This window comes from Ambystoma mexicanum, chromosome 10, assembly GCF_040938575.1.
Source record: "Ambystoma mexicanum isolate Mex_15411 chromosome 10, UKY_AmexF1_1, whole genome shotgun sequence".
Taxonomy (NCBI): domain Eukaryota; kingdom Metazoa; phylum Chordata; class Amphibia; order Caudata; family Ambystomatidae; genus Ambystoma; species Ambystoma mexicanum.
Genome location: NC_090932.1, coordinates 544,473,260 through 544,617,438, shown reverse-complemented (window position 1 = coordinate 544,617,438; position 144,179 = coordinate 544,473,260).

Below are 144,179 nucleotides of genomic sequence, written 5' to 3'. Positions count from 1 at the left end.
TGCTGTCCGTCGTTTACTGCACGAACGGTAAGTTTCGAGTCATTCAAATGTCTTTTTAAAGTCTTTAGTAATGATGTCTCTTGTTTTGCAGGGTTCCGGCGATGGCGGATGATGGGCTGAAGTGAGTTGAAGATGGAGCCCGTGTGATGAATAGAAGCGCCTGGAAGCACGTGAGTAAGCGCTTGTTGCCTGTTTCACGATGCGCTCTAACTGTCTTTTTATTTTGCAGGTACGAGTTCGGAGTGGCTGCAGGGTGCCGGAATACCCACTGGATTAGATGTGGAAAGGAGTAATGGCACGTGAGTATTAAAGTTCCCCAATGTCTTTAAACGCACCTTGTTTTGTCTTTCAGATGCGGATGCAGCGCCGAAGGCCTCCGGAGCGTGCGAAGAGTTGGTAAGCGTTTGTCTTTCAGATGCCGGAATGCAGTATGAAGACCTCCGGAGCGCACGAAGAGTAGGTAAGCCTTTGCCTTTCAGATGCCGGAATGCTAACCTGTTCTTTCTTGTCTTTATAGGTGTTGCTGAAGACTGGATTCAGGATGGTAAGCCTTTTTCCTTAGGCCCAGGACTGGATGCAGAAGACACGATGAGCGTCCTGCTGCAGAGGGTGCAGAATAACGCAAAGCAAGATTCATCCACCGGGTGTGGTTTAAATAGCCTCCTGTAGTGCTTAGGTCTCTCCTTCCACAGCCACGCCTAAGTAAGAAAAGAGTTCCTGGTAAGAAAAGAGTTCCTGCCTTCCAGAAGAGTTCCAGTGTTCTAAATCTAGGGAGTGGCTCCAGCCCCACCCAACAGGAAAAGTAGCTCCAAACAGAAGAGGATCAGAGGCTCAACTGGCAGGCAAGTAAGCAGCATGGTCTGCTGCAGGTAAGTCCACCCAAGCATTATGAGCCCGGCGCTTCCAGCGCTGGGACTGGGCATATTTATGAGCCTGGTGCCACTGGCGCCAGGACTGGGTCCAAAAGGTCCCAATTGGGACTGGTTGGCACTCGGAACCTGGGTTATGGATCTGCTTCCAAGGGAGTTGGGAAAACCCTGACCTTTTGGAAGCAGAGATCATGACACATAGGGTAATTGTAACGTCTTGACCCTAACTCACTCTGACATGACCTTTGGTGGTGGAAACTGGGTTAAGGATCCCTCCCTAGGCCTATCCAAGTGTGTTGGGATTGAATGACGTACTCATTTGAATTTTACTTTGAACTCTATTTAACTTTTGAGACTGTATAATCATAACCACTGGAATCAATACATCTATATAAACTTTGTATTGGTTATTTGTAAAGCGCCTTAAGGCAGGGAAGGGAACAAGGGATTGATGCAAAAGAAACATTGTTACTACCACTTGCGTCGTTCAAAATTAGCAAGTGCGATAAGGCAGAGACATAGAACAAGAAACTGTCTAATAAGCTTGACGCCATTTCAGAGAGTGTAGGTGCTAACAAGAGAGGAAGCAATGGAGGAGGAGTAGGTATAGCGACGTAAAAACAGAAAAAACAAAACTGTCGTACTAGGCCTGACAGCATTTCAGAGAGTGCAAGTGATGTGACATAAAATGAAGGAGAGAGGGGGAAGAGGGAGGAGAGGGGGGACAGACAGTATAGTAAGATAGAGAAGGGTAGCGAACGGCGAACGAAAACATACATATGCAGTATAAAAATGGTGAGTGCAGGCATGTAAAACACACCTACATTCCAAAGTCCCAGTAAGCACACATATGCAGTACAAATGGAGGGGGCGTGGCCTGCAGCCAATGGAGTAGGTCGGCACCCGCCAGATCCTGAAAGATCCATCGAATAAAGGAGCTCCAAGCTGAGCGTATAGCCTACAAATGGTAGGAAACATGTATGAACACCTTTGGTTCACTGGACCGTGAGGTGGAGAAAAGCCTGAAGCCGATGAACGAGTGACAAAATGTGTAGGTTGACCGAGGAGCCAGGAACAAAGATTGTGCCGGCATAACAAAGGAGCCGGTGAAAGGGGAGAAGTGCCGAAGAGTTACGGGTCCGTGGACAGAGGCCAGGTGAGGTGGCGGCTGGCAAGCATGTCACTGAAGATTCGCAGCGCATGTCAAGATTGGGATAGTAGTGGAGAGGAGCAAGGACCTGAAAGCGCTGAGAGGAGAGGCAGCATGAGGTGAGGGATGGCGTTAATTGCTCATGTAAGGAAACGCGGCGTGGCGACAAGCAAGTACTGCGTGTCCTCCTATCGAAAAGCCGGGTTCCCCGACAGCTGGGACTAAAACGTAGATCCACATAACGGGGCTATTGGTGGCCAAGAAAGGAATAAAGGCACAGCACGCACTGTCGCAGGGTATCAGGAACGTAGTCAGAGGGCCCTACGACACACATCTGAAGCCTGCAGTGAGTTCGGGTGGAATGTGAAGGAGAAGCGACTCTGAAACTGATCTGGGAACCTGCGACAGTGAAACAGTGAAAAGTGAATAGCCCCTGCCACATTGGGCGGAGCAGCAACAAGTCAGCAAGTTACCAGCAATAGACACGGCGAGTGCGGACGACCATCGGTACCCGGGCCCTGTGTTGGAATCACGTGGGAGCCCCATCTCATCTACAGCCTGCACCCTTCGGAACACAAGAAGATAAGCTGCAGTGGGACTGAAGCAGCTAGTGAGGAGCATATAAAACCTTGGGCTGGGCTCTCTCCAGCTGCAAGGAGAGTGCACTGGTGAGCCTGGGTGGTGTGGTGGTAAGAAACTGAGCCCTGGAGTGCTGGGGCCACGACATCCCTGAGCGGGGCAGCGAAGTGCAATGAGCACAGGCAATACCTTGGCCAGGCGGCCGTGTGCACATTGGAGCCTCGGCGGCGCTGGGCTAGAAGCAGCTCTTAGTACATCACAAATATCCATAAGAAGGACCTTCACTAAAGCATTGCCACATCGTAAGGCCGCTCATACATTTGACAAAGGCTTGAAGAAAAAGCCCCAAGGTGGACGAGTGGGGCACACGGATTGAGTTTGCGAAGCGCCAGACTGAAGGAGGCCACTCGATACTGAGGGGCACCCTGGTCCCTCACAGGAGTACCAGACAAAAAGTGTACACCCAAAGGAGTGAGCTGTACCACGACTCCAGGAAATAAGGTTGTAGCACATACAATGCAAATTAAGTAACGTGTAATCAGGGACCTTAGCAGAGGTGACACTGGAGCAGAAATATTGGTAATAAACAAAAAGGGTTGGTAGATTGCCTGAATGCCTCCCAAATTGGCCAAAGGCAAAGGAAGCCAATTTAACTTAGATGGTTTTGCTAAAACCAAGCTGAAGGTGCCTGGTGGTAACATGGAATTGGCGACAGTGGGAGGGGAGAGCACCAGGGAGTTGCACAGTCAAGTAATGTTAGCGATAGCAGACGTGAAGGCTGTCACGCTCACCTGGTCTCTGTGGGGGTGTTGGGGCATGGTTGCAGCCCTCCCAGGGTTGTGATTGGTCCTAGAATTATGTTCGCCTTCTGCGCTGATGGCTGTGATGACGAGAAGGTGCTTCTTAGGGCCGTATCTGTGTGGATTTAATGAGCGTGAGTATGTTAGGTTAAGGCCCTGTCCCCACTTACCGTCCTTCCCGAGCTGTGATTCCCTTAGATGCCCTGCTGTGGGAGGCTCACCTGGTGTATAAGGTCTGTGGGCTCTCCTTCCTGTTACTTCTGGCAGGGGCGCTTGATTGTCGAGGACCAAGTTCCTTCACTGGTCCTATGTCCATGCCTTCTCCATCTACTTCTGGCAGGAGACGTTGGATTATCGAGGACCAAGTTCCTTCACTGGTTCTTTGCAGGCAGAGAAACCACTCCTCTTTAGGTAAGTAGCAATGTTCTTGTTTGTCTTCTGTATTGTTCGTCTTTTCTTGCCCCTGTTTTGTTTCCTTGTAAAGGTGTTTGTTTCTGCGTGTATATTGTTCGTTCTGTTCTTAACCCTGTTCTTTTGTTTTCTTCTGTGCAGGTGGCGGTGCAGACCCGTATTGTTGCTGGGTCCGATGGCGGTAGCCGGAGTGATGAAGAACGGGAACAGCGACTGCTGATAACAGGTAGGTTAACTCGTAGGAATGCGCGCGTGTTGTAAATGCAGCGCGATTTCCCACTAGCGGAAATGTTCTAACCTTGTCTTTTGTCACCATTGCAGCGTGCGAGTTTGTGAGGAAGAAGACCGCCGGGAGAGATGTCAGAAGCTGGATCGTCGGATTCCGGAAGATGAGCTGTAGTAAGAAGACTGCATTGGAGCGAGATCAGGATTGCTGGATTCAGAGGTGAGTATCTGGAGGTTCATGCAGCGGTGAGCATCATGTTGCATCAGAGCGCAAAGTAACGTGAAGCACAGGCCTCGAGAAAAGATCAGCTTATATAGCTGGGCTTCTGGGCCACGCCATTGGCCTGGCCTACCTGCCACACCCAGCCACACCTAGCAGCTTGCACGTGGAACTGGCCCTGGAAATAAGCGGTATAATGGAATAAAGGTAGTCCCTCATTACTTCTGCATATGAGCCTGGCGACAGAGTCCAGCCGGTCCCCCTGTATTTGTTTGTCCTGAAAGGACCTAAAGGGACCAGTCTTGGGTAGCCACTCATGGCACCCACTACTCTGGGGTGTCGCATCTGTGTCCTTGAGCCAGTGGTTGTGATAGCACTCCCCCTCACGGCCCCTCTCAAGGGTGGTTCTTTCGCTAGATCTGGACCCGGTTTGGTTGAATTATTGAGATGAAAGCGTCAGATTAATCATGGGGCGTGGCCACCCTCACTAGGTTCCCAGGTTCGGTCCTGGGGTCCGTAACCTTTCCAGTCTATGAGATAGTCTAGTTTGGATCAGACCACCTTGGAGTCCAAGATATTCCTGACTTCGAATTCGGGTTCTCCATCTATTATAACAGGGTCTGGCGGGGTATTGATCCGTGTACCCGGTTGTACTGGCTTAAGAAGAGAAACATGGAATATAGGATGGATCCGCATGTGGGGCGGTAGCTCCAACGTCATAGCGACAGAGTTGATCACTGACTTGATGGTGTAGGGTCCTAAGTATCTGGGACGGAATGCCTATGGTCCTTTCAGAGGAATGTATTTAGATGCCAACCAATGTCCCCGACTTGATAGTTTGGGGCCTTCCTCCGATGTTGATCCGCAAATTGCTTTTGTTTTTCTTTGGCCTTGCTAAGGTGTCCTGTCGCTTCTTTGAGAACCCGGGTGATGGTCTTGTGTAAAGTTGTTACTGTGGCATTTCTAATAATTCGTGTGGGTCAAAATCAGATGTCCGTGGTTGCCGTCCGTACATAATATAGAACAGGCTTTGACCAGTACTGGTGTGGGTAGAGTTGTTATATGCGTACTCCACTATCCAAAGTACATCTTTCCAGGTGTTTTCAGTTTGTTGCAGCATGCACCTCACATATTGTTCCAGTGTCTGCTTTGTACGTTCCGTATGGCCGTCGGTCTGGGGTTGATGGCTCGTGGATAAACGAAGATCAATCTTGGCGATCTTACAGCACCTTTTCCAAAATACGGAGACGAACTGAGTTCCTCGGTCTGAAATCAACACTGATGGGAACCCATGTAACTGAACGATCTGTTCCAGAAACACGATAGCCATAGTGGATGCAGTGGGAAGGCCTTTCAGTGGAATAAAATGGGCCATTTTTGAAAATAGATCTACGATAACTAAGATGGTATTGTACCCGTTGCAGGAAGGAAGGTCTGTAATAAAGTCCATGGACAGAGTGTGCCATGGTGCGAGTGGTACAACCAGAGGACGTAGAAGACCTGCAGGACTTTGTTTTTGAGATTTGTTTTGTGCGCAGCACCACAGGTTGCTATAAACGGGGCAACGTCCTTCCGCCAAGTTGGCCACCAGTAGTTTTTCCTTATTTTGGCCATGGTCTTGGCGATCCCCAGATGGCCTTCTACTAATGCTTTGTGATAACTTGCTATGATTTGATTTTGTTGCCCCTTGTCTGGGATGTAGAGTCCTTGATAGTACGGCAGATTGTCCAGAATGGTATGTTTGTTCCCTTTTTCTATCCATTTTTGCTATGTCAATGGATCCATAAGGTGTTGCAGGTCCGATTTCAAGTTGTCTAACGTGGCGGTTGTGGCAATTGAACTTAGAATTTGCCCTTCTGGTATGATGGCGACTGGGCCTGTTGCAGCGAACGCATTTTCATCCTCACTCATTCGAGATTCCCATTGCATACTCCGAGTCTGTAGGTGATAACGAAGTCTTATTCTGCAAAAAAAAGGGCCTCGCGGAGTTGGCGTGAGGATAGTGCCTTGGCAGTTTTCAGGTATTAAAGGTTGCAGTGATCTGTGATTATGGTGACAGTGTGTCTTGCTCCTAAAAGGTAATGCCTCCATGCCTTGAACGCCGCCTTGTTTGCCATTAACTCTTTGTCTGTGATTGCGTAGTTTAACTCAGGGGCAGAGAACTTGTGTGACCAGAACGCCACGGGATGTAATTGCCCGGTTACGGGATCCCGTTATCACAGAACTGTTCCCATTGCTATGTTGGAGGCATCAGTTCCAACCACGTACGGTAGTTCTGGTCAGGGATGTTGCAGAATCGGCACTGTAGTGAATGCTTGTTTACATTTTTGGAAGGCTTCTTCTGCCTCTGTAGACTAGTTGAACTGTTTATTCTTCTTCAACAGAGTGGTGATAAGGTGGACAATTTGGGAGAACCCTGGGATAAAACGGTGGTAAAAATGTGCGAACCCGAGCACACTCTGGACCCATTTTGTGGATGTTGGCGAAGGCCAATTGAGGATAGCGTCTACCTTGTGTGTGTCCATGCGTATGCCTCGAGGAGTGAGCACAAATCCGAGGAATTCTACTTCTGTTGCATGGAAAAACTTTTTTTCCAATTTGGCGTATAGGCGATGTTGCGAAGTTTCTCCAGGACTGCTTGGACGTGGTTGATGTGGTCTTTTTTTGTTGCTGAGTAAATTACAATGTTATCAATGTATACTAGTCCACAGATGTCCAGTAACTCGCGGAGTACGTCATTCATGAAGAATTGAAACGCCGCTGAGGCATTACAAAGCCCAAAGGGCATTACCTGGTATTCATACAGGCCATATTTTGTACGAAGAGCCGTCTTCCATTCGTCCCCTTTTTTAACTCGTACTAGATGGTAGGCCGCTCTTAGGTCCAGTTTTGTGTAGATTTGGGTGTCTTTAACTTGATCCAGAAGTTCTGGGAAGAGTGGCAACGGATACCGTTTTTTTACCGTGATTTGGTTGAGTGATCGATAATCAATACAAGTTCTCAAGTCCCCCTCTTTCTTAGGTACAAAAAAGAGGGGTGAGGCTGCAGGTGAGTTGGACGGGCGTATGAAGCTGTTTGCTAAGTATTGATCAAGGTAGGTCCTTAAATGCTGATTCTCCTGTCCAGTTAGGGCATAGATCCGACTGCAGGGAACTTGTGCACCCGGTACTAGATCTATCTGGCAGACGTATGGCCTGTGTGGGGGTAGAGTGTTCGCCGGCTCCTTCTGAAAAACTTCCAGGTAGCCCATGTATTCAGGTGGTAGTGATCCGGTTAAGCCAAGTATAGTTCCTTCCTTTGGTCCTGGTTTCCTTAAGCCTCGTGGACGAGATTCCTTGCCATGACAGGTGCTTGCACAGTCTTGAGGGAAGGTCAGAACTTGTGCACGCCAGTCAATCTTAGGCTTGTGGGTCTCTAGTCAGGGCATCCCCAGAATCATCTGGAACTGAGGGGCGCTGATGAGATCAAAGGTGAGTTCCTCCCGGTGGCCGTCTTTACACAGAAGGGTGACTTTCTCCGTGTGATGCGTCAAAGGGGCGGAAGACAGCTGGGACCCATCAACTGCCGTGATGTTTTCCGATATCCGCTTCTGTCGAAGGGGAAGACCAATCTGGTTGGCCAGATCTTGGTCAATATAATTGTCCACAGCTCCACTGTCTATGGATGCCTCTAAGGCATGCATCTTTGATGGCTGCTTATGGTTGACCAAGAGCACAGGAATTACTAGGTGTGAGGTCTGTAAAAGTTCCTTCGTACCACTCGACAAGTGGACTCCTACACTTGCCGGGCGCTGGAGAATTCCGAGGCCTGTTCTTCTTCAGCTTTATCAGTTGCCCCAACCGTTTTTCTGGGTGGCTTCACCGGGCAGTCCCGGAGAAAATGTCCAGCCTTACCACAGTACAGACAAAGCTGCTGCTGTCTCCCTTTCTTCCTTGGTGAGAGGGCTGCAGAAGCCTCTGATTTGCATTGGTCAGGCTGATCATGTGGTTTAGTTTGAACTTCATGGAGTCGTACGTAGGCCGATCGTCCCTCCGACTTTGCTCGGTCAGTTTTTCGATCCTGCAACCTATTGTCTAGTTGCCCTGTTAAGTCGATGTATTCTGCACATCCTTCGGGGGGATTCATAACTTGGGCTAACACATCCTTAAGTTCTCCTCGCAAACACCGGTAGAATAGCGTCGTCTGCTTCTCCTCTGGCCAGTTTGTTTCAGATATGAGGCGATTGAAAGAGGTGATATATGTCAATAAGTCTTGATTGCCCTGCCGGGGTGACAACAGTTTGCTGTCCAGGGCCTGACCTTGAGTGTGTAGGGAAAATAGTTTCTCCATTTCGTGCTGTAATCCCCCAAAGTCTCGAAGCAATGGATCGTCCCGGTTCACCAAGGGTATTGTCCAGTCTGCTGCACTACCTCCCAGATATGAGAGCACAAACGGCACTCTAGATTGTTCATTGGGGAATGCTCCAGGTCTACACAAGAAAAGTAGGCGACATTGGTTCATAAGAGTGGCGTACCTACTGGGGTTGCCCGTGAAGCGTTCTGTAGGAGACAGTGGAACTGCCCCTGGTAGGACTACTTGCACTGGTGCGGGTTGCGAAACTGCAACAGGGGTGCAGGACCAGGCAGCGGCGCCTGGCCGGCCTGTGTCTGGAGCACCTGTCTTGCTAGATCGTCTGTACACTCCTGATACATAATTAACTCCTGCCTCAGAGCGTTGGTTTCTTGTCTTGAGGCATGCACTTCAGCCCGTAGCTCCCCTAGCAATTTGGCCAATTGGTCAGTTTCCAAAGTTTCCATTACGCCCAGGCAGAGATTCTTAGGGTGCTTCGCGTTCTGTTGCGCTCACCTGGTCTCTGCAGGGGTGTTGGGGCACGGTTGCAGCCCTCCCAGGGATGTGATTGGTCCTAGAATTATGTTCACCTCCTGCGCTGATGGCTGTGATGACAAGAAGGTGCTTCTTAGAGCCGCACCTGGGTGGATTTAATGAGCGTGAGTATGTTAGGTTAATGCCCTGGCCCCACTTCCCGTCCTTCCCGAGCTGTGATTCCCTTAGATGCCCTGCTGTGGGAGGCTCACCTGGTGTATAAGGTCTGTGGGCTCTCCTTCCTGTTACTTCTGGCAGGGGCGCTTGATTGTCGAGGACCAAGTTCCGTCACTGGTTCTATGTCCGTGGCCTCTTCGTCTACTTCTGGCAGGAAACATTGGATTATCGAGGACCAAGTTCCTTCACTGTTCCTTTGCGGGTGGAGAAACCACTCCTCTTTAGCTAAGTAACAATGTTCTTGTTTGTCTTCTGTATTGTTCGTCTTTTCTTGCCCCTGTTTTGTTTCCTTGTAAAGGTGTTTGTTTCTGCATGTATATTGTCCATTCTGTTCTTAACTCTGTTCTTTTCTTCCGTGCAGGTGGCGGTGTGGACCCGTATGGCTGCTGGGTCCGATGGCGGTAGCCGGAGTAATGAAGAACGAGACCAGCGACTGCTGATAACAGGTAGGTTAACTCGTAGGAATGCGAGCGTGTTGTAAATGCAGCGCGATTTCCCACTAGCGGAAATGTTCTAACCTTGTCTTTTGTCTCCTTTGCAGCGTGTGAGTTCGTGCGTAAGAAGACCGCTGGGGAGAGATGTCAGAAGCTGGATCGTCGGATTCCGGAAGATGAGCTGTAGTAAGAAAACTCCAGTGGAGCGAGATCAGGATCGCTGGATTCAGAGGTGAGTATCTGGAGGTTCACGCGGCGGTGAGCGTCACGTTGCATCAGAGAGCAAAGAAACGCGAACCACAGGTTTCGAGAACAGATCAGTTTATATAGCTCGGCTTCTGGGCCATGCCCATTTGCCTGGCCTACCTGCCACACCCAGCCACACCTAGCAGCTTGCACATGGAACTGGCCCTGGAAATAAGCGGCCCAAATGGAATAAAAGTAGTCCCTCATTGCTTCTACATATGAGCCTGGTGCCAGAGGTGCCAGGACAGAGTCCAGCCGGGCCCCCTGTGTTTGTTTGTCCTGAAAGGACTTAAAGGTACCAGTCTTGGGTAGCCACTCATGGCACCCACTGCTCGGGGGCGTTGCATCTGTGTCCTTGGGCCAGTGGTCGTGACAGCGCCTTGTTGGGGCCGAAGGTTGAAGCAGTGCAGAATAACAGCACCGATACGGAAGTGGACGAAGTCCTGTTCATCCATTCAAATACAGCTGAATTAATGCAGTTGGAGGAGTTCTCCCCAATTAAGTCACACCCGAGCATATCTCCTATAAAGTTGAATGTTGAAGTTATGCCATTGACTAAGGTAGCAGAGGAGCTGAAAAGCATTAGCTTGGCAAATGCTTCTGATAGCACACGTCAATGTACCTCATCATCATTGTCATTTATACCACCTACCCCCGTCAGGTAATTCCTCTCATGGGTATGAATAAACCAAGTAACGCAGGCAGGGTCCAACCCCCTTTGCAAGAATGTTTTCAGAAACATTTTCTGCGAATAACACTCTCGAGCGGTTTAACACTGCTCTACTGAGGTTGGCAAGGCTCTACGAATCCATGGACCAGAAAATCAATCACCAAACCATTGTTGTCTCCCAATTGGTAACGCGCATAGGCACGAATGGAAAAAGTGATGAGAGGTCCTCGCCAAATCAAACGTATGAAATATTTCGATACTGTACGTTAGTTGACTGAAGCTCTCAAACAGAGTATAATGTAAAAGCCACAAAGGCACAAATTAAGAACCAGCTTGATTCGAAGACAGATTACATCGTATCGTGATATACAGACCCTGCCATAAATTAAATTCATCAGGAAATCATAAAAAACTGCTAATTGCCTAACCAAAGAGACTGTGCCAGTTGATATTGGAAAACCTTCTTTGCGAAAAAAAGGGGAGCCAGCGGAAATACCTGGGGCATCTAGCGTCAATATCTTTGGACAAGCAGAACCTCAAAAAGAAGTCCAGAATAGACCAAAGGCATGGAAAAGGTCAAAGGAAAAGAAAACAGGATGTCATGAAAAGATAGCAAAAACAAAAACAAAGACAAGGCGCTTTATCAAAGTCCTGATGGCACCGGACAAAAAGTAAAATCTTCAAAGCAGCTGGGATACTCATGACCACACAGAATCACAAAAATCGCCAGAAACGAGACCGGCGACCTTGCCTTTGACTGTCATAAAATAAAAGCCCCTGGATGACTTGGTAACCTTAGTGACACATTCTCGTATAGAACAACCTGAAACACATCAAGTGACAACGAATGCCAAAGACAAAACAATTAATGATTCTGACCCAATTGGTAATCACGAGCAATCAGAGAGTAGTAGTGAAATTGCTCCAACAAAGCCTATAGAGACAGTGTTTCTGGAACATGATTTACTAAGAGAAGAAATAAAAAAATCTATTGCTCTATATATGGCAGGAAATAGAGAAGAGATGTGTAGGCACTTTGAAAGCAATGTGCCTAATACAGCTGTCCCATCATACCAGCCGACCTTGAAAGGTCTGTCTTTAGAAGAAGTTATAAAAAAGGCCACTTTCAATCTAATATTTTAAGTTACCACAATGCAATGAACAAGAAGGAACAACCATTACCCCAAACTCAGGTAGACAAGAATAAAATTCAGTCATCAACAGGAAGGTATCAAAACTATCTAAACTATCATCACTTGACACTCGAATGCCGGGAACATCCCTTTGATAAATCTGTCCTCAACCGTTCAAGCATTTTGAACCTTTGTAAGGAAGTGCTTGAGTTGAAAGACATAACTACAACTGATATTGATGTAGTCAAATTTCTGGATGATACAGATATTACAAAGGCACGTATGTTTATTCGGTCAGGAGTCATAAGCAACATCATATAGGGTGCCAAATCTGCATTATTTGAGATGAGATTTGATCTGATCCAGGATTCCCACCAGGCAAATCCAGAGGAGAACCTACATGAACCAAAAAAAATCCTGAAAATATATGGTACAGATAGACAAAGAAGTACTCCTAGAAACCAACAACAGGATCAGCAAGTTGTTCAATCTTGGGCATAACAATTCCAAACTTTAGAAACCATTCCTTTTGTTTCCTGGAACACCCGAGGGTTCACCCACTTCACAAATTCTTCTGAAAGCCAGCTATTTAAATATGACATCATCATGCTCCAGGAGACATGGCTGTTGGATAATCCAGTATGGAACGACTTCACTATATTAACCAACCCAGCAATAGCACAGCAAAGATGTCGTCCTATGGCGGGATTAGTAATAGCCATTAGGAATGCAAAGAATGTTTGTGTTAACCCACGCAAGTCACCAGCCCCTTACATTCAAGTTGTGAAAATAAAAAAAGATATAAACGTAGTCATGCTAATAAATATCTACTGGAGTAGAAATCCCCTATCATCGGATGACTTTTTGAGCCATATTGAATCAATTCTAAACAATGTTCTGTTGGAAAGAAATATAAGTCATGTGATAATAGCAGGCGATCTGAACATGCATATGATGCCAAGTGAAAGACACCAATATAATCAAGAAGAACTCAGATGGAATGAATTAATGAAGGAACGAGATTATGTGATGCTAAACGGGGCCATACAGGAGACATAACGGCCAATCACACATGGCAAAGAGGGCCCCTCAAAGGCGACCATCGACTTCATATACACCAATCGAACCCTCATCGATATAATAGACTCTCTAGTTGTAAATCCAGGTAGATCAAGGGATCATAATCAAATTTGCCTTACTTGGACATGGAGAATACAAGAGGAATCAAAAATCAAACAAATAGTTCCATGCCAGTTTATAGCAAACAATGGGCAAAATCGAGTCAAATGGTCCAAAGCATCTTTGATAGACTTTGACAATCTGTTAAAGGATCGTCAAATAAAATACTATTTCACAGCTATGCAGCGGCTCTCTACAAATAAAAACAAGTAATGGCCATCCTGGTTTTAAACACCTTGAGGCGTTTGACCCAGCGGTAAAAGAGAGGAAAGCCACCCTGAGAGGAGGTATTCGAGATCTAAAGGGCCTACCCATACCAGAAAGAACAATGCATGTAAAGCAGCTGAAATTGTCCTATAAAAACTGGACACAAGGGAGAAGGTATCTTCAATACCAGTATGACAGTGAACAGATGCTAACCCAAATAGCAAGTAAAACATCAGCAGGGGCATGGACATTATTAAATGAGGCCACATTTCGATCTAAAGCCTCAGGACAGATGAATGCTATTGCAGAAGTAACTTGGAGACAATGCAATCAAGAGGTCTATCGGTACCCTCTCAAGAGATGTCAAATGAACATTGGAATGGCCAACTGGAACCACCTAATAGACATTCTATTCCAAATATCAAAACTGAGTACATCTCGTGCACCTGGACCTGACGGTCTTGACAACAATATGTTAAAAGAGAATCCAGAAATCTGGGCCTCAATATTATTCAAAATCTTTCAACAGATCATGTGTAGTGGTCTGCTAACTAAATCTTGGAAAAAGTCTATGTTAATTCCACTATTTAAAAAGGGGGACAGGACTGATCCGGCTTCGTATAGGCCCATAGCCTTACTTGACTGCCCTGAAAAAATCTTTGCGCGACTAGTCCTAAGGGACTTCAATCAATGGTTGACGGAAGAAAATTAAAGAGATCCCTATTAGACAGGGTTTACTGCAGGGCTTGGCACAAGTGTTAATCTGCTCACTCTAAATGCCATATTAGCGAAAAGCCAGCAGGAAAAACAACCTTTATATATGTTGTTCATTGACTTTCGAAACAAATGGATCATAAATGCCCCTTGAAAATATTAAAATGGTTAATCGAATTCCATCAAGATACTGATATTCAGATAAGGTTGAACCTGGAAGGCTTGGCGTCTTCACCCATACCCACTGAAAGAGGGTTGAAGCAAGGATGTATACTTGCTTCAGCCCTCTTTAACTTTTTTATATCAGATGTGGGTAGAGGTTTTGAGAACATTGTGACAGACTCACCTAAACTAGGTGGTCGGGTGGTAAGATGGTTGCTCTATGCAGATGATCTTATCCTTATTTCCAAAACTCCCAAAGGTCTAAAGAACATGCTGAAAGCACTAGAAGCAGATGCCCAGGAAAATATGATTATGATAAATACTAAAAAGACACAAGTACTTCAATTTGACAATCTAAAACAGAGTAATACAAAAATCATCTGGAAGCTTGAGAACATAAATCTCCAGATATGCTCAAGCTATGTTTATTTGGGCATAAACGTGAACAACCATCCCTCCGACCTACCTTATAATGAGAGTCTGAAAAGAAAATTGGCTACAGTGTTGTCCCACGCATATGTAATTAGAGGTAGATACTGCAAATTCTCAATCAGCCCATTTTGTTGTATGGCTCGTAATCAAAAAGATGGAAATCAAATGTATACTGGGACCGAATGGAGGGGGAATTCTGGAAGAAGTTGTTATCCCTGCCAATATCCATGCCATTTGTAGTAGTTACACATGAACCGGTGGCTTGTATCGCTACATGCAAACTATCAATGGAAACTGTGCACCGTGTATCGTAAATATATAACGATAATAACAGTCTTTAAAAAATACTATCTGGTCATATTGGAAAATTCCACATACCTTTTATAAAAACTTGGAGATCGAAGACGCATGGATATCGGCATGATGCTGATATTTCAGAGGAATTGTTATTGACTAATCCGTCCCGAGCAAAGGTAAAACTCTGGGAAGCAGATTGGATAAGAACCAAAGAAAAATTTCTGAAATATAAGGGTTTTGCCCAGAATCCTTTTATGTCCAAACGATATGGGATAATGGAGTCATACTTAGTAAAATCACCCAGCCCTCAGCATCGTGTTGATTTCATGCATCTAAGATTACATTTGTGGAAAACCAATGAAATTACAGCAAAATGGTAACGGCAACACAAGTGAACTCATTGTGTAGATACTGTAACGAAACTACTGAAACTTTGGAACATATTATAACAGAATGCAGCAGCCTCCTTCTGCAGAGAATGAAATATTTTAAAAGTTATTTTGAACCATACAAAATGTTAACCATGCAATCATTATAGGAAAGCATTCTTCACACTCAGTCGAAGAAGGTAAAATACGCAGCTGTAAATTTCCTTCGAGAACTGAAACTAAACATAGATAATTGAGTGACAGTAAAAACAAATTTGGCACTGTGGGAATTTGAATGACGCTGATGTAATTTTGAATTTCAAATCTTAGTAATTTTTATGACTGTAACTGATCATTCGTCAGTTTTAAAAAAAATGTTAAATCATAATTGTATAAATGTTTGTTTTCTTATTGTAAAAGGGAACGAAGATGTAAACTGTTGAAAAAACTAATTTATGTAAAAGTTGAAAGGCTGAAATTTTCAGCCATATCAAATAAATAAATAAAAAAGAAGCAGTGCAACAGGATGTTGGACTGTTGCTGCAGGACATGCAGAGCATCGCAGAGTGTACTGCTTCACTTGAATCGCAAATGGATGGAACACGCATGCAGATGTACATCTATTGAAACAGAAAGCCTGTTGGAGAACAAGGTCCAGGAGGCCGAATAATATTCGAATAGTAGGTCTGCCTGAGGGAGAAGAAGGAGCACAGCTGACGACATTTATATAAAAAATGCTACTCCAGGAAATTGGACCCAGCAATCTCACACAGGGCTTTTCAAAAGAGAGAGCACATAGGGCGATAGCTGGGCGCCCGCCTCCGGGAGCTCCTCCAAGACCGATCATTGCCAAGGTCCTGAATTACAAAGACAGAGATAAAATGCTGACCTTTTCCAGACAAGGGGGAGAGCTGAAGAGAGCCTCAGCAGATCTGGCAGTTTACCCCGACTATACCTTTCAAGTGCAGAAGAACAGGGCACAGTTTACAGCGGCAAAGAGCTGGCTCCGTTCGGCCGGACTGAAATATATGCTGATCTACCCAGCGCGGCTTAAGGTCATACACAAAAATAGGACTTTGTTTTTCGAGCATCCTGAAGAGGCGCAATCGTCGATGGACAAGTAGCAGATAGGACGAGGCGGAAAGGATGGAGAGGACCACCTGGGCAGACATAAGGAGGGTCCACCCTGACCCAAAGCCAGAAATGATTAATGACATTTGAACTACATGCAAGGATTTGGGGGTGCTTGAAAGTTCTCTAGTCATTCAAACATCCAGAATCAACTAGGCCAGGAGATAGGGACAAACCTTCTGGTGGTATATGGCGATGGGGGACGCAAGAAGGATCGCCCCCTGGGGTAACGGGCTTCCAGCATGCCCAGAGAGTCATCAGAGCTATCATAGGAGCCCCAGGACAAGCGGGCTCTTATGGAATGTACACAGTCTGGCTGTGGAGAATATTGTTTTACTACTTTATTACTTGATTTTGTACGTGAGTTTGGGCCTTTTGATTAGAACTAGATGGCAGGAAAGACCATTGACTGGAGATACAAATTACACAAAGAGATACCAGACTTACGGCTGCGCTGAGCGAGTCCCCCGGCTTCTACTTTAAAGGGCACTTTTATTATGTGCTCACCTGCTGTGCACCGTCCTGGTGTATGTGTATAGGAGGTCGATGTTGTAAGCGCATATGCCAGAATGTGGAAGTAGACGTTGAGCAGTTGTTATTGGTTTGGGGAGTTTGGGGAGTTAAAGGGGTTTGGAGTTTGTCCACCCGAGTGTCAACGAATAATGTTGGAATAGTATACTTTAAGGGATTCCCAAATTGCAGCAGAAAGAAAAACGTTTATAGATGCAGGGATCTGCAGCCTCCTCAAACTGTTGAGATGCTCATGGATGGAACCTTAAAGGTAGTCACTTGGAATGTGAGGGGGCTGAATGCATATGTCAAACGGAACAGGGTCTATGCGTACCTGAGAAGAAGCAGAGTAGACATCACAATGCTGCAGGAGACACACCTGAAATCTGAAAAGCAGAGACTCCTGGCAAATAAATGGAATGGGCAGGTGTTTGCCTCACAGTATTCTGCCTTTGCCCGGGGAATTCTGATATGGATAGCGCCTACGGTACCATTCAAGATGACCCAAATTAAAATGGACAATGAGGGTAGGATGGTTTTAGTACAGGGACTCCTTGAACAGGTTGACACCTGTATTATTAACACTTATGCTCCCAACCACGATGCAGCAGCATTCTTCCAATCACGGTACCCGAGGCTAGGCTGGTATAGGAACAATAATGTCATATGGGAAGGCGATTAAAACTGCACATTTAGCCCTACTCTAGACACTTCAGACACTAAGTACAGTAAGCCAGCCCCACCATCTAAGGCATTGAGTGCGTTGTTAAGGGCATTTGACCTACTAGACATCTGGTGGGTACTTCATGGAGATACTAGACACTAGACACTTAGCGGGGTAATTACTCTTATTACCCTGCTAAGTCTATAATGGCGGCTTAAGCCCCCTAGGGCCCCAATACCCACATGGAGACTTAGGGGAGAATCCTTGCAAGACCATCCATTTCAGGATTGTGTTAGGGGGAGCATTGTGGACTATGTCATGCATAATGAAGGAAGTGTTGCCAGTGCGGGAATATTCTGGGACGCATTGAAGGTGGTGGTCAGAGGAGCTGCAATTGCACTTTCTGGGAACGCCCAGACTACCATTAACCGAGCGTTGTCCTCGGCTGAAGAGGAATTGAGGAAATTGGAACAGCCCCTGCAGGGATAATCGGGGGTGGAGCGGAGGCTGCAGCATTGAAACAGAAATGTGTTGAATGCTGGGAAAGGTTAGGTAAGCATAATTACTCTAAATACATTGAAAGGCAGCACAGAGGAGGAGATAAAACAAGCAGACTATTGGCGTGGCTATATGAAAGAGAAGAGAAGTGGAGCTTGATTCATTTAATACGTACGAGGGAAGGAGACCTCTGCAATACCCAAAAGGGCATTAATGAGGCCTTGCAGGAATTCTATCAAGGCCTGTACAGTGAGGGACCGATACAGCAGGAGTACTTAGAGGAGGTGCTGGGTGAGATAGATATCCCTACATTAGGTCAGGAGACCAGGGATGGATTGGAGGGACCTATCCCGCTAGAGCAAATACTAGGGACGATCAGGTCCTTGCCGACATGGAAGACAATGGGCACAGATGGATTGCCTGGAGAATTCTATAGGGAATTCGCCCAGGAGCTGGCCCTCCATCTACTTAACACCTTTACAACTCTTATGAGGCAGGCGTTCTCCCTCCCAGCTTAAAGGAATCTGCTATTACACCCCTCCTCAAACCCCACAAGCTAGCAATGGAATATGGTTCTTATAGGCCCCTGTCAATGCTGAATCAGGATAACAAAATTCTGACTGCTGTACTGGCGGACAAAATGAAGAAAGGTAGTACACACACTGGTGCAGCCAGACCAGACATGCTACGTGCCATGGTGGTTCCAGTCATTCCCAGCACATCAGACTCTCTGGCACCCAGGATGTGTATTGGAACTAGACAGTCCAGCCCACATCCCAGAGGCACACAAACAAGGCATGCAGAAGTCTGTGAAAGCTTGACGTTTTACGGGAGAATGCCTGACCAAATAAGGACTTACCCAGGTCTGCTCGGCCTGGGGTGGCAAAGGGACAAGATGACCAAAGGACAGGACAAAGAACCTTGTGGCATGGCAATTTTGGAGCCAGGGCACCGTCCTGTGCCAACCGCAGTAAATGCGGTTTGCATGACAAGAAAGGGTTAAAAATAAGTGAAAGTGAAAGCTGCCACCATCCCTGTCCAAGGCACATCAATTTCGCAACTGAAAAAAAATAAAAACGATTCCTGTAACAGTGCCTCGATGCCCGCGGGCTGTGTGAGTGCTTTAAAAATGCAAATAATAATAATAATCATCATAATAATATACACCTGGCTGGGAGGGATTTGTAGTGTCCTTTACTGTGTGGGCTCATTGTGGGCTTCCAGTCACCCTCATCCCTATTGAGACCTAGTCTTCACCGCCGCCAATGCTACCTTGATTGGTCTGGCTTGTCCAGAAGGTTAACCTGTTCCAAGAAACTAGGCTGGCCTTCTGAACCTCTGCCCACCAGGTCAAAGTTCAGAAATCCATCTTAACAAGTTGGTGGCAGCGGTGGGATAGGACTGAGGGTACCAGTGTTGCACACTAGTGAAGGCATTTCAGATTACCCCTACCCAGGACACATTGTGACCTTAGTAGTAAAGTAACTGTAAAAGCCATAGACCTATCTATAAGTATAGAAACAATTACCCACATAACCCTGATTGCTTCAAAATCTGAAACATTGAGAATGATGTGTACTGAGAGAGGCTTATCTGCTCAAGGTACAAAGGGTGAAATGATCTAAAGGATCATGGATTGGCAAGAGTTGCAACTCAATGCCATTACCATAGATGAAGGTGCAGAAGGTGGTGGGGCTGCTCTCATATGACAGATCTGTTGCTGCACTTATCCATGGTACCCAGGAAGACAGGGATGATGTGTTGTCCCAAGTTTCCTCTGCCAGCTCTGATGCTGATGCCATGCTTGAATTCAAGAAACAAGAACTGCTGTTTAGGCAGAAGGAGCTTGAATTTTACACTGCTAAGTTGAAGGTGGAACAGGCAGAAACACAGAAGGACAGGGATCACCAGTTGGAATTGGCCAAGCTTCAAGTTTCAAATGGCTCCAAGGGATCTGGACATGGGTCTGGGTCCTCCTCTCATCCAAGGTTTCCTAAAGATCTGCTCAGTGTATATGATGAGAAGAATGACATTATGGACTCATTGAATACATTTGAGTATGCATGTGAAGCCAAAGAGGTTGTTAATGCTGACAAGATTGCATGGTTGCTCAGCAGACTACCCCATTCGGACTGCAGTGCTATTATGGAGATGTCAAGAGCTGAAAGAGTAGACTTTGCATAATTAAAGCAGACTCTCATCTTAAAGTTTGGGAAGACTCCTGCCCAATACTTGAAGAGGTTTAGAGAGTACAAAAAAGAAAGAAGGTAACACTTGGGTGTCCTATGTTACTGATTCCTTGAAAAACTTGACTGGTTGGGTTGAAGGCTATTAGGTTTCCAACTTTGAGGGTATGATATGTCTTGTTCTGCTTGAACATATTTTTGCATCTTGTTCCCCTGAGTTTAAGCAGCACTTGGCAGATTCAAAGGAGACAGATCCCAAGAAACTGGCCATAGCCGCAGATTTGTGGGTGTCACATAGAGTGTCCCATAAGGACAAGACTCATCCTAGAAAGCAGGAGGAGGGGAATCTACTAAAACTTCCTCCCAAAAGAGCCACAAAAAGTAATTCAATGGTAAGTTCCAAGAGAATGTACAGGGTAGTTAAGTTATGTTATTTTGCATTTATATAGCGCCTTATGTACCATTGATATGATCTCAAGGCACTGGTAGGTTGAACGCCCTCGGAACCGAAGTTCAAGTCAGTAGAGAGAGAGAGAGAGAGAGAGTCATAAGGTGCGTGTGAGCACCAGATATGTGTGCAGCAGGTGTGGTATTCGTGTGATAGCTGCTTATTAGCGGTAGGTGTGGTGGTTGGGAGATCAAGAGTATGTGTTTGTTCTGGCAGGTTGTTATCCAGACCAATTCTGGCTGCGTTAGGCCTGAGGAGAACGCCTAGGATGGAGGGTGCGTAACCAGCTGTGTTTAGTTAGGATGAAGGGCAGTTTGAGGCAGTGTTGGTTTGAGAACAGCTATACCGAATGGTGTCATAGTATCGCTGTGTTCTAGTTGAGCGGTGGTGTAAGGAAGAGAGTAAGCGTGGAGATGTGATATGGTGGTTTACCCCGGTGCTTGAGGTCGAGCACACTCCAGTAGTTCCATCCACTCCAAACTGTTCCATGCACTCCAAACCGTTCCATGCACTCCAGCCATTCCATGCACTCCAACCATTCCATCCACTCCAACCATTCCATGCACTCCAACCATTCCATGCACTTTGATCGTTTTATGCACTTTGATCGTTCCATGCACTCGAATCATTTTTGTAAGTGTCCATTTCGTGCCCTCTGTCTGTTCCGTATATTCCATCCGTTGCATGTACTCGCTCAATTCTATGCACACTATCAGTTTGATCAGGTCTATGTATTCCTTCTGATCAATGCACTTTGTCCTATCTATACATGTTATCCCTTCATCATTACTTCTGCTCATTTCCACGTTATTCGTTGTTCTCCATGTATCATCCATCCACATACTTGACCCGTTCCATACACCCTGTTTCACCCGTTCCATCCACATACGTCATCCGTTCATCCACATACGTCATCTGTTCATCCTCCTATTTCATCCGTTCCACCCACTTCACTCGTTTCATCCACCCATTTCACACATCCCAAGCACTTCACCCGTTCCACCCACTTCATCCGTTCTACCCACTTCACTTGTTTCATCCACACACTTCATTTGTTTCATCCACTTTACCCGTTCCACCCACTCCACCTGTTCCCCCCACTCCACCCGTTCCACCCAGTTCATCCGTTCCATCCACATACTTCCCGGTTCCGACCCCATACTTCATCCGTTCCATCCACATGCTTCACCCGTTCCATCCACATACTTCACCTGTTCCATCCACATACTTCACCCGTGGAGTGGAAGTCATCCTTCCAAGCAGGACTCTGGTTATAGTAAGTCTTCCTATGTCCCAAGACCCAGTGGATCTTGTGTGGCTTGTGGAGCAAATGATCAGGTGAAGGGGGACCCCAGATGTAAGGTCAAAACCTTGGGGGCCCACTCTGTGAGTCTGGCCTTCCCTCAAATGAGGAAAAAGAAATCACAGGTGCATCCTTCTCCTCAGACTCCTTCCCCAGTGTGATAGAATCTGAGGTAGTCCTAGTTTCCCTGGGTTCCTGGGAGCCTAAAGTTTCAGAGGCGTATGCTAGCATTCCAGATAACACCAAGCACTACTTTAAGGACAGTATGCTGATCAATGGAGTTGATACTCCTTCCTGCTATTAGGGATAGTGGGGCCAGCAGAACAGTGGTAAACCCGAGAGGAACCTGCCAGAGCTCCTCTGATGCCCACCAAGTAAGATGATGCCCCCCCTCTCAAGTTCACAGTAATGCCTGTAAATCTTACTATCAATGGTACTATGGTCAGAATTCCAGTGAGCATTCAGAGGTAAGTCCCAGGTAAGGTCCTGCTGGGTAATGATCTCAGAGACTTAGGTATTGTGGGTGACACAGCAGAGAGACCAGGCACAAGGTCACAGACAAGGGCTACACTGGCCAAGTCCAATGCAAGGCCCAAGCCAAAGGGGACACCCAAGGCTAAAGGAGTCAAAAAAGGGAAAGAAAATATTCCCCCTAACTCACCTACCACTGAGGTGGGGGTAGTTGGTCATACACCTGAACCTGACGAGGAAGAGGTGTTGCCTGAAATTCTCAATCCACATGATCATCCTGAACTACAGAGTTTGTTAGTGGACGGTGGTCCTGATAGGGTTGGGTTCAGTGAGGGCCAACATGAGGGCCCATCTTTGGAAGGCCTAACAAGACAGTCCTGCTCCCAGCTTGAGGGTGAACCTCCTGGGAAGCATAGGATTTATTGGGAAGGTGGGTTCCCCTACATCGAGCCCACATAGTCTACAGAAGGAGACCATAGAAGGTTGGTGGTTCCCCTTGCTGTAAAACCCTCCCTCTTGCAGTTGGCACATGAAGTCGCCCTTGCTGGTCACCTTGGTATTAAGAGAAACAAGCAAAGGTTATCCATGCACTTCTACTGGCCCGCAATGGGGGTGCAAGTATAAAGTCACTGCAGGAGTTGTGCCACATGCCAGTTATCTGGGAAAAGTGGCACAACAATCCAAGCTCCATTGGTACCACTCCCAGCTGTGGTGGTACCATTTGAGAGGGTAGGGATTTACATTGTTGGTCTCCTTGACCCCCAAACATCCCCAGGCAATAGGTTTATCCTGGTGCTGGTCGACCATGCCACCAGGTATCCTGAGGCCATCCAATTGAAGGCTGTGACTGCCAAGTCAGTTGCAAAAGATTTACTTGGCATATCTACTAGGGTTGGCTTCCCTAAAGAAGTTATGTCTTATAGGGGCAGCAACTTTAAGTCAAAGTATATGCTGGCCATGTGGAAGGAATGTGAGGTCACCTATACGTTTTCCTCTGCATTCCTCCCACAAACCAATGGTCTAGTTGAGCGGTTTAACAGAATCCTTAAAAGCATGATTGGGGCTCTGAAAGAGCCCCAAAGGAGAAAATGTGATATCCTATTGCCATGCTTACTGTTTGTTTGCCTACAGAGAGGTACCTCAGGGGGTGTTGGCTTCAGCCACTTTGAGCTTCTTTTTGGTCACCCTGTGAAGGGACCCTTGGCTATAGTCAAGGAGGGGTGGGAGATGCCTACTCCCCCTATCGCTACCAATGTAGTGGACTATGTGCTGGGACTCAGAAAAAGAATGGTACTCCTGATGGGTCAGGCTAGTGAGAAGTTGAAGGCTGGACAAGTTCTGGTGAAACATTAGGATGACCAGAAGGAGTCCCTGATCAACTTCCCACCAGGCCAACAAGTCCTGATCATGAATCCTATAAGGCCTAGAGCTTTGCAGGACAAATGGGCAGGCCCTTAAACAGTGGTGGAGTCACTGGGTGAGGTTAACTATTTAGTGGACCTTGGAAGGGCTGGACAAGCTCCCAAGGTGTTCCACGTAAATAGGCTGAAGGCTTACATCCCAAGAGTTGAAATAGCTGCACTGCTGTTGGCTTCAGATGTTGAGGAGGAGGAGTCAGAACCTCCTCCTGACCTGTTCCAGGGCAGTCCTTCAGATAGCTCCATTGAGGGTGTGAAAGTGGCCTCTCACCTGACTTCTGTACAACATTGTCTGGGAAGGATAGCTCAGGGGCAACGCGCTCGCCTTGCAAGCAAGACGATGCGGAGCAACACAGGTTCGATCCCCGGGTCCGCGCTTAGAAACCTCTGGGTATTAGCGCATTATAAATAACCTATCATATCATAACAAGATGAGGTGAGAAGTTTGCTGAGGCAATTCCCCCCCTTGTTTTCCCTAGCTGCTGGTTTGACACCTTGGCGCAAACATGACATTAACACAGAAGATAGCGTACCTACCAAATGTAGGGGATACAGAATGTCAGACAAAGTAAGGTCTTACATCAAGACAGAGGTCAACAAGATATTAGATCTCGGGGTGTTTGAGCCCTCCAGTAGTCCTTGGTCCAGCCCTGTGGTTTTGGTTCCAAAACCAGGTCACTCTGAGCTGAGGTTCTGTGTGGATTACAGGGCTCTGAATGTTGTCACCAAGACAGATGCACACCCCTTGCCTAGAACAGATGAGCTGGTGGATACTTTCAGTGCCTCCAAATACCTCAGCACATTTGACTTCACTGCAGGCTATTGGCAAATAGCTCTTGCACAACATGCCAAGGAGAAGACAGCATTCTCAACTCCAAAGGGTCTTTACCAGTTCAGGGTAATGACTTCTGGGTTGAAGAATGCAGCTGCCACTTTTCAGAGGCTTGTGAATCATGTCCTTAGTGGGTTGTATGAATTCTGTTTATGTCATGCGCCGTGGGGGAGGATGGTCCCTGTGGCAGCGGTGGAGACTTATGGCCATGGTAACCACACCATCCCCCAAGATGGCGCATCATCCGGCTGGGCGCATTGCAGTCTCTTCGGTCCTCCCTCCTGTGGCTCAGCTCCTTCTGCACACCGATGGAGCTTATCTGCAGGCTGAGGCTCAGAAGCAGCGCATAACTACTCCTATAGCCAGACACTCCATAAGTTTGATCTCCCGAGATTACATTTGATTCAGCCTTTGTTCTATGTTTCTGTTTTATTACCACATTGCTTTTTGCCGCAGTCGGAATCCGTTCGAGCCCCTGTCCCAGCTCACTCATTCTCCTTCACTTCCTGGTTCGTCCTGGACGCACAGCGGTTGCTTGGCAATGGTACGTCCAAAAAACCTTAGTTCTGTTTAACCTTTTTCCCTTCGCCCCCGATTCCCTACATTCACTAACCATCCTGATCTCCCCAGTCTCCTTAGCTTCACAAGTCCACCCCTATTACGGCACCTCCCCTGTCCTCCGCTTCACGTCCTCGGCAGACAGCAATATTTCCAACAGCAACTACCCGCTGTCCCGATCTGCTCAACTCGGCTGCACATAGGGAGGTTTCTTTATTTTCTCTCTCATGCTAAACTTTACTTGCTTCTGTTACTGACCTTCTGTTACCAGAATTCCAGCTCCACAACTCATGTCTCTTCAGTAGGGATCCATTGCTTACAGAATGGGACAAACCGCCCTGGATATTCCAGTCACGTCCTCTCCAGGGAAATCTCCCTTTCCTTTTCATATTACTCCTTCTCGCCTATCCTGGCAGACCTTAACCCCTTCTTCTCTCTCTGCTGCACCTAGGGTAGGCACTGGGTAGGCCTGGTTGCAGAAGAAGAGTTTTCAGGACTTCTCCTCCCATCCAGAATACGACAACCGTCCAACAGCCACTAGAAGACTGCACTCCATCAGGGTTTTCTTCCCCAGAGGGTTTCCCTGGGTGCTCTGTCCCCTCCACCCTGAGGAATGGAATGGGGGGCACATGGTCACTGGGGATTTCCCTCATTCTCACAGGCAACCCATCTAGTCCAGTTTAGTGCAAGTTTCCTTTTTGGCTTGAATGGTATTTATGGATTCTTAGCACATTTATCACAGTCTAGCATATCTGGATGATATAGCAATTTGCAGTGCCACCTGGAGGATCATGTGAAACATGTTAGAAATGTGTTGCAGGCTCTTCAGAAGGCCCACTTGACTATAAAGGCCAGTAAGTGCCAGATTGGTCAAGGTTCAGTGGTCTACCTTGGACATGAAGTAGGTGGAGGGAGGATACAGCATTTACCCAGTAAAGGACAAGCAGTACAAGACTGGCCCACCCCCACTACACAAACCCAGGTGAGAGCCTTTTTAGGACTCACAGGGTACTACAGAAATTTCATGACCGACTATGGCACCATAGCTGCCCCTCTGACTGCTCACACAACTCCAAAGAAACCCAAGAAGGTATCTTGGTCTGAGGATTGTGGGTAGCCCTTCAATGGCTTAAAATACTCCTCATGCCACACCCCTTTTCTCAGGGCCCCTGATTACCAAATACCTTTTATTGTGCAGACAGATGCCTCTGACACTGGTATAGGATCTGTACTATCACAGGTAGATGAGAAGGGTAAGGAACACCCTATTGGATTAATTAGTCTCCAGCTTAAGGACAGAGAGCTCAGGTGGTCCACAGTAGAGAAAAGTTTCCCATTTATGTATAATTTTCCCTTCAGTTGTGAACCCCCCAACGTTTTTCTGTTGTCTGACAAGCTTAGCCTGACTTTTTGCCCGTGGAGCACAGCCTTCTGCTACACTCTGCTGGGTTTTCGTTCATTTTGTTATGGGGAAACTGACATGCCCTTAAAAACAGTCAGTACTGGGAGACTTTGTTTCCCTTAGTCCTGTCCTATGTTGCACCTTTTCTGCAACATATTACAAGTGCACAAAGTACCTTACAGTACAGTGCGCTTGGATCTACCTTTCGTTTCCAATGGCCCTAGACTCCCTCAAAGGATTTATTTGGTAGAAGTACAGATGTGCCTGCGACAGGGCTGGTGGCAGCTTTTACTTTTGCTTATTTTTTAACCCTTTCTTGCCATGCAAACTGCATTTACTGTGGTTGGCACAGGAAGGTGGCCTGGCTCCAAAATGGCCAGGTCATGAGGTTATTTATCCTGTCCTTTGGTCATCTTGTCCCTTTGCCTTCCCCAGGTCGAGCAGACCCAGGTCAGTCCTTATTTGATCATGCATTCTCCAGTGAAACGCAAAGCTTTTGCAGGCTTCTGCATGCCTTGTGTGTGTGCCTCCAGGATGTGGGCTGGATTGTCTAGTTCCATACACATCCTGGGTGCCAGAGAGTCTGGTGTGCTCCGAATGACTGGGCCATTGTGGTCTGTGATTGGTCCACGTCTGGTGTGCCTGTATGTGAGCAGATCTCCCATTGGGTCCTCTTCAGTTTGGCACGAAGGAGATTCTGGATGAGAGAAGGCTCTAAACACCCATTCCAGGTCGATCTCTTGAGTTCTCACTGAACCTAGGATAGGATCCATGCATCCTGAAACTAAGAAGCCGAGTCGAAGAACCGCTGGTGACCTGCTAGAAGGTTTGGCACCCTGAGCCCGCTGTTGCCCCGCAGGACCCCTCTGCATCTGATCGAACTTAGAAGGTCTGCAAAGGCGCTAAGACCCATTTGAATAGTGGGAACAACTATTCACGGCACCTTCATCTTAACCTGCAAGCGAGCCTCTTCGGAAGTGTTTCTGGGCCAACCAGTGAACTGACCAGCTTGCGCAGGACATTTGTTCTGAAACCGCCGCCATTTTGAGTTGACACTTGAAACTTGGTAGATTGTAAGCACTGGGTCCAAGGCACTCTTCTCCCAAGTGAGTTTCGTACACCTAGGCACCCTAAGTCTGGTGGAATTAGGCGAGTACACATGAAACTGAGTGCACGCAGTCACCGTGCCGCCCAGCTGTGGTGACGAACTTCACAGGTGTCTGGCTGCTGTGGCCCCCTGTGCCCTGAATCCTGCTGCAGTGAAACCGGCCTGACTCCTTCATCAGGAGCGGAGAAATCTCCACTGTTCTGCCACAGAATCATTGCTGTAACTCAGCTGCTGAAAGCCACAGAGCCACCCAATTGCCGCATTTGAACCTGCAACTGAAGTGGACTCAACTGCCAAAGTTTGGTCCAGTGTGCACCTGGGGTCAGTGAGTACCTGCAACCCTTACCAGTGGCCCCTAGTGCATCCATCCATCCATCCATTTTTACACACAAGTGTCCACTGAGGCCCACTCACCTTTCCACAGGTAGCCTGTGCTACCGTCCTATTCCCAACTTCTGGAACCTGTTCTCCCCTCTTGGGGAGACCCTCCTTGAATAGAGGGAACCAATTCTTCATCGCCTCGCCCACCTTCCAGAGTCGCTACAGCCCCTGCAAGGGACCCTGTTTTCGCTCTACTGCACCATTTCGTGCATCTGCATCCAAAAGAAATTTTATTAGGTATTTTCATGTCATGTGATCACAGGCTTCATCTTTAAAAATGTTGCGTTATTTGTTCAAATAATACACAAACATGTTTAATAATCACTTCTTAGTTTACTTTAATTCCCTTCCCTCATCCCACTCCCCCCCACACCCCCTTGGAGACTTGGATGGTCAAGGGTAGTAGTCTTTGGGAGATTAACACTCGCTGCCATGGGCGTTCATGCTTTCTGTTATATTCTCAAGTCATTTATAAGCTTCCAGGAAGGGTGCCCATTCCATTTCCCTGCTCGGTGAGATTTCGTGGATGGCACCTGTGATGATTTCCATTTCATAACGTCCTTTGGCTTTTCGGTCCCAAGTTAATTCTGAGGGAAAGGTTTGGGATTTCCAACTTATAGTGATACAGACCCTGGCTGCCAGGAGGAGGAAGTGCATCATGTGTGGGACTCTTATCCAGTGGCCTTCTTGTTCCTCAAGTCCGAATAGCACCAGTCTTGGGTCAATGTCCCTCGCAATCCCTTCAATGTTCTTAATCCATGTCAGCACTTCCTTCCAGTACATTTGGGATTTGGGGCATGATCACCACATGTGCCATTAGTCGGCGGGGGCCCACATCCCCTCCAGCATAGAGGGCTGGTTTGCTCAAACATTTTTCAGAGCTTTGTTGGGTCATACTGCCATCTGTGCAGTAATTTAATTCCATGTAGCTTGTATTGAGCCGAGATGGATGTTTTTTGTGCCGATCTGCACATTTTGGACCATAGCTGATCCGACAGCAATGGGCCTAGGTCTCTCTCCCATCTTTTTTTGAGATTGTCGAGTCTGTGCCCTAGTTCCCCCATCAAGGATCTATACAGTTGGGAGGTAAGGCCCTTACTTGAGTGGGTATCGCTGAGTATTTGTTCAAGGTAGGTGAGGTCCCTTTGGAGCTTGTCTTTCCATTTTGGCGCCAGGAGCACTCCTTTTAGCTGCAGGAACATAAACACTCCCAGTGATCCTAATTGCAGCCCTGCTTCCAGGTCTTGGATTGATATGCACCTGTCCACTTTTATGATTTGCCCAACCCATTCTAGGCCCGCCGTACCACTTTTGGTATCGCTTTGGTTCTTGGATTCCATCCCTGATGGGGGGGGGGCACACACAGCTCAAGGGTGAGGGCCATGTTGTGAGACCCTTCATTTCTCCTTTACTCCACCACAACTTCAGGAGCGAACCCAGAGCAAAGTGTTTGATTGTACTGGCGGGGAAGGATTTTTTTGGGGCCCATAACCATTCTTCAAGTGTTACTGACCTAGGTAAATTGTTCTCGATGGCCACCCACTGTTTCTGTCTGTCTCCTCTCAAATGTGGCACTAGGGCACGGAATTGGGCCGCATGATAGTATGTGTATGGGTCTTGGAGTCTTGTTCCTCCCTCCTCCTTTGGTTGCATTAGGGTGCCATATGAGATGCGTTGTTTTTTCCCCTGCCATAGGAATTTCATGTCACCCCCACCCCCCTCCCAGCACTATCTGAAAGGTCGTCAGGCCTAGTACGATAGTTGCTTGTTTTGTTCCTCCCCACCCTTTCTGCACCCCTCTCTCTCACTTTTTGTTTTTCTCCGGCTCTACCAGAAATGTCGTTAGGCCTAGTACGGTATTCGCCTGTCTGTGTCCATTTCCTTCCCACTCTCCCCCTCCCTTCCTTATCTATGTCTTAGCTCTTGCACTATCTGAAATGTCGTCAGGCCGAGCACAATAGTAAATTTCACATCCTTATGTTCATGGCCTGTAAGAATGTAATTATATTTTCCCTTGTTCCCTCCCTTGCCTTGAAGCGGTTTGAAACACGTTTTGTATAGGTGCTATATAAATAAACTATCATTTCAAATCATGGCTTTCAGTTCAACAAAATGTGATCAGGAGATGGTAATTGGGAGCATATGGTATTGATATAGGATTTTGGGCATTATTACCATCTTTATCGCATTTAGGCGGCATAGCCATGATACCGTAAGCTTGCTCCGCCTGTTCAGGTCGAGCAGTAGTGGGTGCAGATTTGCCTCATATAGATCTTCAGATTTTTGGTGATTTTAATCCCTAAGTACTTTAAGTTCTGGTGTGTTGTGGGTATTCCCCCTATGACCATGTTCACTTCTGGGTCCGTCGGTAGCTTGTATGGGAAGAGAGAGGATTTTTCCACATTTACTTTCAGTCCTGCCCACTTGCCAAATTCGTTCAGTGTTCGTAGGAGAATCGGTATGGTCGTGCCAGGGTTTGTCAGGTAAAGCATTATATCGTCGGCGAGCAAAACTAGTTTGTATTCTTTATCACCAACCATAATTCCTTTTATTGTCGGATCTTTTCTAATTGTGTTGCCAAGGGGTTCAATTGAGAGAGCGTAGAGGAGCGGAGACAGGGGTCAAGCCAAATTCTTCTGAGAGACTGTTGTTCACAGTGACTTTACCCTTTGGGTCTTTGTAGATTGCTTGTATTCCCTTTATAAACCTCTCTCCAAAGCCCATGTTTCTCATAATGGCCCAGAGGAATCCCCACTCCACTCAGTCAAAGGTCTTCTCTGAGTCAACACTAAGGAGTGCAAGGTCCCCATCTATCCCTCTAGAGTGCTCCATGACGTCCAGGGGTTTTCTGATTGCATCTGACCCCTGTCTCCCCTTTATGAAGCCCACCTGGTCTGGGTGGATCAGGCAGAGCATTAGATCTTCCATGCGTGAGGCTAGGACTCTCGCATACACCTTTGCGTCTGTGTTCAGCAGCAATATAGGGTGGTAGGATTAGCAGGTTGTGGAATCTTTTTCTGCTTTGGGAAGCACCACTATGTGTGCTACTGAGAAGGATGGGGAGCCTGGCGGACTCATGCAGTTAATTCAATAGCTTAGCTAGGTGGGGTGACAGGGTCTCTGCAAAGTGTTTGTAGAAGCCCATAGTGTAGCCATCTTCTCCTGGTGCCCCTCCCAGAGGGAGGCGCTTTATTGCCGCCTTCGCTTCGTCGGGGGATATTGGGGAGTCCAAGAGGGATTGCTCCGAGTTCGTTAGGCGGGTGAGCTTGGCTCTTTCTATGTATTCCCCCATCTCCCTTTCATCCTTGTCTCCCTCTGAAGTGTATAGCTTTGAATAGTATTTGGCCAATTGGTTGGGATTTCTTCTGGGGATTGCACCCAACCAACCTCTTCTGTTTTGATCCTGTCCACCCATCTATCTGCTCTTAATCTGTTGGCTAGCATTTTGTCGGCCCTATCCACCTTTTCATAGAATTTCTGTTTTGGCAGTGTTAGCTTTCTCAGAACATCACAGTTCCCCTGTGGTTTTAGCTCTTCCCTTTTCTGCTTGAGCGTCTCCAGGTGTTTCCCCCTGTATGAGCCCAGGGCATGTAGCTTTTCCTCCAAATGTGAGATCTCTTTCCCAACTTCTCTTCCTGCAGCCTCCTTTCTCTTTTTCGCATAGCCCCTTGCCTCATCAGGTGACCCCTCCAGACTGATTTACCCGCTTCCCACAGTGTCATGATCCCTACCTCTCCATTGTCATTCATCTGGAAGTATTAATTTATCGCCTTATCTAGTTCTCGGGAGTAAAGCTTGTCCTTCAGTAAGAATTCATTGCATCTCCGTTTGGTATTTCGCCTACTAAGCCCTTCCATCTCTAGTGTCGCCGTGACCATGTCATGGTCTGACCATCCTACTGGGCGGATATCACTATGTCTAATTCTTGGGGCAGTTTCTCTGTCGACCAGCAAATAGTCGATTCTAGAGAATGTCTTGTGGACAGCGGATCTAAATGTAAATCCTTTTTTGGCTGGGTTGGATGTCCTCCAGATATCCACCAGGTCTGTTTCCATGATATACTTTTTGAATCTATTACATTCCTCCCTGGGGAGGTCCCTGCCTAATGCATGTGTTGCCTGCCTGTCCAGTTGAGGGTCTGCCCAGGTGTTAAAGACACCCCCTATTAGTGTGGGGTCTCTGGTCGACCCCGTTATCATGGAGAGGGCCCTCTCATTGAACTCACCCTGGACTTGGTTTGGTGTGTAGATCCCTGCCAGGGTGATAGGCATGTTCTCCCATTCTCCCCTTACCACCAGGAGTCTTCCTTGCATCAATGCTTGCACCACTGGCTTTTCTAGCTTGACTCTCTTATGTAGTATCAGGCCCACACTTCCTTTCTTTTAGTCTGCCAAGGCCCAATTTGTTTGTCCCACTTCGCTTCCTCTCAGTGGTCTTTCTCCCCCCGCTTTGAGCCTGGTTTCTTGGATAAATAGCAAGTCCAGGCTTGATCTATCAAACTCCCGTGCCACCAACGATATCTTAGTGGGTGAGTTGAGCCCTTTGACATTGAGAGTGCCCACCCTCAGCGTCCCTTTCTCTTGATTGATTGATTGATTGATTGTTCCTTGTTTTAGTTGGGGTTGCCATCTCTAGGTTGGGTCCCACCTTTTCCGCCATCTCCATTCCAGGATGTCCCTATGCTTCGAGTGCCACTCTATGTACCAAGTCTCCTGTGTGTTTCTACCCTTATGTGTGTCTCTCTCCACCCCATCCCCATTTGAACTAGAAACAGAACTAAACCCGCTAACTGAACTGTTAACTGAGAACCACCCGCTAACTGAACCTGCGGTCAGTGTGATTGACCTAGGTTTTTGGAGTTGAGACACCCTCTTGGACTTGAGGGCCACTAGGTTTGAAACTCGTACTTCCCAAGGGGTTACTTTTGCGAATCCTTTACCGTCGTGTTTATGTGTGTGTTTCATTCCTGTGTAATCCTGCACCCCTCTTTCTTTTTCACAGTGGTTTTGTTGGTGAGTCTGGGCTCATTGTGGTGTATTTTCTTCCAGCTTTGGTTCTTTTTTACTACAGGGGGGGATTGCCTGTTCCTTGAGCCTTGGAAGCCTGGGCTTGACTGGGTCCAGCAGGGGCTCTGTCGTCATGTTGGTCTGATAGGTGTTTTAGCACTTGCTTTGCTTCCTCGAGGGTAACCACTCTATACTCCTCTCCTTCATGGGCATAATTTTAGGGGGGTACAGGGGGTTTTGTCCCCCTCAACTTCTGTGGCATGCCTTTTTGTCCCCCCCATCTTTTGGAGGGAGGGCAGGGGGGGAGAAATCGTCAATTATGTAATTGGACAGTGCCAGTCCGGCTGGGGTGCTCAGCAAGGCTTATGCTGTCTCATTACATAATTGGGAGATGTTTGGCAGCCGTGCTGCAACACATTCAGGGCTGTGATGCCCTGCGTGGCTCAGTCCCTCACCCTGGCTGGCCTGACTCAAAGTCAGCAGCCAGGGTGATGAACTCGGTGTTGCAGGGCCTTGACCCTGTGCTGTCATGCTAGCAGCAGCACTTCTGGGGCCCAGCGGCACAGAGCATCGCTTTCTGGCTTCGTGTTCGTGCGACACACAGACAGGAACTAGGAAGCTCATTCAGCTTCCTGGTTTCTATCTGGAGGCGCGGGAGGGCGACAAGGTTAGGTCGGTGTAACATGAGATGTGGCCCGGGCAGCATTTGAAAGCAGAGCAGAGGTATTTATTTCTATTTTTATTTTTTAATAATTTTCAATTGTGTTTGTGTATGTTTGTTGGGGAGCTCTGTCCAATCCCTCTGAGGCAAAATACATGCAAACTTCCTAATTAGCATATGGATTGCACCAACTGAAGTGACTTCACAGTAAAGGACATTGGAAGGCGCATCATTAGTCTCTGATACTTGGAGGCACCATGGAAGTGACTTTAGAATAAGTTGCCATAAATAAGCCAAGTAACAAATAACTTTGTGGTGCAAAATACCTAAATTGCACTATTGTTATATGTGGAGCAACTCTAGCTTTTCCATTAAAATAGCATGATAAATTAACATAATCTTTGAAGTGAATGAGAATCACTTACAGAGCTGCAGATAAGGCACACTATGATTAAATAATTTGCCCAGGATCACACATTTGGTTAAATGGTGAAACTGGGATGTGAAAAATGTAAGCGACCGTGCCCATCTTTCCAGGCTTAGTTGATATAGATATTTATTAAGGTTTTGCTTTACTTGTTATGTGCTTATTATTTATATAATACATATAACATGTAATTAATTATAGCAATGCATTGGAAGCAAACCACATTACTTAATAAACTAGCATTGCACAGTAAACTAACCATACACTGTATACATTGTCATAGAAATATGTTGAGCAATGGGAGTATGGCTTTAGTTTCATTCTCCCCATTCTGCATGCAAAGTCACAATAGCATCATGCAGATTAATGTGAGCCTAACAAATCCTACTTGGGTTTTAAAGCCATAGTCATTATTTCATAAAGCACACCCTTCTCACTTCTGATCACTCCCTCCCATTTCTAAATAGACAAAAGTCCCTGCTAATAGTACCCCCCCTCCCTCCCGTCAGTACCTAATGGCTCACATTGTAATACTCTGTTGATCCAGAGGAACGTGAGGACCCTCTGCTGCCCGGCGCTCTTTGGGACATTGTCTTGGCAGCAGGATACCTCTACCTTTCGGAACAGGAATTGTTCATCACACATTGTCTTGCCAGTGGGACACTTTTGCATTTGGGCACCCTCTTTGAGGTGCCGAATGGGAGAGGTGTCCCAATGACAAATGTCCCATTCTGGCTCTTAAAAGAGCTACGGGCGGGCAGCTTGACCACCCCCTTTCGACTCTCCCGCTCGGTACTCCACTGCTTTGAGCCATTTGCGCACAGGAAAACATACCTTAATTTTAGTCAGTCAGAATCTTGTAGAAAAAATCTATCAGCACGTAGACATATAAGGTGCTGTGCAGAACCCAAGTTTGGAGATATATGGCATTTAAAAGTCTATACCGATTATACTTGGTCACCCACTGCACTGCATTAACCAGTGGTTTCTGCCTTTCAATGAAAGGAAAAATCAGACAAATTGCTGACATTCCAGTGAATCTGGTCCTTTTGGCCATGGCTTTATAGTTCAACTATGTAAAGTCAACATTGCCCAAAATGTCAGGTATCAGGGGGTGATAAAGTCTGGTCTGCTCAATGGACGTTGCGCCACTGTTTCCATGTGTTATTGTAAATGTACATATAAATGTTGTGTACACACAGTGTATGACAGTGGAGGTGCTGGGTGCATTTATGTGTGAGTGAGAGTGGGTGCAAACATGTGTGTTGGCTTTTATGTTTGAATGAATGATAAATAATGCATTGTGTGTATGTTCTAGTAGAATTAAGTTTGTGAATGTTATGTTGTGTCAGTGGCTGCATGGCAGGCTGGCTGAAGATGTGTGGGAGCCCAATTGAATTTTAAAGATACGCCACCAGTCTTATGAAAGTTATAACAGATAGTCAACAATGGACTCTTGTGGTGTAGTAGTTTAGTGTTATCCCTCAGGGATTTAGGTTGTTTGACTGATGTACAAAATCACACCGGAATTAACTGTAGTCATTTTTGCTGCAAATATGTTTTTACCTCGGTACAAAAAACCAAACCCATGTCCCCTGAAACCGCCAGCACACCCATAAACACCCCTCACTTACCTTTTTTCCATCCGCTGCCTCTCCTGTAACCTGCTGCGTCAGATCCATCCCTTTAACACGGGTCGCGTCACTTTTCTTCTTTTTGTTTTGTTGGGTCCCCTGCAACCAATGCTGAGGAAGCAGGGGACAGCCCCGCAACCCCCGAAGCCAAAAATACTGAACATGGGCTGAGGGGGTGTGATGCTGGAAATGCATCGGAGGGACAGGGCCTCCGTATCCTTGTCCTTTACTGCTTTTTATAGTGTGTTCTGTCATGTTTTCCACACAGGAGTTCATATGGGACTCCTGGAGGTGCAGCTCTCTTTCTTTTAGTTTGGTGAACGGACCTGTGGGATACCCTTATGGCACCCATGGGTGGGGTACAACCCTGTGCCCCTAGTGTATGTTTTTGGGCACCTGTGGGTGGCCCGCAAAGCAGGGTAGGGGCTGGTGGCAGCTCCATGCTGAGTTTGACAGGTGTACGGAGTATCCTCCATTTTGGGATACCCCGGCCCTGCCATTGGGATCAGTTGATTCCTGATGGAAAACAAGATGGCCCCGGTGGCCTCTTGCTTTCTATTACCCATTACCTTGTTTTCCCAAAGTCCTGGGAAGCCCTGACTCTGTCCCTTCCCCCTGACTGGCTGTTGGGTGGAAATGCCATATATGGTGTTGTTGTGAAGGCCCGGCCAAACTAGCTGGAGCTTTCCCGGTGATGTATGTTATGGGTACCTCCTGTGGGTGGGACCTGGGTGAATAGAGTGTGTGACGAATATGCATTCTGTGTTGCGGGTGTCTAGTATCTGGTGGTTGACACAATGACTGAGACACCCCTGCCCGAAACCGGTATGAATGCAGCTTGGAATGTTGAATGGCTCGGTACTTGTCCCAATACACATAACTTGTTGTGAGTGTCTGGAGAGAAGTGAATGGCCTGAATACCTTGTGTGCCTGATTGGCTGCCTGCCTGCCTGAATCCCCATAGTCGTGATTGCATGCTTGAGTGTTACCCAGCAGAATGAATGGGAGATCAACAGTATATCTGGGGACCTCTCACTGCTAGGAATCGTGTTCAGAAGCTGAAGTCCACTACGACGAGTAACTGGATTAACTGACGCTTGACCTTGAAGCCCTGCTGGACGAGAAGAATTGCTGTTGCTCTCCTTCACAATCTGAAAGCTGCTGTGCCTCCAAGGACTGACCCAGAGAGGACCTGGTAAGGCGCCCTCTTCCCGAGCTACGAGGGACCATCGTGCACAGCTGATCTTTGCCAAAGCACCCTGGTAGACAGACCTACAACAGACTGCCGACCCGATACGGGGACTGTGCGGAACTCCAAGGAGAAGCACTCGGACTGTTGTCCGCCACTGTCGACGACCGCCGTCGCCGACCGGAGCCGCCGTGCTCCCGTTTGCCTAAGAACTTCAATTAATCATCGGACGCTCTCGTCTGCATCGTCACCCGCTTGTCTACCGCTGGAGAAGGCCTGACCGTCGACGCACCGAGGAGCATCCAACGGTGGGTTTCCCACCACCTAAAGACCACAGAGACGCTGACGACTCGACGCCCTTGCTGGGCCACAGTTCTTCATCATCTCTTTGCGGTCCAGAACTATCGTCACCGAGGTGCCCCGCACGCCTCTTCCTTGCAGGACGCCAACGCTCTGTCGTCGACAAGCACCGCTACGAACGAAGCTGCCACTTCACTGCCGTAGTTCCACCTGTTCACCGTCGGATGTTCGACGACCCGTAACTCCCGCCTTAAAGAGAGGGCACTCAAGAAGGGCCGTCGATTCCCCGACACCGAACGCCAAGTTCCCCGACACCTTTCGACGATCTGTGGCTCCCGCCTGAAAGGGAGGCACTCAAGAAGGATCGGTCGACGCATCGTCAGAGAACTCGACTCCACCAGGTACATTGGGGGGGTAAAAACCTTAATAGGAAGAAGTGAGAGTATTGAACATATGGACTGGGCTTGTGCGATATAACTTATTTTACAGGTTGCCCAGGTGGGGGGGATCTCCTGACAGAACTGTGCCTAGTGGTAGGGGTCAGTATTCTGCCTATTGTTTCAACCATCTTGCGTTCCTTCCTATCTCTATTGCTGGTTTCCTCGTTATTAATCTGTTTGACATTTTAACCGTACAGCTGATGCACTTTAATGAGATTTGATAACATTAGTGGTACCACTTTAGAATTGTATATATTTATCATTATTGACTTCCGAGTACAAAGTGTGTTATTGTGATCGTGTACATACCTTTGAATATTAATTATATAAAGACTGTGTTTTCAGTAATACAGTGTGTGGACATTCCTTTGTGGGGGTTCGGGGACTACACTGTACTTAAGAACCAGCCCGCATCACCTCCTGAGAAGCTAGGCCTTGATTGCTCGTCCATTGCTACCTTATAGAGAATCTTGGCTGGGGTCTCCTGTGCCTCTCCTCTACTATATAGAGAGCGGAAGTACAGACACCCCCTACAAGTCTTTACACTGGTGGCAGCGGTGGGATGCTTATGGTTTTAAGAATCAGTGTACAACCGTGCCACTTACAAAATATCCGCACTTTATTAGATTAAGGTTTGGGTGTGTACAAAATAACTCCATTACAAGCAATGGAGTCTATTGCAAATGGTAAATTGACTCGGATGAGCTTAGAGGCTCTCCAGAGTGCTTGTGAGTTTGCGGGTAAGTCTAGGGCTGAGCTGATAGCTGCCCTGGTGGACTAGCAGACCGATGGTGAAACTCTTGATGAGGGGGGGAATGCAACCAATGAGGACTCTGCCCCTGGGGTTTCTACTGAATCTGTTTCTGGGACTGCCGCCATTCCTGCTGTCTCTGTTCCGAACCCCAGCAATTCCTTGGAACTTGAGTTATTAAGGATGAAATTGGCCTTTGAATATCGCAAGTTGGAAATAGATGCTGAGCTTAAGAAAGAGGAGCTGGCTCAACAGGTTGAACTCAAGAATAGTATTCGGTTTAAGGGTCCAAAAAGTCCCCCGTGTTCAGCTTTACACAATTCCTTGGCGAGCCTTATTTTTCCATTGATGTTTTTATTCTTGCTTTCTTGGTTGCTGGGCAGCACTTTTGGTTAACATTGAGCCTGAAGCTGATCAGGCTATATGCTCAATTCAATAATATTTGTCTTTTCATAAAGAAAAGACAGGAACCAAATGTCTTGCGCCTTCAGCACAACAAATTTTATTTTCCAAATTAATTAGTCAATGCTTTCAATTCTATGCCCTCATGTTTTCAATTCTATGCCCTCTACACGTGTTTCACTATCTTATTTTTTCCAGATAGATCTTCAGGAGGGACTTTACACGTTTTTTTGGCAATGCAATTGTATGCCTAAAAAGTGAAAAAAATTAGAAAGAAAAATGTTTTGATTCACAACTTTTTTTGACAGTGTGTTGCAAACATTTCTAATAATGGTGGTTTCAACTTTGATTGCTTTTTAGGATAATTTAACATTTCATGTAGCAAGCACGAAAAACCTGTAAATAATCAGAATTCTTTCACTTACACTTGTTTCTTCCCCTGTGCCGCTACATTTGTCTAGTTTTTACTTTGAGAAAAGTTGTTCGTTTTAGAGCTGTCCCAATTTATGGTTTTTAGAAGCAAAGCTAGAAGAAGAGGGACAATTGTCATTTTATGCTGTCTTGACTCAGTTCCAAAAAATATATACCTATATGTTAAATACAGTCTATTGTTTACTCACCTTTGGCTCTTTCCCTTTTTGAGTTATATCTCTCGTTCTCTGTAAACAATCCCGCTTTCGGCCTGATAACCGATGTGCTTACCTGTTTGCCTTCCTCTTTTATAGTAGATGGGGTTGCGGTCACGTGTTCGATTCGATCACGTGATCGCTAAGCCTCCATTTGGTCAGGAAATGACACGACTTGTCTTTCCTGCTGTGACTATCTTTGCTAAAAAAGTATAATCGTGTTTCTTGTCAATTATACCTGATGTTTTTAATCCCTCATTTAGTTTTTATTTTTGAGCAAAATATCTCGTATTTGATGTGTCACGTGATTACGTGATCGCGTCTATGCGCCATTTTGATTTGGGACAGACATGCTTCGTTTTTCTTCGTTTGTTTTCCGTGCTTGTCTTCTATGCGCCATTTTAGATTTTATGATAAACTAGAGATAAACCCACTACCTAAATTGATATCTGAATGGACCTTAATGGTAAAAACCTGGACAGAACAAAACCTGTTAACAGATATGGAGAAAGACTTTTTGATCAATCCTTTCTCAATAATGGGTACTATATATTTCATTCCGAAGATACACAAGCCATACACAAACTTTCCTTCATTCAGACCCATAATCAACAGTATAGGCTCAATCACAGAGCCTATATCAAAATATATCGATGGTCATCTACAGCCCCTAGTGCTGGGTCTCTCCTCTTTCATTAAAGACACAAAGCACGTAATCCAAGAAATAGAAGAAATAAACTGGGAAAAAAGCTATTTATTGGTCACACTGGATGTTTCATCATTATATACAATCATACCCCACAATAAAGGATTAGAAACCACCAATTACTTTTTGAAAACAAGATCAGTTTCTTTCTACAAACAAAATGCAATGATATTGGAAATGCTCAACTTTACATTAAACAATAATATTTTCATGTTCGATAACAAGATCTACCGACAGCTACAAGGAACGGCCATGGGTGCCAAGTTCGCACCACCCTATGCGAACCTATATGTAGGACATTTCGAAATTGATATTGAGAATCAAAAGAAATTGTACAGAACTACAAGAATTTGAAAAACATGCCAAACATGCCATAGAAAAATTCAAGGAAAGAGGGTATAGCAAAAATAATTTTGTAAAATCTTATGAAAAAACAAAAACAAAATCAAGAACAGAATTGTTGAAAGACAAACGGACTCAAACAACAGAAAAACAACAAAATGTAAGATTCATCACGCAATACAGCATGAATAGCAAACAGATACGAAATATTCTAAAGAAAAACTGGCATATACTGAAAATGGATCAGGATATATCAAGATATATCGAAGAAGATGTACATATTACGTTCACAAGAGCAAACAGCTTAAAAGATATACTAAGTCATTCACATTTCAGAGCAACAAGACAAGAAGAAGGACTAACCCAACTATGGACCAAAAAATGCTGGTGGGAAACTACAAATGTGGACCTTGCATTAGCTGCAAATATTGGGTTAATGGGAAGAAAAGTGTAACACTACCAAACGGAACAGAATATAAAATTAAAAATGTCATTAACTGCAACACAAAAACAGTAGTATATGCAATCATATGCTCATGCACAAAAATATATGTGGGAAGTACTATGAGAAAACTAAAAACTAGAATTCAGGAACATATGATAGCAATCATCAATAAAGATATGAGATACCCACTAAGCTATCACCACCTAACAGAGCATCCAAACACACCTACCAAAGAAATTACATTTTTTGGAATTGAAAGAATCACCAAACCACAAAGAGGAGGAAATTTGGAAAAAATGTTAAGAACAAAAGAAGCATTTTGGATCTGTAATATAGACAGCTGTCACACTGGACTGAATTCGGACAATGAACTGATTCATCTATTGTAAAAAAAAAAATCGTTCAGCCCCAAACCAAAATGAAAAAACTGCAAATTATTAATGTGTATGTCTTTTTAACAAATGTCAATTAAGCAAACACATGTGGTTGTAAACATTAAATCGCTAGCTGCAGGTAAGTATAATAACCACATTTATCTTCAAACATAACATGACAATATATCCTTTGGACTAAGAGGGAAGTAGATATGTCACTATATTGAAAAAGTGAGATTCAGAATAACTATAAAAAATTAGCAAAATGCGAAGGTGCGTCTCTAAAATCTAAAATGGCGCATAGAAGACAAGCACGGAAAACAAACGAAGAAAAATGAAGCATGTCTGTCCCAAATCAAAATGGCGCATAGACGCGATCACGTAATCACGTGACACATCAAATACGAGATATTTTGCTCAAAAATAAAAACTAAATGAGGGATTAAAAACATCAGGTATAATTGACAAGAAACACGATTATACTTTTTTAGCAAAGATAGTCACAGCAGGAAAGACAAGTCGTGTCATTTCCTGACCAAATGGAGGCTTAGCGATCACGTGATCGAATCGAACACGTGACCGCAACCCCATCTACTATAAAAGAGGAAGGCAAAACAGGTAAGCACATCGGTTATCAGGCCGAAAGCGGGATTGTTTACAGAGAACAAGAGATATAACTCAAAAAGGGAAAGAGCCAAAGGTGAGTAAACAATAGACTGTATTTAACATATAGGTATATATTTTTTTGAACTGAGTCAAGACAGCATAAAATGACAATTGTGTTATGCTCACCTGACTCCCACGGAGGCGCTGGCCTGGTTCGCGTTGCTGTGACCTCTTCTAAGGTGATGCGCAGGGTTCGGAAGACGGACTGGACCGGGCCCCCAAATCTGGCTTGTCTGGCTCGCAGAAGTATCCTTCTGTAGGCAAAAATAGGGGATTAACTGTCTGCGGGGTAATGCAATCGGCCTCCCACTTTCCCCTCTCACCCTCCTTGAAACCCTTCTGTGATTTCTCGTAGCGTCTCACCTTAGGGTCTGGAAGGACGAGCTCTCCATCCTGCTTCTGATGCAGGGGCGCGTTGGTATCCAGTTACTTCACTGGATTTTCGGATTGGTAAGAACCAAACTTGCTTGGCTTCCAGGTAAGTTTTTTGATAAGAGGTTCCCCTTGTGTCCATGCATTAATGTACTAATGCTAGTGTCTTTTTCCCCATAGGGGCCGGGGAACAGGTACCGACCCGAGATGAGAGGTGAAATCCTTGTAGAAATCAGGTAAGTCTTTAATGAGCGTTTTTTGGTAATGTCTTTTCATTCGCTCATTAACGCTGATGTCTCTTTTTCCCCTTAGGGGCCGGGGTCCGGAAATGCCAGGATGCGGCGCGGACCCGAAATGAAGAGGGAATGAATCAACAGGTAAGTCTTACCATGGAGATTTCGCTTTCCTTATTCCCCTTCTCTCTCTCACCTTTTGTTCTGGTCTTTTTCTCCCTAGGCGCTGGGGCGTGACTGCGAATCCGGATGATCGCTGCTGAACATGGAGGCACCCTGTAAAGGTGAGTGGAATGCGGCGCTGCAGCGATCGACGCGATGAGCTTTTAAATTAAAGTCTTCCTTTTCAGGTTTGTCGGCGAGATGTCTCCGGGATGCGGATTTAGCAGGTAAGGACTTTTCCTTCTTCTGTTCTCTTCTTCTCTTCCTTTGCAGGTGATCCAGGATGCTGGCAGGCGTGGCAGAAGTCAGGATGCAGGAGCAGACACGGTGAGCGTCCAGCTGCTAGATGCAGAACAACGCGAAGCATGTGTGGCTGTTCGGGTGGGGTTAAAATAGCCTTGGAAGAAGTTCCAGGTATGTATCCTTCCTCCAATCAGGTATGTATCCTTCCCTGGCCACGCCCGGATGGTAAATTAGTCCCACAGGTAAAGTAGTTCCTTTCAGGCCTCAAGGAGGCCGGGATCCTGCAGCATGGTCTGCATCAGGTAAGTGCACCCAAGCACTTCCATAATGAGCCTGGCGCCTATGGCGCCAGGACTGATGTCTTTTATGAGCCTGGCGCCATAGGCGCCCGGACACTGTCCAAAGAGCCCCTATATGGGGTTGCTGGGTCCTTCCTTGGGGACTGGATGTCCGCTTTCGGGGACGCATGGCTTGAACCGGCTCCCCGGAAGCGGGCATCATGACAACACTCCCCCCCAAGGCCCCTCCCAAGGTTGTTCCCTCCGGGGGTTTTGGTTTGTCTAGGAAGAGTCGGTGGAATTTCCTGACTAATCGAGGTGCATGCACATGGTCGCTGGGTTCCCACGACCTCTCCTGAGGTCCGTACCCCTTCCAATCAATTAGGTAGAACAGTTTTGACCTAAACATTTTTGAGTCTAAAATGTTCTTCACTTCGAATTTGGGCTCCCCATCTATTAGAATAGGTTCTGGAGGTTTGAGTAGTCGGGTTCCGGGTACCACTGGTTTCAGAAGTGACACATGAAAAACAGGGTGAATTCGCATACTAGCTGGTAAATCAAGTTTAACAGCCACTGGGTTAATTATTGCCGTAATAGAATAAGGTCCCAGATATTTTGGGTTAAAAGTTCGAGGCCCTTTGAGTGGTAAATGTCTGGTAGCTAACCACACTTGATCCCCAATCTGATACGGAAGTGCTTCACTCCGATGTAGATCAGCATTCTCCTTGTATTTTCTCTTGGCTTGTTGTAAATGCGTAGTTGCCTCTTTGAAGGCTTGGGTAATTGTAGAATGCAGATGTTCTACTGCAGGCATTCCGAGGTTCTGAGGTGAGTCAAGGTTTGAGGTTCGAGGGTGATGCCCAAACAAAGTATAAAAAGGACTGTGGCCAGTTCCAGAGTGTACCGAATTATTATATGCGTATTCGGCTATCCAAAGAATGTCTTTCCAGTTGCTTTCAGATTGCTGTAACATACACCGTAAGTATTGCTCAAGGGTCTGATTTGTCCTCTCGGTCTGACCATCGGTCTGAGGGTGGTGACTGGTCGATAATCTTACGTCGATCTGCGCCATTTGACAACATTTGCGCCAGAAGTGGGAAATGAATTGGCTTCCCCGGTCAGAGATTAGTATAGATGGGAATCCATGAAGCCGAACAATATTTTCGAGGAATTCTTTGGCTAGGACAGAAGCTGAAGGTAAACCTTTCAAAGGAATAAAGTGGGCCATTTTGGAAAACAAATCCACAATTACCAGAATAGTATTGTACCCCGAACAAGGAGGCAGGTCCGTAATAAAATCCATTGATAGGTTGTGCCAGGGTGCTGGCGGTATGTCTAGAGGTTGAAGGAGACCGGCTGGTCTTTTCTTTTGACTTTTATTTTGGGCGCAAACACCACAGGACATCACAAAAGATTTAACATCTTTTCGCCAAGAGGGCCACCAAAATTGTCGTTTCACCTTTTCCTCTGTCTTGGCAATACCGGGGTGTCCCTCTATTAATGCATCATGATTACCGGAAATAACTAGTTTGTGTAATTCCTTATGTGGCATGAATAAGCGTCCTTGGAAATAAGGTAAACCATTATCTATAGTAAAGTCTGATCCCTTTTGTATCCAATCCTGTAAGGTTGCAGGGTCCAGGAGCTGTTTCACTCTGGCATGAATGTCTTCAAGCGTCTGTAACGAAGTCATGCCTAGAATCCTCTGTTCGGGAATTATTGGTACTGGTTCTGAGTTTGTATCAGATTCTCCCATTCCAATTCGGGAAAAGGCGTCTGCTTTGCCATTCTTGCAGCCAGGTCGATAGGTAATCACGAAATCAAATTCAGCGAAAAACAAAGCCCATCGGAGCTGCCATGATGACTGAGCCTTGGCGGTTTTCAAATACTGTAAATTCCGGTGATCAGTGATCACTGTGATGGTATGTCGAGCGCCAAGCAGATAATGCTGCCAGGCTTTAAAAGCGGACTTAATGGCTAACAGTTCTTTGTCCGTGATTGCATAATTAACCTCGGGTGCCGAGAATTTTCTGGACCAAAATGCTACGGGATGCAGTTGGTTGGTTTCGGGATCTCTTTGGGACAGGACAGCTCCCATGGCTAGGCTGGATGCGTCAGTCTCGACGACATAAGGGAGATCTGGATGCGGGTGTTTCAATATAGGTGCGGAGGTAAACTTAGCTTTTAAATCCTGAAAGGCCTGCTCGGCTTCTTCAGACCATTCAAAATGTTTATTTTTCCTCAAGAGTGCAGTAATGGGTTGTACCACGCGTGAAAATTCCGGGATAAACCTGCGATAGAAATTGGCAAAGCCGAGCATGCTTTGAACCCCTTTTACAGAGCTAGGTGATGGCTATTTGAGGATGGCATCCACTTTTCTTGAGTTCATTCGGACTCCTTTGGGTGTCAGGATGAAACCTAGAAACTCGACTTCTGTGGTATGGAAAACACATTACTCCAATTTAGCAAATAGTTTGTGTTGGCGCAGTTTTTCAAGTACTGCCCTGACGTGTTTTCTGTGATCAGATTCCGAAGAGGAGTACACCAGAATGTCATCGATATATACGACAACACAAACATCGATGAGTTCCCGAAGGACATCATTCATGAAGTATTGGAAGGCAGCCGGCGCGTTACACAATCCGAAAGGCATCACCTGGTACTGGAATAATCCATATTTAGTACGGAAGGCAGTTTTCCATTCGTCGCCTTCTTTAACTCGTACCAGATGATAAGCCCCCCCGAGATCTAACTTGGTGTATATGCAAGCGTCCTTCACCTGGTCAAGGAGTTCAGGGATCAGAGGCAGAGGATAACGGTTTTTAACCGTTATCTGGTTCAATGCGCGGTAATCGATACAAGTTCTAAGGTCGCCTTCTTTTTTGGGCACAAAGAACAAAGCCGAGGATGCCGGGGACTTTGACGGGCGAATAAAACCATTGGCTAGGTATTGATCCAAATATTGTCTCAAATGCAGATTCTCAGGTTCGATAAGGGCATAAATCCTGCTACAAGGGGGTTGTGCACCGGGCACCAGATCGATTTGGCAATCGTACGATCTGTGAGGAGGTAACGTGTTGGCCTGTTCCTTTTGGAAGACGTCCTGAAAGTCTTGGTATTCCGGAGGTAGTTGCATGGAGGCAGAGGTTACAGATGCTAGATTAATCTTCAGGTTTTCTGGGTAGCAGGTTTGTGTACAATCCGGGAAGGTTATTCTCTTAGCTCGCCAATCAATTCGAGGATTATGTGTCTCTAACCAAGGGATTCCAAGAATAACCTGAAACTGTGGAGCCTTGATTACATCAAACACAACACCCTCCCGATGGCCGTCGGGACCAATAAGAGTCACCTCAGTAGTGGAATGCGTTACCGGTCCAGAGGCAATTTCAGTTCCATCGACTGTGGTGATGACATCTTTGCTGGTTTTAGGACGGAGAGGGAGGTTAATCCTAGAGACCAATTCACGATCCACATAGTTTCCAATAGCCCCACTATCGATGTATGCCTTTATTGCATGCAACCGCTTAGACTGTTCTGGATCTACGAGAACCATTGGCACAATGAAATGCGAGGTCTGAGAGTTAGTTTTCAAGCTCAGCAAGTGGACCCCTACACTTGTCGGGCGGAGTCGTTTCCCGAAACAGAGTCTTCATGGTTTTTATCAGCGGCTCCTACCGCCTTTCGGGCCGGTTTTGCCGGGCAATCTCGTAGAAAGTGTCCAGAATTCCCACAATAAAGACATAATTTTAACTGCCGCCTCCTTTCACGTTCCTTTTGAGTTAAGGGTCCTTTAACCCCTCCAATTTGCATAGGCTCAGAGACATCAACTCCCTTGGGATTAGCATGGGTCTTGACCAACACCCGGGTCTCAAACCTGGACCGATCTGCTTTTCTGTTTTGAAGTCTGTGAGCCAATTGGACCACTAAGTGCACTCTGTGCATTCTTGGGGCGGATTTACAACTTGGGCCAAGACATCTTTAAGTTCTCTGCGTAGGCCTCGATAAGACAACGTGACTCTTTTATCCTCTGGCCATCCCGTTTCCACAATTAGTCTATTAAAGGTTGCAATATAGGATAGGAGGTCCTGATTGCCCTGTCGCAGGGATAGAAGTTCGTCATCCAGAGCCTGCCCCTGAGAGTGTCGAGCAAATAACCTTTCCATGCTTGCTTGAAACCTTTGAAAATCACAGAGAATCGGGTCATCTTGAGTAACCAGTGGAACTGACCAATCGGCAGCGCAGCCGCTGAGATATGACAATACAAAGGCTACCTTGGTCTGATCATTAGGGATGGCCCCAGGTCTGCATAGGAAGTGCAAACGACACTGATTCATGAATACGGCGAATCGTTTGGGGTCCCCAGCAAAGCGTTCGGGTGGGGCCAGCGGCATGTTTCCAGGTAGCTTAATCTGCACAGGGTTACTAGAAACCACAGGAGCGGGGTTCCCTCCGGAACCGGGTAGAGGAGTTTGCCCAGCTTGACCTTGCAAAAGCTGTCTGGCCAGGTCATCAGTTCTTTCCTTTGATATTATTAATTCCCTCCTGAGGGCATTAGTCTCTTGACGAGCGGCATGTACTTCGGCCCGTAATTCCCCCAGTAATTGGGCCAACTGATCAGTCTCAGAACTTTCCATAGCGATGCGCAGGGTTCAGAAGACGGACTGGACCGGGCCCCCAAATCTGGCTTGTCTGGCTCGCAGAAGTATCCTTCTGTAGGCGAAAATAGGGGATTAACTGTCTGCGGGGTAAGGCAATCAGCCTCTCACGTTCCCCTCTCACCCTCCTTGAAATCCTTCTGTGATTTCTCGTAGCGTCTCACCTTAGGGTCTGGAAGGACGAGCTCTCCATCCTGCTTTTGATGCAGGGGCGTGTTGGTATCCAGTTACTTCACTGGATTTTCGGATTGGTGAAAACCAAACTTGCTTGGCTTCCAGGTAAGTTTTTTGATAAGAGGTTCCCCTTGTGTCCATGCATTAATGTACTAATGCTAGTGTCTTTTTCCCCATAGGGGCCGGGGTACGGAATGCCGGGGAACAGGCACCGACCCGAGATGAGAGGTGAAATCCTTGTAGAAATCAGGTAAGTCTTTAATGAGCGTTTTTTGGTAATGTCTTTTCATTCGCTCATTAACGCTGATGTCTCTTTTTCCCCTCAGGGGCCGGGGTCCGGAAATGCCAGGATGCGGCGCGGACCCGAAATGAAGAGGGAATGAATCAACAGGTAAGTCTTAACATGGAGATTTAGCTTTCCTTATTCCCCTTCTCTCTCTCACCTTTTGTTCTGGTCTTTTTCTCCCTAGGCGCTGGGGCGTGACTGCGAATCCGGATGATCGCTGCTGAACATGGAGGCGCCCTGTAAAGGTGAGTGGAATGCGGCGCTGCAGCGATCGACGCGATGAGCTTTTAAATTAAAGTCTTCCTTTTCAGGTTTGTCGGCGAGATGTCTCCGGGATGCGGATTTAGCAGGTAAGGACTTTTCCTTCTTCTGTTCTCTTCTTCTCTTCCTTTGCAGGCAGACGATCCAGGATGCTGGCAGGCGTGGCAGGAGTCAGGATGCAGGAGCAGACACGGTGAGCATCCAACTGCTAGATGCAGAACAACGCGAAGCACGTGTGGCTGTTCGGGTGGGGTTAAATAGCCTTGGAAGAAGTTCAGGTATGTATCCTTCCTCCAATCAGGTATGTATCCTTCCCCGGCCACGCCCGGATGGTAAATTAGTCCCACAGGTAAAGTAGTTCCTTTCAGGCCTCAAGGAGGCCGGGATCCTGCAGCATGGTCTGCATCAGGTAAGTGCACTCAAGCACTTCCATAATGAGCCTGGCGCCTATGGCGCCAGGACTGATGTCTTTTATGAGCCTGGCACCATAGGCGCCAGGACACTGTCCAAAGAGCCCCTATATGGGGTTGCTGGGTCCTTCCTTGGGGACTGGATGTCCGCTTTCGGGGACGCAGGGCTTGAACCGGCTCCCCGGGAGCGGGCCTCATGACAAATTGTCCCTCTTCTTCTAGCTTTGCTTCTAAAAACCATAAATTGGGACAGCTCTAAAACGAACAACTTTTCTCAAAGTAAAAACTAGACAAATGTAGCAGCACAGGGGAAGAAACAAGTGTAAGTGAAAGAATTCTGATTATTTACAGGTTTTTCGTGCTTGCTACATGAAATGTTAAATTATCCTAAAAATCAATCAAAGTTGAAACCGCCATTATTAGAAATGTTTGCAACACACTGTCAAAACATTGTGAATCAAAAAATGTTTCTTTCTAATTTTTTTCACTTTTTAGACATACAATTGCATTGCCAAAAAAACGTGTAAAGTCCCTCCTGAAGATCTATCTGGAAAAAATAAGATAGTGAAACACGTGTAGAGGGCATAGAATTGAAAACATGAGGGCATAGAATTGAAAGCATTGACTGATTAATTTGGAAAATAAAATTTGTTGTGCTGAAGGCGCAAGACATTTGGTTCCTGTCTTTCTTTATGAAAAGACAACATTATTGAATTGAACTCAAGAATAGGGATCTTGAACTCAAAGACAAGGACACTGAATGTCAGAGAATACAGCTAGAGAAAGCTCAAGTGGAGACTTCAGCGAAACCCAGTGAGAGTGTCAGGTACCCAGCAACTAAATTTATGAAGGATTTGGTTGGTGTGTTTTCGGAGGGTTCTGATATCCTCCAATGGATTGAAGCGTTTGAAATGGCGTGTGCAATTCATGAGGTTGACAAAAGAGATTGGGCTAAGTGTTTGCTAAGCAGAGTGCCTCAAACTGGATATGACTGTATTCTGAAGCTGAGTGTGGAAGAAAGGGGTCAGTATGAGTGTATGGAATCTGCTTTGATTGCCAAGTTTGGCAAGACGCCTACCCAATACCTTAAAAGGTTCAGGGATTTTAAGAAAAGAGAGAATGTGTCTTGGGTTGACTGGCTGAGTACTGCGCACATGAATATGATGGGGTGGATTGATGGTTACAAGGTGAAAACTTTCGTTGAATTGTCCCACCTATTGTTTTTTGAGCATTTTTCTGAAGCTTGTTCACCAGAGCTGCGTCAGTATGTTGCTGACCAGAACATTTTGGATCCCTTTAAGCTGGCTAGGTTGGCTGACAAGTGGGTCTCCCACCGAGTGTCCACTAAGGACTCCAGTGGGAAGGACAAGGACAAAGAAAAAGGGGCCTCTCAGAAATCGGAGGAGTCCCAAAAGCAGTCACAGTCGAATAAACCTAAACCCTCCTCTCCTAAGACCCAAAAATCTAGTGGGGATAAGTCATCTGTGGGTGGGAATAAGAGTAGTGGTCCACCTGCTGCAAAGCAGGCTCCCGGTGGTTCCAGTACCGTACCCCGCACTCCCGGCACTTGTTGGGACTGTGGGGCTCTGGATCACAAAAGGGGTGACTCCAAGTGTAAAGGTAAGGCACTCGGAGTACAGGCTGTCAGCTTGACCTACCCTTACCCCATGTCTGAGGTGGAGGCCACTGTCCTCCCCTCCTCTACAGGGAACACCTTTGGTGCTCCCGTAGAGATTTCCTTAGTGTCCCTTGGGGCCTGGGACCAGTACGCGGAAGTACTGGCGACTATCCCACAGAACACCTGTAGATTTTTGAGAAGTGTCCTCCTGAATGGCCAGCCTTCTACTGGTTTGAGAGACAATGGGGCAAGCATGACAGTGCTGGACAGGACCCTGCTCAAGCCAGAGGACTATGTAGATGCTCCTCTGAGAACCACCAGGTTAGCTGGTGGGCCTCCCAAATTATCGCATGTAGCCCGAGTCGCACTCGTAATTGGAGACAAGACAGCAAAGCTTCCTGTCCTGGTTCAGGACAATGTCCCTGCTAACATTCTGTTAGGTAACGATCTAGTCGAGTTGGGATTGATCGCGGATGGTCTTCCCATGACTGCTGCTGCGGTCACTAGATCACAGGTGACACCGGGTCTGGCTGTGAGTCAGGTACCCGAGCCGAAGGCGCGGCCCAAGGCACGACGAAGGAAGAGCAAGAAGGCCACCTCTGTGGAGGGAGCTCCTTCTCTTCCTGCTGTTCCTACAGCACCCATTGGGATCCATGCTTCGGACGGGCTGGGCCAGTGGTAAACCCCGTCTCAACTCCTGTGGGAGAAGAGCCAGAAGGCTCTCCTGTGGGAGAGGTTCTTAACCCGGAGGATCATCCCGATCTTCAATGCTTGTTAGCTGAAGGGGGACCCTCCCGGGCAGACTTTTGTAAAGGACAGAGAGAGTGTCCCTCTCTCGAGGGTCTGAGGAAACAGGCCCTGTCCCAGGCAGAAGGAGAGGTGCCTAGGACATTCTGGATTTATTGGGAGGGTGAGCTCCTTGTTAGTGAGCCCACTAAGCCTGAACCTGGTGCCCTCAAGAGGTTGGTGGTACCCCAGGTTTACAGGCCCTTCCTACTGCAGTTGGCGCATGAGGTGCCCTTGGCTGGTCATCTTGGTACCAAGAAGACTAAGCAGAGGCTCTCTGCCCATTTCTACTGGCCTCGGATGGGAGTAGAAGTGGAGTCCCACTGCAGGACCTGCCCAACTTGTCAGTTGTCTGGCAAAACTGGAGGCAGTGTCATCGCCCCACTGCAGCCATTGCCAGTGGTTGGCACACCGTTTGAGAGGGTGGGCATCGACATCGTCGGTCCCCTTGACCCTCCCACGTCAGGTGGACATCGGTTCATCCTGGTTTTGGTAGATCATGCCACCAGGTACCCTGAGGCTATACCCCTTCGGACTGTTACTGCCAAGGTGGTTGCCCGGGCCCTCCTGGGCATTTTCACCCGTGTTGGATTCCCCAAGGAGGTTGTCTCTGACCGAGGATCCAACTTCATGTCTAGTTACATGAAAACCATGTGGAAAGAGTGCGGGGTAACCTACAAGTTCTCTACCTCTTTACACCCCCAGACCAATGGTCTGGTTGAGAGATTTAATAAAACTCTCAAGGGCATGCTAGGTGCTATGGAAGAGCCTCTAAGGAGGAAATGGGATCTCCTCCTGCCATGCCTGCTGTTTGCTTACAGAGAGGTACCTCAAGAGGGTGTTGGTTTCAGCCCCTTTGAGTTACTCTTTGGACATCCCGTGAGGGGGCCCCTCGCCTTGATCAGAGAAGGTTTGGAAGCCACCCCTCCCGGTCCCGCCAAGCAAGTGGGGGACTATGTGTTAGGCCTCAGACGGAGGATGACACAGATGATGGGTCAAGCAACGGCGAATCTCAAGGCCAGCCAGGAATTTAACAAATACTGGCATGACCTAAACCATCGCAAGTGGATTGGACTCCGGGACAGGAGGTCCTCGTGATGGAGCCTACCAAGCCTCAGGCATTGGCAGATAAATGGACTGGACCCTTCCGGATAATCTCCAAGATGGGCGAGGTCAACTATCTGGTTGACATGGGAGTCCCAGGGGTAGCCCCTCAGGTATTCCATGTCAATAGGTGAGCAGAAGTCTCATGTCTCTTGCTAGCTTCAGAGCAAGAAGAGGATGAGAGTGAGACCCTTCCTGATTTGCTGCATAGCGACCCTCAGGATGGCTCAGTGGAGGGAGTGCAGCTCTCTCCAGACTTGACAACCGAGCAGCAGAGAGCCTGCAGGACTTTGCTCCAGCAGTATGCCTCTCTGTTTTTGCTGATGCCAGGCCTTACACCGTGGTGTAAGCACGAGATTGACACTGGTGACAGCGTGCCTGTCAAGAGCAGGAGCTAACGAATGTCAGATATGGTTAAGAACCACATCCAAGCTGAGGTCACCAAGATGTTGGATGTGGGTGTTATTGAACCCTCAACCAGTCCCTGGTCCAGTCCCGTGGTCCTTGTCCCCAAGGCAAGTTCCCAGGCAGGTACCAAGGATTGGAGGTTCTGTGTGGACTACCGAGGAATCAATGGCGTCACCAAAACTGATGCGCACCCATTGCCCAGGGCTGATGAGCTTGTGGACACCATAGGTGCTGCCAAATTTGTGAGCACCTTTGACCTCACCTCAGGCTATTGGCAAATAGCTCTGACGGACCATGCCAAGGAAAAGACGGTGTTCTCAACACCAGAGGGACTCTACCAGTTTAGGGTCATGCCTTTTGGGCTAAAGAATGCCCCTGCCACCTTCCAGAGATTGGTCAATCATGCTCTCAGTGGGCTGGAAGCCTTTTGTGCGGCTTATTTAGACAACATTGCTGCCTACAGTTCTACTTGGGAAGAGCACTTGACACATCTGGGTAGAGTGTTGCAGGCATTAAAGAGGGCTAACCTCACTATCAAGGCCACCAAGTGCCAGATAGCTCAGGGGAAAGTCATGTATCTTGGTCATGAGGTAGGAGGGGGTCAAATCCAACCTCTCCCCAGTAAGGTACAGGATGTACAGGACTGGGAGACTCCTACTACTCAAACCCAGGTGAGAGCCTTTTTGGGCCTCACCGGGTACTATCGCAATTTCATGGCGGGCTATGGAACCATAGCTGCACCACTGACAGCTCTGACTTCACCCAAGCAGCCTAGGAAGGTCAATTGGACTGAAGACTGTCAGAGGGCCTTTGATGGCTTGAAAGAAAGTCTGTGTCGGGCACCCGTGTTGTGTGCGCCTGACTACAGCCGACTCTTTATCGTCCAGACGGATGCCTGCAACACCGGAATTGGAGCTGTCTCGTCCCAGTTAAATGACAAAGGGAGAGAACATCCTATCATATTCATCAGTAGACAACTCAAGGGTAGAGAATTTAGGTGGGCTACTGTTGAAAAGGAATGTTTTGGCATAGTTTGGAGCCTTAGGCGTTTTAGGCCCTACCTTACGGGGTCTACCTTCAAGGTCCAAACAGATCATAAGCCCCTGAAGTGGCTTATGTAGGTGAAGGGTGAAAACCCGAAACTGCTCAGGTGGTCCATTAGCATGCAAGGGCTAGACTTCACCATAGAGCACAGACCAGGGAAGAGTCACGATAATGCAGATGGCCTTTCCAGAAGGTATGTTGACCGTCTGGATGAGGGTGTCTATCCCGTGGGAGATTAGGCACCCTCCACCTCAGTCTGGAGGGGGGCGACTGTGATGCTGGAAATGCATCGGAGGGACAAGGCCTCCGTATCCTTGTCCTTTACTGCTTTTTATTGTGTGTTCTGTCATGTTTTCCGCACAGGAGTTCATGTGGGACTCCTGGCGGTGCAGCTCTCTTTCTTTTGGTTTGGTGAACGGACCCATGGGATACCCTTATGGCACCCATGGGTGGGGGTACAACCCTGTGCCCCTAGTGTATGTTTTTGGGCACCTGTGGGTGGCCCGCAGAGCAGGGTAGGGGCTGGTGGCAGCTCCATGCTGAGTTTGACAGGTGTACGGAGTATCCTCCATTTTGGGATACCCCGGCCCTGTTATTGGGATCAGTTGATTCCTGATGGAAAACAAGATGGCCCCGGTGGCCTCTTGCTTTCTATTACCCATTACCTTGTTTTCCCAAAGTCCTAGGAAGCCCTGACTCTGTCCCTTCCCCCTGACTGGCTGTTGGGTGGAAATGCCATATATGGTGTTGTTGTGAAGGCCCGGCCAGACTAGCTGGAGCCTTCCCGGTGATGTATGTTGTGGGTACCTCCTGTGGGTGGGACCTGGGTGAATAGAGTGTGTGACGAATATGCATTCTGTGTTGTGGGTGTCTAGTATCTGGTGGTTGACACAATGACTGACACACCCCTGCACGAAACCGGTATGAATGCAGCTTGGAGTGTTGAATGGCTCGGTACTTGTCCCAATACACATAACTTGTTGTGAGTGTCTGGAGAGAAGTGAATGACCTGAATACCTCGTGTGCCTGATTGGCTGCCTGTCTGCCTGAATGCCCGTAGTCGTGATTGGATGCTTGAGTGTGACCCAACGGAATTAATGGGAGATCAACAGTATATCTGGGGACCTCTCACTGCTAGGAATCGTGTTCAGAAGCTGAAGTCCACTACGACGAGTAACTGGATTAACTGACGCTTGATCTTGAAGCCCTGCTGGACAAGAAGAATTGCTGTTGCTCTCCTTCACAATCTGAAAGCTGCTGTGCCTCCAAGGACTGACCCAGAGAGGACCTGGTAAGGCGCCCTCTTCCCGAACTACGAGGGACCATCGTGCACAGCTGATCTTTGCCAAAGCTCCCTGGTAGACAGACCTACGACAGGCTGCTGACCCGATACGGGGACTGCTGCGGAACTCCAAGGAGAAGCACTCGGACTGTTGTCCGCCACTGTCGACTGTCACCGAGGTGCCCCGCACGCCTCTTCCTTGCAGGACGCCACCGCTCTGTCGTCGACGAGCACCGCTAGGAACGAAGCTGCCACTTCACTGCCGTAGTTCCACCTGTTTACCGTCGGATGTTCGACGACCTGTGACTCCTGCCTTAAAGGGAGGGCACTCAAGAAGGGCCGTCGATTCCCCGACACCGAACGCCAAGTTCCCCGACACCTTTCGACGATCCGTGGCTCCCGCCTGAAAGGGAGGCACTCAAGAAGGATTGGTCGACGCATTGTCAGAGAACTCGACTCCACCAGGTACATTGGGGGGGTAAAAACCTTAATAGGAAGAAGTGAGACTATTGAACATATGGACTGGGCTTGTGCGATATATCTTATTTTACAGGTTGCCCAGGTGGGGGGGATCTCCACACAGAACTGTGCCTAGTGGTAGGGGTCAGTATTCTGCCTATTGTTTCAACCATCTTGCGCTCCTTCCTATCTCTATTGCTGGTTTCCTCGTTATTAATCTGTGTGACATTTTAACCGTACAGTTGATGCACTTTAATGAGATTTGATAACATTAGTGGTACCACTTTAGAATTGTATATATTTATCATTATTGACTTCCGAGTACAAAGTGCATTATTGTGATCGTGTACATACCTTTGAATATTAATTATATAAAGACTGTGTTTTCAGTAATACAGTGTGTGGACATTCCTTTGTGGGGGTTCGGGGACTACACTGTACTTAAGAACCAGCCTGCATCACCTCCTCAGAAGCTAGGCCTTGATTGCTCGTCCATTGCTACCTTATAGAGAATCTTGGCTGGGGTCTCCTGTGCCTCTCCTCTACCATATAGAGAGCGGAAGTACAGACACCCCCTACCAGTCTTTACAGGGGGCCACCCCTGCAACCACTGCTCTTCATGTTCGGTATCTTCGGCTTTGAATGAAACCTGGTGACCGAATTTGGTCACATCTACCATTCAACCAAATCTTTTTTAACTATTTGCCCAAAATCATCCATCAGAGCCACCATCCACCTTCCCTTCACCCCACCCCTTTCCTTCTGTTGTCATGCCCCCCCCCCAACATTTTCAGCAAAGCTACTCCACTGTCTGTCCCACACCTCTGCTGCTAGAGCTACCGGCTCCGGCGCAAGTTCTACAGGTTCCAGCTCCTTCTTTCTTCCTGGAGCTGCAGATGCTTGGTCAGTCTCCGGCACCAACACTTTCTCTTCCGCTCTTCCCGGCTCAGATTCTTAGATTCTCTTGTCTCCACTTTCCACCGCCTTGGTGCTGCTCCTCGTTCCCGGGGTCTCGTCGCCTTGGGCCGTGCTTCAGATGGAAGGCGCAGGGGGGATTAACTCTTGCTGGAGAGCCAGCGAGGCTGGAAGGAGGCAATATTTAGAGTGAGGGCCCTTGGGCCTGCTTCAGTGGGCCCGGACAAAGGACTGAGCGACATGCTCTCATACGTCAGCAGCCATAACAAACATATGTTTTTTCTCAGTACCTTCCTCTTATGTAGAGCATGGTTTTATTTTAGATTCCTACTTCCCAGCAAGCTATATCCCTCCCTTTACCCCTCCCCTTTGGGCCAATAAAATGGAGATACAGTGATAAACCTCCTGTAATAACCCAGAAAGTAGGCCTGTCAAAAACCCTTGGAGGAGGGTGTTGCATGACGGCGTTGGTAGCTGATGTAATGGAGATTACCTGACATAATCTGGCCATTACGCTTAGCTCCCATCACTTGTCACCTTCATCAATTTACGAGGATGTACGATAGACACCTGTACAGCAGGCATCCCATAAACAGTCTGATCAGAGAATTATGTAAATGCAAACTTTATTATGGTAAGCAAAAAAATGCTCATGAGAGCACTGACCCCAGAACACAAGCATATACATGACATTCCTCAGACCTTGGGAGCCAAACTTTGTAATGGGTAAGGATTGTGAAGCGACGAGTTGAAGTAGCTTTCCTGCAGAGATCACTAATTGAGACTCCCTTCATCTCTGCCTGTGAATCAGCAATTCCTCTGCTGGATCTCTGATTAATGATAGAAGGAAGAGGGCGTCCTGCTAATTTGTATGCCTTCATAATGGTCATCCTGACTCACCTACTCAGCATAGCTAATGCCGGCTTCTGAACTTGCTTGTTAACCCTAATGGTCACAAAGAGATTATTGCATTTCCAAAACTCTCAGCAGTCAATATAAATCAAAACCACCCTTTATATTTTTAGAAAGGCCAATTTTCTATCCTCCTCAAAGTCTGAAACATGCCCCAGGGCAGGGAGAATCACATCTTGCTCTAGATGAAATGACAAACAGATTTTGGAAAGAAGGAATGGACCAGCCTTAGAATCAGGGCTTCCGGTAAAGAAAAGTAGGTAATGGTGCCTACACCAGAGGGCTACCACATCCCCCAATCTTCCTATTCAAGAAATATCCACCGAAAACAGCTTTATATGACAACCACTCTAGATCTACAGACTCCAAGTGCTCTAAGGGAAGGGACTACAGATCCTCTAAAACCAAAAGGAAGGTCCCACTAAGGATGGATCTTACGGCAGAGGGAGAGTGGAGTTCAACAAGCTAAATCCTTAAACAACCTGCAAATGGGATCCTCCAAGACCTCAAGACCACCTCACAGCTTCCAGAATTTCTTAATAACAGCCCACTGTGCCTGATTTGAAATTGCCATCCCCTTCTGGAATCCTTCTAGTAGAAAGTCTCAAATTCTAGTTGGAGGAAACAATAAAGGATGATGCCCTAGTCCCACATCATGACGGAAAGGTACACCAGTGATGGGTGTGGGCCCTACTGGTAGAGAGTAGTCTGGTGCTCTGATCTGAACTGCCTGTGTGACCCACTCAGACAACCGTAGATTCCTAAGTTTGAGGTGGGACAGCTGCTTCTCTGATGGGACCCATGCCTCTGCTGTGAGAGGGGACCAGAGGAAGACTGATTTCCAGTGTCACCGCTAGCTGCTGCATTACCAAGAACCAGGTCCTTCTCTGCCAAAACAGAGTCACTAGAATAAAGTCACCTCCTACCCCATCAGCCTCTGAAGCGCCCTGGAAATCAGGGGAAAGGGCGGAACTGCATAAAGCTGGACTTTGGGCTAGCAGAAAGATAATGCGAGGATCCCCAATTCCTGTCCCCCTCCCTTGTGCCAGTTTGTTTATGTGCAGTACCCGTTTGACTCACACCGTGCTTCCTGAACAAGCAGATTATCCGAATCCTTCTATCTTTCCTAGAGTCAACACACCAGAGCCAAGTAATTGTAATAATCAGCAAAGAGAGAACAGCACTCAATGGGCCACAAGCTGACTGCGTTATGACACCGGACACCGAGATCCAACAGAGTGAGAGCAACGCTTCAAGGTCCCATGCAGATTGTATTCTGATGCCCTAAGCACAGAGCCAGCAAAGAGAGAGAGAGAGAGAGTGAGAGAGGGAGAGACAGGGGGGAGGGAATTGCTATGCCTCTGTGTCTGCGGGTCAGACTGTGCAATGCTCCCCAGTCTCGGCAGCAAACACCCTCTGGTAGCTGCAAGCTCCCTAGACCACCAGGGTCTAAACCAAGGGCCTCTGACTCTGCACAGAGCCCAGACCAAAGCCCCCTAGAATGAATTAAGTCTTGGAACTACCCGGGCTGCAATCACTAATCTGCAGCAGGTCCATGCAGAGAAAAGCGGCAGGCCTTTAATCACTGGTTAACATTTTTGCTGTTTGTAACACCTTCCGGGTGGGAAAGATAGGGCCAGATTGGCCTGAGCAAGGAATACAATAGCAGGAGGAAGGGAGCATAAAGAGAGCAGCAGAAAGCAGAAAGTGGGTTATTCGGGTGGGGTCAGAGGAGAAGTAGTTGGCAGCCCAAGAGATCAGCAGGAGGAATGGAAGCCAAAGTGGTGTATGGATCTGATTTCTGGAGAAGGTGAGGAATTGGTTAGTGAGTGCAAGTTGTACTGCATTGTGATTTGTGATTGTGCCTGAGAGAGTAACGAGTGTGGCTAGGAGAGGAAGTGAAGGGAGTGCATGAGATGAAGGGTGTCTGAGTAGAATTTGGGGTGGAGTGGTCATTGTAGTGTGGAGGAAGGAGGTGGGAGTTGTTTGGAGGATGTTTGGAGGATGGGGTTGTGGTGTGGTGTATGGAGTTGTAGATTAGAGGAGGGAGTTGTAGTGTGGAGGAGGGAGTTGTAGTGTGGCAGAGGGAGTTGTTGCATGGAGGAGGGAGTTTCAGTATGGAAGAGGAAATCGTAGAGTGAAGGAGGGGCTTTTAGTGTGGAGGGGGAGTTGTAGTGTGGTGGAGGGAATAATATTGTCGTGGAGAAAGGAAGATGAAAGGGTGGAGGCGAGGCTTAGAAGGAATGAGAGTCATTGGAGGGAGAGAGGAGGAAGATGAAGGGAGTAGATAGAGTAGAGGTCGGTGGAGTAAAAGGAGGAGATAGTGAAAGAAGAACAACAGGCAGTGAAAGAGAAAGGAGTACTATGGGCGTGAAAGAACAAAAGCCGAGCCAGGCAGAGTGTCTATAAGGCACAATCACATACCCTTTTAGAATACTAACTACTGGATAGAATAGGGGCAGTTTGGGAAGTCCCTGAGGGAGATTAGATAGGAAAGGGACTCACTTCCAGTATACGTCAGATCTTAGACAGTAGGGGTAAATAACCAATATATACTAACCGGAGGCTAGGGTCTTCTATGTTAGGGAGGAGGGGTTTTTCAAGATGAGAGCGAGTGGGACAGCAATAGGGCCCATTGATATCTCAATAAAAACCCTTGAACCATCCCTGAATGTTGTAGTGATCTATGAGCCATCTGCAACACATGATTGACTAGATATCTGAGATGGAATCTTGCACAGGGAGCTTGAAGCCAATGCCTGGTGACTGAGGGAGGACATTTCGTACCTTAATACGTCTGTCCTTCCTTAGCAAGGAACACTTTTCTCTCGTCTGACCTTAGAAAGGCCTCATTTAAACCCAATCTCTGAAATGGCTGTAGATGCGATTTTCTGAAATTGACCAAAAACCCAGATGCGAGATGACCTTGAGTATCCTTTCTACCTGCTCTGATGTCATCAACTGACAGGTCCTCAGAATGAGTCAATTATCTAGCTAAGGAAGGATTCCCAGTGGAGAATCACCATTACTGGAGCCACGTGTTATGAAAGGGCTTAGTCTTTTCAGACCATTTCTTCTCCTTTGCCTTTTCCTGCATAGATTGAATAAACGTATGATCCTCATGAGTCTTCTTAACAATGGCGTACAGTTTCAGTCCAAAAACGATATCGCCCAAAAAGGGCATATAAAGCAGGATATTCGTCTGGCTCTGATCAACCTTTCTATCTGTAATGTGGATATTACAGTGGGTGAACGCCATGGCACAGCCAGAGAGCGTGAATGCTGAAATCACGTCCATTGCTTTGTCTGACATGACCAAAGATTCCTGTTCGATATGGGGGAGGATCTCAGTGCAGTCTTCTTCCGTCACCATCATGTTGTACATTGTCTGGACATCTTTAAGAACGGCTTTCATCTGATACATCTGGTAAACCCCTGCCCTTCATGCCAGGTTAGAACCCTCATAGGACATTTTAAGGGCAGAATCTAACCTGTCGGCAGTTGAATCACAAGGTGTTGCATCTTATGCAGCCACCAATGAATTACCAGTCAGGTTAGGCCATAATGAATCCACCTCGATATGCTCTGCCAATGCTTCGTCACTGCCTTGAATTTGGGAACAAGTGACTGTTCAGGTTTTTGCCATTCCCTGTTAACTGCCTTCCACATGGTTTTAATTGATAGGCACCCAAGAAGCCCTCGTGATATCATAGTAGCTTAGAAAGTCTTCATCGGGATTGATCTCTTTTTCAGAGAACTCTAAAGTTTCCCAACTATGGTCCACCATTCCTGCTGTTGCTTCCTTTGAAATGTGCTGCCCTCGGGTCTCTGGGTCAGCATTCTCATCCCCTCCTTTCTAGGAGGCCTTTCTGTACGCTCCTTCAGAAGGGACTCTAATATAGAAGCGTCCATCAAAGCCTTTTACTCTGCTTTAGATTTGGGAAGGCCAAGAGAAGGAGCTCTCTTTTTCTATTCCCATAGCTCCTCGAATCCCTGTGTTCATCTGGGCTCTGCCTGCTTTTTTGGCTCTGGATTATTTAGTCCTTTTAGGGAATGGAGAAGATGAGGGAGGCCTATGATGGCGGGTCTTCTACGTGTACTTCCAAATAATGCAGTGCTTTTTATTGAAATGCAATGCTGTGCTCCCCTATGTCACCAAAATAATGCAGTGTAAACACTAGCGTATCTGTGTTGCCTCTAGTTTTATCCTCCAGGATCGTGCTGGTAGCGCCAGTGTTCTTCCGGCCCCTCGGCTGGCCACGTGAATCCACGTCACACACATGCACTGACTGAGGTAGGTCCTGCATCCTTATTAGCGCTGCCACATGACTGCTGAACTGAACCAAAATGTTTGAAGCAGTTCCTCTTACGCCGCCACCCCGGGCCCTGCCAAGGATTGCAGATAGCAATAAAGCGTGCGTTCAGCCCCAGCACAGGGATCACAACATCACATCTGTCCTTCGGCTCACCTTCCCACCGACTTGCCGGAGTGCCCAACGTTACCCAGTGAAAAGTAACAGGAGGTATCATAGGTGCACCTCCCCACTACAGGCCCAGAGAGCCGGGGTAAGGGGACCAGTGCACCTGTGGTAAGTGAGGAATCTGTAATAAAACAATTTCATGTAAAAGGAAGGCACCTCATAGACTGATGAAAGACAAGGGAGGGAAGCTGAGGATAACAGCATATTGTCTTGAAGGGGCCCCTGAGGGACCCTCGGATGTGGAAACAAGGCACAATCACCACACACGAACTGATACGCTAGACACGAGGTTGTATTCCCAAAAACTAGGGTTTATTGCAAAACAAATAGTCCCAGTTGGCCAAATGGTCCCACGCCCTTAATATTTCCTGGTTTCGATTCACGCTCTAGAGGTCAGCTTGCTCTCCGGGGCCTCACAGTGCTCAGAAGGGGGGCCGTAAAGAAGAACATAATTCAAACCCTTTAATATTAGTTTCGTACATTGGTATTCTTTTAAGGAGACTCACTGGCATCCGTTGTACTGATTAAAATGCCTTGCTCTTTGCCTTCAAGGATATGTGCGGGAGGGAACCAGGCATTTCTGTCTGGCTCTCCAGAGTAATGTTTCAACATGTCTTTAGTAACCTTGGACCATTGAAGCGGAATAATATCTTCACCAAAGCAGTTTTACATGAGGCAAAGTAGCAGCGTTAGAGAGAACAGAGAGAGAAAACAAAATGGCGATTCTGGTCATCTTAAAATGGCCGCACTCTAGTTAAGCTAGTAACTATTTAATGACTAATGAGCATATATTCTTAACACTTTAAATGAGGTGGTTGGTCTTCGGCCAACCAATTATCCTGCATTGCCTTCCGTTCGAGGGGTGTCTAATTTTCTAGACTGACAAACCCTCCTCTTGGCCGTATGCCACACGCCTCATCCAAACATTGCATCTTCCTCCGACTAGGTGTTTGGATCAGATTCGGAATTTGATTCGAATTCTGACTCATATACACTCGTTGTCTCCTCCTTATTATTATCAATTTCGATCGCCATGAATTCTTTGATCGTTTTGGATTCATTACTATTGTGCGTGTTTGGTCTATTAATGTTTTTTCGTTCCACTATTTGTACACATTCCTTACTAATTTCAGTGCATGCTATGGAGAGACAATGTAATCAACAACAACACGTCACAAATATTCCTAAAATTGCTACTAAGATTGCAAATAGCTTCCATCCCCAGGACCGCAACACTTCCCAGAACCAGGAGCTTATGTTCAATTCCCAGCCTCTTTCAGGGGGGTGAAGATCAGAGCTTAATACATGCAATTTTCTTATCGCTTCGAAAATCATGGGGGAGGAGTCGCTTACAAATACGCAACACGCTGATCCCACGATTTTGAAACACCGCCGCAATCAACTAAGACTATATCAAGGGCCATTCTATTTTGTAGTGACATCAATCTAATTCCTTTTTCCTCAAGAGTCATGTTATATAATATGTCGGTTGTTCCATTTCTTGTCTCTTCTAATATTCTGGACAGGCGTCTTATATTATAAGAGTTTATTGCTTGGCCCCAAAATGGTATAAATGATTTTGCTATGTCTTCTACAATCAACCCGTCTTCAATATTCCGGCGAGGTCGTTACCTAGTCAATTTGGCTATATCTGCTGTTTTTGAAAGAAACATCCCAGGAAACAGAAAGCCTAAATAGCAAGTACCTCCCCAGTTTCTAGGTAACCAAGGATATGCTTTTTCTCCACATATGAAGTACACAGGATCTCCCACATATATTGGTTCCACTTCTTTATCAAGGAATGCTGTGTTTTTGCAACCAGTGAATGTCCCCACCTGAAAAGAGCCCTTTTTCTGTAAACAAAAATGGACCAAACGTGGATTATAATTTACTGTATAGGAAGGGGGCTTCGCATCCTTGTTTCCTTCTGGGTTCATATGAAACGTGATCACAGATGATTTATAAGGCACAGACAATCTATCCTGTGGCATTATTGCTGGTGTAATTAATCGTGTTTTATGGAATATGGAGCAACCCACCGGTTTCATAATCACTTCCTCGAATTCATTCATGTTTGTTTTGTCTAGTTAACCAGTTTCACTTTCGTTCCATTTCCCATAATATAAGGCACTCAGAGAGGCATAGCATGCAAAGGTCAATGGCAGGGGCTGTACATACCATCCTATTCCCTTACCACCATGCTGGGGCAAGTGGGCACAAACCCAACAGTTGTTTCTTCTTAGTATTGAGTGTGTCATGTTCATTATCAATAGTAATGTATTGTTCCCATACCCTTCCCTATGTCTCTCTTCCATTGGGGACAAGGTATAGGAAATCACATGATCTGGGCTTTCCGTTGTGGAAATGTTCACAACAGGCAAAAGTACCTCCAAAGGGTGCATTTCCTCCAAGTACCACAATACTGATACGGTCAGTATTGGGGCTAATATACTCATTAAACACATTATTATTGTTAGACCCAGCATACAATTCTTCCGGCCATGTCCTTTTTACACCTTTCTATCTACTGCGTTTAACTCATTATTAGCATTGGTGCAGGAGGGGATGTTTGCTGATTCCGGCATCTTCTTTCGTCGTTCTTCTTCTTTTGCCGTGTTCGTCGTGAATATTCTCCTGTCGATGCGTTTGTTGGAATGTTAGAGAGTTCAATAAATGTCTACAGTCTTTCCATGCCAGTTCTTATCAGCCTGGATTACCTAGTCATTTGGCAAGATCTCTGTGCATTCGCACATTGCTCTAGAGTTTCAAAGCAGTTGCCTTTGTACCATGTGCGCCCCGCTTGTCCACTCGGGTTCCGGACACATGGATTTAACACCGAGGAGTTGCGTTCGTTGAGCTGTCTGGTTTGCACAACACCCATGCCACCCTCCTCTAGGCCTCCGGTTCCTTCTTCATCCAAGAATAGGAAACAGAGGCAATAAAATCACAAAAAGATGAAGGTGTGATCACTCCTTTTTTCTGCTCCGCAAGTTATACCGATTTGCTCCCGGTATCGTGTGGTCCACAAATAGTGTGGGTGCACTTCCGGTCTCAAGCTTGGAGTCAGCCTGGGGCGCAATGGCAGAAGATGATGGGCGCCCATGCGACGATGCAGGCTGTGGCGCAACAGAAGATGGTGGGCGCCACAGAGGTATATGCTTGGTGTCGGCCAGCAGTGATGCAGAATCTACTGGACAATGTTGGGGCATTCTTTGCCCTTCCTCTTTTATGGCAATTTCATCAGGCTTTGTTTTAGGATCAACCAGTTTCTGTGGCAAGGAACTGGCAATTGTATTTTTCGTTTCTGGAACCGCTGTCTCTTTCTGGTCATTCTCCCGATCAGTCAAAGTGTCAAGTGGTGGTGGGACTTTCTTGGCGTGCGTGGCATGTATCCACGTCTTTCGTCCATCCACCCGTATCGCCGTCTGCGTAGTCAGGAGGATCTGGTAGGGCCCACGCCACCTGGGTGCTAACAATGTTTTCCGTTCAAAATGTTTCACTAGCACCCAGTTTCCTGGCTCCAAGGTGTGTCCTGGGCCAGTGTATCTTATGGGCAGCGCCTCCTGCACCTGCTGATGAATCAAATGCAGTTTTTTCATTAACAGATTACAATATATGCTGAGTACAGGATGTTCCACTTCCCTCAGCCTTTTTGGCTGAGGTGCACACCAAACATTCGCTGGTCTCCCCATGATAATTTCGTACAGGGAGAGCCCAGTTCTTGCCTGCACAGATGTTTGCATACACAGTAGCGCTATTGGCAATGCATCTACCCAACTTAGCTTGCTACCTGCACAGATCTTACTAATCTTGGACTTCAAGATTCCGTTGTGGCGTTCAATAAGACCAGCCAACATCGGATGTCTCGAACAATGAAATCGCTTATCGATTTGGAGGCCCGCACAAATCTGCAGTACCACTGCACCTACAAAATGCGGACCGTTGTCTGACCATATAACACGAGGCAGACCAAAACGAGAGAAGTACTCCTTTAGCATTACTTTCGCCCTGCTCATGGCAGTGCAGTCTTTTAATGGATATGCTTCCACCCACTTACTGAACGCCCATATGACCACCAAAACGTACTTCAAGTTTTGGCATCTCTCCATTTCTATAAAATCAAAATGGATTGCCTCAAATGGCATAGAGGGAGGGGCAAAACTGCCTGTTGGAGTCATTGTTCCCTTTCCCACATTGTGTTGTAGGCCCGTGATACAATTCTGTACCAACCTCTCTGCATTCTTTTTTATGAGTGGATTTTCCCAGACTGTAGCTAGATGTTGAATTATTTTCTTTGCACAAATATGGGTGGGACTGTGAGACATTATAACCATTGCATTTACATAGGCATTTGGCAACATCCAATTCCCGCTCTTCTTGTCCACCCAACAAACCTACAGATCCAATTCTGCAGAGCCCTCAGCCCAACCTTATATTTCATCGACAGTGGCTTCCTCCTGCATCTCTTTGACAGTGACAATTCCATTCTCTATCATACAGGGTACTTCCTCTGACTGTACTGTTAACATTTTTGTATTCAAATCAGTGGCAGTTTGTTTCGCAATTCTGTCTGCAAATGCGTTTCCCTCTCCCACCTTGCATGTCACCTTTTTATGTGCTTCACATTTTACTATTGCCAAGTGGTTTGGGGACCCTAAGTACAGACAGCAATCGTACAATCAAAGGGCCATGTTGGATTCTAGCCCCGTGTGATGTTAGAAAACCTCTCTCGGCCCACAGTCGACCAAAATTATGAACCATTTCAGGAATTCTTATACTCTCTACAATGCTTTTTAACGTGGTGATGGCATATGCAGCAGTTGATGTGCCATCAGGTAATTTAAAGCAGGAACCATCACAAAACAGTTCTCCACCTGGTTCTTTTAGTGGAGTATCACTCAAATCAATTCTCCCTTTCGTTTCCTCCTCAGTAACCATTAAGCAATCATGGGGGGTGGAGATTCATTTCCACCAAGGTCTTTCTCGGGCATTGGCATCAATTCTGCTGGATTCAAAGCGCTACACCTCATAATTTGGATGTGGGGTGTGAACAACACTATTTCATATCTAGTTAATCTAGCAGAGGTGAGGTGTTGGGTCTGCGTTCTATTGTTACGCTCACCTGGCTCCCACATGGGCGTCAGTCGGACCCGGACAGCTGCGGTCTCCACCCACGTGATGCGTAGTGCAGCGATGACTGCACTACGCATCACGTGGTGCAAGTGGAGAGATGGATTTAGCCACTTGTGGATTCAAGTGATGGCACCCCCACAGTCCTCCCCAACTAATCACCTCCGAAATGCCCTCACAGCAATCTCACCTTATATTCTTGAAAGATGAGCTCTCCATCCTGCGTGGATATGCAGGGGCGCGTCGATTCCAGTTACTTCACTGGTTTGAAGGCTCAGGAGAGTTCCGGAGAGTATTGACTCTGAGGTTCCTGGTGAGGACCAGTAAGTATTAAGTTCATAGCGTTCAATATGTCCGATGTTCACTTGTTCCCCCCTTCCTTTCTTGTCTTGCAGCTGGCTCATGAAAAGATGCTCTTGTGGCAGCTGGTGGCGCTCAGGTAAGAGTCTGTATTAGCCGGCGCTGTCCGGTAAATGTTGCACGAGGAAAACGTGTTGTTTTGTCTCTCTTTACAGATGCGGCACGTGAATATATGGAGAGTCACAAAAGGATGCCTCCGGTGGTAAATCAGGTAAGTCTATGGTGGTAAAAATTATATTTGTTGGTTCCCTCGGCTCACCTTGTGGTTTTCTTTTGTCTCCTAAGTGCCGAAGTTCGGCGAAGAAATGATGGAGGCAGCGCAGACCCGAAGGATGCTGTGAAGACTGGTGAGTATGGCGTGGCCCTGCAGCTGGAGGTGCGGCGTGTGCAGAAATGATGTTATTTAGAGGTCCGGAGACAAGATGGATCCAGAATCAGGTGTGGAATAGAAATATGTTCGTTTTCTAACCTTGTCCCTTTCTTTCCTCTTTGTTTTAGGACCTCCGGATTCGAGGCGGGCGTGGCAGAAGACTGGATGCAGGCTGCAGGCATGGTGAGTGTTACGCTGCTGGATGCAGAATAACGCAAAGCGTGTGTTGCTGGTCGGGTGTGGTTTAAATAGCCTCAAAAGTAGTCCCAGGTAAGAAGTCCCTAGAACCACACCCGAGTAAAAAAATTGTTCCTGTAGAAAAATAGTCCCTTTCAGGCTTCATGTTGGATTGGAGTCATTTGCAGCATGGTCTGCCTGAGGTAAGTAATGACTATGAGCCTGGCGCCTTAGGCGCCAGGACTGATTCCTATTATGAGCCTGGCGCCTAAGGCGCCAGGGCTGAACCCAGATAGTCCCTAGCCGCTAGGCTGCTGAGGTTTTACTAAATGTCTAGATGCCTGCTCCCGGGGCTGATGGGCTTGGTCCGGATGCCTGGGGGTAGGCATCATGACATCTATTGAGTAAAACGTCTATGGCATGTGACACCATCAAAATTAAAGTGTGCCCCAATACCATCCCTTCTGTTTGTTTCACTGACGCAGCAGCCGCTGCAACAGCTCGCAAACATCGTGGTAGTGCGCGCGCTACAGGGTCCAGCGCAGAAGAAAAATAACCATACCGCCTATTTCTTCTACCTTGTTCCTGTGTTAAAACACATAACGCGCAGCCTTCATTCTCATGCACAAACAACCTAAAAACGTTTTCATAATTCGGTGTGCCCAAAACTGGAGCAGAACACAATACAGTCTTGAGCAAATCAAATGCTTTCTGACATTCCCCATTCCACTGCAACGGCATCACTACATCCTTTTTTGTCAACTCCACCATTGGCTTCACAATTAACGCAAAATTCACAATCCAATGACGACAATAAGAAGACATGCCAATTATAGCTCTGACTCCTTTCTGTGTCTCTGGAATAGGCATACCAGAAATGATCTCTATTCTCTCCGGCGTTAGTCTCCTCCCTTCTTTTGAGAGTAGATAATCCAAATAAGCTACCTCCTTCTGACAATACTGAAATTTCTTTAAGATTGCTTTAAGACCATGCGCAGCTAGATGAGTCAATAACGAAACAGTACCTTTTTTACAAATCTCTTCCGTGTCAGCAGCAATTAATAGGTTGTCAATATACTGGAGCAATACACAGCCTGTTGGAAGTTCTAGCATGTCTAGCTGTTCTTTCAATGCTCTACTGTATATACTTGGACTTTCAGTATAGCCTTGTGGAATACGTGTGAATGTGAATGATCGTCCTCCTAATGTGAAGGCGAACAAATATCTGCTTTCCTTGTGTACTGGAATGCTGAAGAAAGCATTCTTCAAATCAATAACACTAAAGTATTCTGCCGAAGCAGGAATCATGGTCAAAATTGTGGTAACATCTGGAACAAACAGGAATTGGGGATCTACTACTTTGTTTAATGCACGCAAATCAATTATAAAACGGTACGGTACCTCATTACCCCCTTTCTTATACACTGGAAGAATGGGGCTGTTGCATGTGCTGCCTGTAATCTCTTCAATCACTCCCAATTTCACCAAATCAGAAACAATACTTTTCAATCCTTTCTCTCCTTCTGCTGAAATTTTATACTGCGGGATGCGCGGTAACGTTACTCCTTCTTTTAAAACAATTTTCACTGGCTCTATCTTCAAGCATTCCACATCATTGTCATTCACTGCCCAAATACAAGTTGGCACCTCACTCAATTCCCCTGTTAAAGGTTTAGTCACAAATTCAGATGTTGGCATATTCTGAGGAGAAATGGTCAAGAATACCCCATCTGGTGTACAGTGGATAACTGCGCTTAGTTTTTTCAATAAATTTAATCCCAGGAGATTTTCCCCACAATTCTCTGTTAAAATAATTGGACAATGTTCAGTAAAAGGCCCTATTGTCGCTGCTACTGATTTGGACTCAGGATTTATTACCGGGGTACCTGCGAACCCTACTGAGATATTTTGTCACCCTGACAGAGGTATATCTGGAACCAAGTGATGGTCTATCGAGCACTTCTGTGCCCCTGTATCTACCAGGAATCTATGCTCTTCATTCCTGACTTTCATCTCTACATAGGGTCCTTTCTGATTCACGGGAATGGGCACCGGTTCCTACCCCTGTCGTGGGCTGTCCTACTGCGGTAACAACACATCATCCGAAGTGTAGCCACTGCTATTATTGTAATATGCACCCGATTGAGTATCAAAAATGTTCCCGCCTCTTCCTCTATTTCCATTTTGTATACCCTGCTGATTTTGGCTCTGGGTAAAAGTAGTTTGATTCGGAGCCTGACCTTGATTCTGTGCAACATTCCCTTGATTATTCTGGTGCAGCTGCATCTGGTTTCTGTTGTGGCCATTTGTTCCTGGGTGCCCTCTGTGCTGCCTTCTCTGACCATGCCCGCCTCTATTTTGCAAGTGTGGACATTGCGCTCGCCAGTGTCCTTCCTCTCTGCAATACGCACATTGATTTAATCCCAAAGGCCCTTCATGCATGTTTAAATTATTCCTGCCCTGTGCATTTCCCCTTCCCCTGTTGTGTCCTGATACTTGCTAGAGTAACACCCCTACTATCGTCCGCAGGGCTTCTATTCTTATTTGCAATGGGTACTCATTACATATCTCATTTATTTCCCCCACGGAAATCCTAGGGCTTGACATCCATCTCATTGTCTCCCGCATACACACTCGTAGTCTATGTCTATTACCTGTCTGCCCCGGTGGCGGCAAAGATTTCTGCTGCATATAAGGTCCCGCCGCTTTCTTCCTACCTCTCTCAATATCCTTCCTCCCATACCCGGGTGTGGCAAGTACTTCAGAATATTCCTCATCAAGTTCATTCTTAAGCTCAAACAGTCTGTTCACATGCTCTTTTATTTCTTCATCTCTCCCTCTACAACGGGCTAATGCATTAAAATCCAACAATCGTTGCGGTGGTAACTTCCCAATTAATTTTTTCCATTGTGCCGACAAATATTCCCCCATGCATTCCAACAATACCTGTCTCTCGTTGTTCCTTCTCAAGTCATACAGTGACGCTAGCTTGGATGTCCCATCATTTTCGTTTATATACATGTCCGCCTGCTCTTGCAACCCACGCTTTCTCTCCTTGCTGATCGCGCTGCGGGTCCCTCTCATACATTCACTTTGCTCAATTTTGCTCATTAGGGGGGCAGTCAGGACAGAGGCACCCTCTTGGGCAGGAGGTACGGAGGGGGCAGTGAGAGTGAGCGATGTATGTTGGGGCTGTGATAATTGCGAAACACTCGGGGCTGGCTGACTAGTGGGCAGTGCAATTACTGATGCAGCCTGTGGCCGTGCTGGGGTTGGGAGGGGCTGAGCAACGGGAGGGGGTTGAACGACATAATGACGTAGTCTTTTTAATCACTCCCCTCGGGCCTTGTTTTGTTTCAGTTAATATTTTGTTTATTTATTCGTCTGATGAGTGTAACTCTCTCTGTGGATATATTTTTTCAATATTCAATTGATCGTGTCTATTTGCCTTCCTCAAACTATTACTCCTCTCCTCCTCCTCCTTTTCCTCAGCTTTCTCCGCTTTTGACTTATGCCTGCGCGCACGTTTCTCTCTACTTCTAGATAGAAGCATTGCTTCCCTCCTCCAGTCCCTAAGGATATCAAGTGCCGCAGGGCATGCTTTCTTACTTATCAACACCTTTTCAGGTTATCTAGCCGATCCATCTCAAAACTACCATTACTCGGCCACTGAAGATCTTCCTGCTTTCTGGTTTGCTTATGCCAAATTTCACAAAACATTATTGCTCCCACACCATACTTTACAAATATATCATAAGCCGGCGTTCCCCCCGGAGGCGCGTCCTGGCCAGTTTCCAAAGATTGTTCGCCGCAGCGGAAAAATCCGGCTAAGGTGGACAATACCCCAGGCATGTTTTAACCTTACCCTTGGCTAATCAAACTTACTCTGGGTGTTTGATTTTGCAAAATCAACTCTCAACCAATATCAGGATCACTTATGAATCGGGGCACGACTCACCTGATTAGTCAATTTGTCTTTTAAAGACACAATTCATCCGTATAGTGACGCAACCAATGACGTTGTGTCTGCGTATCTCGGCTCGGCCTCGTTTCGGGACCCTCGCCCCCTTGTTCCCTGGCCGGGGACGTTGATCAGGGATCAGCTGTGTGCAGATCTGCAGAAAGGAATCTCATCACTTACGCAGGGTGCCCCGAGCACCTCTTGATCCCGGCTCGATCGCTCCCGTCCTCGCCGTTCTTACCGCCTTCCTTATTTTGCAACGTACAAGATGGAACAAGTAGGGGAGGGTCCCTATTCGGGCGCCATCTTGAAGGGGCCCCTGAGGGATCCTCGGATGTGGAAACAAGGCACAATCACCACACACAAACTGATACGCTAGACACAAGGTTGTATTCCCAAAAACTAGGGTTTATTGCAAAACAAATAGTCCCAGTTGGCCAAATGGTCCCACGCCCCGCGACATGTGTCTAACAGACCTCGGGGGATGCAAGAGAGCGAAAAACGTACATCAGTTATATATATACAAAATTAGCATCTTACAATCAGTAATGATACATTTGACACATTCGATGCCGCCCCTAATTCATTCCCTTTGAAGTGGAGGCGATGATCGACCATGGTGACGAATATGACACTTTAGATCAGCATATTTAGTAACAGTTTGCAATCTCGAATTTACAGACACTGTTCTTTATATGTGAGAACACAGCGCTTCTGTTTTCATGGACAAGCTGCGCGTAGGGGGACTGGCACATTCCAGGCCTTACTATCTCCTGGTTTCGATTCACGCTCTAGAGGTCAGCTTGCTCTCCGGGGCCTCACAGTGCTCAGAAGGAGGGCCGTAAAGAAGAACATAATTCAAACCCTTTAATATTAGTTTTGTACATTGCTATTCTTTTAAGGAGACTCACTGGCATCCGTTGTACTGATTAAAATGCCTTGCTCCTTGCCTTCAAGGATATGTGCGGGAGGGAACCGGGCATTTCTGTCTGGCTCTCCAGCGTAATGTTTCAACATGTCTTTAGTAACCTTGGACCATTGAAGCGGAATAATATCTTCAGCAAAGCAGTTTTACATGAGGCAAAGTAGCAGCGTTAGAGAGAACAGAGAGAGAAAACAAAATGGCGATTCTGGTCATCTTAAAATGGCCGCACTCTAGTTAAGCTAGTAACTATGTAATGACTAATGAGCATATATTCTTAACACTTTAAATGAGGCGGTTGGTCTTCGGCCAACCAATTATCCTGCATTGCCTTCAGTTCGAGGGGTGTCTAATTTTCTAGACCTACAGTCAGGCAATATTCTATACCGATAGATTTTTTTCGAAATGTAGATATTTGAGGCTATATATGCATGGGGATTACCATGCTAGTAGCTGCTTTTTTAGACTACATATGTTTTCACATTTCTCTACTCTGAAATGCAATTCTAAAATGTAGACCCATTGATCAGCCAGTTGTGATTGGAAATGTGTGGGGACGTCACATGATCGTGGTAGCACAATCTAGCGAGATCTCGATATAATGGGATCTCGCGAGAGAACATTGGGAGAACGGTGCCGCCAGAATTGGCGGAGCACCAGACTAAGAGGTCTGCAGACAGCGCTGCTCCTGATAAGGGGCCACCATAACTGAGGCCCAGAGAAGCCTATACAGCCCAGCTTCCAGGGCATAAATCCAATGCCACAGGAGGCCACATGGGGGCCCTGGAAGCTTACAGCGTGCCATCCATGTGCACACCCTGCCTCCTTTGAAGTAACTGGGAGGTCCAGACTGGAACTGTGAGTAACTCCCCTGCCCTGCACAAGGACAAGTTATGCCCACCAGTTTGTCTTGTTAATAAAGACAGTTAGAACCCATCTAAGCGCCCTGTCGTCCTTAGAGGCCACCACAAAATGGTTGACACTTCAGACTGTTTTCGTGCTTGCAGGTATTGTTATCTCTTCAAATGAGGATGTTGTGCATGAATTAGTTAATTCATTGCAGCACAACCTTAGTTCTTTCTTATTCCCAAACTATTCTTTTGGAGCCTGTGCATCCTTTTCAAATGTGTCCCTGTTACACCGTAGTTCTTATAAGAGAGTTAATAAATGCCTGTTCTGTCTTTGCAGTCTCCCAGTATCTCGTTTTTCCACTGTCTCTGCCCCATCCGGGTCTCATGTTCTTCCCTCCTCCATTATTGCTTTGCTTATTACCGGTATGCCTTCACTCTCCTTTTCTACCTGTTCCTGTCTCCATTCTCCTTTTTTGGGGCCCCTCCCTACATGCATTTTGCTTTTCTTCCATCTCCACTTGCTAATGTTTCCCTCACTTTCATGATCATTTGTCCCCCCCATAGTCCCTTCCCTTCTTTCTTTTTCTTTAACTCTCTACTCTCTTGATAACTCTACTGCCCTCCCTCCTTTCTTTTGCGCTCTTCCAATTCAAGATAACATCGCCTCCACCCTGTTTAAACCAAACCGTTTCCCACTGCACCTCTTCCTCTGGAGGATCCCAGACCTCTTCTTCCAGCTACAGGGACAAATGGGTTGGCTGCTTACTGTATAGTTGCCCAAGATTTTGTACCACTGCCAAGTTTTGATCTCACGAGAAGGCACAATCAGTGGGAGGGAACACAAATACTGCTCCAGACAAGACATAAACACAGGCCTGTAATACCGCCAATATCATAATTTCTTTAATTTAGTCCACGCCTGGAACTCGCACTGCCAAAGGGAGCAACTATGCATCTTTACAACACAAAAAAGGAAGACGATTTATTTAAAGAGCAGGATTGAATGAACTGTGACAATAAACACTGAGGTATGGCACCAAAAACTTCTCCTCCTATTTGATGGGCAAGTTCGGTGCGAGCAATAGGCAAACGAAGTGGCTGTCTAGGGCACTGGCCAGCAGAGGCTGACAAACAACAGGGTTTTCTTCTGTTAGCTTGAATTACAAAAGAGTGGTAAACCAGTTCTAGCTAAAGTGGTTGCATGATGCCTTCCTGAGTGGGGGGCCCTGCTGCAAGCCACGGCGCTGACATGTCTAGGGATAGTGGAAGGAGGGCTATTTACTGTTGGACTGCCGCCACATCATTTGGCTCAAAAGTAAAAACCCAGAGGACTAGCCGTAAGAAGTCTAAATAAAACGATGTGGGCACGGAAAGGTCACTGACGACGAACAGGCCAGAGTCTTGGTAGGTTCCTTCTTGAATTTATAGAGGCAGAGCATGGGCCAGCCGAAAGAGAAACGTCCCATAGGCAGGGAGATGGGTGGCAAAGAGATCTCTTGCAACTTCAGCAACAAGGAGGTAAATGGCCTTTTCCACAAAATCTCAGACTAGGAAAAAATATGGTGTGCGTGTAGCACACTTTATCTGAAACATTTTCATTAGCATGAACAGCCTGATAGAGTAATACTGAACGTGATGCACTGAATACTCCCCCCCCCCCCAAGTATTTTTTCCAGCATTTACTCTCAGTCTTAAGCATATGTATTCATGCAACTTTATTTTGGGCACATCCTGCTTGAAAATAATGTGAACGTTGAAATGTTTGTATCTGGGGGAATTCATAGCTGCAAGCATTATCTACCATTTCTTGTGAAGGTTATTTATTTATTTATTTATTTTATTTATTGAACATTTGTATGGCACCTATACAGAAGAGTTTTTACAGGCGCCACACCACAAGACAGGATGTGTGTGTGGGAGGGGCGAGGGGGGTGGCAGACAAGGGAATCATGAGCGTAGAACAATAAAAACAAAACAAGAAACTGTTATATTGGCCTTGTGACAGTCCTACCATGCAAGTACTTGAGAAGGTGGTAAGTGCAGAGGGTTAGGGGGTAGAGGGAGAAGTGCAGGAGTGGGGTTCCCCAGGTAAGTGGGCAGGGAAGTGCTGGGCAGGCCAAGGTGGCAAGGGCCAGGGGGGAAGGGAGGATGAGTGCGGTGGGCAGGGTGGAACAAGTTGGGCTAGTCCAGGAAAGGGAGCCAGAGGGCATGTGCTGACAAAGGATGCAGGGAGGACTGGTGGGAGTTGTTCTGGCCTCTGTATGACTCTGAAGGGACCAGTCCCCAGACGTAGCAGCAGAGGGAGAGCTAGTATGAGAGGGGGGAGAGGGAAGGAAGAGGAGAAAAGGAAAGTTATGAGTAGTTTCCAGAACTTTAGAAGATCTAGCTCAAGACGGGGGGCGGGAGGGCTGTTCCAAAGGGAGGAGCCAGCCGCCGATTAAAGGGTCTACCTCCAATTATCGGCTTGGAGAAATGTTTGACCTGCAGAGAGTTGGAGCCAGAGGACCAAAGGACTGTGGCTGGCAGTTATTTTGGGAGGGAAAGCTGGATGTACAGAGGTCCCAGGCCCCAGACAGATAATGCAAAGGGTCTTGAATTTGATCCTTGCGGTCACCAGGAGCATGTGGAGAGATTTTAGCGCAGGGGAGATGCAGTCCCTGAGCTTAATGTCAAGGATAAGTCTTGTAGTCCAATTCTGGATTAGTTGGAGGGGGCAAAGGGAGGAAAGAGGCAGATTGAGGAAGAGACTGTTGCAGTAGTGAAGTCTAGAAAGAATCAGAGCTCTGGAGATGTTAAGCTTCTGGGGAAGGGAAGGAAAGGTAGAATGCCCCTGAGAAGGTGGAGCTGAAAGTTGGAATTCTTGGCAAGGTCTGTGATGTGTGAAGAGAAAGAGAGAGAGGAGTCAAAGATGATCCCAAGGTTTTTTGCATCACAGGTGGGTGAGGGGATGGGACCCAATGAGTCTAGTCGGAGAGAGGGGGGAAACAAGGAGCAGGCATCCCAATGAGTAGGATCTCTGTTTTACTTGCATTAAGGCAGAGATCATTGGCAGAGCACAATGCCTGAATAGCAGTCAGGCAGTCAGGTATGAGGGAGGAGGAGGAGCAGGAGGTGGGGGTTGGCAGCTTCAAGGAGAGCTGTGTGTCGTCTGCATAGCACTGGAAATGAGGTGAGAAAGTGGAGATAAGGTAGTCCAGAGGGGACAGGTAGATGTTGAAGAGCCATTGCGACAGAATAGTGCCCTGAGGGACGCCACAGGTAGAGCATTTAGTGGAGAAGAGAAAAGAAGCCATTTGATTTGCACTTGTGAGGGTCTGCATGAAAGGGAGGTAAGCCACGCCAGTGCCCTGTCCATGATGCCTAGGGTATCATGGAGACGGTTTATGAGGATGGAGTAGTTGACTGTGTCAAAGGCAGGAGAGAGATCGAGGAGGATCATAACAGAGGGAGAGTTGGAATCCAGGCCGGATAATAGGTCTTCATGGGTGTTCAGGAGAGCAGTTTCTGTTTCTCTGGCAGCCCTAAAACTGGAATAGTGATCATGGAGGCATCCAGCCATTTTGTTGTGAAAGGTTAGCTGGAGGATGACCAGCTTCTCCATGAGTTTGCCCAAGAAAGGGGTGATAGAGTTAGGACAATAGTTAGCTGGGCATGAAGGCTCAGTAGATGGCTTTTTTAGGAGAGGGTGCACAAGAGAGTGCTTGAGGGTTTGGGGGAAGGAACCAGTGGCAAATGAGTGGTTGCAGAGGTCAGCCAAGGCTGGAGTGAGAGAGGCAATTTTGTCGTTGGTGGTTCTGGAGGAGCAGGGGAGCACCTGTTTAGAGGAGACTTTCATGGAGCGGACGACTCCAGAGATCTCTTTTGGCATGGGTGTAATTTTAGGGGGGGACAGGGGTGTTTGTCCCCCCCAACTTTCATGGCACACTATTCTGTCCCCATTCATTTGGCTGGGGCACCTTTTCTTCAAATGTCATGTCCCCCCCAACATTTTCAGCAAAGTTACTCCACTGCTCTCCTTTGAATTCAAAGGTTAGATCGAAGGGGTATCCCCACCTGTATCGCACAGCTTTCTCTGTTTGGCACGCGGTAAGTGGCCTGCAAGCTCTCCTTCTGCTCAGCATGAAGTTCGACAGATCCTAGAATATCTTTATCTTAGAGCCCTGGAATGTAAGGTCTTGTGTCTTTTTGGCTTTCAGGAGGATCTCTGATTTTTCTTTGTAGCTTAGAAACTTTACTGTGAAAGACTGAAGGGCGGTGTCTGTACTCCTGCTCTCTATATCGTAGAGGAGAGGCACAGAGGACCCCAGCCAAGATTCTCTATTGTTGGTAGCAATGGATGAGCAATCAGGCCCTAGCTTCTCAGGAGGTAATGCGGGCTGGTTCTTAAGTACAGTGTAGTCCCCAAGCACCCACAAAGGAATGTCCACACACAGTCTTTATATAATTAAGGTTTTAAGGTTATATACAATATCATAATAACTCACTTTGTGCTCAGTTAATCTACAATGGCAAATGTATACAGTTCTAAGTGGTACCACAATTATTATCAAATTTCATTAAAGTGCATCAACTGTACTCTGGTCAAATGTCACACAAATCAATTAATAAAAGTAACCAACAACAGACATAGGAGGAAAGCAGTTGGTTAGAACAATTGGCAGAATATGGCCCCATTACCTAGACACAGCTCTGTGTGGAGATCCCCCGACCTGGGCAACCTGTAAGATAAAGATACACCACAAGCCCAGTTCATATATTGTTCAATGAGTCTTATTTCCTTCTAAAGTGTTTCTACCACCCCAATGTACCTGGAATAGCAGAGGTCCTCGAGGAGGCGTCGATGGATCCTTCTTGAGTGACTCCCTTTAAAGCAGGAGCCACGGATCGTCAACGGGCCTTGAAGAAAGTGAACTTGGCACTGAGGCAGCAGCTTCGTCCTGAGGGTGCTTATCGATGACAAGTCAAAGACGTCCTGCAAGGATGAGGCGTGCGTGGAACCTTGATGTCGATAGTTCAGAACCACAAAGAGTTTGTGAAGAACTGCAGGCCTGCAAGGGCGTTGAGTCATCCGGCGTCTCTAAGGTCTTTGAGTGGCGGGAAACCCACCGGCGGATCTCATCGGCACGTGGATGGTCTGGCCTTCTCTGGCAGGATAAGGCGGTCGGCGGTGCGGACGAGCTCCTCCGGGAATCAAATGTCTTATACAATGGAGCGTTGCGGCTCCGGTCATCGACGGCACAGCTTCAAGCAGTCCCCGTTTCTGGGCAACTAACTTCGACGGCCTTCAGCGGTTATAGTAAACCTGCGAACCCTAGTCGACGACGGTGGACAGCTGTCCGGTGCTTCTCTTGGCTTCTCGTTGGCGGTCCCAGTCTCCGGCTGACAGTCTTTCGTAGGCTGACTTCCAGGGTGCTTCGGCAAAGGTTAGCAGTGCACGATGGTCGCTCGTAGCTCGGGAAGAGGGCGCCTAACCAGGTCCTATCTGCATCAGTTCTTGACGACACAGCAGCTTTCAGATCGACGAAGTAGAGCAGCAGCAAGACTTCTCTTCCAGAAGGGCTTCAAGGTTAAGCTTCAGTTTCAATGTCAGTTTCAACTCCAGCTTCTGAACGAATTCTAGCAGTGAGAGGCCCCCAGATATACTGTTGATCTCCCATTCTGCTGGGTCACACTCAGGCAACCAATCACTCAGAAGGAAATTCAGGTAGTCAGTCAGCCAATCAGGCGCACAGTGCATTCAGGCCATTCTTCTCCATCCAGACACTCACAAGACAGAATGTGGATTCGGACAAGTACCACGCCATTCAACATTACACACTGCATTCATACCAGTTTCGGGCAGGGCTGTCTCAGTCATTGTGTCAACCACCAGATACTAGACATCCGCAACACAGAATGTGTATTCGTCACACACTCCATTCACCCAGGTCCCACTCACAGGCATACCCACAACATACGGTCATTGAGAAGGCGCCAGCCAGTCTGGTCGGCACTTCCCAAACACTACCATATATGGAACTTCCACCCAACAGCTAGTCAGGGCTTCCCGGGATTTCGGGAAAACCAAGATAACAGGCGATGGAAGGCAAGAGGCCACAGGAGCCATCTTGTTTCCATCAGGAATCAACTTATTCCAATGGCAGGGCTTGGGCATCCCAAAATGGAGGACGCTCAGGGCACCCGTCAATTCAGCATGGAGCTGCCACCAGCCCGTACCCTGCTCTGTGGGCCACACACAGGTGCCCAAAAACATAGACTAGGGGCACAGGGTTGTACCCCCACCCATGAGTGTCATAAGGGTATCCCATGTGTCTGTACACCAAACCAAAAGAGAGAGCTGCACCACCAGGTGTCCCACATGAACTCCTGTGCAGAAACCACAACAGAACACGCGATAAAAAGCAGTAAAGGAGAAGGATACAGTGGCCCTGTCCCTCCGATGCATTTCCAGCATCACATTTACTACTATAGAGCGTGGTCCCCCTGCGAACGCTCGCCCTCCTCTGCAGGCTCTCTCAATGTTCACACTTTTTCCACCTTCAGTTGCGAATAACTGGTTTACTATTTCTTGGACCTTGTATTCTTAGTTTGGACCTTCTTTCTCTGTTTTCCATATCGTCTATTTTAAGAGCGAGTTCTTCTTCTTTCATTTCTGTATCAGTCATTCTTGCATTTAACTTCATTTCCATTAGGTCCGTATTAATTTGCTTGTGTTCCAAATTCTCTACTTTACTTTCAATGTGCTCCACTTTTCCTCTTATTTCGAAGATGGACGTCTGTATGTCTGATCTTAAGGCACAGATTTCTGCCATGATTCCTGCGATATCTTCTTTTGTGGCTGTGGTGCTTTTTTGGCGGGCTTCGATTCTGGGGCCTCTACTCTTCTGTACTGCTGCAGCCTCTCTAAACTTATTGCGGCAACTGGCCTTATTCTCTTCTGTGCCCCCCCTCCGAGGGCTTGTGGCGAGGATGTGGGGGGGTTTCCCTGACACCTTTCTTGCGTGTTCCAGGTTTTCTCCTGTCTTTTTTCGTTCTGGTGGGCTTGGTGTCAGCACACTGTGGCCTCTTATGTCAGGCTACGTGTGGAGGGGAGCCCATGCGGGACCTATTGAGCGTCCCTGATGCCGGTATCTCTTAGTTGTCTTGCCCGCCCCTCCTGCGCTTGATTTGGGCTCTCAAGAGGGGCTCCTCTGTGGAATCTTCACTTATAAGGCTCCTCCTTGGTGGCCTGGGGAATGTTTCTTTTCCTTTGCCCAGAGTTCTAACACCCTTTATGCTGCTCCTGCTTTAATCCGTGCTACTTGTGTGTTTATCTTTATTGTCTGTGGAGGGGGGGAGCGGGTTGGCACCCTGCTGGGCCAAGCGGGTGGTGTGGCCGCCCCCCCGTTTTCAGACTCTCTTCTCATTTGCTTCTTGGGGGTCGGGGGCTGCGGGAGAGTGCCTCTTACCTACGCTTTTGTTCGCGATGTGCCCTCCTGCTGCCTTCTATATCCTGCAATTCGAGAATCGATTGATCAACTGGCAGCCCGGGTTTTTCCTCTCCTTACTCCGGAGTCTCCGACAGAACCGTCAGGGCTGCCGGGGGCTGATCGAGGCTCGCTACGGCAGCACGACCGGAGTGGCCACGATCCTCTTCATGTTACGCCTGAGGGCGCCCACAGCCCCACAGCATTGTGGTTGTCTTTTCTCGCGGGGATTGTCAGCAGGGCCTCTGATCTCTGTGTGATTGCTTTCTCCACCCTGCACCTTTCAATTCACGGTGGTAACTCGCAATGTCCAGCTGCAACGGACGTTCCGATTCTCAGGGTACCGTTTCACAGGCTGCCCCTTCCGTGCTCCTTCACAGCTGCTCCCCGTTCGGTGCGCTCACCCTTGTTTTACGAGGCCTCTCGCCGGGAGACGTTTTTGGGATTCTTTGAAGTTTTTGCCTCGTCTCCTCCGGTATCGCAGCGGGTTGCGGTGGTGGGACGGCTTGGCAGCTGGATTTTTACTGACTAGCTCTTTCTCAGGACACAGTCTGTTCCATGCTGCTCACTTCTGTCCCCATCCGTACCTGCAGGGGCTCCGGTTTGATGGGGCCCGCTTTGATTATGTCCTTGGGGGCTCGCAGGTCCCCTGAGGTAGTTGACATATGCTGGGCCAGAGACTTTTGCATAGTTCTGCGCTGCTGTATGGCTCACTCTCTTTTTGGCGCTGAGTAATGATCGGAGCGCCGCGGGGGAGGGGCAGGTTCTCCGCTTTCCTCTGTTGTTTCTCCCCCTTACCTAGCAATTGGGGTACCTCCAGGTAGTCAATCGCCCCCAGACCTTGATTTAATGCTCTTTCGCTCGATTTTAGGTCAGGGATTTCTCTTTATCTTCTCTGTTTTCCCCTTTGGGATGAGAGCCGAGGTTCAGGCGACCATTCCCTGCTGCGGCCCCTAGTGGTCTCTCCCAAAAAGTACTTTTGAGCGCTAGGCTCCACTCATCATAGGGACTGGACTGCCTCTTAGTTAGGGATTGATTGATGAAGAACTGCCTAAAGTCTATTTGCACTATTTGCTCCCTTTCTTCATAGGTTGTGGACCCATTCTGTGCACTATTTATTTAGTCCACTTGGCAACTCTACATATGTTTCATAGTACTGTTGTATTGGTTTGAAGTATTACTGTTGATATTTGCTTTGTATTTGATTTCAAAGGCCTTGAATAAATGTATATGTATTTTTGATATATACACCTGACAGGCAGTGATTTATAGTGATGTATAGTGTCCTTTACTGTGTGTGCTCATTGTGGGCTATCAGGCACCCTCACACCTCCTGAGACCTAGGGCCTCATCACGAGTTCGGCGGTAACCCTTAAATCCGGCAGTAGCGCTATTACCGTCGGATTTAGGGGTCCGCCAAATCAGGGCTTCGGCAGATTTCTCCCCAGCTCTGAGCTGGGCGGATGTCGCCAGCGGTATGAGCGTGAAATTTCCCCATTGAGCATGGGGCATTCCGCAATGGGGAATGGGGAATCCATTACCGCCAAACTCGTGATCCGGCACTATTAGCGCCGGGGGGTTCGGCGGTAGGGCAGATAGCCCCAGCGCTATTAGCGCCGGCGTTACCGCCCAACTCGTGATGATGCCCCTAGTTTGACCGCCGCCAATGCTACCTTGATTGGTCTGGCTTATCCAGAAGGTTACCCTGTTCCAAGAAACTATGCTGGCCTTCGGAACCTCTACCCACCAGGTCAGAATTCAGAAATCCATCTGAACAGGGAGTAAGGATGTGGGTTAGAGCATTAGTAGCGATAGGGCTCACTGACCCGTTCTCGGTCCAGATAACCCTGGATAACCCTGGTTATAGTAGATGATGCCTCGTTGCAGGCGAGACAGAAGATATGTATGCACTGGGAACCTTATGGGGTGGCCACGATAGGGGTCTGTTGCAGGATGACTCATTCATTCCCTTTGAAGAATTGGCTGACCACAATGGCTTGCACATAGGGCAATACTTGTTGCACACCACTATTAAAAGGAATATAACGTGGAGATGGCCGGCATATAGTGAATTGAAAGAGCAACATGCCATGGTAGATATTTTGTATGATATAGCAGAAGGGGGTCATGCCATATATAGTATATACGATTTTCTGTTAATTAATAGGACCTCTACTCCCCTGGCAATACGGGGTAAATGGGAGGAGGACCTGGGAGCCCCTTTCACAGATGCGCAATGGGCAGGGTACTGGTATACCACAATAAAGTGTAGCGGAATGCGAGATTGCAATTCATAGAGCTGCAGATTACACATAGTGCATATATGACACCCCAGTGAATGTCACGATTCCCAGGCGCTACAGGGCAGGTATGCCCTAGGTGTAAGGGAGAAGAGGCAGGAATGCTCCATATGTTCTGGACGTGTCCGACAGCGGTACAATACTGGCGAGACATAGCAAGCAGAATGGGTAAGGGGGCCTGATGCTCAATGTGGAGTCCCCAGCAGCAAGACTGTTGGGCCAGTTCCTACGTCCCAAAGGGGCGAAACACATCACCAAATTGAAAGATCTGGCGTACATATTGGCTCAACGCAGAATCACTATGGCATGGAAGTCCCCTAGGGGACCAGATGTGGACGAGTTGTGGCGCGATCTGAAGAGATGGGCTGTGGCCGAGACACTGGTGTGGAAGGGGGCAGTACAGACTAGTCAAAGGGATAACGCTGAGGTGATCTTGGCCTGGGAAGTGATGTTACATGGCCTGTTTGAAGCAGAGTCTGGAGGGAGGGGGAAGGGTGCAGAGCCTCAGGAGTGCTTTGGGGAATCCAGCATTATTAGTAACGATGATCTTGACACTGAATAGGGTGTATTGGACATGTGTGTGGGGAGGAAGTAGGGGGGAGTAGGGAGGAGCATAGGTATATAGCAATGTGAATTGAATATTGATGATACTGTATGAGGCATTGCCTCAGAACTGTTTGGCAATGTTATCTCTGTTTTCCCTTGTGTTTATATGAAAAACCAATAAAAATAAAAAATAAACTGCAGTACAAATGGAGGGTGTAGAGATGTAAAAATACACAGAGACCCGGAAATCCCAGTAAGCACACATATGCAGCACAAATGGAGGGTATAGAGATGTAAAAACACAACTAGATTAGAAAGTCCCAGGAAGCACACACATGCAGTACAAATGGAGGGTGTAAAGATGTAAAAACACACCTAGATTCGAAAGTCCCAGTAAGCACACATGTGCTGTACAAAATGGAGGGTATAGAAATGTAAAAACACACCAAGATTCAAATTGCTGTAAGACGGTGAGTAGACCAGGGTGGGCAGACAACCACCAGAGCATCCATGCAGAATGATACCGACGTGGGTTGGAGTGAGGGAAAGTACAGGGTTCCAGCCGGTGTGGCGCAGGGCATCATGGATAGGTGGGGGAGAGAGGCCACTGGACATAGTCGTGGGTGTTAGTGGGGGGTCCCAATAAGGTGAACGTGAGAGTGCATGTGTGGAAACTCAACGGCCGAGTGGAGTGGGATGCACTGAAGAAGTGCTGTATTTCAGGCAAAAAGGAGCAGCCTGTAGTGATTTGGTTTTGTTGTTGCTTTTATAAGTATGAGTGGAATGTTGGGTGAGTGGCATGGAATGTAGCCTGTGAGAATGTTGATGTATGGTTGGTGTTCTGAGTGAGTCAGTTGGAGATATGTAGCCTACCTGAGAGGACGCCGGTGCATGTTGCCTGGAGCTCAGATGAACTTGACAATATAAGTCCAGTACATCTGAGCTCCAGGCAACATGCACCGGCATCCTCTCAGGTAGGCTGCATCACTCCAACTGACTCACTCAGAACTCTCAAACATACAACAACATTCTCACAGGCAGCATTCTATGTCACTCATCCAACATTCCACTCATACTAACAAAAGCAACATAGAAACCAAATCACTACACAGTCATGCCGATCGGTCGGCGGCCTGTGAGATAAACACACGTTGCGCTCTTACCTTAGGTAGCACTAGGATGAGGTAGGTGCACAAAGGAAAGCCTCGAAGCAGCTGATGGCAGCCAGATCCGGGATAAACAGATGAAGGGCCCTCAAAGCACAGATAAGGAGGGACATGGCCCTTAGATGGAGGCCCTTTGAGGGGGCGGGCGATCGCCTGCCAGCTCTGGCGGCTCTCGAAGTATATGCTTTGGAACTCGTGACTTTTGGGCACAAGGCCCAGACCATCTTAGGGTTGGGCTTTATAAGCATTAGGGAAGCTGTTTGATGATGAATCTAAGAGTTCTTTCTATCTCTATGCATCTCAGCTACTTACCTGTGTTGCAATGGTCATTGTACCAAATGCTGATTTATCTCTTCTTAGGGTGAATATATATCTATGAATTTCGATTGGGTTATAATAATAAGTCAAGTGAGTCGCAGTCTTGCAGTCCCCCTGTGAAGTCTGACTGCTACCTCTATACTTTGTGGGTGGATCCCATAAAAACCTTTGTAAGCCGCGGAGCGGCCGCAGAGAGTCGAGTGAGTCGCAGTTTTGCAGTCCCCCTGTGAAGTATGACTGCTACCTCTATACTTTGTGGGCGGATCCCATAAAAAACTTGGTATGCCACGGAGAGTCGAGTGAGTTGCAATCTTGCAGTCCCCCTATGAAGTCTGACTGCTACCTCTATACTTTGTGGGCGGATCCCATAAAAACCTTGGTACGCCGCGGAGCTGCCACAGAGAGGCCGCGGAGAGTCGAGTAAGTCGCAGTCTTGCAGTCCTGCCGACTTGCCTCTCGCCTTCCGCTACCGAGCTGAACATGGATGAAGGACGTCTTCTGAGAAGCTCAAAAAGGCGGGGCGAGGAGCTAACTCCCAACCTGGATCTCCCGGCTGGCGTAGACCCGACAACCGAAAGTTAGCTACCTGCGGGGGCCTCCTCAAATACAAAACTGCCAGCTGACTTGCTACCAGACTTTACTTTCAACTCTGTTGTACATGCACCAGAGACAGATATAACTGTACTGATATGTGTGATTGGCAAAAGTAACATCCCGAAAACACATGATGAAGCTTGCCTGTCTGACCCCCACTTACCCCCCACCCGACCACCCCAGCTCACCCAGCAACAAGAGGAGGAGGTGATCACGCGAGGGAGTCGCTTGAGGAGGTGGGGAGCTCAAATGGCCCACACCTAGTAACAAGAAGAAGGGGAGGACCGGCAACACCAGCTCTACAACAGCCATAGCTGTAGACACCATTTATTCGAACACAGCTGGTATCGATATGGAAACAAGTCCAGGGGGTATAGCTGAGGATACACTGGCAACAACACCCTATCCTGGCTACAGTGGTTCGGCCTTAAAACCACCAGGAACATGACAGCAGAAATATATCCTACACTGAGAATCAAACGTCATGTTTCCTGTAGCGGGTGTAAACCTTAGCGACACAAACAAACGTATCAATGGCGATTGTGTTTCCCCTTCGGATGAAACTTTACCTGAGAACGGCCCACAGTGTCCCAGCTGTGATAAGCACTCCCCTAATAAGACACCCTTTGAGGATGTACTTGACATGGGAAGTACAACTGAGCCGGATAAAGACGACAAGCCGTGCAAAATCACCCCCTTCAAAGGAATAACACAAACGCATCCAAGAATCAGATCGAAATCACGAGTGAAAACTTGTAAAAAGAACCTCAACTTGAAAAACTCAAAATCAACAAGCACTAAATCAAAACTCTCCGAACGCACAAAATATTTGTTGAAGGGACGGGCGAAAGAAAATAAAGTGCTAGTGCCTCCTGTAAACCAGAATGAAAACACAACAGGAAAGACACAAGTGAAAGAAAACCTCCCTGTTATCCACCTTAGGGTGGACTCTATTTTACTTGAAACATCTTGAATCTACAGGAAAATTGTCCCAAAAAGAACTTTGTTATCAGGAAACCTGGCAGATTTTTTCTTCAAGCATATGTTATCAAACCAGATACCGACTGAAATGGAACCGCTTGCGGCACATGAAGTATCCGACGCTGAGCTGTTGGAAAACACAACAGATGAGGCAGAAGAGATTGGCTTACTGCGACTTTCCACGGCTTGTACAAAGGAGGACTTAGGGCCACCTGACGGTATGAATCAAGCAGCCAGGCTCTTAGACTCTCAATCATTGGCTAAAACTGACAGACAACTTCTTCCGAACCTGGGACTACCGATGGTTGAGCAAGCAGACTTAACCCTGTGCAGCAACACTTTATTGACAACAACCCCACAAGTCTTTAAAAAGACCTAAAAACCGGGGTATCCCTTGTTTAACAGAGAAATAAGCCAGCATCAGTTTGGGAGTCCGAACGACCCTAAAAGGAATTTTCAGCCCTGAAATCTTCCTTTTAGTAAACTAGCAACGGATTCAGGGAGATCTGGTACAGGCGAAAACCACACAGAGGATGATCAAACAAGGCAAGCTACAACAACCTCCTTAGATTCTACCACCAGACTCACTAACAAACTACCGAACAACATCTCAAAATATGGGCAGAAACAATCCTTATGAGCCGCAAGAATGGTTTTACAACCAAAACTCTCCAATAAAAGAAATCTGTACAAGAGAACCAATTAACGGCGCAATGGGTTCAACACACCAAGATGTCCAAGAACTACAAGGCAAAACATCTATTCTCCCCACGCACTTAAGTCCAAGTGAAATTATTGGATCTTCAACACCATCGGGAAACCGGACTTCTAGGAGGCTTAGTGAGCAAGTGCCGGGAGAAAACGCCAGAAAGTCCGACCTTCTGTCAGTTATGTCTACAGTGACTATAGCCTTGGCACCATTCTCCAAACTATATGAGTCAATCCATGAGACATTAAAAGACCACACCACACTCATCGCAATGATGAACAGCAAACTTTTATTTCTAGAAGGATTTGTGACAGCACTGGAAATAAACAGAAAAGCCTATCACCACACCAAAACAGAGGCAAGTTCACAAACCACTCCACAGGAAGGTGAAAGTAGATCCAACTCAAATGCTGTATATCACCCCGAGGGTCAGAATGAAAATATCTGCTATCAAGCAGTTGACCAGATAGATCTAACAACTGAAACAACACGGCAACTGAACTCTGACATACAGACAGTAAGCAAAGGAAACTCCAGGAAAAAAGAGACCAGAACTGCGCAAACAGCTACAACACGGAAAACAGCAATACCAAACCATGAAAAAAGCATCAAGGAATACTTCATCTCTGAAAATTTTAAAAGTATCAGAGGTGATCAAGTGAAGAACCAAAAACAACAAAGTAGTGGGGTGGCCACAACACTCCCTAGAATTACCGATAGAGAGACCCTAGAACGGGAAGAATCATGGCAACTTCCACCTTACGTGCATGCGTCTACGACCAAAGAAACAGAACCTGAAATATTGGTTGTGAATTCACCGGACGCAAGAAGGGTGGCACTGGTATTAAATAAAGACCTGGAGGGTTCACCTGATCTGATGGATGTCTCAGAATATTCATTTGAAAATTCAGAGTCTGAAATTCCAGAGCCTGCAGAGACGATTACTTCGAACGAGAGAGCAGAACTATCAGCAATATTCCCTGCCAGTACTCAGCAGAGCTGCGAGACACTGGTACTCCTAACCACAAAGGAAATTCCATGACTGGTACTCCTAACCACAAAGGAAATCCCATGAAAGAAACTTCTTCCTCGCCTTCCTCCCCCTTTATGACCTTGTCTGAAAAAAGGAAAAGAGCCCAACAGAAAGCTACCCTAGCGAAAAAGAATTAACAAAAGAAGGAATTGCCACGCGCTGAAGTTGTTAAAAAAAGAGCTGAGAAGCTCACTATTCGGGACAAGAAACTCAGTTCAGACATTCGAGACAAAGGGAGATCTATCGAACAACATGCTACCCATAGAAGAGATGAGGAAAAACCCAAAACTAAGGAAGGGAGACGGGAGAGACCTCTGGGGTCCAATGACAGCAACCATAAAGAAGGTTGGCAGACCTTACACCCATCAAGTAGCCTGAGGTCACTAAAGCTAACAAGAATCCTGGGGAAAAAAGACAACTTGATCTTAAATGGGAAAGCCATTTTGCAGTTGTTTCATTGTGTGCCCAATTTGAGACTGATATCCACGGACGACATCCAAATAGTGGAATTTGGCGAAAAGCACGTGACAGACACTCTTATCGAGGCAACAGACCACCTGTGTAAACTGGGCTTCGATTTGAGATCGCTCAACCAGCGCGACAAGCAGTCAGAACCCTTCGTTCAGAGAAGAATCGCATGTTGTAACACGAGAAGAGAAAGATCGACCAGACAACTCTAATAGAAACTGCCACCCTATAGACCCTCAAACACGAAGTGAGAAACAAACCAACATCGCGAGAAAGGACCAGACATGAGAAGTCTCATACAAAACCATTTCAAATCTGGACACTCCTCATAGACTGGTTACGACACAAGATCAAAAACAAAAATTACAGCCAGAAGTCGAGTGTAATCCAAGTCAATTGAGTGAAACAAAAAGTCCCCCTTTAAAGATCACATTTAACCCATATAAACCGGAGGAAGCAAGACGGGCCTATATTGACAACCAACAAATAAGACACGAGAAAACCTCAGCAACACAATGAGGTGGGTCTCAAAGGTTCATGCACATGTTTCGAACAAATAGCAACCCAAGAAGGAATTCCAGCGGGAAACCAAGTTTGCTAGTACCAACTATACGAACTATAAAGAACTGAAAGTAGGATCATGGAATGCAATGGGGTTCCAGCATTTGACTGCACCCAGTGATTTAAACTTGGGAGCATTTGACATTCTTTGTCTTCAAGAAACATGGCTGATTACTCCCCCTTTAATGGATGGCTATGACATGAGACTTGCACCAGCAAACAAAGGACCCAAGCGGCGCCCTATCTCTGGGCTCCTGACAGCCATAAAATCAGGCTCAGGCTTATCTGTACAAGAAGTGTTGGTCTGTGAGCTTCTGCTCCTGGCATTACGAGTCCACTGGACAACGACCGATCTCTTGAAAACTGAGACTAACATTCAAAGTCTAATCGTCATCAACTGTTATTGGAACCCTGAGTTGATTTCGAATGGGGCCTTTATGGAGCTAATCACTGCAACAATCAACATGGCCTTAATAGAATATGATATCCCACTGTTTATAGTATGTGGAGATCTAAACTCTATGGGCCTCATTACGGAAATCCCAGAAAAAACGGAGTCATTACTGGCCTGAAGGAAGTAGCGGATCCGTGCTCCTTTAACACCGCCAATAGCAGCTGATTACGAGTGCGCGAGCACGCGTGAACCCCCATGCTGGTAATGGCCATACCGCCATGCTGCTAAAGGCCCTCAAACCCCCCGATAGTGGCATCACGGGACCCGCCGATACTGCCTCCGCCAACGATCAACCCCTTAATACCGACCCGGTAATAACATCATGTTAATACCGGGCTCCTAATACCGGACCCGGAAGTAACGTCATCGCGTTGGAACTGGAAATGCGCCGGCCGCCATTTTTAAAAACACAATCCATTGCCATCCTCTCAAACCACCACTGCTACAGAGGAGAGACCAGGGCCATTGCATACATCATGTCCAAGGCTACCCGAAAAACCACCCCCCGCCTGCGCAAGAAGCGCTTCTCAGATGAGGAATTAAATATGCTGGCAGACATCCTTGCTGCCCATGCCGAGGAGGTATTCACAAATAACCTCAAAAGGGAGGCGCAGCTGAGGAAGAAGGAAATCTGGGAGGAGGTAGCACGCAAGGTGTCAGCTGTAGGCACCACCCCACGCACAGTCAAAGACTGCAAAAAAAGATGGGAAGACCTCCGTCTCAGGGTCCGGAACATCCTGGCCAGCAATTGGAGGGAGGCCATGGCCACAGGTGGGGGTGCGCACTCACTGGTGAAACTCATGCGCTGGGAGGAAACCTGCAGCACAACCATCCAGATGAGGTGGATAGAGGGCTTCAGGGAAAAGGAGACGGGTGCCGCGACATCTGGAGATGGAGTTGAGTGACCCTGCAAACCCCAGTAGGCCAAACCATGACGTAGCACAACTGATGTGAAAGTGAGCCGAGCCAAGGTAATGCATGGCCCAACGTACACACATTTACAGATCCATGTCCAGACGGAGGCCCAAACCCTGCCACACTGAAATGCATGCTGTGTGCCAATCCCATTACCAACAGACACCCAACACACAGGGACCATTTGCATGTAACACATCACACAAACCCCAATACAATGGCATACCTCCTGGTACGCATCAGTGCCGAATGGAGATGCCACGGATAATGCCAATATGCCCCCCCCTTGAAACTACCCTGTGTCCTACACCCATAAGATTGCAATGCATGAGAAATATAATACTGTACAGCACCATCTCATGCTTCTTGCATGTAACACCATCACTGATGCCCTGCACCTCTTCTTCCCCCACAGGCACTGATGGAGAAGGTGGGAGTCAGGACCCTGCCACAAGGCCATCCATGTCCAGGGCCAGACCGCCGGCCACTGGCCAATCCACCTCCAGGGCAGCACTGCAGCCCACAGTCCAACCCAGGCCAAGTGCACAGGCCATGCAGGCACATGAGGACACCACAGCAGCGGACGAGACTGCTACCACAGAACTGCCAACAACAGCCGAAGGGGAGGCTGATGGCACCCAGTCCGCTGCCACAAGCTCAGTGGGTGAGGCAGCAGCCAGAGCCCCACTCAGTGATGTTGATGTAGGAGCGGAGGAGTACGTGGACCTGGATGCAACAATCCATGTGGAATGTCCACACACCCAAAGCCCCCCGTCCACCCCCAACACGCTACTCAGGGCACACTCTCCAGCCCCATACTGGATTCTGCAGTTCTACTGCACAGTTCCGACCTCAGTACCACCCCAGAGGCCAGCCCTGCATTGGCACACACAGCCGCAGCACCCTCAACCTCTGCTGCTTCCACTGACATGGAGGCATGACTATCAAGGGTGGAGGCAAGGCAGGACTCCATGATTGACCTTGTGCGCCAATAAGTGGCTGACGGAGAGGAGACACGGCGAGAGATGTATCATTCCATTGCTGGGAACACTGCCGCCATCAATGCCTGTGCAGTCATGATCCGTGACAGTTTGGGGGCCGTCACGCAGGTCCTGACCAGCATGCTACAACACATGCAGCGCCAACAACCTGCACCGGCGGTGCCAATCCCAACTGCATCCACCCCATTCTCCACACCTGCATCCTCCGCACCCTCCAGCCCTGTGCGGATGACAAGGCGGAGTGCAAGGCAGACCGAAATGCTGCCCCTGACACAACTAAAGTCCACACATAGTGTGGGATGACAATGGGTGAGGGGGGAGGTGGTGTTGGTGGTGTATAGGGGATTGAGGGGGTGTTCATTGGGGGTATGGGGTGTTCATTGGGGGGTATGGAGTGTTTGGGTGTTTTGGGGGGAGGGGGTAGGGCGTGTGAGTGGTGGAGGGAGGAAGCACTTTTTTGTAATTTACATTAATACACCCGTTGTGTGCAAAATCATTTAATGCCTGGACATTGTTCATTTCGTGTGTGTTCATTCTATTCATGACAGTGCACAGTGCCCAACTCCCCACAAACCCTGTGTCCATGTCCACACAGACCCAGTACTCAGTGTAGCACTGACACATAACCATCAACATCCCTGTGGTCAGAAGTATTCGTCAATCAGTGATTGGCGTACAGCACGGTCATCTTGTACATCACGTACTGGCAGGGGTGCTGCTTCTCCTCCATCATCATCCTCATCATCTTCACCCGGTGCATGCATGTCAATGTCAGGTGGCAGTGGTACATTTTTCTGGCTGCACATGTTGTGTAGCATGACACAGGCCATGGTGATCTTTGCCACCTTCTCAGGGCCATAAAGGAGTGCTACACCAGAACTCCTTAGGCAGCGGAACAGCACCTGCAACAGGCCAAAGGTCTGCTCAATCACGACACGGGTACGGATATGAACCTGATTGTATTCCTCTTCGTGCCTGTTACGCGGGTTCCGCACAGGGGTAAGTAGCCACGGCTTCAAGGGATAGCCTCCATCACCTGCATGGGAGCACAAAGAGGTATGTGTGAGTCATTCTGAGCTGCCACCTTTAGGATTCACGGCCATGGCCACAGCTATTTGATGTTGACATGTACATGTCCCTGTACGTATGCACACAGATCATTTTCGATGCATTGTGTACTGCAATATGGTCTGCTAGTGTGGATTGCGTTGTACAAATGATGCAGGGTGTTCACTTGCATGCTGATGCGGATGTACTGTGGATGCGGAACAATGTCTTTCCACCCATAATTGCAGTGTATGCTACTCTGTACCTAATCACACTAGCGACATCGGCACAGTTGTAATCATGTTTGGTCATGCATCGCTTCACATCCCCATGGTGGCCTGCTTGTGCGTCTTGCATGTACGGCATTGGTCTTATGTATGGCATTGATGTGTCATGTTCGGGTTGGGAGAATCAGGTCAGAAGTGTTTAGCTCTGTGTGCTTTGTCCACTCACCGCCCATTCCCACCCAGGTGGAGTTTGCATCCCCCCTCATTTCCACCCAGGTGGAGTATGCACCCCCCATTTCCACCCCGGTGGAGTATGCATCCCCCCCATTCCCACCAGGTGGAGTATGCATAAAGTGGAGTATGCATCCCCCCACCTCACAACCCCGATGCACTGCCATGGGCCAGTCAGGCAACTCACCAAGCAGCCAGGCACGTCATCCAGAATGTCGCTCCATGTGGCGGGGTAGCGTGGAGTTACGCAGCACCATGTCATCATGTGTAGATCCGGGATATCAGGTGCAACAATGTGTGATGATCTTGCTGGAGTCGCATACCATCTGCACATTGATGGAGTGGTATTGCTTGCGATTGCGGTACACCACCACTGTTGCATGAGGGACGACCAATTCTACATGGGTGCAGTCGAGGGCACTTATGCAATTGGGCATGCCTGCCAGTGCATGGAAGCCTACTGTAGTGTCGGCAAGCTACTGGGCAGTCCGTGGTAGGGATATGTGGGTACTAGCGTGCTTCAGGAGGGCATCCAGCACTTGGGTCAGCATGTGTGAAAAGAGTGGTTGTGATATACCATGCAGCTGGCCCAATGTGTGCTGGTAGGTGCCTGTGGCCAGGAAGTGGAACACAGACACCACCTTTAGTAGCAGGTGATGCCAGTGCGTATTTCTATGAGGCTGATGATGTCGTCGTGTTTTATGTCCACTATGGTGGTGATGGTGTCCCGGTCCAACCGGTACAGTGTGTGGATCTGCTCTGGGGTTAGATTGAATGGACTGGGTCTGATGCAAAGGATTGGTGGCTGCCTACGTGGTACCACTGGCTGCACTGGTGGAACTTGCAGGGCCTGTCTCACCCTCCTTCTCCTCCTGCGTCTCCTCTGTGCTGCAGGTTGTTGTAGCTGTAGTTGTTGTTGCTGTTGTTGCTGTAGTTGTAGCAGTACAGACATGTCCTCCAGCCCCATGATTGTAACAGCAAGTGGTATCATTTTGGTGGGGAAAGGGGTGGGGTGTGTGGGTGTACTCCTTTTGTACTGGGACAGGCTCCATTGACTCCACCTGTGGTGATTGTGTGCTATTTACGGGTGGTCCGCGATGCCTGTGTTGCTGCTGTCGAGCAGGCCCTAATTACCACCTTCGGGATGCCGGTAAGTGCATGCCCGCGTAACTTATGATGTCCTCCTATTAGCTGCATCCCGGTATTTCCGCTGCAAAGGGGCGTGTGTACGCGCGCCTGCCAGTATGAAGGGGCACGGTATGGTCGGTGGCGGTATTGGTGGGTTGTCGGGTCATAAAGCCCGGACCCGTTAACTATGCCGGTAATACCATTCCGCCTTCCTATTTTCATTACCTCCATGCTCGTAATGAGGCCCTATCTGTTACATGTACCCTCTCCCCGCGACTACACACAAACTGAAATCACCAAGAGAAGCAAGAGGGAAATTATGGTCTTCAGCCATGAGATCAAGGAACATGATCTCAACGGTGCAGTGTAACCCAGTAGTGAAACCTGCGATTCCAATTTGGCTCTGAGGGGACCAGTCAGCAGACATAGATCACGTTTTTGTTTCTGCAGAACTGGCACATCATATCACTGAGCACAAGATTATCCAAACCAAGAACCGTGACCATAAATTGATACTCGTGACCTTGGTGAAGGGAATTGACATCCCGAGGTAAATGATGAAAGCAGAGGTCACAGTAAATAATGGAGGCAATCGCCTCTGGATGAAATCGAACGACATTAAAACCATAACTGGAAAATATGTTACAACATCGAACAGAAGAGATGAGGTGAAGGAAAACGGCCAGGTGGACTTCGTGGTTCTACTTGACCACTACAAAACTTCAAAACCAGGTCAGAAAAAATCGGAAAAAAGGACACAACACTGCTACGATGAGGTACTAGTGGAAAAACATAAAATAATCAGATGTTTAAAAAAAGCTGCTGCCAAGTCCGACTCCAGAAAACAAAAAACAGAGGTTAAGATTGCTATACAAACTTATAAAAATTGGATAGCCAGATGCAAAAGAACTGTCCGCCAGAACGACGCCGAGCATATGCTCAAAGCTTTGAGTAAGGAGAACTCGAGAGACTTCTGGCAGTTGATAAAACAAGATCAATCATCCACCTACGAGACCCTACAGAATTGCGACAGTGAGTCAGCATAGGAATAACATTTCCTGGCTCTGTTCAAAGATGTAGGGGAAACTCTAGCCCCTAAAATAACATCTAGTAACGAAGTTTGGAACTTGGATATTAACTTGGAAGAGATCCAATTGAAAATCAAAAAACTCACTACATCAAGAGCAACGGGTCCTGACGGCCTAAGCAACGCAATGATAAAAGAAAACCTGGAGGAATGGGTGACTTTCATAGAAAATCTGTAGAACACAACAAATACCCTGTTCTTGGAAGACGGCAATAATCGTCTCAATCTTTAAAAAAGGGAAAAAGATGAACCACAGAATTACCGCCCAATCAGGCTACTGGATGTCATAGGCGAGATCTTTGGTTCCTTTCTTCCTACTAAATTCACCAGCTGGACTACCACCAACGGCTGGACTGACCCTTTTCCAACAGGGTTCACACGGAACATCGGTACAGTAGCAAACATTGTGCTACTTAACATCTTAAAAGCACAGAGTCATTAGTCGGGCACCAGGATTTTTATCATTTTCGTGGATATAACTCAAGCCTTCGACCGAGTTAACAGGCGCAGATTATGGCAAAAATTCAAGGAGCAGAAGTGCCTGACAGATATTTTGGACCCCTTAATAAAACTGCACTTTGATACCTTGATAAGAGTTGATTAAATAGGGAAGGTCTTCTAAGCCAGCCAATTCCAACTTCGAGAGGAGGGGTGAAGCAAGGTTGCCCTCTCACTCCTGCAATCTATCATTTCTATATTGCTGACGGCACTGACTTTGAACCATCTATTTGTTCTTTTCCACCAAAGTTAGGAAAAGTCAAACTAACAAGACTACTGTACGCAAATGATTTGATCATGCTTGATCAAACAGCAGTAGGACTGCAAAGACAACTGGACAGCCTGCAGCGTTACCTACATGAAAATAACTTGGAGATAAAAGTAGGAAAAACAAAAATCATCTGCCTACAAAAAGCAAAGCAGAGAAATTCCAAGTCAACCTGGTTTCTGGGCGAAAAAAGAATCGAGGAAGTAGACACGATTAAGTACCTCGGAATCTTGTACAACAACAGTGTCACAGAAGCACAGGCTCAAGACTTTCTAAAGAACAAGGTCACTGTGTTGATAACACAAGGTCTGCTGATGGATAAAAGATTCGGGTGGTTCTCCATAGTAGGATTAATTAACTTTTACAGAAACAAGGTGGTTCCAACTATAACCAATGGAGCAGAGGGCCTGATCCACATACCAACCAAGATCTGGCCAGTACTAGAAGGCATGTTCTGGCGATCCGTACTAAACCTACCGAACTCAGCGAGAACCGCCAGAATCAGAAACGAACTAGCTTTATCCTCTATAGAAGCAGTCGGTAAATGCCAAAAAACACTAGAGGAGATTGGATGCTCGGAAAGTGACCTTGTCTTGAACCCGATAAGAGTAAAACAATAGCTTTTTGAACTCAACTGGATAAACATAGCTGATGAAGTGGGTAAAAGTAGTCTTGCAAAGAACTTTCCTACAATTGACATAAAGCTAAACCACCGAAGAGGCTACCTGAAGAAATTCCCGGATAAATCATTCAGAGACACCTTCCTCCGTATGAGATTAAGGGGGTAATTCATAGAATTTAGCGCACAAGTGGCGCACGCGGCTGATGCACAGTGTGCGCGTGCGAATCCCTGCGCCAGCCGCGTGCGCTAAAATCCATTTCCGTTCACAGCGTATTCATGGATTCCAGCTACCAAAACCAGCCGTGGCGCACAGTGGCGCAGCGACCCTGCAGCAGCGCCAGTTACGCCCCCAAGAACGCCTCTCGCGCAGGGAAAAACCATCAAAATCCCCAATCCAGCGCAAAGGGCTGCGCTAACCCTGTACCAGCACGGGAAGCGGGCTACGTGTATCACTGGGGTGCGCGGGAAGTACCTCACGTCATTTCAGCTGGGTACATGTATTTCAGGGGTGCGCTGGAAGTTCCACACGCGAATGTCCTGGCTACGTGTATTACGGGGTGCGCGAGAAGTTTCACACGCGATATCAGCAGGGTACGTGTATTCCAGGGGTGTGCTGGAACTTCCACACGCGAATGTCCTGGCTACGTGTATCTTGGGGTGCGCGGGAAGTTTCACACGCGATATCAGCAGGGTACGTGTATATCAGGGGTGCGCGGGAAGTTCCACACGCGAATGTCCTGGCTACGTGTATTTCGGGGTGCGCAGGAAGTTTCACACGCGATATCAGCAGGGTACGTGTATTCCAGGGGTGCACTGGAAGTTCCACACGCGAATGTCCTGGCTACGTGTATTTCGGGGTGCGCGGGAAGTTTCACACGCAAAATCAGCAGGGTACGTGTATTTCAGGGGTGCGCGGAAAGTATCACACGCAATTCCATCAGGGTACGTGTATTACAGGGGTGCGCGGGAAGTATCACACGCAAAATCAGCAGGGTACGTGTATTTCAGGGGTGCGCGGAAAGTATCACACGCGATTCCATCAGGGTATGTGTATTACAGGGGTGCGTGGGGAGCACCACACGTGAATTGCACGTGTGGGTCCTCCCAGGTGTTCCCTCTACACCCTCCACGGCCCCTGCAGGTGGCCCACACCACAGGGGCCTACCCTGCACATGTCCTGCAGGCACCCCATCCACCATGGCCATGCCCCCCAGCCAACCCACATGTCACCTTGCACTACTGCCCACCAACGCATGTCCCCCTGCACCCCCAGCAGTGCAGGGGCACCCTCCAGCAGGCCCCCACACATGTCTCCCACCACCCCCACCCCCCAACCACCAGGGGCACCCTCCAGCAGGCCCCACCCATGTCTCCCACCACCCCCACCCCCCAGCAGTGCAGGGGCAGCCTCCACCAGGCCCCCACCCATGTCTCCCACCACACCCACCCCCCAGCAGTGCAGGGGCAGCCTCCACCAGGCCCCCACCCATGTCTCCCACCACCCCCACCCCCCAGCAGTGCAGCGGCAGCCTCCACCAGGCCCCCACTCATGTCCCCTATCACCCCCACCCCCAGCAACCAGGGGCAGCCTCCACCAGGCCCCCACCCATGTCTCCCACCACCCCCACCCCCCAGCAGTGCAGGGGCAGCCTCCACCAGGCCCCCACCCCTGTACCAGCACGGCAAGCAGGGTACGTGTATCACTGGGGTGCGCGGGAAGTACCTCACGTCATTTCAGCTGGGTACGTGTATTTCAGGGGTGCGCTGGAAGTTCCACACGCGATTCCATCAGGGTACGTGTACATCAGGGGTGCGCGGGAAATTTCACACGTGAATTCAGCAGGGTACGTGTATATCAGGGGTGCGCTGGAAGTTCCACACGCGAATGTCCTGGCTACGTGTATTACGGGGTGCGCGGGAAGTTTCACACGCGATATCAGCAGGGTACGTGTATTCCAGGGGTGTGCTGGAACTTCCACACGCGAATGCCCTGGCTACGTGTATCTTGGGGTGCGCGGGAAGTTTCACACGCGATATCAGCAGGGTACGTGTATATCAGGGGTGCGCGGGAAGTTCCACATGCGAATGTCCTGGCTACGTGTATTTCGGGGTGCGCGGGAAGTTTCACACGCAATATCAGCAGGGTACGTGTATTCCAGGGGTGCGCTGGAAGTTCCACACGCGAATGTCCTGGCTACGTGTATTTCGGGGTGTGCGGGAAGTTTCACACGCAAAATCAGCAGGGTACGTGTATTTCAGGGGTGCGCGGAAAGTATCACACGCGATTCCATCAGGGTACGTGTATTACAGGGGTGCGCGGGGAGCACCACACGTGAATTGCACGTGTGGGTCCTCCCAGGTGTTCCCTCTACACCCTCCACGGCCCCTGCAGGTGGCCCACACCACAGGGGCCTACCCTGCACATGTCCTGCAGGCACCCCAACCACCATGGCCATGCCCCCCAGCCAACCCACATGTCACCTTGCACTACTGCCCACCAACGCATGTCCCCCTGCACCCCCAGCCACCAGGGGCAGCCTCCACCAGGCCCCCACTCATGTCTCCCACCACCCCCCAGCAGTGCAGGGGCAGCCTCCACCAGGCCCCCACCCATGTCTCCCACCACCCCCACCCCCCAGCAGTGCAGGGGCACCCTCCAGCAGGCCCCCACCCATGTCTCCCACCACCCCCACCCCCAACCACCAGGGGCACCCTCCAGCAGGCCCCCACCCATGTCTCCCACCACCCCCAACCCCCAGCAGTGCAGGGGCAGCCTCCACCAGGCCCCCACCCATGTCTCCCACCACACCCACCCCCCAGCAGTGCAGGGGCAGCCTCCACCAGGCCCCCACCCATGTCTCCCACCACCCCCACCCCCCAGCAGTGCAGGGGCACACTCCAGCAGGCCCCCTCTCATGTCTCCCACCACCCCACCCCCCAGCAGTGCAGGGGCAGCCTCCACCAGGCCCCCACCCATGTCTCCCACCACCCCCAACCCCCAGCAGTGCAAGGGTAGCCTCCAGCAGGCCCCCACCCATGTCTCCCACCACCCCCACCCCCCAGCAGTGCAGGGGCAGCCTCCACCAGGCCCCCACTCATGTCCCCTATCACCCCCACCCCCCAGCCCCCAGGGGCAGCCTCCACCAGGCCCCACTCATGTCCCCTATCACCCCCAACCCCCAGCCACCAGGGGCAGCCTCCTCCAGGCCCCTACCCATGTCTCCCACCACCCCCACCCCCCAGCAGTGCAGGGGCAGCCTCCACCAGGCCCCCACTCATGTCCCCTATCACCCCCACCCCCAGCCACCAGGGGCAGCCTCCACCAGGCCCCCACCCATGTCTCTCACCACCGCCACCCCCCAGCAGTGCAGGGGCAGCCTCCACCAGGCCCCCACTCATGTCCCCTATCACCCCCACCCCCCAGCCACCAGGGGCAGCCTCCACCAGGCCCCCACCCATGTCTCCCACCACCCTCACCCCCCAGCAGTGCAGGGGCAGCCTCCACCAGGCCCCCACCCATGTCTCTCACCACCCCACCCCCCAGCAGTGCAGGGGCAGCCTCCACCAGGCCCCCACTCATGTCCCCTATCACCCCCACCCCCCAGCCACCAGGGGCAGCCTCCACCAGGCCCCCACCCATGTCTCCCACCACCCCCCACACCCCAGCAGTGTAGGGGCAGCCTCCACCAGGCCCCCACTCATGTCCCCTATCACCCCACCCCCCAGCAGTGCAGGGGCAGCCTCCACCAGGCCCCCACTCATGTCTCCCATCACCCCCACCCCCCAGCCAGCAGGGGCACCCTCCACCAGGCCCCCACCCATGTCCAACTCATGTTCCCCTGCACCCCCACCCCCAGCAGTGCATGGGCAGCCTCCACCAGGCCCCCACTCATGTCTCCCACCACCCCCACCCCCCAGCAGTGCAGGGGCAGCCTCCACCAGGCTCCCACCCATGTCTCCCACCACCCCGACCCCCCAGCAGTGCAGGGGCACCCTCCAGCAGGCCCCTACCCATGTCTCCCACCACCCCCACCCCCCAGCCACCAGGGGCAGCCTCCACCAGGCCCCCACCCATGTCTCCCACCACCCCCACGCCCCAGCAGTGCAGGGGCACCCTCCAGCAGGCCCCCACCCATGTCTCCCACCACCCCCACCCCCCAGCCACCAGGGGAACCCTCCAGCAGGCCCCCACCCATGTCTCCCACCACCCCAACCCCCAGCAGTGCAGGGGCAGCCTCCACCAGGCCCCCACCCATGTCTCCCACCACCCCCACCCCCCAGCAGTGCAGGGGCAGCCTCCACCAGGCCCCCACTCATGTCCCCTATCACCCCCACCCCCCAGCAGTGCAGGGGCAGCCTCCACCAGGCCCCCACTCATGTCTCCCATCACCCCCACACCCCAGCCACCAGGGGCACCCTCCACCAGGCCCCCACCCATGTCCAACTCATGTTCCCCTGCACCCCCACCCCCCAGCAGTGCAGGGGCAGCCTCCACCAGGCCCCCACACATGTCTCCCACCACCCCCACCCCCAGCAGTGCAGGGGCAGCCTCCACCAGGCTCCCATCCATGTCTCCCCCCCCACCCCCCAGCAGTGCAGGGGCACCCTCCAGCAGGCCCCACCCATGTCTCCCACCACCCCCACCCCCCAGCCACCAGGGGCACCCTCCAGCAGGCCCCCACCCATGTCTCCCACCACCCTCACCCCCCAGCAGTGCAGGGGCAGCCTCCACCAGGCCCCCACCCATGTCTCCCACCACCCCCACCCCCAGCAGTGCAGGGGCACCCTCCAGCAGGCCCCCACCCATGTCTCCCACCACCCCCACCCCCCAGCCACCAGGGGCAGCCTCCACCAGGCCCCCACCCATGTCTCCCACCACCCCCCAGCAGTGCAGGGGCAGCCTCAACCAGACCCCCACTCATGTCCCCTATCACCCCCACCCCCCAGCCACCAGGGGCAGCCTCCACCATGCCCCCACCCATGTCTCCCACCACCCCCACCCCCCAGCAGTGCAGGGGCAGCCTCCACCAGGCCCCCACTCATGTCCCCCATCACCCCTACCCCCCAGCCACCAGGGGCAGCCTCCACCAGGCCCCCACCCATGTCTCCCACCACCCCCCAGCAGTGCAGGGGCAGCCTCCACCAGACCCCCACTCATGTCCCCTATCACCCCCACCCCCCAGCCACCAGGGGCAGCCTCCACCAAGCCCCCACCCATGTCTCCCACCACCCCCACCCCCCAGCAGTGCAGGGGCAGCGTCCACCAGGCCCCACCCATGTCTCCCACCACCCCCAACCCCCAGCCACCAGGGGCACCCTCCACCAGGCCCCCACCCATGTCTCTCACCACCCCCACCCCCCAGCCACCAGGGGCAGCCTCCACCAGGCCCCCACCCATGTCTCCCACCACCCCACCCCCCAGCAGTGCAGGGGCAGCCTCCACCAGGCCCCCACCCATGTCTCCCACCACCCCCACCCCCCAGCAGTGCAGGGGCACCCTCCAGCAGGCCCCCACCCATGTCTCCCACCACCCCACCCCCCAGCCACCAGGGGCACCCTCCACCATGCCCCCACCCATGTCTCCCACCACCCCCACCCCCCAGCAGTGCAGGGGCAGCCTCCACCAGGCCCCCACCGATGTCTCCCACCACCCCCACCCCCCCAGCAGTTCAGGGGCACCCTCCAGCAGGCCCCCACCCATGTCTCCCACCACCCCACCCCTCAGCCACCAGGTGCACCCTCCAGCAGGCCCCCACCCATGTCTCCCACCACCCCCACCCCCAAGCAGTGCAGGGGCAGCCTCCACCAGGCCCCCACCCATGTCTCCCACCACCCCCACCCCCCAGCAGTGCAGGGGCAGCCTCCACCAGGCCCCCACTCATGTCCCCTATCACCCCACCCCCCAGCAGTGCAGGGGCAGCCTCCACCAGGCCCCCACTCATGTCTCCCATCACCCCCACCCCCCAGCCAGCAGGGGCACCCTCCACCAGGCCCCCACCCATGTCCAACTCATGTTCCCCTGCACCCCCACCCCCCAGCAGTGCAGGGGCAGCCTCCACCAGGCCCCCACTCATGTCTCCCACCACCCCCACCCCCCAGCAGTGCAGGGGCAGCCTCCACCAGGCTCCCACCCATGTCTCCCACCACCCCCACCCCCCAGCATTGCAGGGGCACCCTCCAGCAGGCCCCCACCCATGTCTCCCACCACCCCACCCCCAGCAGTGCAGGGGCAGCCTCCACCAGGCCCCCACCCATGTCCCCCACCACCCCCACCCCCCAGCAGTGCAGGGGCACCCTCCAGCAGGCCCCCACCCATGTCTCCCACCACCCCCACCCCCCAGCCACCAGGGGAACCCTCCAGCAGGCCCCCACCCATGTCACCCACCACCCCCACCCCCCCAGCAGTGCAGGAGCAGCCTCCACCAGGCCCCCACCCATGTCTCCCACCACCCCCACCCCCCAGCAGTGCAGGGGCAGCCTCCACCAGGCCCCCACTCATGTCCCCTATCACCCCCACCCCCCAGCAGTGCAGGGGCAGCCTCCACCAGGCCCCCACTCATGTCTCCCATCACCCCCACACCCCAGCCACCAGGGGCACCCTCCACCAGGCCCCCACCCATGTCCAACTCATGTTCCCCTGCACCCCCACCCCCCAGCAGTGCAGGGGCAGCCTCCACCAGGCCCCCACTCATGTCTCCCACCACCCCCACCCCCCAGCCACCAAGGGCCGCCTCCACCATGCCCCCACCCATGTCTCCCACCACCCCACCCCCCAGCAGTGCAGGGGCAGCCTCCACCAGGCCCCCACCCATGTCTCCCACCACCCCCACCCCCCAGCAGTGCAGGGGCACCCTCCAGCAGGCCCCCACCCATGTCTCCCACCACCCCCACCCCCCAGCCACCAGGGGAAACCTCCAGCAGGCCCCCACCCATGTCTCCCACCACCCCCACCCCCCAGCAGTGCAGGGGCAGCCTCCACCAGGCCCCCACCCATGTCTCCCACCACCCCCACCCCCAAGCAGTGCAGGGGCAGCCTCCACCAGGCCCCCACCCATGTCTCCCACCACCCTCACCCCCCAGCAGTGCAGGGGCAGCCTCCACCAGGCCCCCACTCATGTCCCCTATCACCCCCACCCCCCAGCCACCAGGGGCACCCTCCAGCAGGCCCCCACCCATGTCTCCCACCACCCCACCCCCCAGCCACCAGGGGCACCCTCCAGCAGGCCCCCACCCATGTCTCCCACCACGCCCACCCCCCAGCAGTGCAGGGGCAGCCTCCACCAGGCCCCCACTCATGTCCCCTATCACCCCCACCCCCCAGCCACCAGGGGCAGCCTCCACCAGGCCCCCACTCATGTCCCATATCACCCCCACCCCCCAGCCACCAGGGGCAGCCTCCACCAGGCCCCCACCCATGTCTCCCAGCACCCCCACCCCCCAGCAGTGCAGGGGCAGCCTCCACCAGGCCCCCACCCATGTCTCCCACCACCCCCACCCCCAGCAGTGCAGGGGCAGACTCCACCAGGCTCCCACCCATGTCTCCCACCACCCCCACCCCCCAGCAGGGCAGGGGCACCCTCGAGCAGGCCCCCACCCATGTCTCCCACCACCCCCACCCACCAGCCACCAGGGGCACCCTCCAGCAGGCCCCCACCTATGTCTCCCACCACCCCCACCCCCCAGCCACCAGGGGCACCCTCCACCAGGCCCCCACCCATGTCTCCCACCACCCCCACCCCCCAGCAGTGCAGGGGCAGCCTCCACCAGGCCCCCACCCATGTCTCCCACCACCCCCACCCCCCCAGCAGTTCAGGGGCACCCTCCAGCAGGCCCCCACCCATGTCTCCCACCACCCCACCCCTCAGCCACCAGGTGCACCCTCCAGCAGGCCCCCACCCATGTCTCCCACCACCCCCACCCCCCAGCAGTGCTGGGGCAGCCTCCACCAGGCTCCCACCCATGTCTCCCACCACCCTCACCCCCCAGCAGTGCAGGGGCAGCCTCCACCAGGCCCCCACCCATGTCTCCCACCACCCCCACCCCCCAGCAGTGCAGGGGCTGCCTCCACCAGGCCCCCACTCATGTCCCCTATCACCCCCACCCCCCAGCAGTGCAGGGGCAGCCTCCACCAGGCCCCCACTCATGTCTCCCACCACCCCCACCCCCAGCAGTGCAGGGGCAGCCTCCACCAGGCCCCCACCCATGTCTCCCACCACCCCCACCCCCCAGCAGTGCAGGGGCAGCCTCCACCAGGCCCCCACTCATGTCCCCTATCACCCCCACCCCCCAGCCACCAGGGGCAGCCTCCACCAGGCCCCCACTCATGTCCCCTATCACCCCCAGCCACCAGGGGCAGCCTCCACCAGGCCCCCACCCATGTCTCCCACCACCCCACCCCCCAGCAGTGCAGGGGCAGCCTCCACCAGGCCCCCACCCATGTCTCCCACCACCCCCACCCCCCAGCAGTGCAGGGGCAGCCTCCACCAGGCCCCCACTCATGTCCCCTATCACCCCCACCCCCCAGCCACCAGGGGCAGCCTCCACCAGGCCCCCACCCATGTCTCCCACCACCCCCACCCCTCAGCAGTGCAGGGACAGCCTCCACCAGGCCCCCACTCATGTCCCCTATCACCCCCACCCCCCAGCCACCAGGGGCAGCCTCCACCAGGCCCCCACCAATGTCTCCCACCACCCCCACCCCCCAGCAGTGCAGGGGCAGCCTCCACCAGGCCCCCACCCATGTCTCCCACCACCCCCACCCCCCAGCAGTGCAGGGGCAGCCTCCACCATGCCCCGACTCATGTCCCCTATCACCCCCACCCCCCAGCCACGAGGGGCAGACTCCACCAGGCCCCCACCCATGTCTCCCACCACCCCCAGCCCCCAGAAGTGCAGGGGCAGCCTCCACCAGGCCCCCACTCATGTCCCCTATAACCCCCACCCCCAGCAGTGCAGGGGCAGCCTCCACCAGGCCCCCACTCATGTCTCCCATCACCCCCACCCCCCAGCCACCAGGGGCACCCTCCACCAGGCCCCCACCGATGTCCAACTCATGTTCCCCTGCACCCCCACCCCCCAGCAGTGCAGGGGCAGCCTCCACCAGGCCCCCACTCATGTCTCCCACCACCCCCACCCCCCAGCAGTGCAGGGGCAGCCTCCACCAGGCTCCCACCCATGTCTCCCACCACCCCCACCCCCCAGCAGTGCAGGGGCACCCTCCAGCAGACCCCCACCCATGTCTCCCACCACCCCCACCCCCCAGCCACCAGGGGCCGCCTCCACCATGCCCCCACCCATGTCTCCCACCACCCCACCCCCCAGCAGTGCAGGGGCAGCCTCTACCAGGCCCCCACCCATGTCTCCCACCACCCCCACTCCCCAGCAGTGCAGGGGCACCCTCCAGCAGGCCCCCACCCATGTCTCCCACCACCCCCACCCCCCAGCCACCAGGGGACCCTCCAGCAGGCCCCCACCCATGTGTCCCACCACCCCCACCCCCCAGCAGTGCAGGGGCAGCCTCCACCAGGCCCCCACCCATGTCCAACTCATGTTCCCCTGCACCCCCACCCCCCAGCAGTGCAGGGGCAGCCTCCACCAGGCCCCCACCCATGTCTCCCACCACACCCACCCCCCAGCAGTGCAGGGGCAGCCTCCACCATGCCCCCACCCATGTCTCCCACCACCCCACCCCCCAGCAGTGCAGGGGCAGCCTCTACCAGGCCCCCACCCATGTCTCCCACCACCCCCACTCCCCAGCAGTGCAGGGGCACCCTCCAGCAGGCCCCCACCCATGTCTCCCACCACCCCCACCCCCCAGACACCAGGGGAACCCTCCAGCAGGCCCCCACCCATGTGTCCCACCACCCCCACCCCCCAGCAGTGCAGGGGCAGCCTCTACCAGGGCTCCACTCATGTCCCCTATCACCACCACTCCCCAGCCACCAGGGGCAGCCTCCACCAGGCCGCCACCCATGTCTCCCACCACCCCCACCCCCCAGCAGTGCAGGGGCACCCTCCAGCAGGCCCCCACTCATGTCTCCCACCACCCCCACCCCCCCAGCAGTGCAGGGGCAGCCTCCACCAGGCCCCCACCCATGTCTCCCACCACCCCCACCCCCCAGCAGTGCAGGGGCAGCCTCCACCAGGCCCCCACCCATGTCTCCCACCACCCCCACCCCCAGCAGCGCAGGGGCAGCCTCCACCAGGCCCCCACCCATGTCTCCCACCACCCCCACCCCCAAGCAGTGCAGGGGCACCCTCCAGCAGGCCCACACTCATGTCTCCCACCACCCCCACCCCCCAGCAGTGCAGGGGCAGCCTCCACCAGGCCCCCACCCATGTCTCCCACCACCCCCACCCCCCAGCAGTGCAGGGGCAGCCTCCACCAGGCCCCCACCCATGTCTCCCACCACCCCCACCCCCCAGCAGTGCAGGGGCAGCCTCTACCAGGGCTCCACTCATGTCCCCTATCACCACCACCCCCCAGCCACCAGGGGCAGCCTCCACCAGGCCCCCACCCATGTCTCCCACCACCCCCACCCCCCAGCAGTGCAGGGGCACCCTCCACCAGGCCCCCACTCATGTCCCCTATCACCCCCACCCCCCAGCCACCAGGGGCAGCCTCCACCAGGCCGCCACCCATGTCTCCCACCACCCCCACCCCCAGCAGTGCAGGGGCACCCTCCACCAGGCCCCCACTCATGTCCACTTCATGTCCCCTATCACCACCACCCCCCAGCAGTGCAGGGGCAGCCTCCACCAGGCCCCCACCCATGTCTCCCACCACCCCCACCGCCCAGCAGTGCAGGGGCAGCCTCCACCAGGCCCCCACTCATGTCCCCTATCACACCCACCCGCCAGCAGTGCAGGGGCAGCCTCCACCAGGCCCCCACTCATGTCTCCCATCACCCCCATCCCCCAGCCACCAGGGGCACCCTCCACCAGGACCCCACCCACGTCCAACTCATGTCTCCCACCACCCCCACCCCCCAGTCACCAGGGGCACCCTCCAGCAGGCCCCGACCCATGTCTCCCACCACCCCCACCCCCCAGCAGTGGAGGGGCAGCCTCCACCAGGCCCCCACCCATGTCTCCCACCACCCCCACCCCCAGCCACCAGGGGCACCCTCCAGCAGGCCCCCACCCATGTCTCCCACCACCCCCACTCCCCAGCCACCAGGGGCACCCTCCACCAGGCCCCCACCCATGTCTCCCACCACCCCCACCCCCCAGCAGTGCAGGGGCAGCCTCCACCAGGCCCCCACCCATGTCTCCCACCACCCCCACACCCCAGCAGTGCAGGGGCACCCTCCAGCAGGCCCCCACCCATGTCTCCCACCACCCCACCCCCCAGCCACCAGGGGCACCCTCCAGCAGGCCCCCACCCATGTCTCCCACCACCCCCACCCCCCAGCAGTGCAGGGGCAGCCTCCCCCAGGCCCCCACCCATGTCTCCCACCACCCCCACCCCCCAGCAGTGCGGGGGCACCCTCCAGCAGGCCCCCACCCATGTCTCCCACCACCCCCACCCCCCAGCCACCAGGGGCACCCTCCAGCAGGCCCCCACCCATGTCTCCCACCACCCCCACCCCCCAGCAGTGCAGGGGCAGCCTCCACCACGCCCCCACCCATGTCTCCCAACACCCCCACCCCCCAGCAGTGCAGGGGCAACCTCCACCAGGCCCCCACCCATGTCTCCCACCACCCCACCCCCCAGCAGTACAGGGGCACCCTCCAGCAGGCCCCCACTCATGTCTCCCACCACCCCCACCCCCCAGCAGTGCAGGGGCAGCCTCCACCAGGCCCCCACCCATGTCTCCCACCACCCCCACCCCCCAGCAGTGCAGGGGCAGCCTCCACCAGGCCCCCACTCATGTCCCCTATCACCCCCACCCGCCAGCAGTGCAGGGGCAGCCTCCACCAGGCCCCCACTCATGTCTCCCATCACCCCCACCCCCCAGCCACCAGGGGCACCCTCCACCAGGACCCCAGCCACGTCCAACTCATGTTCCCCTGCACCCCCACCCCTCAGCAGTGCAGGGGCAGCCTCCACCAGGCCCCCACGCATGTCTCCCACCATCCCCACCCCCCAGCAGTGCAGGGGCACCCTCCAGCAGGCCCCCACCCATGTCTCCCTCCACCCCCACCCCCCAGCCACCAGGGGCACCCTCCAGCAGGCCCCCACCCATGTCTCCCACCACCCCCACCCCCCAGCAGTGCAGGGGCAGCCTCCACCAGGCCCCCACCCATGTCTCCCACCACCCCCACCCCCCAGCAGTGCGGGGGCACCCTCCAGCAGGCCCCCACCCATGTCTCCCACCACCCCCACCCCCCAGCCACCAGGGGCACCCTCCAGCAGGCCCCCACCCATGTCTCCCACCACCCCCACCCCCCAGCAGTGCAGGGGCAGCCTCCACCACGCCCCCACCCATGTCTCCCAACACCCCCACCCCCCAGCAGTGCAGGGGCAACCTCCACCAGGCCGCCACCCATGTCTCCCACCACCCCACCCCCCAGCAGTACAGGGGCACCCTCCAGCAGGCCCCCACTCATGTCTCCCACCACCCCCACCCCCCAGCAGTGCAGGGGCAGCCTCCACCAGGCCCCCACCCATGTCTCCCACCACCCCCACCCCCCAGCAGTGCAGGGGCAGCCTCCACCAGGCCCCCACTCATGTCCCCTATCACCCCCACCCACCAGCAGTGCAGGGGCAGCCTCCACCAGGCCCCCACTCATGTCTCCCATCACCCCCACCCCCCAGCCACCAGGGGCACCCTCCACCAGGACCCCACCCACGTCCAACTCATGTTCCCCTGCACCCCCACCCCCCAGCAGTGCAGGGGCAGCCTCCACCAGGCCCCCACGCATGTCTCCCACCACCCCCACCCCCCAGCAGTGCAGGGGCAGCCTCCACCAGGCTCCCACCCATGTCTCCCACCACCCCCACCCCCCAGCAGTGCAGGGGCACCCTCCAGCAGGCCCCCACCCATGTCTCCCACCACCCCCACCCCCCAGCCACCAGGGGCACCCTCCAGCAGGCCCCCACCCATGTCTCCCACCACCCCACCCCCCAGCAGTGGAGGGGCAGCCTCCACCAGGCCCCCACCCATGTCTCCCACCACCCCCACCCCCCAGCCACCAGGGGCACCCTCCAGCAGGCCCCCACCCATGTCTCCCACCACCCCCACCCCCCAGCCACCAGGGGCACCCTCCACCAGGCCCCCACCCATGTCTCCCACCACCCCCACCCCCCAGCAGTGCAGGGGCAGCCTCCACCAGGCCCCCACCCTTGTCTCCCACCACCCCCACCCCCCAGCAGTGCAGGGGCACCCTCCAGCAGGCCCCCACTCATGTCTCCCACCACCCCCACCCCCCAGCAGTGCAGGGGCAGCCTCCACCAGGCCCCCACTCATGTCCCCTATCACCCCCACCCGCCAGCAGTGCAGGGGCAGCCTCCACCAGGCCCCCACTCATGTCTCCCATCACCCCCACCCCCCAGCCACCAGGGGTACCCTCCACCAGGACCCCACCCACGTCCAACTCATGTTCCCCTGCACCCCCACCCCCCAGCAGTGCAGGGGCAGCCTCCACCAGGCCCCCACGCATGTCTCCCACCACCCCCACCCCCCAGCAGTGCAGGGGCAGCCTCCACCAGGCTCCCACCCATGTCTCCCACCCCCCCACCCCCCAGCAGTGCAGGGGCACCCTCCAGCAGGCCCCCACCCATGTCTCCCACCACCCCCACCCCCCAGCCACCAGGGGCACCCTCCAGCAGGCCCCCACCCATGTCTCCCACCACCCCCACCCCCCAGCAGTGGAGGGGCAGCCTCCACCAGGCCCCCACCCATGTCTCCCACCACCCCCACCCCCCAGCCACCAGGGGCACCCTCCAGCAGGCCCCCACCCATGTCTCCCACCACCCCCACCCCCCAGACACCAGGGGCACCCTCCACCAGGCCCCCACCCATGTCTCCCACCACCTCCACCCCCCAGCAGTGCAGGGGCAGCCTCCACCAGGCCCCCACCCATGTCTCCCACCACCCCCACCCCCCAGCAGTGCAGGGGCACCCTCCAGCAGGCCCCCACCCATGTCTCCCACCACCCCCACCCCCCAGCCACCAAGGGCACCCTCCAGCAGGCCCCCACCCATGTCTCCCACCACCCCCACCCCCCAGCAGTGCAGGGGCAGCCTCCACCAGGCCCCCACCCATGTCTGCCACCACCCCCACCCCCCAGCAGTGCGGGGGCACCCTCCAGCAGGCCCCCACCCATGTCTCCCACCACCCCCACCCCCCAGCCACCAGGGGCACCCTCCAGCAGGCCCCACCCATGTCTCCCACCACCCCCACCCCCCAGCAGTGCAGGGGCAGCCTCCACCAGGCCCCCACCCATGTCTCCCAACACCCCCACCCCCCAGCAGTGCAGGGGCAACCTCCACCAGGCCCCCACCCATGTCTCCCACCACCCCACCCCCCAGCATTACAGGGGCACCCTCCAGCGGGCCCCCACTCATGTCTCCCACCACCCCCACCCCCCAGCAGTGCAGGGGCAGCCTCCACCAGGCCCCCACCCATGTCTCCCACCCCCCCACCCCCCAGCAGTGCAGGGGCAGCCTCCACCAGGCCCCCACGCATGTCTCCCACCACCCCCACCCCCCAGCAGTGCAGGGGCAGCCTCCACCAGGCTCCCACCCATGTCTCCCACCACCCCCACCCCCCAGCAGTGCAGGGGCACCCTCCAGCAGGCCCCCACCCATGTCTCCCACCACCCCCACCCCCCACCCACCAGGGGCACCCTCCAGCAGGCCCCCACCCATGTCTCCCACCACCCAGACCCCCCAGCAGTGGAGGGGCAGCCTCCACCAGGCCCCCACCCATGTCTCCCACCACCCCCACCCCCCAGCCACCAGGGGCACACTCCAGCAGGCCCCCACCCATGTCTCCCACCACCCCCACCCCCCAGCCACCAGGGGCACCCTCCACCAGGCCCCCACCCATGTCTCCCACCACCCCCACCCACCAGCAGTGCAGGGGCAGCCTCCACGAGGCCCCCACCCATGTCTCCCACCACCCCCACCCCCCAGCAGTGCAGGGGCACCCTCCAGCAGGCCCCCACCCATGTTTCCCACCACCCCCACCCCCCAGCCACCAGGGGCACCCTCCAGCAGGCCCCCACCCATGTCTCCCACCACCCCCACCCCCCAGCAGTGCAGGGGCAGCCTCCACCAGGCCCCCACCCATGTCTCCCACCACCCCCACCCCCCAGCAGTGCGGGGGCACCCTCCAGCAGGCCCCCACCCATGTCTCCCACCACCCCAACCCCCAGCCGCCAGGGGCACCCTCCAGCAGGCCCCCACCCATGTCTCCCACCACCCCCACCCCCCAGCAGTGCAGGGGCAGCCTCCACCACGCCCCCACCCATGTCTCCCAACACCCCCACCCCCCAGCAGTGCAGGGGCAACCTCCACCAGGCCCCCACCCATGTCTCCCACCACCCCACCCCCCAGCATTACAGGGGCACCCTCCAGCAGGCCCCCACTCATGTCTCCCACCACCCCCACCCCCCAGCAGTGCAGGGGCAGCCTCCACCAGGCCCCCACCCATGTCTCCCACCACCCCCACCCCCCAGCAGTGCAGGGGCAGCCTCCACCAGGCCCCCACCCATGTCTCCCACCACTCCAACACGCCAGCAGTGCAGGGGCACCCTCCAGCAGGCCCCCACCCATGTCTCCCACCACCCCCCAGCCACCAAGGGTACCCTCCAGCAGGCCCCCACCCATGTCTCCCACCACCCCCACCCCCCAGCAGTGCAGGGGCAGCCTCTACCATGCCCCCACCCATGTCTCCCACCACCCCCACCCCCCAGCCACCAGGGACACCCTCCGCCAGGCCCCCACCCATGTCTCCCACCACCCCCAGCCCCCAGCAGTGCAGGAGCAGCCTGCACCAGGCCCCCACCCATGTCTCCCACCACCCCAACCCCCCAGCAGTGCAGGGGCACCCTCCAGCAGGCCCCCACCCATGTCTCCCACCACCCCCACCCCCCAGCCACCAGGGGCACCCTCCAGCAGGCCCCCACCCATGTCTCCCACCACCCCCACCCCCCAGCAGTGCAGGGGCAGCCTCCACCAGGCCCCCACCCATGTCTCCCACCACCCTCACCCCCCAGCAGTGCAGGGGCACACTCCAGCAGGCCCCCACCCATGTCTCCCACCACGCCCCAGCCACCAGGGGCACCCTCCAGCAGGCCCCCACCCATGTCTCCCACCCCCCCATCAGTGCAGGGGCAGCCTCCACCAGGCCCCCACCCATGTCTCCCACCACCCCCACCCCCCAGCAGTGCAGGGGCACCCTCCAGCAGGCCCCCAGTCATGTCTCCCACCACCCCCACCCCCCAGCAGTGCAGGGGCAGCTTCCACCAGGCCCCCACTCATGTCCCCTATCACCCCCACCCCCCAGCCACCAGGGGCAGCCTCCACCATGCCCCCACCCATGTCTCCCACCACCCCCCAGCAGTGCAGGGGCAGCCTCCACCAGGCCCCCACTCATGCACCCTATCACCCCCACCCCCCAGCAACCAGGGGCAGCCTCCACCAGGCCCCCACCCATGTCTCCCACCACCCCCACCCCCCAGCAGTGCAGGGGCAGCCTCCACCAGGCCCCCACTCATGTCCCCTATCACCCCCACCCCCCAGCCACCAGGGGCAGCCTCCACCAGGCCCCCACCCATGTCTCCCACCACCCCCACCCCCCAGCAGTGCAGGGGCAGCCTCCACCAGGCCCCCACCCATGTCTCCCACCACCCCCACCCCCCAGCAGTGCAGGGGCACCCTCCAGCAGGCCCCCACCCATGTCTTCCACCACCCCCACCCCCCAGCCACCAGGGGCACCCTCCAGCAGGCCCCCACCCATGTCTCCCACCACCCCCACCCCCCAGCAGTGCAGGGGCAGCCTCCACCAGGCCCCCACCCATGTCTCCCACCACCCCCACCCCCCAGCAGTGCAGGGGCAGCCCCCAGCAGTGCAGGGGCATCCTCCACCAGGCCCCCACCCATGTCTCCCACCACCCCCAACCCCCAGCAGTGCAGGGGTACCCTCCAGCAGGCCCCCACTCATGTCCCCTATCACCCCCACCCCCCAGCCACCAGGGGCAGCCTCCACCAGGCCCCCACCCATGTCTCACACCACCCCCACCCCCCAGCAGTGCAGGGGCACCCTCCACCAGGCCCCCACTCATGTCCAACTCATGTTCCCTTGCACCCCCACCCCCCCGCAGTGCAGGGGCAGCCTCCACCAGGCCCCCACCCATGTCTCCCACCACCCCACCCCCCAGCAGTGCAGGGGCAGCCTCCACCAGGCCCCCACTCATGTCCCCTATCACCCCCACCCCCCAGCAGTGCAGGGGCAGCCTCCAGCAGGCCCCCACCCATGTCTCCCACCACCCCCACCCCCCAGCAGTGCAGGGGCAGCCTCCACCAGGCCCCCACCCATGTCTCCCACCACCCCCACCCCCCCATGTCTCCCACCACCCCCACCCCCCAGCAGTGCAGGGGCAGCCTCCACCAGGCCCCCACCCATGTCTCCCACCCCCCCCACCCCCCAGCAGTGCAGGGGCAGCCTCCACCAGGCCCCCACTCATGTCCCCTATCACGCCCACCCCCCAGCCACCAGGGGCAGCCTCCACCAGGCCCCCACTCATGTCCCCTATCACCCCCACCCCCCAGCCACCAGGGGCAGCCTCCACCATGCCCCCACCCATGTCTCCCACCACCCCCACCCCCCAACAGTGCAGGGGCAGCCTCCACCAGGCCCCCACTCATGTCCCCTATCACCCCCACCCCCCAGCCACCAGGGGCAGCCTCCACCAGGCCCCCACCCATGTCTCCCACCACCCCCACCCCCAAGCAGTGCAGGGGCAGCCTCCACCAGGCCCCCACTCATGTCCCCTATCACCCCCACCCCCAGCCACCAGGGGCAGCCTCCACCAGGCCCCCACCCATGTCTCCCACCACCCCCACCCCCCAGCAGTGCAGGGGCACCCTCCAGCAGGCCCCCACCCATGTCTTCCACCACCCCCACCCCCCAGCCACCAGGGGCACCCTCCAGCAGGCCCCCACCCATGTCTCCCACCACCCCCACCCCCCAGCAGTGCAGGGGCAGCCTCCACCAGGCCCCCACCCATGTCTCCCAACACCCCCACCCCCCAGCAGTGCAGGGGCAGCCCCCAGCAGTGCAGGGGCAGCCTCCACCAGGCCCCCACCCATGTCTCCCACCACCCCCAACCCCCAGCAGTGCAGGGGCACCCTCCAGCAGGTCCCCACTCATGTCCCCTATCACCCCCACCCCCCAGCCACCAGGGGCAGCCTCCACCAGGCCCCCACCCATGTCTCCCACCACCCCCACCCCCCAGCAGTGCAGGGGCACCCTCCACCAGGCCCCCACTCATGTCCAACTCATGTTCCCCTGCACCCCCACCTCCCCGCAGTGCAGGGGCAGCCTCCACCAGGCCCCCACCCATGTCTCCCACCACCCCCACCCCCCAGCAGTGCAGGGGCAGCCTCCACCAGGCCCCCACTCATGTCCCCTATCACCCCCACCCCCCAGCAGTGCAGGGGCAGCCTCCACCAGGCCCCCACTCATGTCTCCCATCACCCCCACCCCCCAGCCACCAGGGGCACCCTCCACCAGGCCCCCACCCATGTCCAACTCATGGTCCCCTGCACCCCCACTCCCGAGCAGTGCAGGGGCAGCCTCCACCAGGCCCCCACTCATGTCTCTCACCACCCCCACCCCCCAGCAGTGCAGGGGCAGCCTCCACCAGGCTCCCACCCATGTCTCCCACCACCCCCACCCCCCAGCAGTGCAGGGGCACCCTCCAGCAGGTCCCCACCCATGTCTTCCACCACCCCCACCCCCCAGCCACCAGGGGCACCCTCCAGCAGGCCCCCATCCATGTCTCCCACCACCCCCACACCCCAGCAGTGCAGGGGCAGCCTCCACCAGGCCCCCACCCATGTCTCTCTCCACCCCCACCCCCCAGCAGTGCAGGGGCACCCTCCAGCAGGCCCCCACCCATGTCTCCCACCACCCCCACCCCCCAGCCACCAGGGGCACCCTCCAGCAGGCCCCCACCCATGTCTCCCACCACCCCCACCCCCCAGCAGTGCAGGGGCAGCCTCCACCAGGCCCCCACCCATGTCTCCCACCACCCCCACCCCCCCCATGTCTCCCACCACCCCCACCCCCCAGCAGTGCAGGGGCAGCCTCCACCAGGCCCCCACCCATGTCTCCCACCACCACCACCCCCCAGCAGTGCAGGGGCAGCCTCCACCAGGCCCCCACTCATGTCCCCTATCACCCCCACCCCTCAGCAGTGCAGGGGCAGCCTCCACCAGGCCCCCACCCATGTCTCCCACCACCCCCACCCCCCCCATGTCTCCCACCACCCCCACCCCCCAGCAGTGCAGGGGCAGCCTCCACCAGGCCCCCACCCATGTCTCCCACCACCCCCACCCCCCAGCAGTGCAGGGGCATCCTCCACCAGGCCCCCACTCATGTCCCCTATCACGCCCACCCCCCAGCCACCAGGGGCAGCCTCCACCAGGCCCCCACTCATGTCCCCTATCACCCCCACCCCCCAGCCACCAGGGGCAGCCTCCACCATGCCCCCACCCATGTCTCCCACCACCCCCACCCCCCAGCAGTGCAGGGGCAGCCTCCACCAGGCCCCCACTCATGTCCCCTATCACCCCCACCCCCCAGCCACCAGGGGCAGCCTCCACCAGGCCCCCACCCATGTCTCCCACCACCCCCACCCCCCAGCAGTGCAGGGGCAGCCTCCACCAGGCCCCCACTCATGTCCCCTATCACCCCCACCCCCAGCCACCAGGGGCAGCCTCCACCAGGCCCCCACCCATGTCTCCCACCACCCCCACCCCCCAGCAGTGCAGGGGCACCCTCCAGCAGGCCCCCACTCATGTCTCCCACCACCCCCACCCCCCCAGCAGTGCAGGGGCAGCCTCCACCAGGCCCCCACCCATGTCTCCCACCACCACCACCCCCCAGCAGTGCAGGGGCAGCCTCCACCAGGCCCCCACCCATGTCTCCCACCACCCCCACCCCCAGCAGCGCAGGGGCAGCCTCCACCAGGCCCCCACCCATGTCTCCCACCACCCCCACCCCCCAGCAGTGCAGGGGCACCCTCCAGCAGGCCCACACTCATGTCTCCCACCACCCCCACCCCCCAGCAGTGCAGGGGCAGCCTCCACCAGGCCCCCACCCATGTCTCCCACCACCCCCACCCCCCAGCAGTGCAGGGGCAGCCTCCACCAGGCCCCCACCCATGTCTCCCACCACCCCCACCCCCCAGCAGTGCAGGGGCAGCCTCTACCAGGGCTCCACTCATGTCCCCTATCACCACCACCCCCCAGCCACCAGGGGCAGCCTCCACCAGGCCCCCACCCATGTCTCCCACCACCCCCACCCCCCAGCAGTGCAGGGGCACCCTCCACCAGGCCCCCACTCATGTCCCCTATCACCCCCACCCCCCAGCCACCAGGGGCAGCCTCCACCAGGCCGCCACCCATGTCTCCCACCACCCCCACCCCCCAGCAGTGCAGGGGCACCCTCCACCAGGCCCCCACTCATGTCCACTTCATGTCCCCTATCACCACCACCCCCCAGCAGTGCAGGGGCAGCCTCCACCAGGCCCCCACCCATGTCTCCCACCACCCCCACCGCCCAGCAGTGCAGGGGCAGCCTCCACCAGGCCCCCACTCATGTCCCCTATCACACCCACCCGCCAGCAGTGCAGGGGCAGCCTCCACCAGGCCCCCACTCATGTCTCCCATCACCCCCATCCCCCAGCCACCAGGGGCACCCTCCACCAGGACCCCACCCACGTCCAACTCATGTCTCCCACCACCCCCACCCCCAGTCACCAGGGGCACCCTCCAGCAGGCCCCCACCCATGTCTCCCACCACCCCCACCCCCCAGCAGTGGAGGGGCAGCCTCCACCAGGCCCCCACCCATGTCTCCCACCACCCCCACCCCCAGCCACCAGGGGCACCCTCCAGCAGGCCCCCACCCATGTCTCCCACCACCCCCACTCCCCAGCCACCAGGGGCACCCTCCACCAGGCCCCCACCCATGTCTCCCACCACCCCCACCCCCCAGCAGTGCAGGGGCAGCCTCCACCAGGCCCCCACCCATGTCTCCCACCACCCCCACCCCCCAGCAGTGCAGGGGCACCCTCCAGCAGGCCCCCACCCACGTCTCCCACCACCCCACCCCCCAGCCACCAGGGGCACCCTCCAGCAGGCCCCCACCCATGTCTCCCACCACCCCCACCCCCCAGCAGTGCAGGGGCAGCCTCCCCCAGGCCCCCACCCATGTCTCCCACCACCCCCACCCCCCAGCAGTGCGGGGGCACCCTCCAGCAGGCCCCCACCCATGTCTCCCACCACCCCCACCCCCCAGCCACCAGGGGCACCCTCCAGCAGGCCCCCACCCATGTCTCCCACCACCCCCACCCCCCAGCAGTGCAGGGGCAGCCTCCACCACGCCCCCACCCATGTCTCCCAACACCCCCACCCCCCAGCAGTGCAGGGGCAACCTCCACCAGGCCCCCACCCATGTCTCCCACCACCCCACCCCCCAGCAGTACAGGGGCACCCTCCAGCAGGCCCCCACTCATGTCTCCCACCACCCCCACCCCCCAGCAGTGCAGGGGCAGCCTCCACCAGGCCCCCACCCATGTCTCCCACCACCCCCACCCCCCAGCAGTGCAGGGGCAGCCTCCACCAGGCCCCCACTCATGTCCCCTATCACCCCCACCCGCCAGCAGTGCAGGGGCAGCCTCCACCAGGCCCCCACTCATGTCTCCCATCACCCCCACCCCCCAGCCACCAGGGGCACCCTCCACCAGGACCCCAGCCACGTCCAACTCATGTTCCCCTGCACCCCCACCCCTCAGCAGTGCAGGGGCAGCCTCCACCAGGCCCCCACGCATGTCTCCCACCATCCCCACCCCCCAGCAGTGCAGGGGCACCCTCCAGCAGGCCCCCACCCATGTCTCCCTCCACCCCCACCCCCCAGCCACCAGGGGCACCCTCCAGCAGGCCCCCACCCATGTCTCCCACCACCCCCACCCCCCAGCAGTGCAGGGGCAGCCTCCACCAGGCCCCCACCCATGTCTCCCACCACCCCCACCCCCCAGCAGTGCGGGGGCACCCTCCAGCAGGCCCCCACCCATGTCTCCCACCACCCCCACCCCCCAGCCACCAGGGGCACCCTCCAGCAGGCCCCCACCCATGTCTCCCATCACCCCCACCCCCCAGCAGTGCAGGGGCAGCCTCCACCACGCCCCCACCCATGTCTCCCAACACCCCCACCCCCCAGCAGTGCAGGGGCAACCTCCACCAGGCCCCCACCCATGTCTCCCACCACCCCACCCCCCAGCAGTACAGGGGCACCCTCCAGCAGGCCCCCACTCATGTCTCCCACCACCCCCACCCCCCAGCAGTGCAGGGGCAGCCTCCACCAGGCCCCCACCCATGTCTCCCACCACCCCCACCCCCCAGCAGTGCAGGGGCAGCCTCCACCAGGCCCCCACTCATGTCCCCTATCACCCCCACCCACCAGCAGTGCAGGGGCAGCCTCCACCAGGCCCCCACTCATGTCTCCCATCACCCCCACCCCCCAGCCACCAGGGGCACCCTCCACCAGGACCCCACCCACGTCCAACTCATGTTCCCCTGCACCCCCACCCCCCAGCAGTGCAGGGGCAGCCTCCACCAGGCCCCCACGCATGTCTCCCACCACCCCCACCCCCCAGCAGTGCAGGGGCAGCCTCCACCAGGCTCCCACCCATGTCTCCCACCACCCCCACCCCCCAGCAGTGCAGGGGCACCCTCCAGCAGGCCCCCACCCATGTCTCCCACCACCCCCACCCCCCAGCCACCAGGGGCACCCTCCAGCAGGCCCCCACCCATGTCTCCCACCACCCCACCCCCCAGCAGTGGAGGGGCAGCCTCCACCAGGCCCCCACCCATGTCTCCCACCACCCCCACCCCCCAGCCACCAGGGGCACCCTCCAGCAGGCCCCCACCCATGTCTCCCACCACCCCCACCCCCCAGCCACCAGGGGCACCCTCCACCAGGCCCCCACCCATGTCTCCCACCACCCCCACCCCCCAGCAGTGCAGGGGCAGCCTCCACCAGGCCCCCACCCTTGTCTCCCACCACCCCCACCCCCCAGCAGTGCAGGGGCACCCTCCAGCAGGCCCCCACTCATGTCTCCCACCACCCCCACCCCCCAGCAGTGCAGGGGCAGCCTCCACCAGGCCCCCACCCATGTCTCCCACCACCCCCACCCCCCAGCAGTGCAGGGGCAGCCTCCACCAGGCCCCCACTCATGTCCCCTATCACCCCCACCCGCCAGCAGAGCAGGGGCAGCCTCCACCAGGCCCCCACTCATGTCTCCCATCACCCCCACCCCCCAGCCACCAGGGGTACCCTCCACCAGGACCCCACCCACGTCCAACTCATGTTCCCCTGCACCCCCACCCCCCAGCAGTGCAGGGGCAGCCTCCACCAGGCCCCCACGCATGTCTCCCACCACCCCCACCCCCCAGCAGTGCAGGGGCAGCCTCCACCAGGCTCCCACCCATGTCTCCCACCCCCCCACCCCCCAGCAGTGCAGGGGCACCCTCCAGCAGGCCCCCACCCATGTCTCCCACCACCCCCACCCCCCAGCCACCAGGGGCACCCTCCAGCAGGCCCCCACCCATGTCTCCCACCACCCCCACCCCCCAGCAGTGGAGGGGCAGCCTCCACCAGGCCCCCACCCATGTCTCCCACCACCCCCACCCCCCAGCCACCAGGGGCACCCTCCAGCAGGCCCCCACCCATGTCTCCCACCACCCCCACCCCCCAGACACCAGGGGCACCCTCCACCAGGCCCCCACCCATGTCTCCCACCACCTCCACCCCCCAGCAGTGCAGGGGCAGCCTCCACCAGGCCCCCACCCATGTCTCCCACCACCCCACCCCCCAGCAGTGCAGGGGCACCCTCCAGCAGGCCCCCACCCATGTCTCCCACCACCCCCACCCCCCAGCCACCAGGGGCACCCTCCAGCAGGCCCCCACCCATGTCTCCCACCACCCCCACCCCCCAGCAGTGCAGGGGCAGCCTCCACCAGGCCCCCACCCATGTCTCCCACCACCCCCACCCCCCAGCAGTGCGGGGGCACCCTCCAGCAGGCCCCCACCCATGTCTCCCACCACCCCCACCCCCCAGCCACCAGGGGCACCCTCCAGCAGGCCCCACCCATGTCTCCCACCACCCCCACCCCCCAGCAGTGCAGGGGCAGCCTCCACCAGGCCCCCACCCATGTCTCCCAACACCCCCACCCCCCATCAGTGCAGGGGCAACCTCCACCAGGCCCCCACCCATGTCTCCCACCACCCCACCCCCCAGCATTACAGGGGCACCCTCCAGCGGGCCCCCACTCATGTCTCCCACCACCCCCACCCCCCAGCAGTGCAGGGGCAGCCTCCACCAGGCCCCCACCCATGTCTCCCACCCCCCCACCCCCCAGCAGTGCAGGGGCAGCCTCCACCAGGCCCCCACGCATGTCTCCCACCACCCCCACCCCCCAGCAGTGCAGGGGCAGCCTCCACCAGGCTCCCACCCATGTCTCCCACCACCCCCACCCCCCAGCAGTGCAGGGGCACCCTCCAGCAGGCCCCCACCCATGTCTCCCACCACCCCCACCCCCCAGCCACCAGGGGCACCCTCCAGCAGGCCCCCACCCATGTCTCCCACCACCCAGACCCCCCAGCAGTGGAGGGGCAGCCTCCACCAGGCCCCCACCCATGTCTCCCACCACCCCCACCCCCCAGCCACCAGGGGCACACTCCAGCAGGCCCCCACCCATGTCTCCCACCACCCCCACCCCCCAGCCACCAGGGGCACCCTCCACCAGGCCCCCACCCATGTCTCCCACCACCCCCACCCACCAGCAGTGCAGGGGCAGCCTCCACCAGGCCCCCACCCATGTCTCCCACCACCCCCACCCCCCAGCAGTGCAGGGGCACCCTCCAGCAGGCCCCCACCCATGTTTCCCACCACCCCCACCCCCCAGCCACCAGGGGCACCCTCCAGCAGGCCCCCACCCATGTCTCCCACCACCCCCACCCCCCAGCAGTGCAGGGGCAGCCTCCACCAGGCCCCCACCCATGTCTCCCACCACCCCCACCCCCCAGCAGTGCGGGGGCACCCTCCAGCAGGCCCCCACCCATGTCTCCCACCACCCCAACCCCCAGCCGCCAGGGGCACCCTCCAGCAGGCCCCCACCCATGTCTCCCACCACCCCCACCCCCCAGCAGTGCAGGGGCAGCCTCCACCACGCCCCCACCCATGTCTCCCAACACCCCCACCCCCCAGCAGTGCAGGGGCAACCTCCACCAGGCCCCCACCCATGTCTCCCACCACCCCACCCCCCAGCATTACAGGGGCACCCTCCAGCAGGCCCCCACTCATGTCTCCCACCACCCCCACCCCCCAGCAGTGCAGGGGCAGCCTCCACCAGGCCCCCACCCATGTCTCCCACCACCCCCACCCCCCAGCAGTGCAGGGGCAGCCTCCACCAGGCCCCCACCCATGTCTCCCACCACTCCAACACGCCAGCAGTGCAGGGGCACCCTCCAGCAGGCCCCCACCCATGTCTCCCACCACCCCCCAGCCACCAAGGGTACCCTCCAGCAGGCCCCCACCCATGTCTCCCACCACCCCCACCCCCCAGCAGTGCAGGGGCAGCCTCTACCAGGCCCCCACCCATGTCTCCCACCACCCCCACCCCCCAGCCACCAGGGACACCCTCCGCCAGGCCCCCACCCATGTCTCCCACCACCCCCAGCCCCCAGCAGTGCAGGAGCAGCCTGCACCAGGCCCCCACCCATGTCTCCCACCACCCCAACCCCCCAGCAGTGCAGGGGCACCCTCCAGCAGGCCCCCACCCATGTCTCCCACCACCCCCACCCCCCAGCCACCAGGGGCACCCTCCAGCAGGCCCCCACCCATGTCTCCCACCACCCCCACCCCCCAGCAGTGCAGGGGCAGCCTCCACCAGGCCCCCACCCATGTCTCCCACCACCCTCACCCCCCAGCAGTGCAGGGGCACACTCCAGCAGGCCCCCACCCATGTCTCCCACCACGCCCCAGCCACCAGGGGCACCCTCCAGCAGGCCCCCACCCATGTCTCCCACCCCCCCCCATCAGTGCAGGGGCAGCCTCCACCAGGCCCCCACCCATGTCTCCCACCACCCCCACCCCCCAGCAGTGCAGGGGCACCCTCCAGCAGGCCCCCAGTCATGTCTCCCACCACCCCCACCCCCCAGCAGTGCAGGGGCAGCTTCCACCAGGCCCCCACTCATGTCCCCTATCACCCCCACCCCCCAGCCACCAGGGGCAGCCTCCACCATGCCCCCACCCATGTCTCCCACCACCCCCCAGCAGTGCAGGGGCAGCCTCCACCAGGCCCCCACTCATGCACCCTATCACCCCCACCCCCCAGCAACCAGGGGCAGCCTCCACCAGGCCCCCACCCATGTCTCCCACCACCCCCACCCCCCAGCAGTGCAGGGGCAGCCTCCACCAGGCCCCCACTCATGTCCCCTATCACCCCCACCCCCCAGCCACCAGGGGCAGCCTCCACCAGGCCCCCACCCATGTCTCCCACCACCCCCACCCCCCAGCAGTGCAGGGGCAGCCTCCACCAGGCCCCCACCCATGTCTCCCACCACCCCCACCCCCCAGCAGTGCAGGGGCACCCTCCAGCAGGCCCCCACCCATGTCTTCCACCACCCCCACCCCCCAGCCACCAGGGGCACCCTCCAGCAGGCCCCCACCCATGTCTCCCACCACCCCCACCCCCCAGCAGTGCAGGGGCAGCCTCCACCAGGCCCCCACCCATGTCTCCCACCACCCCCACCCCCAGCAGTGCAGGGGCAGCCCCCAGCAGTGCAGGGGCATCCTCCACCAGGCCCCCACCCATGTCTCCCACCACCCCCAACCCCCAGCAGTGCAGGGGTACCCTCCAGCAGGCCCCCACTCATGTCCCCTATCACCCCCACCCCCCAGCCACCAGGGGCAGCCTCCACCAGGCCCCCACCCATGTCTCACACCACCCCCACCCCCCAGCAGTGCAGGGGCACCCTCCACCAGGCCCCCACTCATGTCCAACTCATGTTCCCTTGCACCCCCACCCCCCCCGCAGTGCAGGGGCAGCCTCCAGCAGGCCCCCACCCATGTCTCCCACCACCCCACCCCCCCAGCAGTGCAGGGGCAGCCTCCACCAGGCCCCCACTCATGTCCCCTATCACCCCCACCCCCCAGCAGTGCAGGGGCAGCCTCCAGCAGGCCCCCACCCATGTCTCCCACCACCCCCACCCCCCAGCAGTGCAGGGGCAGCCTCCACCAGGCCCCCACCCATGTCTCCCACCACCCCCACCCCCCCCATGTCTCCCACCACCCCCACCCCCCAGCAGTGCAGGGGCAGCCTCCACCAGGCCCCCACCCATGTCTCCCACCACCCCCACCCCCCAGCAGTGCAGGGGCAGCCTCCACCAGGCCCCCACTCATGTCCCCTATCACGCCCACCCCCCAGCCACCAGGGGCAGCCTCCACCAGGCCCCCACTCATGTCCCCTATCACCCCCACCCCCCAGCCACCAGGGGCAGCCTCCACCATGCCCCCACCCATGTCTCCCACCACCCCCACCCCCCAACAGTGCAGGGGCAGCCTCCACCAGGCCCCCACTCATGTCCCCTATCACCCCCACCCCCCAGCCACCAGGGGCAGCCTCCACCAGGCCCCCACCCATGTCTCCCACCACCCCCACCCCCCAGCAGTGCAGGGGCAGCCTCCACCAGGCCCCCACTCATGTCCCCTATCACCCCCACCCCCAGCCACCAGGGGCAGCCTCCACCAGGCCCCCACCCATGTCTCCCACCACCCCCACCCCCCAGCAGTGCAGGGGCACCCTCCAGCAGGCCCCCACCCATGTCTTCCACCACCCCCACCCCCCAGCCACCAGGGGCACCCTCCAGCAGGCCCCCACCCATGTCTCCCACCACCCCCACCCCCCAGCAGTGCAGGGGCAGCCTCCACCAGGCCCCCACCCATGTCTCCCAACACCCCCACCCCCCAGCAGTGCAGGGGCAGCCCCCAGCAGTGCAGGGGCAGCCTCCACCAGGCCCCCACCCATGTCTCCCACCACCCCCAACCCCCAGCAGTGCAGGGGCACCCTCCAGCAGGTCCCCACTCATGTCCCCTATCACCCCCACCCCCCAGCCACCAGGGGCAGCCTCCACCAGGCCCCCACCCATGTCTCCCACCACCCCCACCCCCCAGCAGTGCAGGGGCACCCTCCACCAGGCCCCCACTCATGTCCAACTCATGTTCCCCTGCACCCCCACCTCCCCGCAGTGCAGGGGCAGCCTCCACCAGGCCCCCACCCATGTCTCCCACCACCCCCACCCCCCAGCAGTGCAGGGGCAGCCTCCACCAGGCCCCCACTCATGTCCCCTATCACCCCCACCCCCCAGCAGTGCAGGGGCAGCCTCCACCAGGCCCCCACTCATGTCTCCCATCACCCCCACCCCCCAGCCACCAGGGGCACCCTCCACCAGGCCCCCACCCATGTCCAACTCATGGTTCCCTGCACCCCCACTCCCCAGCAGTGCAGGGGCAGCCTCCACCAGGCCCCCACTCATGTCTCTCACCACCCCCACCCCCCAGCAGTGCAGGGGCAGCCTCCACCAGGCTCCCACCCATGTCTCCCACCACCCCCACCCCCCAGCAGTGCAGGGGCACCCTCCAGCAGGTCCCCACCCATGTCTTCCACCACCCCCACCCCCCAGCCACCAGGGGCACCCTCCAGCAGGCCCCCATCCATGTCTCCCACCACCCCCACACCCCAGCAGTGCAGGGGCAGCCTCCACCAGGCCCCCACCCATGTCTCTCTCCACCCCCACCCCCCAGCAGTGCAGGGGCACCCTCCAGCAGGCCCCCACCCATGTCTCCCACCACCCCCACCCCCCAGCCACCAGGGGCACCCTCCAGCAGGCCCCCACCCATGTCTCCCACCACCCCCACCCCCCAGCAGTGCAGGGGCAGCCTCCACCAGGCCCCCACCCATGTCTCCCACCACCCCCACCCCCCCCCATGTCTCCCACCACCCCCACCCCCCAGCAGTGCAGGGGCAGCCTCCACCAGGCCCCCACCCATGTCTCCCACCACCACCACCCCCCAGCAGTGCAGGGGCAGCCTCCACCAGGCCCCCACTCATGTCCCCTATCACCCCCACCCCCCAGCAGTGCAGGGGCAGCCTCCACCAGGCCCCCACCCATGTCTCCCACCACCCCCACCCCCCCCATGTCTCCCACCACCCCCACCCCCCAGCAGTGCAGGGGCAGCCTCCACCAGGCCCCCACCCATGTCTCCCACCACCCCCACCCCCCAGCAGTGCAGGGGCATCCTCCACCAGGCCCCCACTCATGTCCCCTATCAAGCCCACCCCCCAGCCACCAGGGGCAGCCTCCACCAGGCCCCCACTCATGTCCCCTATCACCCCCACCCCCCAGCCACCAGGGGCAGCCTCCACCATGCCCCCACCCATGTCTCCCACCACCCCCACCCCCCAGCAGTGCAGGGGCAGCCTCCACCAGGCCCCCACTCATGTCCCCTATCACCCCCACCCCCCAGCCACCAGGGGCAGCCTCCACCAGGCCCCCACCCATGTCTCCCACCACCCCCACCCCCCAGCAGTGCAGGGGCAGCCTCCACCAGGCCCCCACTCATGTCCCCTATCACCCCCACCCCCAGCCACCAGGGGCAGCCTCCACCAGGCCCCCACCCATGTCTCCCACCACCCCCACCCCCAGCAGTGCAGGGGCACCCTCCAGCAGGCCCCCACCCATGTCTTCCACCACCCCCACCCCCCAGCCACCAGGGGCACCCTCCAGCAGGCCCCCACCCATGTCTCCCACCACCCCCACCCCCCAGCAGTGCAGGGGCAGCCTCCACCAGGCCCCCACCCATGTCTCCCAACACCCCCACCCCCCAGCAGTGCAGGGGCAGCCCCCAGCAGTGCAGGGGCAGCCTCCACCAGGCCCCCACCCATGTCTCCCACCACCCCCAACCCCCAGCAGTGCAGGGGCACCCTCCAGCAGGTCCCCACTCATGTCCCCTATCACCCCCACCCCCCAGCCACCAGGGGCAGCCTCCACCAGGCCCCCACCCATGTCTCCCACCACCCCCACCCCCCAGCAGTGCAGGGGCACCCTCCACCAGGCCCCCACTCATGTCCAACTCATGTTCCCCTGCACCCCCACCTCCCCGCAGTGCAGGGGCAGCCTCCACCAGGCCCCCACCCATGTCTCCCACCACCCCCACCCCCCAGCAGTACAGGGGCAGCCTCCACCAGGCCCCCACTCATGTCCCCTATCACCCCCACCCCCCAGCAGTGCAGGGGCAGCCTCCACCAGGCCCCCACTCATGTCTCCCATCACCCCCACCCCCCAGCCACCAGGGGCACCCTCCACCAGGCCCCCACCCATGTCCAACTCATGGTCCCCTGCACCCCCACTCCCCAGCAGTGCAGGGGCAGCCTCCACCAGGCCCCCACTCATGTCTCTCACCACCCCCACCCCCCAGCAGTGCAGGGGCAGCCTCCACCAGGCTCCCACCCATGTCTCCCACCACCCCCACCCCCCAGCAGTGCAGGGGCACCCTCCAGCAGGTCCCCACCCATGTCTTACACCACCCCCACCCCCCAGCCGCCAGGGGCACCCTCCAGCAGGCCCCCATCCATATCTCCCACCACCCCCACACCCCAGCAGTGCAGGGGCAGCCTCCACCAGGCCCCCACCCATGTCTCTCTCCACCCCCACCCCCCAGCAGTGCAGGGGCACCCTCCAGCAGGCCCCCACCCATGTCTCCCACCACCCCCACCCCCCAGCCACCAGGGGCACCCTCCAGCAGGCCCCCACCCATGTCTCCCACCACCCCCACCCCCCAGCAGTGCAGGGGCAGCCTCCACCAGGCCCCCACCCATGTCTCCCACCACCCCCACCCCCCCCATGTCTCCCACCACCCCCACCCCCCAGCAGTGCAGGGGCAGCCTCCACCAGGCCCCCACCCATGTCTCCCACCACCACCACCCCCCAGCAGTGCAGGGGCAGCCTCCACCAGGCCCCCACTCATGTCCCCTATCAACCCCACCCCCCAGCCACCAGGGGCAGCCTCCACCAGGCCCCCACTCATGTCCCCTATCACCCCCACCCCCCAGCCACCAGGGGCAGCCTCCACCATGGCCCCACCCATGTCTCCCACCACCCCCACCCCCCAGCAGTGCAGGGGCAGCCTCCACCAGGCCCCCACTCATGCCCCCCATCACCCCCACCCCCCAGCAACCAGTTGCAGCCTCCACCAGGCCCCCACCCATGTCTCCCACCACCCCCACCCCCCAGCAGTGCAGGGGCAGCCTCCACCAGGCCCCCACTCATGCCCCCCATCACCCCCACCCCCCAGCAACCAGGGGCAGCCTCCACCAGGCCCCCACCCATGTCTCCCACCACCCCCACACCCCAGCCACGAGGGGCACCCTCCAGCAGGCCCCCACCCATGTCTCCCACAACCCCCACCCCGCAGCCACCAGGGGCAGCCTCCACCAGGCCCCCACCCATGTCTCCCACCACACCACCCCCCAGCAGTGCAGGGGCAGCCTCCACCAGGCCCCCACCCATGTCTCCCACCACCCCCACCCTCCAGCAGTGCAGGGGCAGCCTCCACCAGGCCCCCACCCATGTCTCCCACCACCCCCACCCCCCAGCAGTGCAGGGGCACCCTCCAGCAGGCCCCCACCCATGTCTCCCACCACTCCCACCCCCCAGCCACCAGGGGCACCCTCCAGCAGGCCCCCACCCATGTCTCCCACCACCCCCACCCCCCAGCAGTGCAGGGGCAGCCTCCACCAGGCCCCCACTCATGTCTCCCATCACCCCCACCCCCCAGCCACCAGGGGCACCCTCCACCAGGCCCCCACCCATGTCCAACTCATGTTCCCCTGCACCCCCACCCCCCAGCAGTGCAGGGGCAGCCTCCACCAGGCCCCCACTCATGTCTCCCACCAGCCCCACCCCCCAGCAGTGCAGGGGCAGCCTCCACCAGGCTCCCACCCATTTCTCCCACCACCCCCACCCCCCAGTAGTGCAGGGGCACCCTCCAGCAGGCCCCCACCCATGTCTCCCACCACCCCCACCCCCCAGCAGTGCAGGGGCAGCCTCCACCAGGCCCCCACTCATGTCTCCCATCACCCCCACCCCCCATCCACCAGGGGCACCCTCCACCAGGCCCCCACCCATGTCCAACTCATGTTCCCCTGCACCCCCACCACCCAGCAGTGCAGGGGCACCCTCCAGCAGGCCCCCACCCATGTCTCCCACCACCCCCACCCCCCAGCAGTGCAGGGGCAGCCTCCACCAGGCCCCCACCCATGTCTCCCACCACCCCCCAGCAGTGCAGGGGCAGCCTCCACCAGGCCCCCACCCATGTCTCCCACCACCCCCACCCCCAGCCACCAGGGGCAGCCTCCAGCAGGCCCCCACCCATGTCTCCCACTCCCCCCACTCCCCAGCAGTGCATGGGCAGCCTCCACCAGGCCCCCAACCATGTCTCCCACCACCCCCAACCCCCAGCAGTGCAGGGGCACCCTCCACCAGGCCCCCACTCATGTCCCCTATCACCCCCACCCCCCAGCCACCAGGGGCAGCCTCCACCAGGCCCCCACCCATGTCTCCCACCACCCCCACCCCCCAGCAGTGCAGGGGCACCCTCCACCAGGCCCCCACTCATGTCCAACTCATGTTCCCCTGCACCCCCACCCCCAGCAGTGCAGGGGCAGCCTCCACCAGGCCCCCACCCTTGTCTCCCACCACCCCCACCCCCCAGCAGTGCAGGGGCAGCCTCCACCAGGCCCCCACTCATGTCCCGTATCACCCCCACCCCCCAGCAGTGCAGGGGCAGCCTCCACCAGGCCCCCACTCATGTCTCTCACCACCCCCACCCCCCAGCAGTGCAGGGGCAGCCTCCACAAGGCTCCCACCCATGTCTCCCACCACCCCACCCCCCAGCAGTGCAGGGGCACCTTCCAGCAGGCCCCCACCCATGTCTCCCACCACCCCCACCCCCCAGCCACCAGGGGCACCCTCCAGCAGGCCCCCACCCATGTCTCCCACCACCCCCACCCCCCAGCAGTGCAGGGGCAGCCTCCACCAGGCCGCCACCCATGTCCCTCTCCACCCCCACCCCCCAGCAGTGCAGGGGCACCCTCCAGCAGGCCCCCACCCATGTCTCCCATCACCCCCACCCCCCAGCCACCAGGGGCACCCTCCAGCAGGCCCCCACCCATGTCTCCCACCTCCTCCACCCCCCAGCAGTGCAGGGGCAGCCTCCACAAGGCTCCCACCCATGTCTCCCACCACCCCACCCCCCAGCAGTACAGGGGCACCCTCCAGCAGGCCCCCACCCATGTCTCCCACCACCCCCACCCCCCAGCCACCAGGGGCACCCTCCAGCAGGCCCCCACCCATGTCTCCCACCACCCCCACCCCCCAGCAGTGCAGGGGCAGCCTCCACCAGGCCCCCACCCATGTCTCCCACCACCCCCACCCCCCAGCAGTGCAGGGGCAGCCTCCACCAGGCCCCCACTCATGTCTCCCATCACCCCCACCCCCCTAGCCACCAGGGGCACCCTCCACCAGGCCCCCACCCATGTCCAACTCATGTTCCCCTGCACCCCCACTCCCCAGCAGTGCGGGGGCAGCCTCCACAAGGCTCCCACCCATGTCTCCCACCACCACACCCCCCAGCAGTGCAGGGGCACCCTCCAGCAGGCCCCCACCCATGTCTCCCACCACCCCCACCCCCAGCCACCAGGGGCACCCTCCAGCAGGCCCCCACCCATGTCTCCCACCCCCAGCAGTGCAGGGGCAGCCTCCACCAGGCCCGCACCCATGTCTCTCTCCACCCCCACCCCCCAGCAGTGCAGGGGCACCCTCCAGCAGGCCCCCACCCATGTCTCCCATCACCCCCACCCCGCAGCCACCAGGGGCACCCTCCAGCAGGCCCCCACCCATGTCTCCCACCTCTCCCACCCCCCAGCAGTGCAGGGGCAGCCTCCACCAGGCCCCCACCCATGTCTCCCACCACCCCCACCCCCCAGCAGTGCAGGGGCAGCCTCCACCAGGCCCCACCCATGTCTCCCACCACCCCCACCCCCCAGCAGTGCAGGGGCAGCCTCCACCAGGCCCCCACTCATGTCCCCTATCACCCCCACCCCCCAGCCACCAGGGGCACCCTCCAGCAGGCCCCCACCCATGTCTCCCACCACCGACACCCCCCAGCCACCAGTGGCACCCTCCACCAGGCCCCCACCCATGTCTCCCACCACCCCACCCCCCAGCAGTGCAGGGGCAGCCTCCACCAGGCCCCCACCCATGTCTCCCACCACCCCCACCCCCCAGCAGTGCAGGGGCACCCTCCAGCAGGCCCCCACCCATGTCTCACACCACTCCCACCCCCCAGCCACCAGGGGCACCCTCCAGCAGGCCCCCACCCATGTCTCCCACCACCCCCACCCCCCAGCAGTGCAGGAGCAGCCTCCACCAGGCCCCCACCCATGTCTCCCACCACCCCCACCCCCCAGCAGTGCAGGGGCACCCTCCAGCAGGCCCCCACCCATGTCTCACACCACTCCCACCCCCCAGCCACCAGGGGCACCCTCCAGCAGGCCTCCACCCATGTCTCCCACCACCCCCACCCCCCAGCAGTGCAGGGGCACCCTCCACCAGTCCCCCACCCAAGTCCAACTCATGTTCCCCTGCACCCCCACCCCCCAGCAGTGCAGGAGCAGCCTCCACCAGGCCCCCACCCATGTCTCCCACCAGCCCCACCCCCCAGCAGTGCAGGGGCAGCGTCCACCAGGCTCCAACCCATGTCTCCCACCACCCCCACCCCCCAGCATTGCAGGGGCACCCTCCAGCAGGCCCCCACCCATGTCTCCCAACACCCCCACCCCCCAGCCACCAGGGGCACCCTCCAGCAGGCCACCACCCATGTCTCCCACCCCCCCACCCCCCAGCAGTGCAGGGGCAGCCTCCACCAGGCCCCCACCCATGTCTCCCACCACCCCCACCCCCCAGCCACCAGGGGCACCCTCCAGCAGGCCCCCACCCACGTCTCCCACCACCCCCACCCCCCAGCCACCAGGGGCACCCTCCACCAGGCCCCCACCCATGTCTCCCACCACCCCCACCCCCCAGCAGTGCAGGGGCAGCCTCCACCAGGCCCCCACCCATGTCTCCCACCACCCCCACCCCCCAGCAGTGCAGGGGCACCCTCCAGCAGGCCCCCACCCATGTCTCCCACCACCCCCACCCCCCAGCCACCAGGGGCACCCTCCAGCAGGCCCCCACCCATGTCTCCCACCACCCCCCAGCAGTGCAGGGGCAGCCTCCATCAGGCCCCCACCCATGTCTCCCACCACCCCCACCCCCCAGCAGTGCAGGGGCAGCCTCCACCAGGCCCCCACTCATGCCCCCCATCACCCCCACCCCCCAGCAACCAGGGGCAGCCTCCACCAGGCCCCCACCCATGTCTCCCACCACCCCCACCCCCCAGCAGTGCAGGGGCAGCCTCCACCAGGCCCCCACTCATGTCCCCTATCACCCCCACCCTCCAGCCACCAGGGGCAGCCTCCACCAGGACCCCACCCATGTCTCCCACCACCCCCACACCCCAGCCACGAGGGGCACCCTCCAGCAGGCCCCCACCCATGTCTCCCACCACCCCCACCCCGCAGCCACCAGGGGCAGCCTCCACCAGGCCCCCACCCATGTCTCCCACCACACCACCCCCCAGCAGTGAAGGGGCAGCCTCCACCAGGCCCCCACCCATGTCTCCCACCACCCCCACCCCCCAGCAGTGCAGGGGCAGCCTCCACCAGGCCCCCACCCATGTCTCCCACCACCCCCACCCCCCAGCAGTGCAGGGGCACCCTCCAGCAGGCCCCCACCCATGTCTCCCACCACTCCCACCCCCCAGCCACCAGGGGCACCCTCCAGCAGGCCCCCACCCATGTCTCCCACCACCCCCACCCCCCAGCAGTGCAGGGGCAGCCTCCACCAGGCCCCCAGTCATGTCTCCCATCACCCCCACCCCCCAGCCACCAGGGGCACCCTCCACCAGGCCCCCACCCATGTCCAACTCATGTTCCCCTGCACCCCCACCCCCCAGCAGTGCAGGGGCAGCCTCCACCAGGCCCCCACTCATGTCTCCCACCAGCCCCACCCCCCAGCAGTGCAGGGGCAGCCTCCACCAGGCTCCCACCCATTTCTCCCACCACCCCCACCCCCCAGTAGTGCAGGGGCACCCTCCAGCAGGCCCCCACCCGTGTCTCCCACCACCCCCACCCCCCAGCCACCAGGGGCACCCTCCAGCAGGCCCCCACCCATGTCTCCCACCACCCCCACCCCCCAGCAGTGCAGGGGCAGCCTCCACCAGGCCCCCACCCATGTCTCCCACCACCCCCCAGCAGTGCAGGGGCAGCCTCCACCAGGCCCCCACCCATGTCTCCCACCACCCCCACCCCCCAGCCACCAGGGGCAGCCCCCAGAAGGCCCCCACCCATGTCTCCCACCCCCCACCCCCCAGCAGTGCAGGGGCAGCCTCCACCAGGCCCCCAACCATGTCTCCCACCACCCCCAACACCCAGCAGTGAAGGGGCACCCTCCACCAGGCCCCCACTCATGTCCCCTATCACCCCCACCCCCCAGCCACCAGGGGCAGCCTCCACCAGGGCCCCACCCATGTCTCCCACCCCCCCCACCCCCCAGCAGTGCAGGGGCAGCCTCCACCAGGCCCCCACACATGTCCCCTATCACCCCCACCCCCCAGCCACCAGGGGCAGCCTCCACCAGGCCCCACCCATGTCTCCCACCACCCCCACCCCCCAGCAGTGCAGGGGCAGCCTCCACCAGGCCCCCACTCATGTCCCCTATCACCCCCACCCTCCAGCCACCAGGGGCAGCCTCCACCAGGACCCCACCCATGTCTCCCACCACCCCCACACCCCAGCCACGAGGGGCACCCTCCAGCAGGCCCCCACCCATGTCTCCCACCACCCCCACCCCGCAGCCACCAGGGGCAGCCTCCACCAGGCCCCCACCCATGTCTCCCACCACACCACCCCCCAGCAGTGAAGGGGCAGCCTCCACCAGGCCCCCACCCATGTCTCCCACCACCCCCACCCCCCAGCAGTGCAGGGGCAGCCTCCACCAGGCCCCCACCCATGTCTCCCACCACCCCCACCCCCCAGCAGTGCAGGGGCACCCTCCAGCAGGCCCCCACCCATGTCTCCCACCACCCCCACCCCCAGCCACCAGGGGCACCCTCCAGCAGGCCCCCACCCATGTCTCCCACCACTCCCACCCCCAGCAGTGCAGGGGCAGCCTCCACCAGGCCCGCACCCATGTCTCTCTCCACCCCCACCCCCCAGCAGTGCAGGGGCACCCTCCAGCAGGCCCCCACCCATGTCTCCCATCACCCCCACCCCGCAGCCACCAGGGGCACCCTCCAGCAGGCCCCCACCCATGTCTCCCACCTCTCCCACCCCCCAGCAGTGCAGGGGCAGCCTCCACCAGGCCCCCACCCATGTCTCCCACCACCCCCACCCCCCAGCAGTGCAGGGGCAGCCTCCACCAGGCCCCACCCATGTCTCCCACCACCCCCACCCCCCAGCAGTGCAGGGGCAGCCTCCACCAGGCCCCCACTCATGTCCCCTATCACCCCCACCCCCCAGCCACCAGGGGCACCCTCCAGCAGGCCCCCACCCATGTCTCCCACCACCGACACCCCCCAGCCACCAGTGGCACCCTCCACCAGGCCCCCACCCATGTCTCCCACCACCCCACCCCCCAGCAGTGCAGGGGCAGCCTCCACCAGGCCCCCACCCATGTCTCCCACCACCCCACCCCCCAGCAGTGCAGGGGCACCCTCCAGCAGGCCCCCACCCATGTCTCACACCACTCCCACCCCCCAGCCACCAGGGGCACCCTCCAGCAGGCCCCCACCCATGTCTCCCACCACCCCCACCCCCCAGCAGTACAGGAGCAGCCTCCACCAGGCCCCCACCCATGTCTCCCACCACCCACACCCCCCAGCAGTGCAGGGGCACCCTCCAGCAGGCCCCCACCCATGTCTCACACCACTCCCACCCCCCAGCCACCAGGGGCACCCTCCAGCAGGCCTCCACCCATGTCTCCCACCACCCCCACCCCCCAGCAGTGCAGGGGCACCCTCCACCAGTCCCCCACCCAAGTCCAACTCATGTTCCCCTGCACCCCCACCCCCCAGCAGTGCAGGTGCAGCCTCCACCAGGCCCCCACTCATGTCTCCCACCAGCCCCACCCCCCAGCAGTGCAGGGGCAGCGTCCACCAGGCTCCAACCCATGTCTCCCACCACCCCCACCCCCCAGCATTGCAGGGGCACCCTCCAGCAGGCCCCCACCCATGTCTCCCAACACCCCCACCCCCCAGCCACCAGGGGCACCCTCCAGCAGGCCACCACCCATGTCTCCCACCCCCCCACCCCCCAGCAGTGCAGGGGCAGCCTCCACCAGGCCCCCACCCATGTCTCCCACCACCCCCACCCCCCAGCCACCAGGGGCACCCTCCAGCAGGCCCCCACCCATGTCTCCCACCACCCCCACCCCCCAGCCACCAGGGGCACCCTCCACCAGGCCCCCACCCATGTCTCCCACCACCCCCACCCCCCAGCAGTGCAGGGGCACCCTCCAGCAGGCCCCCACCCATGTCTCCCACCACCCCCACCCCCCAGCCACCAGGGGCACCCTCCAGCAGGCCCCCACCCATGTCTCCCACCACCCCCCAGCAGTGCAGGGGCAGCCTCCACCAGGCCCCCACCCATGTCTCCCACCACCCCCACCCCACAGCAGTGCAGGGGCAGCCTCCACCAGGCCCCCACTCATGCCCCCCATCACCCCCACCCCCCAGCAACCAGGGGCACCCTCCAGCAGGCCACCACCCATGTCTCCCACCCCCCCACCCCCCAGCAGTGCAGGGGCAGCCTCCACCAGGCCCCCACCCATGTCTCCCACCACCCCCACCCCCCAGCCACCAGGGGCACCCTCCAGCAGGCCCCCACCCATGTCTCCCACCACCCCCACCCCCCAGCCACCAGGGGCACCCTCCACCAGGCCCCCACCCATGTCTCCCACCACCCCCACCCCCCAGCAGTGCAGGGGCACCCTCCAGCAGGCCCCCACCCATGTCTCCCACCACCCCCACCCCCCAGCCACCAGGGGCACCCTCCAGCAGGCCCCCACCCATGTCTCCCACCACCCCCCAGCAGTGCAGGGGCAGCCTCCACCAGGCCCCCCCACTCATGCCCCCCATCACCCCCACCCCCAGCAACCAGGGGCAGCCTCCACCAGGCCCCCACCCATGTCTCCCACCACCCCCACCCCCCAGCAGTGCAGGGGAAGCCTCCACCAGGCCCCCACTCATGTCCCCTATCACCCCCACCCTCCAGCCACCAGGGGCAGCCTCCACCAGGACCCCACCCATGTCTCCCACCACCCCCACACCCCAGCCACGAGGGGCACCCTCCAGCAGGCCCCCACCCATGTCTCCCACCACCCCCACCCCGCAGCCACCAGGGGCAGCCTCCACCAGGCCCCCACCCATGTCTCCCACCACACCACCCCCCAGCAGTGAAGGGGCAGCCTCCACCAGGCCCCCACCCATGTCTCCCACCACCCCCACCCCCCAGCAGTGCAGGGGCAGCCTCCACCAGGCCCCCACCCATGTCTCCCACCACCCCCACCCCCCAGCAGTGCAGGGGCACCCTCCAGCAGGCCCCCACCCATGTCTCCCACCACTCCCACCCCCCAGCCCCCAGGGGCACCCTCCAGCAGGCCCCCACCCATGTCTCCCACCACCCCCACCCCCCAGCAGTGCAGGGGCAGCCTCCACCAGGCCCCCAGTCATGTCTCCCATCACCCCCACCCCCCAGCCACCAGGGGCACCCTCCACCAGGCCCCCACCCATGTCCAACTCATGTTCCCCTGCACCCCCACCCCCCAGCAGTGCAGGGGCAGCCTCCACCAGGCCCCCACTCATGTCTCCCACCAGCCCCACCCCCCAGCAGTGCAGGGGCAGCCTCCACCAGGCTCCCACCCATTTCTCCCACCACCCCCACCCCCCAGTAGTGCAGGGGCACCCTCCAGCAGGCCCCCACCCGTGTCTCCCACCACCCCCACCCCCCAGCCACCAGGGGCACCCTCCAGCAGGCCCCCACCCATGTCTCTCACCACCCCCACCCCCCAGCAGTGCAGGGGCAGCCTCCACCAGGCCCCCACCCATGTCTCCCACCACCCCCCAGCAGTGCAGGGGCAGCCTCCACCAGGCCCCCACCCATGTCTCCCACCACCCCCACCCCCCAGCCACCAGGGGCAGCCCCCAGAAGGCCCCCACCCATGTCTCCCACCCCCCCACCCCCCAGCAGTGCAGGGGCAGCCTCCACCAGGCCCCCAACCATGTCTCCCACCACCCCCAACACCCAGCAGTGAAGGGGCACCCTCCACCAGGCCCCCACTCATGTCCCCTATCACCCCCACCCCCCAGCCACCAGGGGCAGCCTCCACCAGGGCCCCACCCATGTCTCCCACCACCCCCACCCCCCAGCAGTGCAGGGGCACCCTCCACCAGGCTCCCACTAATGTCCAACTCATGTTCCCCTGCTCCCCCACCCCCAGCAGTGCAGGGGCAGCCTCCACCAGGCCCCCACCCTTGTCTCCCACCACCCCCACAACCCAGCAGTGCAGGGGCAGCCTCCACCAGGCCCCCACTCATGTCCCCTATCACCCCCACCCCCCAGCAGTGCAGGGGCAGCCTCCACCAGGCCCCCACTCATGTCTCCCATCACCCCCACCCCCCCAGCCACCAGGGGCACCCTCCACCAGGCCCCCGCCCATGTCCAACTCATGTTCCCCTGCACCCCCACTCCCCAGCAGTGCAGGGGCAGCCTCCACCAGGCCCCCACTCATGTCTCTCACCACCCCCCACCCCCCAGCAGTGCAGGGGCAGCCTCCACAAGGCTCCCACCCATGTCTCCCACCACCCCACCCCCCAGCAGTGCAGGGGCACTCTCCAGCAGGCCCCCACCCATGTCTCCCACCACCCCCACCCCCCAGCCACCAGGGGCACCCTCCAGCAGGCCCCCACCCATGTCTCCCACCACCCCCACCCCCCAGCAGTGCAGGGGCAGCCTCCACCAGGCCCCCACCCATGTCTCTCTCCACCCCCACCCCCCAGCAGTGCAGGGGCACCCTCCAGCAGGCCCCCACCCATGTCTCCCATCACCCCCACCCCCCAGCCACCAGGGCACCCTCCAGCAGGCCCCACCCATGTCTCCCACCTCCTCCACCCCCCAGCAGTGCAGGGGCAGCCTCCACCAGGCCCCCACCCATGTCTCCCACCACCCCCACCCCCCAGCAGTGCAGGGGCAGCCTCCACCAGGCCCCCACCCATGTCTCCCACCACCCCCACCCCCAGCAGTGCAGGGGCAGCCTCCACCAGGCCCCCACTCATGTCTCCCATCACCCCCACCCCCCCAGCCACCAGGGGCACCCTCCACCAGGCCCCCACCCATGTCCAACTCATGTTCCCCTGCACCCCCACTCCCCAGCAGTGCAGGGGCAGCCTCCACCAGGCCCCCACTCATGTCTCTCACCACCCGCACCCCCAGCAGTGCAGGGGCAGCCTCCACAAGGCTCCCACCCATGTCTCCCACCTCCTCCACCCCCAGCAGTGCAGGGGCACCCTCCAGCAGGCCCCCACCCATGTCTCCCACCACCCCCACCCCCAGCCACCAGGGGCACCCTCCAGCATGCCCCCACCCATGTCTCCCACCACCCCCACCCCCCAGCAGTGCAGGGGCAGCCTCCACCAGGCCCCCACTCATGTCTCCCATCACCCCCACCCCCCCAGCCACCAGGGGCACCCTCCACCAGGCCCCCACCCATGTCCAACTCATGTTCCCCTGCACCCCCACTCCCCAGCAGTGCAGGGGCAGCCTCCACCAGGCCCCCACTCATGTCTCTCACCACCCCCACCCCCCAGCAGTGCAGGGGCAGCCCTCCACAAGGCCCCCACCCATGTCTCCCACCACCCCCACCCCCCAGCAGTGCAGGGGCAGCCTCCACCAGGCCCCACCCATGTCTCTCTCCACCCCCACCCCCCAGCAGTGCAGGGGCACCCTCCAGCAGGCCCCCACCCATGTCTCCCATCACCCCCACCCCGCAGCCACCAGGGGCACCCTCCAGCAGGCCCCCACCCATGTCTCCCACCTCTTCCACCCCCAGCAGTGCAGGGGCAGCCTCCACCAGGCCCCCACCCATGTCTCCCACCACCCCCACCCCCCAGCAGTGCAGGGGCAGCCTCCACCAGGCCCCCACCCGTGTCTCCGACCACCCCCACCCCCCAGCAGTGCAGGGGCAGCCTCCACCAGGCCCCCACTCATGTCCCCTATCACCCCCACCCCCCAGCCACCAGGGGCACCCTCCACCAGGCCCCCACCCATGTCTCCCACCACCCCCACCCCCCAGCCACCAGGGGCACCCTCCACCAGGCCCCCACCCATGTCTCCCACCACCCCACCCCCCAGCAGTGCAGGGGCAGCCTCCACCAGGCCCCCACCCATGTCTCCCACCACCCCCACCCCCCAGCAGTGCAGGGGCACCCTCCAGCAGGCCCCCACCCATGTCTCACACCACTCCCACCCCCCAGCCACCAGGGGCACCCTCCAGCAGGCCCCCACCCATGTCTCCCACCACCCCCACCCCCCAGCAGTGCAGGGGCAGCCTCCACCAGGCCCCCACTCATGTCTCCCATCACCCCCACCCCCCAGCCACCAGGGGCACCCTCCACCAGGCCACCACCCAAGTCCAACTCATGTTCCCCTGCACCCCCACCCCCCAGCAGTGCAGGTGCAGCCTCAACCAGGCCCCCACTCATGTCTCCCACCAGCCCCACCCCCAGCAGTGCAGGGGCAGCGTCCACCAGGCTCCACCCATGTCTCCCACCACCCCCACCCCCAGCATTGCAGGGGCACCCTCCAGCAGGCCCCCACCCATGTCTCCCACCACCCCCACACCCCAGCCACCAGGGGCACCCTACAGCAGGCCCCCACCCATGTCTCCCACCACCCCCATCCCCCAGCAGTGCAGGGGCAGCCTCCACCAGGCCCCCACCCATGTCTCCCACCACCCCCACCCCCCAGCCACCAGGGCACCCTCCAGCAGGCCCCCACCCATGTCTACCACCACCCCCACCCCCAGCCACCAGGGGCACCCTCCACCAGGCCCCCACCCATGTCTCCCACCACCCCCACCCCCCAGCAGTGCAGGGGCAGCCTCCACCAGGCCCCCACCCATGTCTCCCACCACCCCCCACCCCCCAGCAGTGCAGGGCACCCTCCAGCAGGCCCCCACCCATGTCTCCCACCACCCCCACCCCCCAGCCACCAGGGAAACCCTCCAGCAGGCCCCCACCCATGTCTCCCACCACCCCCCAGCAGTGCAGGGGCAGCCTCCACCAGGTCCCCTCCCATGTCTCCCACCACCCCACCCCCCAGCAGTGCAGGGGCACTCTCCAGCAGGCCCCCACCCATGTCTCCCACCACCCCCACCCCCCAGCCACCAGGGGCACCCTCCAGCAGGCCCCCACCCATGTCTCCCACCACCCCCACCCCCCAGCAGTGCAGGGGCAGCCTCCACCACGCCCCCACCCATGTCTCCCAACACCCCCACCCCCCAGCAGTGCAGGGCAGCCTCCACCAGGCCCCCACCCATGTCTCCCACCACCCCACCCCCCAGCAGTACAGGGGCACCCTCCACCAGGCCCCCACTCATGTCCAACTCATGTTCCCCTGCACCCCCACCCCCCAGCAGTGCAGGGGCAGCCTCCACCAGGCCCCCACCCATGTCTCCCACCACCCCCACCCCCAGCAGTGCAGGGGCAGCCTCCACCAGGCCCCCACTCATGTCCCCTATCACCCCCACCCCCCAGCAGTGCAGGGGCAGCCTCCACCAGGCCCCCACTCATGTCTCCCATCACCCCCACCCCCCAGCAACCAGGGGCACCCTCCACCAGGCCCCCACCCATGTCCAACTCATGTTCCCCTGCACCACCACTCCCCAGCAGTGCAGGGGCAGCCTCCACCAGACTCATGTCTCTCACCACCCCCACTCCCCAGCAGAGCAGGGGCAGCCTCCATCAGGCCCCCACTCATGTCCCCTATCACCCCCACCCCCAGCCACCAGGGGCAGCCTCCACCAGGCCCCGACACATGTCTCCCACCACCCCCACCCCCCAGCCACCAGGGGCACCCTCCAGCAGGCCCCCACCCATGTCTCCCACCACCCCCACCCCCCAGCAGTGCAGGGGCAGCCTCCACCAGGCCCACACTCATGTCCCCTATCACCCCCACCCACCAGCAGCGCAGGGCAGCCTCCACCAGGCCCCCACCCATGTCTCCCACCACCCCCACCCCCCAGCAGTGCAGGGGCACCCTCCAGCAGGCCCCCACTCATGTCTCCACCACCCCCACCCCCCAGCAGTGCAGGGGCAGCCTCCACCAGGCCCCCACCCATGTCTCCCACCACCCCCACCCCCCAGCAGTGCAGGGGCAGCCACCACCAGGCCCCCACTCATGTCCCCTATCACCCCCACCCCCAGCTACCAGGGGCAGCCTCCACCAGGCCCCCACCCATGTCTCCCACCACCCCAACCCCCCAGCAGTGCAGGGGCACCCTCCAGCAGGCCCCCACCCATGTCTCCCACCACCCCCACCCCCCAGCCACCAGGGGCACCCTCCAGCAGGCCCCCACCCATGTCTCCCACCACCCCCACCCCCAGCAGTGCAGGGGCAGCCTCCACAAGGCCCCCACCCATGTCTCCCACCACCCCACCCCCCAGCCACCAGGGGCACCCTCCACCAGGCCCCCACCCATGTCTCCCACAACCCCCACCCCCCAGCAGTGCAGGGGCAGCCTCCACCAGGCCCCCACCCATGTCTCCCACCACCCCCACCCCCCAGCAGTGCAGGGGCACCCTCCAGCAGGCCCCCACCCATGTCTCCCACCACCCCCACCCCCAGCCACCAGGGGCACCCTCCAGCAGGCCCCCACCCATGTCTCCCACCACCCCCACCCCCCAGCAGTGCAGGGGCAGCCTCCACCAGGCCCCCACCCATGTCTCCCACCACCCCCACCCCCAGCAGTGCAGGGGCACCCTCCAGCAGGCCCCCACCCATGTCTCCCACCACCCCCACCGCCCAGCCACCAGGGGCACCCTCCAGCAGGCCCCCACCTATGTCTCCCACCACCCCCACCCCCAGCAGTGCAGGGGCAGCCTCCACCACGCCCCCACCCATGTCTCCCACCACCCCCACCCCCCAGCAGTGCAGGGGCAGCCTCCACCAGGCCCCCACCCATGTCTCCCACCACCCCACCCCCCAGCAGTGCAGGGGCACCCTCCAGCAGGCCCCCACTCATGTCTCCCACCACCCCCACCCCCCAGTAGTGCAGGGGCAGCCTCCACCAGGCCCCCACCCATGTCTCCCACCACCCCCACCCCCAGCAGTGCAGGGGCAGCCTCCACCAGGCCCCCACTCATGCACCCTATCACCCCCACCCCCAGCAACCAGGGGCAGCCTCCACCAGGCCCCCACCCATGTCTCCCACCACCCCCACCCCCAGCAATGCAGGGGGAGCCTCCACCAGGCCCCCACTCATGCACCCTATCACCCCCACCCCCCAGCAACCAGGGGCAGCCTCCACCAGGCCCCACCCATGTCTCCCACCCCCCCACCCCCAGCAGTGCAGGGGCAGCCTCCACCAGGCCCCCACTCATGTCCCCTATCACCCCACCCACCAGCCACCAGGGGCAGCCTCCACCAGGCCCCACCCATGTCTCCCACCACCCCACCCCCCAGCAGTGCAGGGGCAGCCTCCACCAGGCCCCCACTCATGTCCCCTATCACCCCACCCCCAGCCACCAGGGGCAGCCTCCACCAGGCCCCCACCCATGTCTCCCCACCACCCCCACCCCCCAGCAGTGCAGGGGCACCCTCCAGCAGGCCCCACCCATGTCTTCCACCACCCCCACCCCCCAGCCACCAGGGGCAAACTCCAGCAGGCCCCCACCCATGTCTCCCACCACCCCCACCCCCCAGCAGTGCAGGGCAGCCTCCACCAGGCCCCCACCCATGTCTCCCACCACCCCCACCCCCCAGCAGTGCAGGGGCAGCCTCCACCAGGCCCCCACCCATGTCTCCCACCACCCCCAACCCCCAGCAGTGCAGGGGCACCCTCCAGCAGGCCCCCACTCATGTCCCCTATCACCCCCACCCCCCAGCCACCAGGGGCAGCCTCCACCAGGCCCCCACCCATGTCTCCCACCACCCCCACCCCCCAGCAGTGCAGGGGCAGCCTCCACCAGGCCCCCACTCATGTCCCCTATCACCCCCACCCCCCAGCAGTGCAT